Here is a 136,089-nt window from a genome sequence, read left to right on the forward strand (position 1 = left end):
AGTGCCACTGATAACACGTCACATGCTCCATGACAGTGTGCATCGAAGTGGCTCTGTGAACAGCCCAAAGCAGTGCAGGAAGGAAAAAAGAAGATATACCTGGCTGTAGCAATACTTTGAAGACCAAAGATCAGTTATCTTATGTGATCAAAAGCTGTCTACTTTGAAACTGATGGAAGCTCATGAGTCACATGTGAGCGATTCACTGACAACCTGTAACCTTCACACCGGTGTGGATGAAGAGAATGCCTCTTATTTAAATAAAATACAGACCGGTTTTACTGCGAGGTGTTTTTTTTCCTGTCCCTATTGTGTACAGGACGCTGTGGATTATCCAGATGATAATTATAGTCGAGATGTTCAGGCAATTGTGAATAAAAAAACCTGAGCATCCCGACAGGCCCCCTGCGTGCCGCGTGAAGATATGGACCTGGGTAGAATTTCAATCACGCTGTTGTGGGCGCCTTGCGCGATGGCATATCATGATAACCTGCTCTATATTCTATGAGCTTGCAAACAGAGAAATGATAATGTCAGCATTCTAGCAGGAGAAGCACCACACTAAATAATTACGCTGTGATGTCTTATCAGGGCTCATTTTGGCAGGCTGGATTAAGCTTCCCGAACGGTGGGAATGAACGACTTATTCTCATATGACGGCTGCCCTTTTCTAGTGCGAGCATAAACGTGCAAAATGGAGCCGAGCTGAACCGAGAAGGGCAAGTAATATTGAGGAAAATTTCCGCAATGATTTCAGATTAACTGAACTTCCATTTGCAGTGATGACACCAGCTCGGGCAGCGGCAAATGGCTGCGTATCCCTCTTTGTACGTTGTCATCGGCTCCTTACAGTAACGCTCGTGACCTTTAGATGATGAAGCGCTGAGAAGCGCAGTGCTGACATGCCTCTCTGTCTTGGGAACATGTGGCAGAAAGTTTCTCTGGCCCTTCTCAGCCCAAAGGATGCATAGAAGAGGCTTGGGGCATAGCAAAGGCCACTATTTATCTCTTATACACCCACTCAGAGATTATAAAAAGGCCTCGGTTTTGCAAAGAGCAAAACTACTTGCTCTCTGCTTACATTTTTGTTTCCCGCTGCAGTCTCAAGAGTCGTTAAAGCAAAACAATACAATTTACCGCTATTTGCTTTAGGTTAGATGAGCAGAAATTTCTCATACAGAAAAAACCCTGTACTGTGCTGAAACATTGAAACATTGATGCTCAAGCTCGCTTTGAATGTTCGCTTCGATCTTACCTTGAAATGATGGAACAGAACCATTCAGACAAGTACAAGAACACATTTATTGCATTCTATATAACTATATATAATTCTATATTTTTTTTTCTTTTTCTGTTTCTTTTTTTTAAAGTGTGCTGTACAATTTTTACATGCCCAAACAAACCTAAAGTTACCTTGTCTTTAACAGACAAAACACTACTTGCCCTGCTTTCCCAATGCCCCCTGTACTTCCTTTTATTGCAGTAACATCGAAGTGCACTTTTTCTCCATCTGAGATGCTTGTTTATTTAAAGCCAGATCTGCAAGCTCTAACTTATTCATGGCGTGTTTCATATTTCAGCGACTTGCCTGGAAAATTGAATGCCCTCTTTTTCCTTTCGAAACCGCCACAAAATGCAGGCTCATTCCTGAAGGAGAAAACAAAAGCGCAGCTTTTCTTTTATATGAATGATGGCTTATTTACATTCTTACGCAGCGTGCTACGAATACAAGCGTCAAGCATGCGCGTAAATAACGGAAAAAACAAAACACTTAATCATGCTTTTCACGGTTTTCGGCCACTGTAAAAATCCTAACTTTACTTATGCTTATGAATGATTACATTTTTTTTTCAATCAGAATTGATTATTTTTCCTGCCTGTCAGCAGAACTTGCGATCTGCTTATAATAATGGATGTTCCTTTTTGTTTTAGCCTTGAGTCGTGAAATTTTGCTCGATTAATCCGAGTTGTTTATGGAGTAGACACTGCATTATTGACAACTTTCTCCTGCAGACACGCAGGTAAAGGGAAAAAGAGCGAGAGATAAATTACAGGAACCAGTGCTGAGTGTAGATGCTGAGTATGTGTTGACCTTGTGTTGAGCTGGGTACTGATACTCCTTCTGTTCTACATCTGAGGGCCAGGTTCTGTGTCTTGGGCTTTATCGACATGTCCTCAGGCCCTGTATGTATGTGTGTGTGTGTGTGTGTGTGTGTAGAATGTGAAAGACTCACTGTCTCACCACAGGGGTTGTTTTTCAAAGGCCTTAGAACAGTGATATGCATTTCCTATCCTATCCTGCCACCAGCCCAGCATCTCTTATGTCACTTTCTGCATCAACATAGCAATTAGTCTGAATTATCCCTCTTTTTAATTTATCCACCCTTCCCTATGTCTTAAATAAATCTGGGAGAATGATAAAGAAGTCAAAAACTGCTTTAAATTGGATTTTTTCAAAATGGAAGGTTACTTAAGAATTTTGCGCCTGTGAATTGTCATGTATTGAGTATTTTGAAAAAAAAATTACTGTTGTCCTTTAAATTAAGTTCAGCCAGTGTTATTTTTATTCAAAAAGTATAATAATGGAATAATATTTATTCATGCAGTTTCGCCACCTAGAAATAAGACAATTGCTTGAGTTTCTTAAAAACTCCACATTACTAAAAATAGGTCATCTTTCTTTCAGAGAAATTGGATACTGTATAAAAATAATTCCTCTTTCTTTTTCAGGTGAGGAAATTAAATGTCACAGAAAAACACGACTTGATAGGACGCAGCACAGGAATTGGTGGTCGTAAAATGGGCCGTGAAGGTCTACAATAAATTCCCTGCCTGCCGGGCCTGATCTTTCAGGATGCTTTGTGCATTCAGCCTCATTGCGCCATTTCTCCCAAAACTTGCAAGGAAAACTGTTAAGACCTGCTATGGGCGGTGTATTGCTGCATCGTAATAATGCAGACCCAATAACGCTCAATGAGTAAACTGTAATGGCACACGTATATTATTTCCAGCATGTTTATTGTTCACTCTGTCAAAGAAGTAATGGTGAACTTATTACTTCGCATTAGCAGCTGGCCTTTATCCATTGTGGAAATGCAAAAATGATCTCTGTTTAGTGTTTGTGTAATAATGAAGGTTCGTTCTGTTCAGCGCTGACTTTACCTGTGATACTTTTTACTGAAACGCAGGTCCTGCTATATCATTAGGGCTCATTATGTATTCTCTGGCTGCACAATACCAAGCCATAACAGGTACATAAATATGACTTGCGCACTCTTTATGCAATGAATAAGCGTTGTCGTAAGTTCATTTGTCAGGTCATTAGCATCACAAGGTAAAAAAAAAAAGGAGGCAGGGCAGATTGTGTGCGGGTGGTCAGGCTGCAAATTTGTAGGCCCTGGCGACGTGCATGATGCAGAGCACCCAGCTGCTAGGCTTCATTTCAATGTGAGAATGTCTTCTGTGCTCAGTCTCTCAGCAGATGAGCGAATGTGGGAAGTAGCTAATGTGCTGGCATTACCTCTACTGTGTAATGAGTTGATGCATCATTCGGAGGAGAGGTGGCTGGAATGGTTCTGCGAAAATGTATGGAGTGTTGAAAAGAGAAGCCGAGCAAATGGTGTGGAATGGCTTGTGTGATTTTTAATTTTTTCCAAATTGTTTTCAAATGCTGCACAAAATAGATGTCATGACAGATTAAAAATAACTTTAGATTCGCAATGGATTATAATAAAAATAATTATCAGACAAAAGAAATATTCTTTTCTCTTAAAAGTTTTATACGAGTCATAGTCAATAGTTTTATGACTAGTAGTCATTTTGCCCTGAAGAACAAGTATGTGCTTATTATATTATGCAAGATTACTATTCAAAAATAGACAATATTTTACACAATTATAACGAGAAGTAAATATTGCTTTTTTTTCTCCAAACCAGACCATTTCTTATTATCTTTGATCTTTTACACTGTCGATCCACTTCATGATCCGTTTTATGATGTGTAATGGTGAGAAGAAAATGGTGAGACAGCAGCGAGGAGACTCTTGAGCTTATTAAAGCCGGCGTTGCGTTATAGTTTTTTGCAAGCGTTCCCGATATGGAGTCAGTGACGAGATTTTCTTGCGCATTCATCAGCGATCTCTCACACTAAGCTTGTGCAATCCCTCATTGCTTGTCATAAAAATGTTCCCAACTTACCTTCGAGCCCAGGGGGACTTAGCACATGGACTATAATAGCATGCAAATGGAATACACACTTACACACACACACACACACACACACACACACACATATACTCACTTAGACACGAATCTGGGACAAGATGGCCATGACCCACAGAGGTCTTCTTTCCGTGCAAAGTATCTGGGGGATTCGGTATTCTCTCCAGCCGGAGCTTAATTAGCCTGTCTGTGTGCCGGGAGAAGTGTTCTGCGGTTGACCTTTCCTAAAGGTAAGCGGCCGATGCGTGTTCAACAGAGCGACAGGAAAATGAGCAGCGGAGGGGAGGAAGCTGACAAGTCTGTCTTGGGCATGCCACTGCGCCCACAGCTCACACCGAGCCTGACTAAATAGTGTGATGGAGAGAGAGATATTTCCAAAAGGGCATCTATCTGGATTATTATCTGAACAAGGACACATCCATAAACGTGAAGCCTCATCTTACAGAAAGCAGTCTGGCCATTCTCTGCCAGTATACATCTCCACAATCTGTAGCTCAAGGCCATGGATAGGGGTTGAAATTTGGGAAGAAAATTGCATCAGACATTTTGAAAAGAGTTAATATAACACTTTTATCCCTCATAATGCAGTATTTACAACAGTGTTGTAATGAAGGGTGCTGCTACAGTAGCTATTTCACACTGAATGCCTATTTTTTTTTTAGGAATGATAAAAAAGGTAGATAATAAATAAAAAGAAACCACCCATTCATATAAAACTTACACCAAACAATTAAAATCTATCATTATCCAATTTATTTAAATAATAATCATTGAATTATTTTTTGTATTAATCATTTATTTATTTAAATCTATTTGGATTTTTTTTTTATCATTAGAAATCGAATCTTTTATGTGAATATGTTGAATCACGTGTTTTTGTATTAAAATAATATCGAAAGTGAAATAAATTACTTCCATTATTTTGATCAAATACAAAATTAGATTTAATAGATTTTAACAGGCTTTTAAGCTCCACCCACTTGACACAATCACATTATTAGCAATATAATACATTATATTGTCATTTTAATTTTTGGGTGTAATAACTCTGAAAACAATCAGAAGTCTGGAAACCACAGCCATCATCAGACGTTGGGTTTGTTCTCTGGTGATGCTCTGCCAGGACTTTATTGCATCTGTACTTACGTCCTGCTCTTTCCTGCTTTGTTTTGCCATCAGCAACTGAAATGAGCTCAGTTTCATGCAGATCAGTTGACTGACAGCCATTGCAGAACTTTCTTAACGTTTTTTTTTACCTTATGCTTTATGTCATTGCCCATCTGCAGTATTAACCACCATCCCATGAGTTTTAAAGTATTCGGCTGAATGTGAGTAGATAATGCAGCTCTACGAGCTATACTTCAGACTTCATCCTCCTTTTTTTCTCTGCAGTGACATCTCAATAAATAAAAGGAACCACTTTCATTTGCAGTCATGCACACCCATGGAAAAAAAAACGAGGTGGAACACTTCAGATCATCAACAGTTCCTTCTCTTCTCCATACTCTTCTCTGTCCATTATTCAAAATATAACAGCTGTGAATGTTTTTTTTTCTACCACAAATGTTTTCTGTGGTCTTCCAGGTATTTTGTTGTTCTTGATATCACCAGAGTGTTCGTTTCTTTTGATGAAAGTTACTAATAAATGATTTAACCACAACTAATGTCATGTGGGTTGATACTCATTTTTCTAATTAAGCCTAATGATGACTTGCTTTTGTGGATAGTGTTGTGAGAGTTAGCAAACAGATTCTGAATGCAAATGCAGCTCTGTGTTTTCTATCTGCTCAGTTATTTTGCTTTTTATGAAGTCTAAGAAGTTATGCTTAGTGAATAAGATTAAACACGAACATTTGCACAAACAAGTGTAAACCTTGAACATTACAATGGAAAATCAGCTCACCTGTAATATCTTGTTTAATATTCATTTACCAATTTACTTTTACAAACAAATGCTTGTTACAACCAGTGATTGCATTGCATTTTATTTCTTCACTTGACCCAAACCTGCTCAATGACGATATGGTTTACATGGGTTGGAGTGGAAGATCTTGAGTAACCTGCTATAGAGTTTTGAAACCAACTCTATTGAACACATTTGGGATGATTTGGAACTATGAGTCTATTCCAGGCCTCCTCATCTCACCTACATCAGTACCTGAATTTACTAATTCCCTTGTGGCTGAATGAGCACAAATCTCCATAAGCACACTCCAAAATCAGGTAAAACATCTTTTTAGAATAGTGTACCCATATACTTTATATCATGTTAAAGTTTTAAGGGAATTGTTACAAACAGAAATTAAATAGATAATTGGTTTAAATAGAACTTGCAATATGAACTTGTTGACTATAAAATTAAACCAAATTATGTAGCGATTCGTTTAATATAATTGTTATTCACGTTGTGTCAGTACTGAAGTTGGCCATAGCTCTTTGCATTAAATTTAAAAACACATGAACGCATAAAACAAAACAAAACAAAAATTTACCAAAAAGGCATAATTTTACACCATAAACCCTTCAAGAAGTAGGAATGCTGAGGAGTGTCCAGGATTCAGCTACAAGAACATTAGTGAGAGCAGGTGCTGATGTTGGGTGAGGAAGTTTGGGGTACAGTTCCAGTTCATTCCAAAGGGTTTAAAGTCATGTCTTGGTGCAGGGTACTTGAGTTCTTACACTCCAACCTCAACACACTTTGTAAACTCTGTGATTCCAGTTTGTCCAAGAACCACTTGTGAATCTGATGTACTACTTTATCTTTTTTGAGTTTGTTTTTGGGAGCTAGTTGGAGATGAGTGTTAATCTCATGCCACACTGATTTTTGGTAAACACAAAATTAGTTAATCTCATTTTAAAATGTACTTTTTTTTATAACGTTTAAGGGACTTGAGACTTCAGTATAGATGACAAACTGTATTTGTTTTTGTCTTATTAACTTAAAGAATCTAAAATGACTGGTGAGTGAATGACTGCTTATATAATGCAAGTGATAACAGGAACAAACAGAAACTGTTAAACCAGTGCGTTAATACAAACCTATAATTTTTATTACAGTCATACAGATCCTTGATTTTATAAAGAAAATGAGTAAATACCTTTTGATTGAAGAATTCAATGGTGCTATGATATACATCACTGTAATCAGCACTTATTCTCTTTCAAATCTTAAAGATTTTAATCCAGATCATAGTGCCTACCACGCACACTATATTGACTAAGGTTTATGGACACCTGACCATAATATTGTTTGTTTTTAAACATCCCATTCCAAATGTAACCCCCTTTTTTCTGTTACAATACCCTCTATTCTTCTGGGAAGATGTTCCACTTTATTTTGTGAGGTGATGAGGCCTGGGGTGCAGTCAGTGGTCCAATTCATTCCGAAGATGTTCAGTGAATGTGTTCAGATCTTTCACTTTTCACTTTCACTTTCACCCATGTAAACATGTGTTCATGGATCTGGCTTTGTGCACATAGGCATTGTCATGTTGTCATGTTGTCATGCTGGAACAGGTTTGGATTTCTTAGTTCTCTTAGTGAAGGGAAAATGTAATGCTACCGCATCCAAAGACATCCCAGAATAATTGTACGTGTCCTTCATTGACCTAACAGTTTTGGGAACAACCACATATGGCTGAAAAAGACAGGTGTCCTAATAATTTCGTACATATTGCATATGTGATTTTTTTAAATTGATATGGACAAAAGGCATAATTCACTATTTAAAAAAACAGTCCAAAATATTATTATTATTATTATTATTATTATTATTATTATTATTATTAATAAACACTGCTAGCTTAGCTTTCCATCAAAAGATTAGTGCACAACCCTATTTTTGTTTTGATAGACTACAAGGTATTGGCCATTGGTTAATGATTAGAATGAAGGTTTATAATGTGGGTCCAAAGTTTTAGCATCATATTCCTAATCAATCTTGATTTTCTATGCATGATGTAAATAATAGGGGTAAAATAGCTCAGTTCTTATGGCTCTATGGTCAGTGTTGACAATTTAAACCCCTGAACCGCCAAATCCTATAATACTTTCCAAAAAGTATCAAAGTTTCAGGTTAAAAAAGATTTTTAGATTGCATGGAGGAGAGTTGGCTCTTGCTCTCTCTCTGTCTAAACCAAATAAGCAATGTAGACATGCCTGTGTGTGTGTTTGTGTATAAATGTGCAATGTCTGTTTGCATCAAGAGTAAAGGTAAAGAATTTGTGTTGTCAGGTCACTCAAAGCCCTGATGCTATGGCATGCCTGAACCCGTTTTAGTCTTTGTGGCAATGCAGACTGTTTGTCAAGATATTGGTCATGGATGTCACTGTGACATGCAAGAACAAGACGTTTTTGAGAACTTTTGCCAATTATTCTGTTTTAGGTTCACTGCTTCACGTGCCGACATTCCTGTATCGAAGTCAATACCTCACCTCTAAAGTGCGAAAGGTGCTTCTTAAATACAATGTGTTGTTATTCTTACGTGAACAGTTTAAGGAGTGAAAGCACAGCGAGAAGCAGGATATCACAAGTTTTACTGAAGCTTGGAATGAGTTTCCTCTTGAGTGGAGCTCAGGCTCTTCTGCTCCAGTTGTGTTCATTTCACACGTCAGTGGCACGTGCGGGACAGTCTGGCACGTATTATTCGTTGCTTATCACAATATTTGAACAAAATCAGCTGTTTAGAGGAACAATGTTATTAGTAGCTTGATATGTATACATGTTTGAACTCAATCCTAATCCGATCAGCTTCCTGATAATATTTCTGTGTATTTTTTTTTAATTAGTGGCATTTTTTTGCAGCTGATTAACAAATAATTAATCTCCACACATTTTATACTTCATTCAATGTGAAATCTTTGTGGTTTTAAACTACACAGCAGATTCAAAATCAGGAAAAGCATCAGATTTGTAAAATTAGCTGAATTGAAATAGCTGGATATTCTAATAGTTTTCCATTTACTTATGTGTAAATAGGCGTTGGAGTGTGTGCATGCATGGTGATCTAAGATGGACAAGTGTCTCATACAGGCTAAATTTCTGCCTTACTAACAGGGTTTTCCTGAAATACGCCAGATTGCTGTTTGGCGGAATGAAAGCCTTCTACAGAATTGATCATACATTGTTTACTCAATTCAATCAAATAGCATTCAACCAATATTCCAGAATCCACCGAGCTAAATATTAAGCAATAAAGCAAATTTTATAAATGTATGACGTTCATTACTTCAGTGCAGTCTAAAGTGCAACTGTCAAAAATTCCACCACAGGTAGCATACTATTACAACACTATTACAATATTATATTCTTTACGATGTGGACATAGAAGAGAAGAAGCCATAAGTCATCTCAGGATTTTTGATTGGACATTAATAATGGTGCTTGATATTAATTTTAACATTGCCTGGATCAGAGATAATGCAATAATACAATTTATACAAACACACACACAAAAAAATCAGGTAGTATAAAAATGTAAACCAAGGTTGTACAAAATAAGAATGTATTGCATTACCCTCCTTTCTGAGAAATAGGCTCTCAGCTCTGATCAGAAAGTCAGGGCTCTGCTACCAGTTTCATTTACAGCCTTCCCACGTTCCAAATAATTGACAGGCAGGAGAGACCACCTGCTTGCAAAGAAGTTCCTTAATTGGTTAATACCGATTACAGACCCTAGGGCAATCACAGAGAGTTTTTATATCAAACCATCTACTTTCGTGATTTAGCTCTGAAGAAGTAAAGACAGTTTAGTTAGTGTGTTCTGACTGAATTAGAAGCCTATAGCAGCTTTAGGATTAATTGTTATGGTTCGCTGCTACCACACCGCTGCATCCTCTAACATGTCTGTGCGCTTTTAATTGTGTTCCCCTTTCACTACACGATGATGTCTGAGTGCTGATCTTCATCAAAGCTGGGCCGCCCCGTTGTGCTGCAGCTTTAATAGCTCGCACTTCATTAGTGTTTCATGAGACCTGTCAGATAGATGCGGCTAATCTACGCCAAGCACGAGGGAAAACGAGCAGGCGTCACGATCACACGTTCTTATCAGGCAGCGCAGGGCTTTATAACATGCTTGTTTTTTTAGCTTTATAGTTCAAAATGTCGTTTGTTGACGCCGATCCTGTTGAAGCAGGTGGAAGCTTTTGCTAGCATGTTTTTTTTTTCAGTACATAATGAGAAATATGTTGCATCTTATAAATCATGCGTTCTGCTTATTATCTTCTGGTTTTACCTCAGAGAGTGGAAAAGCAAGGTGAGAAAAACACGCCGACCAAACTCTGGCCCACGGCTCTGCTGATGGCTAGTGGCAGCGCATTGCAAATTAGTATAATGAAGATACGGGGGAAAAAATTGGAACAGTCTCAAACATGCATAGCTGTATTTTTAGCCTTTTGTACAACACATTGTGAAGCCCTCAGAAATCAGCTGGATATTTTAAGACGTGGTAAAAATCTCTGCCTGTCTCACGTGTCTTAGAAGAACTTTGAAGTCTCAGGCGGTCTCCAAGATTATTTTTTCTATTCGTAGACTGGTCTGTTCCTTAAAATGTTATTTCCTCTTGAGGCGTAAACAGAAAAGCACCTAATTAAAAAAACTAAATCAAATCTTAATTTGGTAGGGTGCATACAAGGATATCCACATAAGGATAGCAGGGAAGGAATATCTGAATTTTGACAAGAATGTCTCCTTTTCTTTGCCAAAAAAAGGCCAAACTACAGAGTAGGTGAAATATTAACTAGTATTAATAGAATGCACTTAGAAGAATAGTGTTTGTGTGTTTGTGTGTACACAGTAAATAAACTCTAATTTTGCTAATTAATCTAATTAATTCTAATGAATTAGTTACCACTTTACTCACCTTATTTGTCTCCTTTTACCAAATCCTTGTCAAATGGTAGATTTTGCACCTAAGGCTTAATAGTGTTAAGGTGAAAAAGCAGCTTTTCATATTAACAAGGATGGACAAATATGAAATGAAAACAGCCATTTTACAGATTCTCTGCTCATTAGGTGTGACAGAATGGTAACTCTGGCTCAGCCCCTCGCTGTACCGCAGTCAAAGCTCGCAATACCACAAGAGCTTCAGTACACCAATTTACCCTGACCAGGAAGAGGCAGCCGTTCTGCATGAAACCTGAATACTAATTGAGAGATACTAGTTCAGGTTGATATGTGTAGCCCCAATTTGCATATATGCGAAAATGAAAGCTTCTGAGAAGAGATTAAAGAGGTTTGAATTAAATAGATTTGTTCAATCTTCTTTGTAGACAGTGTAAATCTAGGCATTAAAACTAAATAAAAATGGTTTAGTTTATGCATCAGTGTTGTAGACTAAAATGTAAACCTGGTATATTTTCTGCATTTCGACTGAAGACCACAAAGGTTAGCCTATTCATGTGAGGTTTTCACAAACGAAGCTGAGCCATAAATAAACTTCAGCAAAAGCTATAACTGGATGATTCCTCAAGGGCTGGATTCTACCGCTGTCTGGCATGCCGGCTACATTCTGCTTTTACTCTTCCCTCATTAACACATCTCACAGAACTATGAGGTTATGTTGTAAAAGAGGTTGAGATCTACCACTTTGCTCCTATCAACTCTGGTGTGTGATTGTGTGTGTGTGTGTGTGTGTGTGTGTGTGTGTGTGTGGGAGTGTTTAATACCTTGACCTTGGTAAGGATCTTGGTGCAAATACTTGACTGGTACCTTTGATTTATTTTCTAACAAAAACTCTGATCAATAATAAAAAAAAAGCTTGTTGGTTATTAAGTTTAAATTTAGAGTTTTAATTAGGTTTCAGACTTTGCATTGATTAGCCACATAAATAATTGTCAATTTATGGCCCTCCGAAACAGGAATATAGAGCCTTTTAACAATAATCTTCATAAGGTTTACATCTCCATTTATTTTACATACCACTAAAATACTGAAGAACCCTTCAGAGTGATCAGCAATTTAAAATCTCACTATTTAAGATACATTATATGGACAAAGGTATTGGGACACTTGAGTTTTCCAGCCATATTTGGTTCTTCCTCCATCTGCTACCATGAAAGTGGAAGCACATAATTGTATAGGATGTTTTTGGATGTAATAGCTTTAATTTTTTCATACACTTAAACTTGGAAACCCAAACCTGTTCCAGTATGGCAATAACCCTGTGCACAAAGCCAGCTCCATGAAGATATGATACAATCTTAAGTGGCCTGCTATAGAGCTAGGTATATGAGCAGTTTATCCAAATCCAGTTAAAAGTTGTTTGAAATTGGAATGGGCTAATCTTTTACAAGTTTCATAAATGATAATATCAGTGTTCAAAAACATGAAAAAAAACCCCATTTAACTGAAGCAGTGGATATGTGTGTTGGTTTTATTGTCACATTTTTAAACCTGTGTGGAATGCATTGCTTTTGAATGAGTACTTATCATGCTGTGTTTTAATCATAGCAATTGTATTCCATGAATATTTAGTCTGAATGTGGCCTGAATGTGGGTGTGGCAGCAGGGGCATGGCCGAGCATTAGTTTGTGAATTGAGGGCAAGGTCAGGGGAAACATCAGTAAGAATCACACACCTGTTGGAAATTTTATCTAATCAGTGTTCAGAGGGGGGGTGGGTTGGGGGTAATAAGAGGAGTGAGAGAAGGGTGTTAAAGAGAGAGAGAGAGAGAGAGAGAGAGAGAGAGACAAACCTGAGAGAGATGTGCGTGTGAAAGTGACCAATAAGGAAACCTGGTTTTGCCAAAATTGGTTGCCACCCTACTGGTCTTAATTCCCCTGAACCCTCATACAGGGAACTTTATGACCTGTTGACATTCTCGGGCCTCATTACTAAGGTCAGGACAGGAGAAAGCATTAGGGGTTAATATCAGCCTCTTTATGGCAAATAAAAAGCATCTCCTGTATATTTTCCTGTATATAAACACAGCAGCAATATCCATGTGAACTGCCTTTTTGTAATTAGACGCAACATCTTTTTCATAAGGCGGGCATAATAATGAAAAGCAGAAAAAAAAGACACGACTTCTGAAGAGAGCTGGCCTGGAGCCACTGCTGATGCACCTTTTAAACACTGTGAATAAAACACCAGGGTACTTAGCACTAGATATTCATTATGAGGGGAGCTTATTCACTCGCAGTTGTTGCAAGTGCACATATAGATACCAGGCTATGGGTGCTTCTGATTAGGTACCACAAGCTTTCCTGTATGCAGAAATATACAGTATATGAAAAATTAATGCATTAATGAACAAACAAACTATGCCTTAAAGCAACCAGGCAGATAAGCGATATAAAATGGTGATCGTCATAAACACCAACTGCTTATAAACTAATATTCAAATCTATTTTTAATAAATTGAAGAATTAAAAAAATCTAGCTCATATAAATAAAATTTACTCTGCAGCCATAGTGTATGTCTGGAAGTGAAATCGTTAAGATGTTGGACTTCTGTTTGGAATGGCATGAGTTAAAATCACAGCACCACTAAGCTGTCACTGCTGGGCCCTTAAGCCTTCGATTTCTCAGATGTATAAATGAGATAACTGTAAGTTGCACTGAACAAGGGCATCTGCCAAATTCTGTAAATGTCTAATTTTATTGGGATTTGAATTTGACAATTACTGTTACGATTTGATTAGTAGAATGAAATAACTTTCCATCAGGGGTCGCCACGGCGGGTCCTCCGCATGTTTGATTTGGCACGTTTTTACGCTGGATGCCCTTCCTAACGCAACCCTCCCCATTTATCCAGGCTTGGGACTGGCACTAAGAGTGGCTGTGGTTGGTTCCCTGACCGGGGATCGAACCCGGGCTGCAGCGGTGAGAACGCTGCATCCTAACCACTAGACAAATGAAATAAGAATCCTTTTATTCTTAAACTAACCCCTTAATGTACTGTACTGTAATTCTTGTTATGAAATAAATGTTATATTTTAAACTGTTTTGTCAAGTTTTTGGCATTGAGCCTCAACAAATTGTACTAGTTTGAATATATTTCAATAAGTGTTTATATTCAATATAGCATTCTTTACCTACAGTCAAACCAAGTAAACCAAGCTTTTGGTAAACAAAGTAAAACTCACTTTAACTTTTATACCCATGGGAGTTCTCACAAAATCTATTAAAGTTCAAATTTTCCCAGACATGAATAATTGGAAACTGAATTTGGAGTAATGATGAAACTTACTCAATATTACATGTCCAGTAAACACCCAGTAAGGTCCACATAGCAACAGTAATAATTGTACTTATTTCAACATGTATTATTAAAGAAGTACAGCTCCTAAAACAAAAAACAATGAAATATTTCCAACAAATCCTTAATTTTGTAATATTGTATGATGTAAGCCGCAGACATCTGGTAAAGACAGCTGGTAAAACATACTTTATTAGGTTCTTCACAGATGTGGCTGTAGATGTAGCATCCAAAGGAAGGTCTGCCATCAAGCTATAAAGAGTACCCTGTGTTAATCTAAGAGTAATACAGGAATGTGCCTCAGCAGCAGTAGTTAAAGTGTGGCAGACTGATAACAATATTGCCCAAGTGGAATTGAATTTGGCCTTTCCACTAACGCACCGTACACTTTATTGTGGTATACTTGCTAAATCAAGTAGTTCGGCTTTCCTAATTTTTTAACTGGACTCTTCTGTAGAATAAACATTATACTGAACCTGGAGCCTTAGAAATGGGCATGTATATTGGCTGCAATTGCAGATACTAAAACACTAAGGTTGAGATTAATGCTTTTGGTACGAACACTGATGATCTCACTAGTGGTAAGGCTAATAAAAAGTGTGTAAATCCATAGGCCATTCAACTGAATATAAAGAAGCTGACAGCACTTGGCAAAGTATTCAGTGCCTGGCAAGTTCTAACCCTTTCTTTGAGTTGAACAGTAAATTAGTTGCCATCAGAAGCCACATAGTTAAGTAGAGTTCACTGGTGGGCAATTAAAGTGTTACATGTGAATATAAATACACTGAATCCAGATCATATCTAAACAAACAGCATCATTAAACTATCAAAAGAAATCTAGGACAATCAGGGTTGGCTTTTCTTAAGCTTTGGAAATAACCCACCAGTAAATCAACCATGTCTGTCTTAAAGAGGCTGTTCACTAAAAATCTGTGACAGGGTAAAAACGGTGGATAAGGATTGAATTAACTAGAAATGCAACCAATTCCAAGGGTACCTATTAAGTAGCTGAATAGATCTACAGATCAAATGGGAAAAGCTGCTCATTGGTCAACCAAAGCCTAGACAAAGTTATATGTTTGTCACACTCCTATTGTTCTGGCAGCATATATTTTTCATCACTAGGAACAAATACAGGGCAATTTTGTAAGCTAGAATAAAATCCTATTCTAGTCTTGAGAAAAGAGCAGAGCTTCACTGAACCCTAAAAAAACTGAGGTGGTTCAAACACAAGAACCCGAATGTTTTAGAATGGCTCAGTCAAAGCCCAGTGGCTCAGACAAAGCTTCTAATCTGACAGAGCATCTGTGGCAATGCTTAAGGTTTCTGTTCACCAGTGGTCTTCAGGGCTTAAGCAATCTTGCCAAGAAGAATTGTCACACATTTTAGGATCCAGATGTACAAATCTGATAGAGACTGAAAGCTAATATGCCAAAAGTCTTGAAGTTATCATTTCAGCCAAAGTTGGTTCTAATAAATGGTCTGAATAATATCAGCTCTAATAAATATTTGGTTTATTTGTTGTTTTTAAAATGAACTTTTCTGTCACAATATAAAACGTTATCACCCGAAATGTCTAATGTAACGTACATAAAATACTACAAATCCTAATTACATCAATTTTAATTCCAAGTTGTAACATAAAAAAAGTTTAAATGGATTTAATTCTTACTAAAGGAATTGTTACACTGCAGTGAATCAAACTGTCTATGCTCCATCTATGTGTCAAATCTATGCAGTCTAGCAGTCTGGTTGAAACTTTTCTCATTATGTGTGAAATACTTTGCTTTTATTGTGGATGATGTTTTAGGGTTGTTGTTTTTTTGCAGAGTTGGCAAGAAATAACACTTTCTGGTTCTACCATAAAGCTGAATGTGGCAGCATTGTCTGTGCACACTTGTCAGACTGATTGTTTGCTCCTGGGAAAGTATAAAATAATCCAAATGTGGAATGCTAAAGTTGGAATGTATCCCAAGGTCCCACAGAGAGACTTGTCTTTCCTTTTAAACCTTTTGTAAAATGTTTCTTATTAACCAATAAAAGATGCAGAACTAAAATATCTTTACTTAACAGCTATACCTAACGTTGCCGGCATTGCTACAGCCAGATGATCTGGTAAATCATCTGCATTGTGAACTATAATACCAGAATCAAGCATTCATGACAAAGATAATGATTTTGTGGTTTATTAATAAATATTTTCTTCCTATCTGATGTTGCAGAATGTACCAAAGCCAGCACTTCTTATGCACTACAAGGAGGCGAATTACATGACCTGGGTCAAGTGAGCTGATAGAATGCCCATGTGAAGTGAGAAGGCTGTAAAGAAGTTCTGCTGTTGGTGCTTGGCATGAAATCAAGTGTTTAAAAATACTAGTGGAAACCACAGATCCTTTTGAATGACATTAATTCACTCAGTTGTAGATCCAAGGTTATAAATAAACCTTTAACATGAATAATGTAAACCATACAGTAGCTTGTTCTTGGGATGATGAGTGGCTCAGAATAATAAAAAATAAAATTAGATCTGCTCTAAATGTCCTGCATGTGATTTCTGACCTCTTGATTAACTCATTAAGTAAAACTGTTTAAACATCTAATGGACCTGGCAAAAGTTTGAAAACACCTAGTCTTTTTACAATGTAAAGATTTACTTTGACCAAAAAAATATATAATCGTACAGATGTTAGACTCCTCTATTGTTAAACTCAGATGAAAAAAACTCTCTTAGCATGATTAACAGCTTTACACACTCCTGGTTCTTTCCCAGAGACTTTTACTTAATTTTTGCATGTAAACAAATGAAACATGTATGTCTTAAAAAGGTTAAAAGAAGGTGTTTCCAAACTTTTCACAATCACTGTAGATATCCATCCAAATGCTGCCCACAACTGAACTATATATGTATTATTCAGTCTCCTGTGTTAGGTCTTTGCAGCAGACAGAGAAGGGAAAATATCATTTCGTATGTCATTTTGGTTGACGTAGCCTAATAAGGCAGAGGTTCAGGTTGCACCTGAGAAGCTCAAAGTTCATGACATTTATAACATGGCTTGTTTGTTGCTCGGTATTTACTTTGAAGGTTAAACTGGCCCGTAGCAGTAATTACATTGTTGCCTCTCCAATGATCATATCGAATCGATAGACCTTTAAGAATATTTTAGAGATCTAAAGCTCAATCTGCTAATTAATGTCGGCAGCTAATTCAATTACTCAGGATCCAAAAGCATTATACAGGCTTAACAAAATCTCGTGTTACGGACTACAGATGTTTGGTTTTAAAACTTCTAAATTGAGCTTTTAGAAGGATGAGAAGATCCGTTAGAAGGAGTTGTTTGAGCAGGACTTGTTTTCTGTAAAAAAGACTGGTATAGATTAAGAACACATTGGATGGTCTTTTGGGATCTTCTCACAAGCTTTAAAAGGAAAAATAAAACCTAGGAATTTTTCTGGCTATCCCACAATGGTATGACAGGGGTTTCAATCTCCTCTGAAGATCACATCTGTTACCGGATGTAAACATCTGCTGATGGCATGTAGTTTTTAGATGTCTGCTGAGAGAAAAAAAATGACATACACATTAATAAAAAAAGACACAATTCCACACCAACAAGTGAAACATGATCAATACGCTAACAAAGCTCACATGATCATGTTATTTCCCATTGTCAGAATCATAAATCCTTGAATCAATCAGTTTCTCCAGTAAGAATAGCCCTTAAAGCTAAGTTTCTTTTTTGAGACTGTGTTTAATTTTTTTTTTGTATTTTACATTTTAATGACACAGTTGTATGCTGTACGGGTTTCACTTTTTTATAACAAGATGACAAGGCTGTTTGTATTTTAAATAGTAACAGGAGGACAGTGAACAGACACAGTGCTGTGCATGACAAGTACTTTGAAACCATATGACAGCTTCTCAGATATTCTCTGGATTTAATGAGCGAGCGTCAATCCTAAACGTAGTAAAGGATTTTCAAGTGAATGGCACAGTGTCCTGAGCTACAGTCGGAATAGCTATGCCTGTGTAGAATCATTCATTAAGCTTTATAAGCTAGTTTAATATCTTAAGAGCATTTGGTCTTCGTTTGTTTAAGGTGTCCTTTGAGGTTTTCTGTTTTCATTCACTCCTTCTGTCAACCGCCCAAACTGACAGATTTGATCAAATGACTCGTTCGTCATTTAAGAAAGCGTACCACTTCAGTCCCATCTAAAGTCATGTCCTACCATTTCATAAAACTTCACATTGAAAGGCCTATAAAAGTCATGCAGCTGCTCAATGACCTCCTGGTCGATTTGCACGTGTGTCCTGCCCTTGGACTTGCCGAGGCACCGAGGAGTGCTGCTGCTTTCAGGCTTCTTCAAACAGGGGAAGCCTTTGGTTCGGTTGAAATAAAAGTGCTTGTCTGTGATGATGCGCTTAAGTCCCAGAAAATCCTGTACACGCCCCAGCTCACCGGCCGGGTCTGTGATTAGCCGCTCGCCGCTCACAAAGTGGATCTGTGAGAGACGGAAGTACTGCAGCCAATTTTCTAGATGCAGGATATACATGCCTATGCGGATGGCGTTCCATGTAGTGTCCACCAAACCCTCACTCTTGTTCTTGAAAGCGAGCTCCTCGAAGCTGGGGATATCTGGCTTTTTGGACAGCGTCTGTGTGTAGTCGGAGATGGCTCGTGTCACTGGATTTCGAACCACCACTATGAGTTTGGTGTCTTGGGACATACTGGCGATGCGGCGTGGAGCCTCACGTGTTACAAAGTAGCTGGGGGTTTTCTCCATAGTGATTTGGCTGTCCAGCGTTCGTGGCATTAAGCCTCTAGAGAGAAATAGAGAGAAATGACAATGATAAAAGACCTTGGGTACAGTCCTGGTTTAAAACTGCTAACTTTATCCTTACAAAAAAAAAAACAAAAGAAGGAAAAAACTAAATAGAAAAATCGAGCGTATGAGAAAATTATTTAACAAAATAACAATGAAATTAAATTAAATAATGAGGGAAAATAATTATTACACATCACATTATATGCCTCTTGACACCATATTTTACACTAAGCAGTGAAATACCTGTAATTAGCTTCATTTGCATATCTCAAAAATACATTTCAGCCATTAAATGAAGTATGCAATGAAGCAGACAGTACAGCTGGTAACATTTACAAGTAGCGTGTTTCACAAAAGCTATAGAACTATGCACTATGCAAAATAATAAATTATTCTGGCCAGTATTCCTGATGAGGTGGTAAAAATAACACTGGCCTTTGGGTTTTATTTATAGAAGGTAAAAGAAAAGAATCAGGAGGTTAAACGCAAACAGCCTGTGCAAATGATTGTGAGCATCCTTGAAAATTTGAGATTCCGTTACAGTCACGAAATCAGTGCACATACCCAAACACACACAGAAGCTTTTAATACTTTCAGCCAATATTTCCAGTCCCTTATCTCCCCAGTGTGTTTGATGCTGAAGGGCATGGGGAAATTATCAAATCTCAGCCACATCCTGCACTCTTAGTCATAAATCACCATCACCTGCATTACAGATGCACAATACCGAGAGAGGCTTTGGGAAATCTAGGACACTTGAAATAGGTCATTATTATCACAAAGTTTTCCAGGAGCAAAACATCAGATCTTCCAACTTCAAAGTTGTAGAAGCATGAACTTATGAGTTACAGAATTTGTATTTATTTCTTCCATTTTCTTTACCAGGATAATATCAAAACAGTGTCAAACAGGGATTCTGGATTGGCATTATTATTCAAAATCAAGATTTATTTGTTTTACCATTTTCAATTGGAGTTAAATTATATTTGAATATATTTTTTTATAATACTAAAAAACTTAAAAATGCAGTGTGTTTTGTCAGTTATAGCTGAAATTTGCTGAAGATCAGCTTTACTAAGATTGGATTACTGTATGTTTTCCAGCTAGGATTCAAGAGCGTTTTCTCTCAGTTCTCTGGTTTTCTCCAACCTACAGTACCAAAAGCATACAGGTACGTAGCTGACTGCTACAGGCATGATTGAGGAAGTTAAGTTGTTGGAATTCTCATGCCCAGTGTTTAACCCTGATAAGGATAAAACAGCATTTGAAGACGAATGAATGCTATTTGGAGCTACTCTTCCATTATTTATTAGAATTTTTAACTCCTTCATCAACTTTTCACTGTTTTCTTAGAATTCAGTTGAACTGAGGAACTCAGCATTTTTGTCAAATTCAATACATAGGAGATAAACCACATTTCTTTTTTTTTATGATACTACAGCACAATACCTTTTTAATACAGTTTGTTAGATATTTTGTCAAAATAAAAAGGAAAATGCCAGGAAAGAATAAAATACTGGTATACCAGAGCTGCTCGACTGTCCCATAAGGCACGCTTGTGGCTTCGTGGACCTCGTTTGTGCATGCCCATGAAGCCGTATGATGTCCCATTTCTCATTTGCAGATCCAACAGGATTCTCACATGCACCCTTCGGAGATGCCTGAATCAATTTCAACTCGGCACAGGCCTCTTACCCAAAAGCCCATGTGATTGATAGAGCGCACCAATCACTATGAAAAGGTTTTATTTAACAGAAAATAGAGTTGCAAGGCATCTAAAATGCGAGAACAAGATCTTCAAGATTAAGATTCCTACTGTGTATTTTGTTACTACTCTACAAATAACATAAAACAGAAAAATATACATACAAATTTAGTATTTATGTACTACTGCAGTAGACTGTAGTAGCTATGTTTTTTTTAGCAGATTTCCTTGAATGATCTTGAGGTTTAAGTTGAATGAGTGGGTCAATATTCAATATATTTTTTTCCTGCTGAGCAAACAAACATCTAGTGTAGTGTATGTATCTACATACACTACACTCACTGGAAACAAATGAATTTATTGGTAAAAAAAAAAAGATTTTCACCCAAGAAAATGCAGTTAGTAGATATAGGTCTCCTATAAGAGCTTCTGAGTTTGTTTAAATGTATGTACATACATACATCTAAATAGGTGAATGAAACCAAATGCAAAACAAATGAGTGATCATAACAAATACAAGTTTGTTGTAGCTGACATTCTTCCATGGTAAAACATTATTGAAGTTGAATTAGAGAACATTCTTCTTTCTGGATTTATAGGTGGTTTCCTTAGTGTTCTCTGTTTTTTTCCCAACTACCAAAATCATGCACCAAGGATGGACTCGGTTACACAGTCGTTAGGTGTAAATGAGTGTGTGAAGGTATGGGAATTCTCATATACAGTGCTTAACCCTGACCAGGATAAAACAGCAAGTGAAGATGAACGAATTTATAAATGCAAATGTAAATGAAATGTGAACTTTGTGTGCAAAGAATTTGCTTATAGCTGAGATGGCAAACCGTCTGAAACTCGAGTTATAGACAATATATCTACACTGTCTGCTATTCCTAGATGAGATTTCTAATGTGTAGCCCCAAAATGCAGAAAGATCATAGTCGATTTAAAACTACAAGGTGGCATCTCACTTACCTTCTCTATCCAGCAGATGCCTGAACATATGTCTAAAATTTCTTTTTAGAATTGATGGAACCATTTAACATTTTACAAGCTTGATAATGATAATGTTAATGTGCTTGAAAGCAAATGTAAACATGGCTATGTAAACACTCTAGCTCTAGCCAGGCTTTCAGTAGTGTGACTCTCAGCAAGATTGGAGGTTTTATTTTCCATTCTTCTCTTGGCTAGTTGTACTGTCAAAGTCACGTAGCTCTCGGCCAAGATTGAATCCTGTGTTCCCCATTACAGAGTAGGGTCACATATCTGCAGCGTTAACTTCTGCCCGGATTGAATTAGTAGGGAAAGGCTGCCTGAATGCAGTACAGAGTTTTCTCTGCATATCTGTGTGTATGTGTGTGTGTGTGTGTGTGTGTGTGTCGGTGTGTTTTCACATTCCATTTTAGCACTGATGACTTTCCATGTTTTGGGGTAAATTAATGACAAAAACAAAAGGTGCCAATATAAATGTGACCTACAGCAAAAATTAAGTGTTAAGAAATAATTTGCCATGTAAGCTGCTTTCTTTCAGGTTTATTGCCCAAGTGTGTTGACAAACACTAGGAATTTGGTTCCAGCTGTTAGTTACTCTCAAAGTACAGACATAAATAACACTACATTCAGCTTTGACTATACAAGACAAAACAGACAAGACAGACAAAACAAAACAAAAACAGACTATACAAGACAATATAGACAATGTGAGACATTTTTAATTTCCTTTTAGTAAAGATTAATAAACCCCTTACATTTTGATGATACTACTGAAAAAAAGATATTCTTCTTTTGTCCATTTTTCCAAACCAAAACATTTCAACTATTCCAAAGAGGACTTGAAGTCTGCGATGGCACATCTTTGTCAGCTTTTTTATTTAATTTTCTTTCAGAAAATCCTCAACAGCTTTTAAGGACTATGTTTCCCAGAACACACCAAGGCATAGAAATATGGCTGCAAGAGTCTACACCCACCCAGCACTTTATATCAACCTGAAGACTAATTATCTGCAACTGTTCACTAATTACACACACACACACACACACACACACACACGCCCCAGAAAATTATCAGAGCTCAGAGTATTTAAGTAGCTTAGTTTATTAGCCCTTTGTGAAATAACACAGAGATAATGACATGCTATTTTCTCCACTGTTTGCAATTTTGGTTTCTATTTGTTGCTGGGTTTGATTCTTTGAATTTGTTCACTGTTTATGTCTGTAGTTTGCACCTCACCTGAGTTTCTTTATTACTTGGATTCTGATTTTAAAGGTGCTTTATACTTGTCATTGTCAGGATTTTCTGGGCTCGTGGTGCGCACATCCGAGTTGAGACATGAGACATAGTTAAGATATTTACTCCCTGCCAGTTTATCTTACTGGTTTGCTTGCCCCAGAAAATACTTTTGCCACCCTGCTCTGTTTTGCCTCCGCTCTGGTTTGAACTCTGGACTGTTTTTAGTTTTGTTTTTTTACTTTGCCTACAATACTCTGTTTGCCGGCTATTGGACTTTAGAACTCTTTTTCTGAGTCGTTTTGCGCAACAGTTTTGGAGCAGTTTTTTCTGTGTTTTCTATCCACCTGTTTTATTTAATTAAACACTGTTTTCACCATACTCGGTTTGCATCCTGCATTTGGGTCCTTCCCATTAACCAGTCATCTGCACTTTCTGACAGATTAATCTGGCCAGAAAATTGACTCAGTGGATGTACCAAAACATTGGGCTCGTCCCGTCCTAAACTGGCACGTTAAGGACACATCCAAGACGAACAATATTTTGAAGCTCAGCCGCCAGCAGACAACAAAGTATCTTCGGGCACTTCATGCCCATGCTTTGGCATGTCAACCGGTCATTGATGACCATCTTAAGACTGCTGTCTCTCCGGCCCCTGTGCCCTGCGGCGATGGCTGCCCAACCTCAGCCTTTCTGCCTGACTTGGGGCATCACCCAGCTTTCACGACATACCAATATCACCACTATGCCTGTCTGCTCGGCTAAGATTGCTCCCCAGCCTTTCATTGCTGCTTCGTTCCTAAGCCCTGGCAAGGGTGCAGTTCAGCTCAAGAGTTTCTCCAAGATGGTCGCCTGGCCCCTGGGTTTCGCTGACAACGTGGTCTCCCCAGAGGGCGTCGCTCTATCTCAGACATCCGTAGAGGGGGTCGCTCCGCCCCATCATGTCAGCCAGCTGACCTGGCAGAGGACAGCCCCTAGGAGAAGCCACCAGGAGGCCCGCTACACACTTCATCTGGCCTTTCCTGACCTCCAAGGTGTTCTACCTGGTGGCGGTCCGCCTCAAGTACCATTGTGTATGCCGCTGGCACCCGACCTTCCTCATGTCCCGGCTCAAGGATGTGTGTGCCTTTCCAGGAATTATAATATGATGCCTAAACTGGTCACAGGACAGCCTGATGACTCTCCTGCTTCAATACAATGAAAGAGCTACTTTTTCAGAAGATGACATGTAGACATGAGTTAAGTTGAAATGTTTGTTATGTCTTATAGGGATAAGTGAAATTTAATGACGACTAGCCGACTTTATTACGCAGTCTGTTTTATGCATTTTTCAATACAGACATATTGAACCCGAAAGGCTTGCATTGAGCACATACTGGTGCCAAGGGTTGCATATTATTCAAACCATTTTGTCATTTTTAACGGTCGTTTCGTCTTGTCGATCCCCTTCTTATTTATTGAAGTAAATAAGAGCCTGGTCTAGGTTGACTGAAAATAACTGCCTGGGAACACTGCCAAGATTTACTAGAAGGATGTTGGTACAAATGCTGTTAGAAATGTTCATCCACACGGAGCTTATTATAGTTTCTTTTTTTGACCAGCGAAAGGCTTCCAAGGCTCTGAATGCTACATGCGTCAGCTTTAGTCTAGCTGAACTTAGATTTACACATATACTTATGAAATCCAGTTGCTACACACACTTTGAAAGTGTACAGGTTGCACAGACAGCTTTTCAATCAATTAGGCAGACTTGAAGCCCATAATAGTTATTTATGTAATATCCTTGTCAGGCCTTTCATTTTAGTGCTCGTGGACAGGCTTTAAATGTGAAAATGCCATTACATTAAAATAAGCTTTATTACTATTAGGTCAGTGTATGCTAAGGATCTTTTTATTGCTAGCAAAAAAAAAAAAACAATAATATAGATTAATATTTTATTGCCCGCCTCATGGCAATGAAAGTGCAGGTTAGAGAATAAGTTCAATTCTCCATCAGTTCTGAGTCGTTCCCAATTTTTAATAGGCTTTCCAGGGACGGGAATGACTATAAGTTACCTCCACGGTCCACAGAAATATCGATCTGTTTATCTTGATTTATGAACAGTGTTATTCTGGCCAGGTTGTCTCAGTTAGCCTTACCAGTTCAAGGCCAGAGGCGACAATTAATCTTGTAGAGAATGGAGCAGTAGCTCTTCTCCAAACAGCTTAACTGCATGTTTAAATACATGCTACTAATCATAACTTCACGTTGATGGAATACACAATAAAGTAGCATAATCAGTCAGGTCTATCTTGCTAGGTGTACGCCATAATTGTAACTTTGAATTATAGTTTTGTTGCTGTAGTGCACCTCATAGCGCTCATAACTCATACTGCTCATGTTGCTTGTGTTCAATCTTAATGAACTGATTTTTTTTTACTGAAAGAAATAAATCCTCATTTCCCAGATGGCACACAAACCCTGGTGGGTAACGTATGTGTCATAATCATATATACTGGAGGGATGTCCATGAGCCAAAGGGTGAATTTGCAGGTAACTACATGTTTTGTATATTTATTTTACCCTTTAAAAGCTGTCAATATGCACATTCATGTCTATTTCTGAATGAAGGACCAGTTAGCCAATAGAAGTACAGAACCACCAGCTCATCTGGCCCTGTGACACTGAAGCAGTAGCATGTGACACAGACTAACACAAAGATAAGTACTATACCTTTTCTTCTCAGAACTATGCTATAAAAAGGCTTAATGCCTTTTTATACAATTTGGGATACCAGTGACTAGTTTACTAGTAAAGAAAGAATGTGGGTGGAAAGAAAAATCTATAAATTCAGTATTTAATGTCTTAATGCTTAATGTAATGACAAAGCGATAATTTACAACACTTTTTTTGCATAATAATTAATAACCAAACCAGTACACTGTACTAAACATAATAATTTACATTTATGGTATTTGGTAGACACTCTTATCCAGAGCGACGAATAATTATCTTCTTTATACTGAGCAGTTGAGGGTTAAGGGCCTTGCACAAATGCTCAGCAGGCGCAGCTTGGTGGACCTTGGATTTAAACTAATGATTTTCCAATCAGAAGTATAACATCTTAACCACTAAGCTACAACTTCCGTCATTGTTTATAACAACGAATATTAATTAAACGTTAGTGCTTGGCAGTGATGGACGAAGTACATGTAAAAGTGTCCCTTTAAACTTTCACTTGAGTAAAAGTACTTGCCTTCAAATGTACTTAAGTATCCAAACACTATGATTTATTATGGCTATAATGTTATTATCATTTTTGTCACAAGACTCTTTAATCAACTTAGTTTATGTAAAAAGACTCTGTTACTCTCAGCACAACAATATATTACCGTAATTTCCGGACTATTAAGCACACCCAAATATAAGCCGCACCCACTGAATTTGACTGAAGATTTTTATTTTGAACATAAATAAGCCGCACCTGTCTATAATATCTACACTGAAACTAATGAACTTTACACAGGCTTTAATGAAAGACAGTGTCTGTTACACGGCTTGTATCTAAACAGTAGCCTACCAAGAAAGTAAATGTTCACTGTCTTCCTCCTTCCTTTCACAACTATTTCTCTCGAGAGTTTATCTTTTGGCATCGTCGTGCGTTTAAAAATCACCATCGGTGAAGCTTTTCTCCCGATGCCGTGCAGCTCAGAACACAGGTGAAGTGCGTTTTTTCATGTTCGGTTGTTTTCAGCGTGACGAATGATTCGCATTTCCTGTTGACAGTGCGAGTAAGCGGCAGGTCAAACGTCAGAGGAACATCATCCATATTTATGATGTGGTGCGGCCCGATTCAGTGGGAGCGCATCTGATTTAATATAAAGAGTTTCATTGGTTCACCTGAACCCGTTCAGCAATTTCATTGGTCTAATGTTATGGAGCTCAGTTTTTTGGCTTGAAGTTTGTGAAACCGGGAAAAACCCAGGAAAAATCCATATATTAGCCGCTTCGTTGTTTAAGTTGCGGGGTTCAAAGCGTGGGAAAAAAGTAGCGGCTTATAGTCTGGAAAATACGGTAGTAGAATGATATTAATGAGTCAAACACTGATTGATATTTATTCAAATTATAATGAGCCCAAAACCTTCTTTTTAATAACTTAAAGAAAATCCCACAGATAAGACCACAGGTGTTGTGACAAGTTCAAATCAGGAGTTTCTTCCATCATTTATTCCACTCAAAATGTTCTGCTTGCTGTTAAACTGACACTAAACTGTATGTTGGTGATAAGTAGATACCACCAAGCGGCAATCAAAAGTTAAAAACATAGCGTGCGCTCGACCGTTTGGTGGCTTGCTTTGTGTTTGACCAGTATTTATCTACTCATAAATAAAAAGGAACGACTGATTTTGCAAAGTGTAGTTGATTAAAAAGTATGATAATTGATTTTAAAATGTAGTAAAGTTAAAGTAAACGTCTCCCCAAATGGCAATACTTAAACTACAGATACACTGTATAAGTAATTACGTTCACTTTGTTACTGTCCACCACTGGTGTTTGGTTAATAAGAATTTAAGCATCTGAAATGTTTTGTTCAATAACTGAAATATTATAATTTATTGACTTGATAGGCACATTTCATAGGTAGATGGCAAGTCCTTGAGTAGAGATGAGTTTAATTTGTGTTTTTCAAAACAGCATGTCATCTCTCACCTGTATACATTACTTTTAGGTCTACAGTATTACACTTAATCAGTATTGCAGCCAGTCAGTGGTACACGTGGGTTTATTTGTAAAGGATAGTTCTCTGATCGTTTTGCCCCCGAAGAACAAATCATTGTCTGGGGGTCAGCATCTAGGCAGATCATGTTCAATTTGGAATTCAATTTGTGTGGAAAATATTGAGGGCAATTTTCCAAGAAACAAAGACAATTCTAATGAAAGAAGTCTGAAACTAGAAACAGAAAAATTGAACATAGTCTTCAAATGAACATTTTCTGCTAATAATGAATAATTAGGAATGCACTTCCAGGTCTATCATAAATGTTTTCCAAGTATCTGCAAGTTTTGGCACAAGCCTTTCATTGTGGGCAGGACGTAACAGTGTAGTACTCTCATTGGCTAGAAATTTGGATCGACAGCTCCATGTCCTGGAAATAGAGATATTTGGCAATAATAACATGATCATCTGCTGTCTCAGACCAATTGACACTCTCCAGCATACCCATTGATTCCTGATGATTTGTCACTGATTAATTAAAATGTAATTCATTTAAAAGATTCATCTAATTAACTTACAATCCATGAATTTGCTCATGTTTAGGGGGTTAGCGGGTAACATATGACATGCTGAATAAGTATTATTACTTGGCTAATTAAAGACTATAAACATTCTCTGACAATGCAAAACGGTGGCTAGATACTTGTTGGCTTCCCTGTTTATCTTGAATCCTATTACAGAATACTTGAGAAGTTTTGAGTTTAAATGTGAGACCCATCTCTTTTTAAAATAGCAGTAGTCTGACTGTGAATTATCACTGCTTTTTTTTTTACTGACCAGGCTAGACAATCAAATAATCCTAAAGGAATGCTGAAGAGTCCAATTATGTAAATAGTTTGAAATACGATTTTCTATTAAATAGCCTCCAGATGTCAATTTGTTCTCTTGTTCTTAAAGAGTCAGCCATATAATACATTTCTCTCACTTAGAAAGAAGAATTAAGAATCTTCTTTTTAATTTAAGACCCTACTGTGTGATTGTCTCCTCGCTTAAAGGCACAGACAAGCTAAGTAGTCAGATCATCTTGATTGCATATTGGTCTAGCTTTTATCCCAAACTATCACCATCATCTGTTTGAACAGCCACTTTTTCTTTCACTGAATAACATCTAAATAACTACACTATATAGGCAACAATAATATGAGTATTGGGACAGCTGACTTTTCCAGCAATATGTGGTTCTTCCCCAAACTGTTGCACAAACTTGGAGCACACAATTGCATTATATGTCATTGGAGGTGGTAGCATTGAATTTTCCCATCACTTGAACTAGGAGACCCAAACCTGTTTGAGTATGACAATAAACCTGTGCACAAAACCATCTCCATTCTTTACATAGTTTAAACTGAAAGTCTTGAGTGGCCTGCTATAGAGCTCTGACCTCAATCCTATTGAACACCTTTGGGATGAATTGGAATGCTGAACCCAGGCCTCCTCACCTCACCTACATCAGCACCTGACTTTACAAACACCTTTGTGGCTGAATGCGCACAAATCTCCACAAGCACACTAAAAATCTAGTGTATCATCTTCCCAGTAGAGTGGGAGTTATTATAAAAGCAAATGGGGACTAAATGTGTAAGGGGCGTTTAAAAAGCAAATATAAATCTCATGGGCAGTTGTTCACAAACCTTTGGCCATATAGTGTACTTTTGACAGCTCCATAAAAATATTTTGCATTCAAGAATAATAAAACATCATTTGAGTTGAGTGGATTCAAAAAGCAAAATGTTTTAAAAAAACAAAACAAAAAAACATTTATATGGTTTTATTTAGTTTCTATTCACAATTTAAAGAAAGACTCTTTAACATGCCAATCACTGCCACATTGCACAGACAAACCAAATTCCCGAAATAAGAAAACTTAAATATTACATTCTTCCATTCGTTCAGATTGGAAAAAGTGCTTGGTCAAAACAGTGTTAATATATTGCCGAGAAGTCTAGAAATTTTCATGATTAAAAAAACTCAATTAGCTTATCGCAAAACTACGCACGACACAGTGCACAGACCTTTTCATCTTCATTCTGCTGGAAGTTGGTAGGATGGATTAAACTTTAATTGAATTCCGTTCGTCAACAAGTTATTCAATTAGCTACAAAACAAAAAGCTGTCATTTTAGGAATTAGACATTCTGGAAGATAAATTCCTCTTGAACGATGGCTTCCGAGAGCACATGCCACGTACTGTTTCGCTGCGGAACCTCTGCGGAAAGGCAAATTCCTGACGGATGGTATCAGTAACATTTCCTCTTAATAGAGATTGACGTTCCAATTCATCTGAAGGCTTACTCAGTTCATTACTTTGGACACATCTACCATCTTAATGTAATGAGGACTGACACAAGGCCATGGTCTGATATTACATCTGGAAGATACGGCAGCGTTAATTGTTTGCCATTTATATGCCCTTGCCCCCAACACACACACACACACACACACACACACACACACAGACACACTCCTTTTTCAGTTATAGTCGATGGCTTGTACTCCTGAATTGGCTAAGGTTAAAGTACTCAATAGTATTCAATAGACACACAGCTATATCATAAGTCTATGTGTCATTATAAGTTGTATACTGTATATCTTGGCTGGCCAAATGATTTATACTATGCAGCACCCTGGGCCTTTTTGAGACACCTTAAAGTCATTGTATTGACATTATTTTGACTAAATTGGATTACTTCACCAGGCAAAATGTCATCTGCTAATGATCAAGCCTTTTCTTATGAGTGCTGACAGTTTAGAACATGAAACTGTGCATGGCAGTCGATCCTGCAGTAAGGAAACCTGAGCTGAAAGATTTAGAAATGCCCCAGTCATTTTAAATCACACAGTGCACAGCGATTTCCTCACTTGGCACACCCTTAGCGGTGAGTGTTACACTCTGGGTGGCACAGAGAACTCATAGGCTGTCAAAATATCTGAGCATATTACTGGATGGCACGTTTCATAAGATAGAATGGATATAAATGGTCTCCACACCCTGTGTTAGAATGATTTAAGGTATCCCTAAAAGATGTCACTAGGTAGATTCGCTATGCTAACTTATGTGTTTGTGTGCATGCTGCCCTCTGATCCCCTGGTGTCTAATTCATGGTGAATTTTCAGTATAGGCTCCATATCCACCACCACCAATACCTGACCAGAAAAAAAGTGCTCAGAGAATAGAAATATATAAATAAAAAACAAATTTGTTTGGAAGGGTCATGTTTGTGTATTTGTGTGTCCAAGTGTGTACATCTCATTGGTGCAATAAAAATATGCATATTAACAGACAATAATGAAGTTATTATTAGATGTTACACCAAAAAAAAAGTGCTGTCAGGTCAGAATAAGAGTGCGGAGTGAAGTATGTAAAAGCCGAGGCACATCTCTGTCAGCATTTAAGTTAGCACACAACGTGTTTAGTGGCAATTGGTTTTGAACCAAAAATACATTCCCATTTAAGAGCAGTCTGAATGGAGCTTAGTTTCTAATCTGACTGAAGTACATTTCACTGTGTTAGGCAACATTCAAGAGGACTTTTTGTTGTCTGTCAAAAACACATACAGTATGCATTGCTGGTATAGTGTAATATACTTCCAGGCAAAGATTAATATTAGGTGAAATCTTTTATGCAATCTGGGCACAAAATCTGGGGTGCAGAGCTGACGCTTGCTGTGAGTGACACATATAGAGTATGTTATGCTGCTGAACTGTTAAACTTTGAATAAGACCTGACAATCATTGTTAGGTTTTGCTTCATTCACCTGAATATGTCACACCTAGGCAAAAGATCAGGCCAAAATCAGAACAGAATATTAGGTTTTTACCTAATAGATTGTCGGTTAGTAATTAGCAAGAATTAAACAAACATTTACTTATTTACTTTTGTTACAGTGAACCGTTTGTTTAAAAGCTAAAAACCTGGAAACTCACTGATATAGTCGTCTTGTACGCACAGTTTTTTCATAGGGGCGGCCAGGCAGGGGACATCTAGGGTGGCACAGAAAATATTTTGCAAACAAACATTGCCCTTATCTAACCTTAAAATACTTTTAAAAGTATGTCAAAATCACATTGCTACAATATTTTAATTTAAATAAAATTCACATGAAATTTATAATCATAACTTACTTACCCTGTTTCCTAACTTCTGTTTACAACAGATGTTGATAAAACTGCAATGAATTGACATTATTGAATATTGACTGCACTGAATTGAATCGGCTATTGTAGAGTGTGGAGCCACTTAGTTTCTGCGGTCTAAGAGATAAACGATACAGTGTGGTGTGTGTGAGTAATAAGGCCTGCAATGCTAATGATGGAAGCCTGACTCAAAGATACCAGTCCAATGAGGTTCCTTAGCAATCTATAAAATAAGGGATGCCAGGAATATACAAAAATACACTCCTACTACATGAAAAGATGGGAGGCAACTGCATCTAACTTTAAAGGACAGATATTTGTCATCTGTCCAGCTTTTCAACCTTGAAATAATCAACCCTGTGTCATAATAAAGACATTTTCGGGTGTCGCATTGCACAGTGTTCATACTGTACTCTGGATAAAAAATTTATCTGAGGTATTCATAGTCTGATGTTTCACAGTGTACATTCTTAAACCCTGGGTTAACTTTCTTATTTGCTAATTTGCTGTGTCAATGTCCCTGAACGGATAAATGTAATGAGCGGCCGATGTAAATACTGGCATGCCTCGCATTTTCACTTTTGTAGGAAATTTTTTTGCCATGTTGATCATTTTTGGCTGAAAAATAAAAAAAAAATAATCTTTTGAAGAAAACAAAGACAAATGTCATTATTGTATCCAGTCTTTGCAAACTGTTCAGTCAAGTCTTTAAATATTCTGTTATCTGGCCAAAAACTGTAAAACAAAATTCTGCCTGCTAGATTTTAGTCACCATTTGACAAACACTGCAACTCCTGTTTACACATACACAAAGCTGTACAAAGCTCATGATGTGAGGTACGCACTGTTTAGTTTCTGATTAGGTGTCTGATTGTGTAAGCCTCTAGCTGTAACATTCTAACGCTGCATTGTTTCACACTGTACACGTTTGCAATGTGGGTTAACACGGAAAAAAAAATGTGCTAACCCTGCTTCAGAGCATGTTTCATAAAAATGAGTAAAACGCTGTGCTATCCCCTGTTCTAGATTGCAAATGGGAAACCTTCCTCTGCCTTCTTTTTTTGATTGATGAGAACCGAAGGCATAAAAAAACCCAATGTAAACAAAAGTCACTATTCAGTCAGCTCCATACTGTGTACATGTGGCCCCAAAAAATAGACAGTTTGAAAGAAAACTGTACCACATCTGCATTTTTACAGTGACTTTGTTCGGTCTGGCCAAAGAAGTAGATATCCAGGTTATACTCAGTACCTGTAGACTGCATAGCATCAATTGTAATAAAACAGTAGTTGGTAAAAGCTGGGGATTTAAATAGCACTGGTGTTTTCTGAAGCATTAGGTTTAGCCTCGCCCAGATTCTGTGTAAAGTCATGCTTTCTTTTTCATTTCAAATCAATTTCCAGTTAAATACAGCATTTGCATTTGAGTTTAACCTTAGCATATTCTAATAATGCACGCTATAGGCTTAGCAATACTGCATTGCTTGCAGATGGTTTTTCAACATAATTACGCAAAGGATTATATGTGCTAATGAATGTGATTTATGATGAGGTAGAGGTTTGGACAGTCATTTTTGAGATGCCACTGATCTGATTGTTATTTAAATCAGTAAGCATCAATCATGGTCAGTTAGCAAAGGGACACACTGGGACTTAAACAATGTCCTCCATTTTCCTGTAGGAGAGCAGATGCTAGTGATTAACCAGACAGCCCGGAGCACAACAGATTCATAGAGTAACAGTACAGGTGATTATGCAAAGATTGGTGGCGTTCTTAATTTACTGTGTACATGCTTCCTTCAAGCTGTACGTCATATATCTACACTTGATCAAACCAAATAAATATTTATCCCTGCATCAAGTAACCAACAGAATTTTATACAGAGTAATAGAACATCCTGATTTCAGCTTGTATTTAAAACCTATTTTTGTAGTAATAAGTGTATGTGCAAAGCCTCCTATTCCAGTCTCTCTCACAGAGCAGCAGCTTGTTAAATATACAAAAGATATGGCAGAATGATTGTGCTTGAGTCTACCTGAAACAAACAAGCATGGACCATTCAAGAAGATGTGGGGGAAGGGGAGGGTGAAGGGAGCTGTGGAAATGCTCCAATAAACAAGGTCTAAAATAATCCTGTGGCCAGTAAACAAACTAATTACTAATTGCAGCCCGTACTCCCCTGGACTGATAAAGAGAAATGGCTTAATTCTGGCTTCTCTGGAATACATTAGCTCATTAATATTTTATTCACTCACATTTTCTTCTGGGAGGATGTCTGACCATTAATCACCAGCCACTAAGGGAAAAAATAAACCCAGGAATAGTCTATTTGGAGTCATTGATACAGCACGTAGGTGAGCTTTAATATGAACATAAACAGAGATAGCATTAGAACAAAAAGAACTATTAGCATATCATTTTTCTGTTGGTAACGTATTAGAAATATCTCCAAAGTTGCTTCAATGCTCTCAAAACAGTAAATACAACCAATATGGATATAACCACTGGACCAGTGGTAATTTTTCAAAGTACAAATACTGCATCCCACACGAATTATACTATACATTGCAGGACAAACATTGTTTGACAAACACAAGAACACTAATGATACGAAACCATAATCCAAAATCTCATAAAATGCTCCATTCTTCTGGAAATGTTTCCACTACATTTTGTAACATGTTTTTGGGATTTGGGTTTAATTATCTACAGGAGCATTTGTGAGATTACTAGTTTCTAAAGTTGGGTTCAGTCAATGTTCCAGTCCATCCTAAAGCTGTTCATTAGGGTTTAGTTCTTTCATTTTAACAATAACAAACCATGTCTTCAAAGATCTTGCTTTGTGAACAGGAGCATTGTGTAAGAGAGGCCTCTTTGTAATTTGAAAATTGTAATGCTATAGAATACAGTCACATTCTATACAATCACATGCCTCCAGATTTGTGTCTGGTCCATATATGGGGTTCATGATCAGCTGTTCACATCCTTTTGACCATGTAGAGTGTAGTTAACAAAGCTGTTTGTGATTTTCATAGTTTTTCACGCAAATAACAAAACTTCTGTCAACTTGAGATTTATTTTCTGATATTAATAATAATAATGTATATAATGTAATCTATGTATGGACCATACACTTATTAAAAATTCCAATCCATTTAAATGAGTGCACACTGTTTCTAAGTGCATCCTCCACCATGTTTTCTAATTGTAAATTACATAAAGTTCCTGTAGTTTTAAAGAGATGGTTTTAACACTATATAAGAAAAGTGCATAGACACCTGAATATTATATCAGTATCTTGATTTGTGCTTGAACATCCCATTCCAAAACCACAAGCTTTAATATGAACATTCCTCCCTAATTTCTTTTGTAAAAGCTTTCCGCTATATTATGGATTGTGGCTTTGGGGATTTGTGGGGATTCTTAGACATGCATTGGTTTTTCCCACAGGTGAGTTGGACCAGAAAATATTGCCTACTGTATGATTCAATCATCCACCTTTATCCTGGTCAGACTTGCCATGGATCCCCAGCCTATCCCTGAGCACTTTAGGATGTGACACCAGTCTATTGCAGAGCACACTGCATCCACACATTCACACCTAGAGTCAATCTAGCGTATTCACTTTTAAGCTGCGAGGAAACCCGGAGCACTCAGATATACAGAAACGGTAACCTGAACTCGGGATTGCGCCAGAGCTGCGACATGGAAATGCTACGCTGAATGGAATGATGAATGAACTCAAAGCAAATGTACACTTTTATCAGTGAATTTTTTCTTCCCATTTGCTAAAGACAATACATTGTCAATACCTCAGTTTAAAAAAAAAGAAACACTTGCAGTTATTTAAAGAACTGTAATGTATCAGCTTTTCCCTTTTTCAAAAAAGAAAAAGTGTATAGTGAAAAGAGAAACAGGTGTGACTGATAAATCTTTTGCCTTTGGTGAAGAAAGCAGTGTTTCATTCTGCACTGAATGAAAGTGTTGTTAATGGCTTGTAGTTATTGTTTTGAGAGCATTGACTTGTGTGTCCTATTGATTGAGAGATAGATATTAATACCATACATCATCCATACTGCTGGCAAATGATTTATGGCAGATTTACATTTTAAATAAAATGTGGATATGTATTACATTTTAATTGAAACATATGCACCAAAAAAGCTTCAATTTCTCCAGTAAATTTACATTATAATGTACATTTTATTGCTGCCTCCATCAAGAGGCTTGAGTGCAACATTTCTGCGAATTATTTCTCTTCACATTCAAGCCACACTCTAATTTAGACGAGAGGATCCATGTACTCTTCAGTATAGACTATAAAAATGTAGAGGTCCTCGACTTGTCAACCCTAAAACTCATTTATGCTGGAGCGGAAATGTCTTTTCTTTTCTTTTTTTTTTTTTGCTCTTTGGTGCTGCCGAGATATTTTTGGTATCATTTACTTCGGCTATGTCCCAGAGAGGGGAAGCGCTCAAGGAGCTGATGTCTACCGGATGATGGATGTAATACCGTATAGGTTGGTCTCTCACAGTCATTTTTCATAGAAATGGGTGCTTGTACAATAACGCATCATGACTCAGACTTACAGCATATTGAGATAAGAGTTCTTTAGAGAACTGTAGGTCGTGTAATTTGTAATGGATGTACTGTATGCCATGAGGACCTTTTCAGGAATTCAAACAAATTCAAACAGTCGACAGGGACAGTAGTTGTATTCTGTTTAATTTTTAATAATTGTAATATTATATGACTTATTACAGTAAATATGTATTGTTCTAGCTTTTCTTCACCAATTATACAAGGAATAAGCACCAAATATGCCGGACTTGCCTGCATTATACACCAAAAATGTAGGAATTAGCCAAAATCATATGGGTTTCCCAGGATTCTAAAACTTATTATATTGAGATACTAGATAAATTTGACTATAGTCAAGATATTTTTTACTTGCTAGAATGTTTGTAGTGATGTGATCATTGGTTCAGAGTGGAATTAAACAAAGCACATTATGAAGAAGCGACCTGAGTTCACTGGTTATATGGGGTGGTATCAAAAGGTTTCGAGACTCGCTCTGTTTAAAAAAGTACTATATCTATGTTTACACACTATCACCTTCAAAATAGTCCTCTCACACAGCAATACAACGCTACAGGGTGGGTGCGGAAGCAAGACTGTGTGGATTGTTTCACGACAATCACCATGCACAACCTGCCGAATGGTTTCAAAATTTTCTTGGATTGAGCTCTTTGAAAGTCTTCTCATTGAAAGTGTTCAACTCTCGAAGCTAACAACTCATTGCAGCATCGCGGTAAACTTGCTGAATCATGCCAAATGTCTTTGACAGAATTGAGCAGTTTCCTGCAGAATTTCATGTTTGCTTTTTGTTCTAACATGCTATTCATGGCAATTCAATTGCAGACGTGGTAATGAACTAGTTAGCACCATTAATTTGAAACTTCTTCATACCAACTTGTAAAACATTAGGTTTTTAGAATGAAGTGGTAGCCTTTATTTTAACCAAAATTGGATATAGTGCAAACCAGTTCCAGCATGACAGTGAGTTCCAGGAAGACATGGTGTGTTAAGGTTGGATCATCTAAGTCCTGAGCTTGTCCCCAATGAACACCTTTGGGATGAACACCAAATACACCCCAGTCCCTCTCAACCAACATCAGTACCTGACCTCACTAATGCTCTTGTAGTTGAATGATCACAAATCCCTCAGCCATGCTCCAAAATTTATTGGAAAGACTATCTAGAGGTCTAAGTATAAGTTTGAGTTAGACTATGACAATCTGAGGAGAACCTGAACCAAGTCTACCAGGAATAATAGGAAAAAGCTACTACTTCCAAAGGAATTCCCCCACACACTTAGAGTTAAAAATGAAAAGTAAAAAGTGGTCCAAAGACTACCAAGTACTAGTCTGAAGCAATACTTATGCAAGCAACAGCTTTCAGTTTTTATTAATAAAAAAACTGCTGAGAAATAATGAATTTTGACATTAAAAATAGATTTACTTTGAGTATATTGGTATGCAATAGAAATGCTGACTAGAACAATCTGTGTCATTTGCAATACAGATAAATCTGTTGAAGGGGGATGAATATTTTTGCAAGGCACTGTATGTTGTCATGCAGTTTTCACCTAAAATATTCACCCAGACTTTAAGCTGTTTGTGTGTGGAGAGTTTATATACTGAGGTCACCACACAGGAAGTGTCTCATGAGGCAGTTTTCTCTACTGGGACTGAAAAAAACCTGCAATCTGTTTCAATACATTTACTTAAATGTTTGTAAAGAAGCTGAAAGCATCTGCCATATGCAGTTGTTGTGAGAACCTGAGAGCATTTAGCGTCAAAGAACTGCCGGGCAATCATAGTCACTGGAAATACTGTGGGCTAATATGCAAGCTCACTGAACCACCTGACTTCGTCAAGAATTTTTGAGTATTTATACCTATATCTCATAACTGGTAATGTCAAAGTCTCTGTGCTAAACTTGAAACAATGTTAATTCTGTTGGCTTCTCTCCACTGACATGGCCATGGAGATTTTGGACAGCTTATTGATTTTGTACTGAGGGGTAAACCTAATTATATTTACAGTATATTGTCAGGATCTTTCTGGTTAATGCTGCGCACTTCCGGTTTCATGGCATGCACTTCCAGGTCGGCGGCCATCTTTTTTATCCTGTGCCACCCTGTATTTAAGGACACCTGATACATTTACTCAGGGTGTTTCTGCTCTGCTGTTCTGTTTGTTGGCTCTTGGATTTTTTGGACTGTTTTTTTTTTAATTTGGTTTTGTCTCTCGTGCATTGCCCTGTTTGCCTTTGTTTAGACCCTGGACTGTTTACTGGACTTTGTTTTTGCCTTTGCCCCATTACCCTTTTGCTGGCTCTCGGATATTGGATTGTTTACCCTGTATGTATGTATGTATATATGTATGTATGTATGTATGTACTGTATATAAGGATATAATTAAACTCTAAAAGTCAATGATGGGTCATCAGGGATACAAGGTCTTCACTGCTGGAATAAACCACGATCTGAATTTCTAATTGTGTTTATAGTTGGTAAATTTTTGTCTATGACTGTGTATTAAATTATTCCCAATAGTCTATTCTCTTGATTTAACTCAGCCATTAGGGTTGCACAAGCTAGTGCACTCTTAGTGCCAGTCCCAAGCCCAGATAAATGGGGAGGGTTGCGTTAGGAAGGGCATCAAAACATGTCCCAAATCAAATATGCGGATTATAAATCAGAATTCCATACCGGATCGGTCGTGGCCCAGGTTACCAACGACTGCCACAGGTATTGTTAGCCAACAGGGTACCGGTGGAAATTAGGCTACTGTTGGCCGAAGGAGGAGAAGGAGAGGAGGAAGACGTGGATGAGGAAGAATTGTATGAGAGTGGGGTTGGTACTTTAAATGTTGGTACAATGAATGGTAAAAGGGATAAAGGTAGCTGATATCATGGAGAGGAGAAAAGTAGATATGTTGTGTGTTCAGGAGACCAGGTGGAAAAGTAGTGAGGCCAGGAACATCGGAGGTGGGTTTTAACTGTTCTATTATGGTGTGGATAGAAATAGAAGTGGTGTAGGGGTGATTCTGAAGGAAAAGTACAATAAGAGTGTAGTGGAGGTAAAGAGAGTTTTTGATAAGGTGATGAACGTGAAGCTGGAAGTTGAAGGGGTGATGATAATGTCATCAGTGCCTATGTTCCACAAGTGGGTTGTGAGAAAATTTTAGAGTGAGTTAGATTAAGTGGTAGATGGTGTTCATAGGAATGAACAATTGGTGAAGGGAACAGAGGTGATGAGGAGGCGATGGGTAAGTTTGGCCTTAAGGAGAGGAATGTGGAAGGGCAGATGGTGGTAGATTTTGCTAAAAGGATGGAAATGGCAGTGGTGAACACTTATTTTAAGAAGAAGGAGGATCATAGGGTGACGTATAAGAATAGAGGAAGGTACACACAGGTGGACTATGTAGGAGATGCAACCTGAAGAAGATTGGCGACTGTAAGGTGTTGGCAGGGAACAGTGTAGCTAGACAGCATCGGATGGTGGTCTGTAGGATGGCTTTGGAGGTAAAGAAGAAGAGGAGGAGAGTGAGTACTGAAAGAAGAATAAGATGGTGGAAACTAAAGGAGGAAGACTGTAGTGTGAGATTCAGGGAAGAGGTCAGACAGGTGAAAAGGGATGTGGTGAAAGCCAGGGATAAGGCATATGAGAATCTGTATGTGAAGCTGTGTATTAAGTTAGACACTAAGGAAGGAGAGAAGGATTTGTACCGATTGGCCAGGCAGAGGGACCGAGCTGGGAAGGATGGCTGCAAGTTAGAGCAATAAAGAATGGAGATGGAAAAGTGATGACTAGTGAAGAGAGTGTGTTGAGAAGATGGAGGGAGTATTTTGAGCAGCTGATGAATGAGGAAGATTAGAGAGAGAGAAGTATGGATGGTGTGGAGATCTGAAGCAGGAAGTGGATAGGATTAGTAAGGAGGAAGTGAAAGTAGTGATTAAGAGGATGAAGAGTGGAAAGTCAGGCTAACTACAGGGGAATTAAGTTTATTAGTCAAACCATGAAGTTATGGGAAAGAGTTGTGGAAGAAAGGCTAAGAGAAGAGGTGACCATCTGTGAGCAACAGTATGGTTTTATGCCGAGAAAGAGTACCACAGACGCATTATTTGCTTTGAGAATGTTGATGAGAAGTATAGAGAAAACAGAGTACATGTGTGTAAATGAGAGGGTGGGCAGTGAAGTGGTGCAGTTGCATGGAGAAGAAGTGGAGAAGGTGGAGGAGTTCAGGTACCTGGGGTCAACAGTGCAAAGTAATGGAGAGTGTGTTAGAGAAGTGAAGAAAAGAGTGCAGGCAGGGTGGAGTGGGTGGAGAAGTGTGACAGGAGTTATTTGTGATAGAAGAGTATCTGCGAGAGTGAAAGGGAAAGTTTATAGGACTGTGGTGAGACCTGCGATGTTGTATGGAATAGAGACAGTGGCATTGAGTAAAAGACAGGAGGTGGAGCTGGAGGTAGCAGAGCTGAAGATGTTAAGATTTTCATTGGAAGTGACGAGGATCGACAGGATTAGAAATGAGTTTATTAGAGGGACAGCGCATGTAGGACATTTTGGAGACAAGGTGAGAGAGGCGAGATTGAGATGGTTTGGACATGTGCAGAGGAGGGACATGGGGTATATCGGTAGGGGGATGCTGAGGATGGAGCCGCCAGGAAGGAGGAAAAGAGGAAGGCCAATGAAAAGGTTCATGGATATGGTCAAAGAAAACATGCAGGTAGTTGGTTTAAAAGAGGCAGATGTAGAGGACAGGAAGACGGATGATCCACTGTGGTGACCCCTAATGGGAGAAGCCGAAAGAAGAATAATTCTATTGTCTTGATTTCATAGCTTTTCTCTTAGATGCGCTGCTGCAACTGTTGTCTGTTTATGCTGGAGTTTCTATTAATCAGATTTCAGCTGTTACATCACGTGTTGTTGGGGTCAATGGTATCTACCATAGCTTAAAGTACATGAGAATTAAGCTGTTGCTTTAATCAACCAGTTTTCAAGCTGCCATCATTGTGGCCTTCGAGAAAGCATCCAAAAACATTGCCATTTTTATGTCCTTTGATTGGATGGTCGGAGAGCCCGCTAGTCAGAGCTCACAAACCGCATCTGTATCAAATTGCACAAACTAAAATATATATTAATGGGGATATAATAGTCGTTTTTTTATGCCATAATGGCAGACAGAGAAGAAGAAATTTATTGTATACTTACAAGGACATTTAAAAAGATAAGGAAAAGCCAAACAGTTGTTAAGCTTTGATGATCCATTTATACTTTTGGGTTTTCTTTCCTGTAGAATTTGCACAAAAACACACAATTGTCAAATCCCCAGGAAAACCGTAAAAAACGCGGGAAAAAGGCAAAGAAAACCTGGGGTCATTCTATGAGATTTTTGAATATTGATGAATATTTAAATATGAAATATCTTATGAATATTGATGCTTCTGCTAGAGATGATGACTGTGGCAGCAGTGAAAGGAGACTTATTAAATTATGTTTATTGGGTTTCTGTGGGTTTCTTGCTGTAGTAACTGCATTCATTCTTCGGCATTAGACACCATGCACCATTACAATCTGGTTCTGTATAATACTGATGGTTTCTATAGCCATGGAATCACAATGATTGTATTAAGAGTTCTGCTAGGACACCACTGAAGGCCTAGGTGTGAAATGCACAGCCTGTTTCTGTTAAAAGCAACATAATGGCTCTCAGGCATTATTTCTTTTAAAATCATTTATTTATATAATTTCCTATATCTTTAAACTAAATCTTTAATATGCACACTTACAAGTTAATTGTAATAAGGCTTGTGTGTTTAAATAGGTGATAGCTGAGGCCAGACCTATTTTTTTTACATAAAAAAACAAAGTATAAGACCATTTTGCAATTCCACTACATTTATATCATTGAATAGATGTGACTGTCTAACCCTGTTCCAGCAGAGGTAGTACAGCAAAAAAACATTCCAAATGCTTGATGAGAAGGAAGGGCAGACAATGACTTGGCTGTTCGACACTTCGTTCCACTACACGGGTGCAAGGAGAGAGAGGAGTCTTGATGCATTTCTTCCTTGTACCATCTATATTTCATCTACATTATAAAAGTTAAAAGAAACTCGGAAGACAGTAGACCCAGTTGTGAACTTTCTTACAGAGTCGATTTCAAAGTCTCTTTCCACTCATCTATACTTTTTTTTTTTCATATCAAAACCACAACATCAGACACGATCCACATGAGCCACAGAGCCACACCGAGCATTGCAGTGAACGATCACAACTAATCCAGGACAGAGTGTACGCCCTTGCCCTCAACACAAGCAAAGAAGCACATGAAGACAACAAGCTTGCGAGGATGGTACGTGTCCTCTGGGCATCAGTGGAACACTGTTACTGTAGGGTTTACTTTTTCACATCTTCTGTTCTGTGTTGTAGCTTTGCTTGCTCTGCATGACTCTGCCATGACAAACCTGAAACAATTAGAGAGTCCTTTGCATCTGAAATTCTTGCTGTCTTTGACTTAGCACAAACTTTCCAACTCTGCTATTGGTGACAGACATAAGAAATGTTTGAGTCACTTTGTGAAATTCTCAGTACAATTTAATAAATGTTTTGTTTAGATGTGAAATACTTACCACTCTGTGTTTTACTACATATTTAATACATTGCTATGTTATTTCTAGGGAATATCCTGTAGTGCACACTGTATAGGGTGCAGCACTGCTTCTGTTTAATGTCCAACATCTGTATTGATGAAGGGTCATCAATGAGAGTTTACCCAGACACAAACTTTTGTCAAGCAAATGCTGTTTGGCTCAGACTACCACACAGCTGAACCCATAAACTAAACATTTTAAAAAATCATACACTTTAACACACACTCTTGAAGCTCTTATCCAAAATCAACATTTCCTCACTGCTTATACATATCACGTGTTAGCAATGGTACATTTATTGGGATTTTAATAATTGACTTAAAACAAACATCAATTGTGTGCAAAAATGTACATAAGTAAAACTCAACATAACATTTTTGCTACACTCACAAATGATTTAAACTTTGTTTACATGCATATGCTGATTAAAACTAACAAAATAAATTAATTACCAGATGCATTCATTTTCCAAGAAATCTTGCCAAAAATTGGAAAAGAAAAAAAAATTCTAATAAACCTCTTACCTCTATATATTAAACAATATATAATGTAATTGCAATTGAGGGTTAAAAGCCCAATGGGTGCTTGTTGGGATTCGAACCCACTCATCTGCCAATCATAAGTCTAACTAAACCACTGAGCTACCACTTTCCTTATAGACTAATGTACCGTTGTGGATGACATTTCCATTCAATGGAGCATTGCGGAGAATTGCTCAAGTGGCAGATGTCACTAGAGAGGTGGGGTTTCCAGAATTGAAGTGCCATGCTGGAAGCAGAAATAGATAGGAGAGGTGTAGGGTGTAAAGAGGAGTGAAGGGTTTTGTGATTGAACCCAGTCTGTATAAAAGTTTTGGTAGTTTAAATGCTTGGCTTGTTATTGTCTTCTCTTTTAAATATTACAGTACAACACTACCTTTAGCACGCTGTCCATACGGTTCCCAAGTGCGCTGTGTGGACAGGTAGATTGGGTGTGGCTCTATGTTCCCACCTATAGTGTTCCTCTGTCTAGACACACTAGGGTATTTAGTATAGGTGAGCTTGTATATAGGTAGTTTGTTCTTTTATTTGCTTTGCCACAAACACAGAGTTCACCTCCGCTATTAACCTCTGTACTGTTCCCCTTCCATTGATCCTTGCTGTTAAATTCTTCTTTTTCCCTTATCTTGTTGTGTATAAAGTCCTTCTTATGATTATTGTAAATTTGTATTCTACATGGGAAACAAAACCACTACTAGGTCACGTTTATGTCCTCTTCCTCCAGATACAAAAACATGTTAAACCTCTTTACCCTAGATGTAAAAAAGTGAACATAACAGTATGCAAAACACAATAATGCATTCACAACAATAGAGAATATACAGCACAATGCAGCATCGGGTATTTAGTGTTGGCACTAAATTTATAGTACAGCATTTATAGATATCCTGGCAAACACAACTGACTGCAACATTGGTTCTAAACTCAATGTCTAATTTGACTTAATTTATGAAGTTATGGATTTATTTCAATCAATAAGCTATTTAAACTCGGTTGCATAATCTGTATATCAAAGTTCAGTGAAGCACTACAAATGCTAGCATTCGAAGCAGATCTTCTAAGGTTTACATTTCTTCTTTTTATTTGGTGTCAATTTACACACACTACGAAGCATGTGTTGGATACACACCGTTTCTTTTCCCTAGGAAAATACATTGTGTAAATGTTCCTATGAGGGATCTAATTAATGAATCCATTAGTAACCAATTTGATAAAAAAGGCCCATTATTGGAAGTACATTCAGCAGTTGTACACACTACATAGCGTAGCTAGTGTACAACAATTGTAGACATATTCAGCTCATATACATTACAGAACATTGTAAGATGAGTGCAAAACTCAGGACAGTGCAGTGCTGTCTGTGAACTACTGACTAAAGAAAGGATTATCAACAATATCAAGCATAAAAGGAGCAAAAATAAAGAGCATAAATACTTAAAGAATAGTCCTTCAGCAGGATCATTGCACCATTATTGTGTGATCATAGATGTTTGGAAAAGTTTGATTGGTCCAGGTGTATATTTTAAGGTATCTGTGTGGAAAATCATTTTGTTCTGAAAAAAAAAAGCTGTTGCGAGTCCACTGGGAGCGCTAATAAATAAATAGATAAATAAATAAATACAAGCCTTGTACCTTTTGCTTTGCTGTCCTTAATCTCATATGGAGTTTTACCAAATCTTATGTAACGCAGTATCCCAGAGCCTTATGTTATTCTTAGACCGTAGCTTATTAACTACTTCCGTGCACCTTTGGTTTTAAGTTATAGCAGAAATAATTGTAAAGAAGTTAAAGAATGGGTTTGAAGAATTGGACATTCATTTTCAATTTCACATGAAGGACTCAAGGGAAAAATATAATCGAGAAACATTAACATGAATTTCAGTGTTTCCTTGTATTTACTGTAATATGTTCTGTTTTTGCTTTCTTTTTTCGTCAGAGGCTGAACTGAGTATCATCCTGTATTTTGTCCAGTCTAAAACACTGAATTTATTTGTGATGTCACACTGTACAGTACTGGCATTAAATCAGAAACACAGGGCTTTAACAAGCAGTAGTTTTGCTAAATATGTTTAGGGCTATATATCTCTCTACTCATTGGAACCTCAATGTACTGCAAGAAAGAGTTATTGACAGTGCACTCAGGCTGACACAAATACAAGTTTGTTCGAATCTGATGATCTTTTTTAGATGCAATTCATAAGATAGGATAAGATATACTGTATATTGTAGATAGGAAAATTAATAAAAAGGCTGTAGTAAATCATAAGCACTCTTTCAAAATTGAGAAGAAAACCATTTTGAAAAGCCACAAAAACCTCAATCCTGAGGTGTAGGAGTATCAGAAAGCCACATTAGGTGCAGGAGTAGTTTCCATTTCTGTAAGCCAAGAACAGAAATCTGAGGCAAGTATAGACAGAAAAAGGGCCATTTTTTCTAATCTTCAACTGTGCAGTTTGGGTGAGTCTGTGCTCAAGACTGCCTCTGATATCTGTTTTTGCCTGACAGGAGTGAAAACTGATGTGGTTCTTGGCAGTTGTAGGTTCACCATTTTGTCCAGAGTTGCTTTTTCTACTCACCATGATATTAAAGAGTGATTATGTGAGTTTTTATATCTTTCTTGTGCTTTCTGCTTGGACCAAACTGACCTAATAAAATTGTTTCAGCCTATAGACCTCCATACAGAGGATGTTCTTTGTTTTGAGCACCATTTACTGTGTGTAAACAATAGAAACTGCTGTGGGTGGAAATCCCAGGAGATCAGGTGTTTCTGAATTACTCAAACCAGCCCTTCGGGAACTAACAACAATTCCATGTTACAGAGATTCTTATGTTTGTTTAGAGTGTACAGGTGTTACTTATAAAGTGGCCAATGAGTGCAAATACACATTAAGTGGAAAAAAGGAAAAAGTAAGATTGCATATTTAAAAAAAAAATAAGGAAGGAAAACATCATTTCTGACAAAGTCGAAAAGTATCAATAGAGATATGCCTCCAGTTTTCACTACTAATTCCTCTTCACATAATTGCTTCATTCTTTTTTCCATCCGACACTTGGCCTAACAGCACTCACTGTTTTCAGTCTAATAGCTAATGACAGCAGTGGGTTTTTGCTGTTCACATGTGTATGTTTTGGTTCTGCTGTCATACTCTAATGATGCCACCTGTGTACTCACACACACACACACACACACACACACACACACACACACACACACACACACACACACACACACACACTGTGCAAGAGCTGTTATGCCTAAAGTATATGTTGTTAGACATGTCAGTGGGTCTTATTTACTATTTCAGCTTTTCTTCCTATTCTTCATAATTAAAAAAATAATAATAGGAAGGAAGGATTGAAGACAGAGAAAACATGCTGGTGGGCTGCTATTTACAAATAAATAAATAAATAAATAAGCTTAAAAAGCATTAAATAAAAATATCATAAATCATGGGTTCGTCCCAAACACATGGGACAATGAGATGGCAGGGCAGAACGGTTCAGACAATATAGTTAGTTCAATAAAAAAAGCATATTTTGGACATTCTTTTCCATTAACTATAATGTACTCACTAGGATAGTGAATTACTTCAGGCTCCATGCAAATATGACAACATCCATATAGTGGAAATGGAAATATGGAAATAGTGTGAATATACTGAAATCTAGCTAGTAATCTATCTAGTCTTTCCAATCATTCTTTCCTATCATCCTTTACCATTTAGGTTTTGAAATAGTCTTGTTTATGTTGTGCTTTAGCTAAACTATATACTGAGATCAAAGCAAATTTTATATAAATAGAATCATCTCAGATTTGCAGAAAATATAAGCTACATTTGCAGATGTCCAGGATGTTTTCACAGGGCATTTTGTTGCCCTTTTAAAATGGACCGGTTTTATATATAGAAATGTCAATAATCTCCATCGTCAATACTGCATGACAAAACAATAAGCAAGAACAAGACTAAACTGAACATTTTTCTCTGTAGGTTGCTGCTTGTTGGTCCAACAAACTCATCATTTTTAATCATTTCTATCATGACACAGCTGTGTGCGAGTGTGGGTGTAGAGAGACAGAAAGATATACTGAGCCATCTGCGCCGAAATAGGAAGCAAATGAGTGACAATAAACAACATTTCAGTAGCCACAGTAGTGTTCGGTTCCTAATAATGCAATAGTCTGTGTCTGTTGTAAGAGAATCACCAGAATTGCTCTTACTGTTTTTATTTTATGGATGTAGAGTCAAACTGGAAAATTATCCTGTCGATAAATATATTTTTTCTGGTCTGAGTTCCTGACTTAGACATTTAAAAAAAATGACAACATTTTCTGGATGTAATTTCAGCCAAAAAATGTACCGTATTTTTCGGACTATAAGCCGCTACTTTTTTCCCACATTTTGAACCCTGTGGCTTAAAAACAAAGCGACTAATTTATGAATTTTTCCTGGGTTTTCCCGGTTTCACAAACTTCAAGCCAAAAAACTGAACCTCATAACATTAGACCAATTAAATTTCCAAACGGAAACGAAAAAAACGCACTTCACCTGTGTTCTGAGCTGCACTGCATCGGGTGAAAAAACTTCCATCGGGTGATTTTTAAACGCACGACGATGCCAAAAGATAAACTCCCAAGAGAAATAGTTGTGAAAGGAAGGAGGAAGACAGTGAACAATGACTTTCTTGGTAGGCTACTGTTTAGATACAAGCCGCTGTAACGCGTTGAGTCAGGGTGAAGGGAGAGCTCGCTTCTGGCATGCTATTCCCAAAATACCGCTATGCTCCTAAAGGAAGCGCAACATATTTTAGCCATGTCTTTAATAAAGCCTGTGTAAAGTACATTAGTGTAGTAATGTGGCTTATAGACAGGTGCGGCTTATTTATGTTAAAAATAAAAATATTTGTAAAATTCAGTGGGTGCGGCTTATATATGGGTACGCTTTATAGTCCGAAAATTACGGTAAATGCTCTGTACTGTAGTCTTACATAATATGATAAATTAATCTTAAATCTTTTAATTCAATAGATATACAGTCTGTTCCTTGCTTAGGAAAAGAGTGGGGAAAAAAATGATGGCAGATGAAAATTCCTTTCATTTTTCTGACAGAGCTCTTTGGATGGCCTGTTACATCACAGACCCGTAGGCTGCACATTATCCAATGAGGTTTTCATTAATTATGGCAGTGTTTTAGATTAATTTTTCATAAAGCAGAAAGCTATATATGTAAATCTCACTCTTTTAGCTAGGATTCATCAGTTCAACCAAACCTTTCACACTGTTTACTTGCTTCTTTAGAGTTTTTCTCCCCTTCCCTTGTCTGCTTAAGACTCGGATGCAAAGCTGCAGAAAATAATGGGAACATTAGCATGGCGTAATGAGAGGCAGACTGGCTTCAGTCATTGCGAGGTAGAAATGCAAATGCCTGGCAGGGCCACCTGAAAGCGTGCGAGCCATGCATTAATGTCTGTACTTTACTTAATGCCTGAGCTCGGAGTGCCACATTCATGAGATGCACAGTTTCTGACAGTTTCATTATGTGTTTAGGTGCTGCACTAACAATCTTATGATAATGCCGCATGTGTGCACAGTGTTTGCACAATGGAAATGTATCCAGCGAGTTTACTGCGATGTGTTTGTTCTTTTTCAGGGTTGTGGACTTGGCGTTACAGCTGCACAATATTATGCTACTGCACCATAATTGCTGTATATTAGAAGTATGATAGGCTTCTTTTTTGATGATATAGACAAAATGAGTTCAAGCCCTAATGAGTCATTTGAGCTAAAACAAAACAAATCAAGTGCTATAGTTATATATCCACAAGAGAGTAGTACTGGTTGAATTACAGTAATCTCACCGTCTTCCAGGCTTCGACTCAGATCTGGAATTCCCATTAGTGAAGGTGGCAAGCTAAGTCATTTGTTCCGGAAAGTATATGTAGTTCTTTTTTTTTTCTTCATGCTAAATGAGCTTCGCCCAACTTTCTGTCCTTGTCAGCCTCCCTGACTGCAGCATTTCTCCCCTGCCTCCTCCTCCTCCGAGCCAATTAACGCAAGACTAGGATGAAATTCAGGGCCTGAAGCAAATGTTAAAAGGCTTTTCTCACAATTTGAGCACTTTTTATATTTTTTCAAAAATCTACTTGAAGGGCATGAATAAAAATCAATACACGCATAAAGCCCTTTTAAGTTTTTCCATTATAGCATTACTTATTTTTTATTTCATAAACCAGTGGAAAGAATAAACCTTTGGAAAACTGTGGTCATAAATGTTTCTCCATGAGGCAGAAAGGCAGGTGTTGGATGCACAAAAATGCAAATAATGAATGAAATTAGTCTTTTTTTTTTTCAACTATTCTGGAAATACAGTCAAAGATTGAAGCTTTTGTTTGTAACTCAACAATTAACCAAATGGGCCTTGTGACGTATTCTGGCTCATTATTTCAGAAAATAGCAGTGGCAGGGAGCACGGCTCATAGGTGAGCCCCATGAACACCGTTCCGGACTTCACGCTCTGAATTCAACGGACGTCATTAACTAGACTGGAGGAAAACGTGTAACAAGATTGAAACACATTGTTAGAGAACTTTTGTGAGGAACTTTTGACTTAATCAACCAATCATCTTTCATTACTTATAGCCTTTATCGCAAGATGTCACAAGCTCAAAGAAAATTGCTTTCAGGGACAATTAGAGGAACTGTTTCAATGTCTTGGCCTCTGTGGCATTTTAATTAACCAGTCTACAAATAGTATTGATAGCTTTTGAGTGTGTGTGTTTGTTTGTGACAATTTGTGTGTGTGTGTGTGTTTATTCCTGAAACAGGAGGTGGCAAAGGTGTCATAAGAATGTGGAGTACCTGAAAAAAAACGGGTATTGATTAGAGCATTTTTAGAAAGCACAATCCAAGTATAAGAACAGAACACAGGATACAGGAACGTGTGATGCTGCAAAACAAAAAAAAAACATCATTTTGCTGAATTCTTTCCTGCAATACATCTGTGAAAAAAATATATTATGTAAGAAACAAGGAACCATCGATTCACCTATAGTTATAGAACGTATTGCTGATAAGCACAATATTCTCAGGTTGTATCTTTTTTGAATGACAATATCATATTTTCAGTATATTGTTGAGCATATCTATTATTTGGCATCATACAGTGTATTTTGCAACTCGTAACACCCAGGCCGAGATGGAGCCTCATTTTTTACACTTGATGCATTGATGTTTTATTTCATTTTTTTAAATGGCACTGAAAAGTGCATTTCCTGTTTTTCAGCCACCATTGCATCCCAGGTCATTCATTTGTGTCTTAATTACATGGTATGGCAGATTTCTTTTTGTTTTTGGATCTTGACGCTGATTACTGCACCTTACATACACACACGTTCCTCAGCGCATTTATCTTTCTTAGTGCAGCAGATTAGAGGTTAGAAAAGTGGCCCCTGTTGTACCTCAGACTGTGTTCCTGACTGAATGTCCTTTATCAGGTGAACAGACTCGTTTCTCTTTGGTGTAAACCGAAGACTCCGATGGATTCAAATGCTCGCAAGGCCTTTGTCTGCCGGCTATGATGTATGTGTAATTACTGAGCTCTGAGCCATGGGTAGCACTGCTTGTGGGAGGTCTGATACACTCTCGCAGTGTATCTGCTTTCCCTAGCCTCATATACCACACAGCCATAGCAGGCTCAGCTACCAGCCCGATGGCTCCCGAAGGTGCACTTCGATGGCCATCCATCACAAACAGGCTTAGAAGCTTCCAAGGCTGTGTGGAGCTTCATGTACAGGAACTTTACTATGTGTGCAAAAACTGTTATCTTCCTCCCCACAGCAAACGCCACAATCCTATTGGCAATTATTTCACCTTGACTCCGTGGCAGACATGTCCTCTTTTTTCTGTAATGATTATAATCCAATTCTCTCTTCACCTTTGTTTAGGTCGTGGTTCTTTTTCTGCTCATGCATTTCTAACCATTTATATGCACATGATATGCCTTCATGTAAATTTTTCAGAAAAAGTATCCCTCTCCTTGATCTTGACTTAGACATTTTTTATATACCCATATAACTATGTATCTTTTAACCTGGAAATCTGCTTGTCTAGGTTGAGGGAAAAAAAAATATATATATATATATATATATATATATATATATATATATATATATATATATATATATATATATATATATAAACCACAACAATTTAGTAGCAGTTTAGAGTGTATAAATCCAGATGCATGCACTTAGTTTGCAAGAAAATTTAAAAAAGTTGTGCGTTATTTTATTAGCTGAACATGTCAGGTTTCTGCAGACTGACTTTTTCTGGTGTAGAGAACAAAACAACCCTCTGTAATTAAAAGGCATATTAAGAGTTTTACGCGTGAGTTAAAAACAAAACAAGCAAGCATGAAAACATGCCCTGCACGTGTTTATTTACAGGGAGAGTTTGAGTGAGTGCACGTGCTCCTGCGCGCTTACCTGTACCAGTCCATGCCTCTGTCATAGTTCCGGTCGAAGAAGTGCGGCTCGGTGCCGAGCGCGCGCACATCCGGGTGGATGCGGATGAACTCCAGCACGGCGCGCGTGCCGCCCTTCTTCACGCCCACGATCAGCGCGTTGGGCAGCTTCTTGTTTCCGTAGCGCTGCGCGCTCGCGGCGGACGCGTTGGCCGGTTTGGAGCGCGCCGACTCGGCGCCGCGCGCCCGTGACCCCCGCGCGCTGGGCTCCTCGCTCCGGTTCACGGCTGGATGCAGCGAAGCCGCCGTGGCTCCGTGTTCACCCCGGCTCGAGTTCGCCTCCGCGCACGCGGCCGACCTCTGCAGCAGCTTTGTGGCGCCGGCGCTGCCGTGTCCGCGCGCGCACCGGCGCTCCTCGAAACGGCTGCCTGGCATGACCGGAGCCGAGCAGAACAGCACGCTGTAGCACACGTACGTGAAGGACAGCGAGAGCGTGAAGATGAACATGAACCTGCTGCTGAACTTGGAGCTGGAGGACGGCGCCGCGCGGCTGGACACAACCCTAAAGGCCATTTCTCCATAGGTTAAAGCGCAGCATGCTTTCAGCTCTCGAGTTGCTCCTTGATCCTCGCGCGCCACGTTTTCTCCACAGAGGAAACCCCGAGCGCGCGACAGAGGCACCTTAACTTAAATCTCATTCTGCAAGCCAGGTTAAAATCAAAACCTCTCCAAAGTGAAGCGCTTCAAACTCAGGGAGTCTTGCGCGCACACACACACACACACACACACACACGCTCTCACACACGCTCACACACACGCTGCGCTACGGGAAGAGGTCTACTTTAAGTGTGCACGCAGGAGAACCCGGTTCTGCTCGTGCACTTTTAAACGCGAACTGCAGTCGTGTGCGATACTCCCCGTGCACGACCGCACGCGCCGTCCCGCTGCGCATAATAATCCACACGACCCGCGCCGAGGACCGCTAAACATCCCGAATTTAAAACCATAATTCTCCTTCAAAGTTTCCCAGGACATCTCGTCCCAAAGCGGTGGCGCTTCCTCTGGCTTCCCCGGTCTCCTCCAAAGTTGTTCGTAGCGGCTCCGACACGCGCCCGCCGCCTGGCACGCGCTTAAAGACGACGCCTGACGTCACGTCGTGTTCGCGGATTCCTCGCGCGTTTGTCAGTTTTTTTTTTTTTTTTTTTGAAGATGAACACCGTGCACGTGTCCTGAGATCTTACACCAAACTACATTCACTTCATCAGACACTGAGGTGCCTTACTGAAGAAGGCGCCTTTATTGAATTTTCAATCTCCACCTTCAGTAAGGTTTGTGTGTGTGTGTGTGTGTGTGTGTGTGTGTGTGTGTGTGTGTGTGTGTGTGAGAGAGAGAGAGAGAGAAAGAGAGAGAGAGAACAAACTCTCTTCCTGCAGACAATCTATGTGGGAGTAGAAGAAAGTATTGTAAAGGACATGTACTGTAAGGTGAAAGATACTGAAAAGAATCACCCCTTTTCTATTTGTCTGTGTCTCTGTCTGTCTGTCTGTCTGTCTGTCTGCCTGTCTGCCTGCCTATGTCTCTCGCTCTCTCTTTCTCTGTATGTTTGTCTGTCTGCCCCATCTCTATTTGTCTGTTTCTCTGTCTGTAGGTTTCTGTCTCCCCCCTTTTTCTGCCTGTTTCTCTGTCTGTCTGCATGTCTATCGCCCTCTCTGTCTGCCTCTATCTTTCCCTCCCTCTCTCTCTCACACTCTCTCTCTCTCTCTCTCTCTCTCGATTTGTCTGTCTGCCTATCTCTCTTTCTCTCACTGCTTTGTCTGTCTGTCTGTCTGTCTCTCTTTCTGTCTGTCTGTCTGTCTGTCTGTCTCTTTCTCTCCCTCTCACTCTTTCTTCCTCTCTTGCTCTCTCTGTTTTTCGTCTGCACAGTCCTCAAAATATCAAAACCAACAAGCCTCAAGACCCTTTAATCCTCCTGATCTAATCTGCAGCTCTTCCACAGGATTGTAGTATTTGGTTCGAGTAGCTTTAGAGGTGACAGGTCTCGTGTCCCTGTGGAAAGAGTATATCAGATGAGGCTTAAGCATCCCTAAAACAAGATTTTTTATGTTTAGAGGTCTGAAGCATGCAGCCTCGAGGTATGAGGCTAAGAGCAGATGCTCCTTATTAAGCTCCACTTCAGCGTGTCCATTTTTAGTCACCATGATGGCAAGAGACTACTTGGGCCTTATGTCAGATTCATGGCACCTCAACTGACTTGTTGAGCAAGCACTTCTGAGTGAGTCGTTTCTCACTAGGAGTCTGAAAAAAGCCCTGAATGTGCAGATTATATTAAAATATATTATATAAAAATATTTATATAAAAAAATTATATAAATTATATATGAAACTTAAAATGTGCATGAAGCTTGATATTTGAATATCTTCAGGTCGTTTTGTTTCTATTGATTTCCATGTCAAATATTCCAGCTTCTTCTTCCTCCTTATATCTTAACATGGCATACAAAGCCCAAATGATGCAAGAGGAAAAGTGGGGGAGAAAAAAAAAAAAAGAGAAAGAAAGAAACTTAATTTTTCTCCAATTAGCCAGGCCCCATACAGTCTGTCTCTCTAATCAGCAGAACCTTACTGTGAGTCTGCTATTAGTGTAATGTAATCAGAGACGAGATCAATTGGGTTAACAGTTGCCATCAAGATAAAACTGCTACAATTAATGGGCTTTCATTAACCTTTTCATCCTGGTAAGACTAGAAAGCCTCGTCTCCAAACGCTCCCGGCGCCGCTCTCAAGGGTACGCGCAAAGGTTAGCGGTTTTGGCGCTTAGCACGGTGTGTGGGACTTAAATAAACCTGGTTCCGTCTGGAGCTGTCAGACGGAGAAAAAAAAACAGGTGTCGTAGATGTATGATATCAGCGTCGGTATTCTAGCTGCAGTGCAATTTACCTCTTTTTTACGACTTGCAATTAACTTCCTCCGGCACATAATGGGACGTTGTTACTTTGTGATTTAAATCTATGTATCTGTGTTTGAGAGAGAGAGAGTGAGAGAGAGAGAGAGAGAGAGTGAGTACTGCAATCTCTATAGTCACTTCATTCTCTGTCTCAGCTGGTCAGAATAACTTGATGTGCACTCAAGTTCCACTGAATGACTGTTGTCTAAATGATATTTAATGTCTCTTGTAGCTAAAAGCAGACAGCTAGTGCTAAAATGTGCCCACACTGCAGGAATTTCCAGAAATGCATATTTCTATAGGACAGAACACAATTATAATATTGGGTATGTCTTAACTTGTAGCCAGTAGTACGCCCCAGCTCACATGAAGGTATCTTGGTATGATCCACATTTCAAACTAGATCTCGGTTTTTTTTTTTTTTTTGGAATGAAGTAGTTAAAATATTGAATAGCAAATCAGAAGGTTGTGATTTCAAATCTCAGCACCACCAAGCTTCCTCAGCTGGGCCATTAAGCAAGGCCCCCAATCCTCAAATGCTCAGTTGTATAAACAGGAAAGTTATATGTCGACCTGAATAAGGATGCCTGCCAAATATCATGAATGTAAATGCTACGTAATAATCACAAAGCTACTGTACCACCTTCCCCTAATAGCCTAAGGCATTGGATTTTAGATCTGGGGGTTGTGGGTTCGAGTTGGCTGCCGGGCTGCCACTCTTAACCCCCCATCAGTGCTCAGTTTTGGGATTGGGGATAAAGTACTCTGCCATGGTCCCAAGCCCAGCTGCAAATGAGGAGGGTGGGTGTTGGGCTAGCAACCCGACCCTGTTACATAATCGATACATTAATGGCAAGTAAGAATACATAATTAATAAATTCATAATAAACATTAGACATTATTTACTCAGAGGTGTTGGACTATATTTTGGATTTTTTTTTTGTTGCAAGTTTTCCCATATGGATCCATATAGGTTTTCTTTCAAAATCATGCCGATAGTTGTGTACTGGCTGCTCAAATTTGCCTCTAGGTGTGAATGGATTTGTGTGTTTGATAGATGCTGTGATAGACCGGCGTCAAATCCAGGATGTATTCCTGCCCCTCGGGTCCAGTGCTCCTGGGATTAGCTCGGTATCCACACTGACCCTGACAAGGATAAATCAGTGACTAAGGATATAGAGTATATGAATATATTCCTTTCATTTTTCTTTTCTAACTGCATGTAACTCAGGTAATGTAAGAGTGTTGTGGAATAAACACCTCCTCCACTCTCAGTGTTCCAGAGTATAGCTTTTTTTGGCCCATCAACGTAAAAAAGCTTCATCTAACCAGGTTATCTCATTAACACCTGCATTTTGCTGCTCTCCCGAGCCTTTATCACTCAGCCTCAGAGAAACAGAATTATAAAGATGGATGCTCCTTGTGTTACTTTTTCAGGCAGGCTGAGAACTGAGAATCCTACCTTCAGGCTTGAGTCGCAGTAGTGTGGCCGTTTGTTACTCTGAATTTGGTTGTCATGCTATCGTTCAGCTGTAATTCGATTACAGACCCCACCAGCCTGCAAAACTACTTGCCTAAAAGATAGACGAATATCCACATAGATCTCATAGGGCTAGGAAAAAAGTGCAAAACTATTCATTCTGGATTCATCCCGTTGACATTCCTGTCTTTGGCAAAGGAAGCTAAATGCTACAGATATGTATTCGTTTGTGTGGTTTATGGCCTCCGTTTCTACCTCTTCTCCTGTGACCGAATTAATATCGCCGACACCAGACTCAAACCAAAGGCCATTGAACAGCAGGTCATTTCTTCCCCTGCCAACAAGCCACTGGGCTAATTGTTACTGACATTTCGCCTGTGTTGTTCAAATCCGAACTGTTTTGATGCATCGATCCCTAATGTTGTTCACAAGGAGGGAACATGAGCTAGAAATGTCACCCTTTTGGTCGTCAGCTGGCTGCCTCACCTAAGCTGTTGCTTGGGACCTGGTAATTGTCCTACAGTCTGTATTGGCAGGAATCAGCGGGGTGCTCAGCAGGGAGGGGTATTTCCTCTTGACAAGTTTCTCAGTACTTATGTTCTAAGCTCACCATGGAAAAACCTAAGGGAAATTACCTCTGGTATATATCAGCTCAGAGAATGAATCAGAGGATATACATTTTCTGTTTTTTTTTTTTTTTATAGGACAGAAACACCAAAATTGACAATTTACCCATATTGTGAATGGTTTGTGGCTAGTGATCAAAGCATTCTATTTATTTATTTTTGCCAGATGCTTTAGTGATACTAACAACAGCACCCCAGATCTTTTATCTTAAAATGTCAAGTTGGAAATTACATGTAATTTATCTAGTCTGGGCTGCCTCTCTGCCAGACAACTGAGCATTTTGCCATAAAATATTATTACAGGGTTGTAAAGGTTTCTCCATACATCACAAATGTGTCAGCCATGTGTTTGATTCTCTGCTGTAGTACAGCACACTCTAAATACGAGTAATATTTCACAATGCTCTCACATTACTGAATCAGCTTGGTCTGGTGATCCCTTTTTTCTCCCCAAAAATACTGAACTCCACTTATGACCACCTGTCTAATATTGTATTGGATCGGAACACATAGACCAGCCTTCGCTCCACACGTGCATCAATGAGTCTTGGCCGCCCAAGACCCTGTCGCTGGTTCACCACTGTTCCTTCCTTGGACCACTTTTTATAGGTACTGACCACTGCAGACCAGGAACATCCCATAAGAGATGCAGTTTTGGAGATGCTCTGACCCAGTCGTCTAGCCATTGCAATGAAGCCAATTATCAAACTTGCTCAACTAACAGTTCATAAAGAGATAATCAGTGTTATTCACTTCATCGGTCACAATTTTACAATGCTATAAGGCCATAATGTTATGCCTGGTCGGTGTAACAGTCTGAAGCTGTACCGTTTTTGTACAGCTGGGTAGTCTGTGGTAAATTTTTCTCAGTCTATACCTCACAATGTTAAATTTGCAATGGCTTTCTTAAAAATAAATGACCAACCGCACCAGTACCAATACTGTGTAGATATTCCGGCATATAAATTCATATACACATATATGCAAACGTGCAAATATATTCATCAAGCTGAATCCTGTGATAGAAAGCATCTTAAATTGTTTTATATCATACATAATTAAAGGAGTTAGCTACAGAAGCAGGAAATTAAAAACCTCTTCATGTGATATATCTGTTGTCTCGGTTTTTTTTTTTGATCCCTCGTATATTTAACCCTTAGGCTAGGCTATAAATGAATGAGGAGAGTTGTGTTAGTTCGATTGAATACGAGATATACCTAGGATTATGAAAACTTTGCAAGAGCAGGCTGATGTTTGACCAAAAGTTTCAATCCTATCAAAACATACCAGAGGCGAGCCTGCAGGGCATTCTGGGCTCTTTGAGAGATTGTCTGGGAACTGGTAAATAAAAATATACATGTAACTGACATTTTTTTAGTTTTTAGTTTTTTAGATTTGTATTTAATAGAGTTGTTTTACTTCTACTCTGTAGCTAAATTTCAGCTGTAAACGGCTTGAGTTAACGTCTCGAAACATCAAAAGTAAAATGAATTAATCAGATGCGTTCCTTCCCAGAGGTCACAGTGGTGCTTTTACACTTTCACTTTCTTGCAGACTGCTTTGGGGTGTGTAGCTAGAATGTTTAGTTATCCAGAGTAAAGCGCATGGAGAGAGATGAGTTTGTTCTGTGCACAAGCCAGAAAGGTTATAGAGGCAGGCCAGACATAAATATATGCTATTTCTAATATTTGTGTTTCTGAAAATGGCTGAAATGACATTCAGCCAGTGTCTTGCTCAATGTTTGCATGTAGTTTGAATACATCTACATTTTTATCCATCGTTCATGTACTGAATACAATATATTTACTCACGTAAGACCATAAAATCGCATTTGAAGTTCTTGTGCTGCTGAAATCACAAACTAGCTTGCTAGCACACTGCAGTGTTCCTTATGGCTGCAAGCATGGACCTTACACAGAGCATGAGTTAAAGTATATCAAATGCAGTAATTTGATTGCCTGCCTCCAGGTTTGCAGTCTATGATTAACCAGCAGCATATATTAGGAAGTGACAGCAGAATGAACCTATCACGTGTGGATTTTCAAACGATTCATGGTTTAAGCATATAATAGGAAAATGTCGCACCATTGACTCCCATTTTGTGACTTTGAAGCCTTTTTCAATCAAAATGAAAGTCTTTGACTGGTGAAAAATTGAGTCAGAGCACGTGTGGTAGATAAGCCAGTATGTCAGTTTGACAAAGGGAACATATTTCACCTGCCCATATTCATGATGGATGCTACATTGTTCATGTTGGGGCCACTATATGACTAATCACACCAACAATTATATTTAAGACAACACAATTTCTTAAGCAAAAACAGGTGTTAGGTGCCTTATGCCATTCCTCATGTTATTATAATATATTACATAAAATACATACATCTACTTCATAAAAGAACAGCAAACAACTGCCCTCTATTAATTTTCAGAAATGAATTAAAATTAGAAAACATACATGCCTGCTAGGTTTATACTTATGCCTGTGGGATGTGGTAACTTAGTGATTAAGGCATTGGACTTTGGATCTACAGCAGGGGTCACCAACCTTTTTGAAACTGAGAGCTACTTCTTGGGTACCGATTAATGTGAAGGCTACCAGTTTGATGCACACAGTTTTCAGTTTGATCTGAAATAACAAATTTGCTCAATTTACCGTTGTTTATGTTATTATTAATAATTAATGATATTCATCTGTGTGAAGACACTGATCATGTTAATAAAAAAATAATAACTTTCTTTCGGCTTCTCCCGTTAGGGGTCGCCACAGCGGATCCGCCGCACGTTTGATTTTGCACGTTTTTACGCTGGATGCCCTTCCTAACACAACCCTCCCCAATTTATCCGGGCTTGGGACCGGCACTGAGAGTGGCTGGGGAAGGTTCCCTGACCGGGAATCGAACCCGGGTCGCAGCGGTGAGAGCGCTGCATCTTAACCACTAGTACTTAACAAAGTAGGAAACAGCTATTTTTTAGAAAAGGCCCACGGGCTACTCATGTGGTCTTTGCGGGCTACCTGGGGCACCACGTTGGTGACTCCTGATCTAAAGGTTGTGAGTTCAAATCCCACCCACTGCAATTTGCCACTCCTGGTCCCCTGAGCAAAGCTTAACCCCATAACTGCTCAGTTGCATGAATGAGATAAATGTAAGTGGCTCTGAATAAAAGCATTTGTCAAAAGCTGTAAATGTTATATCAGGAGGCAATAAAACTACACTTCCCATTAGCAACTGCACTGTCAGATAATCTTTGCACCTGATTTGCATTCACAGATAATGAGCTTCAGAATGTCTCACTTTGCACTGGATTGTTGATGCCAATTGTATTTCACGTGTCCATGCTCAGGCTTTACTCTATGTTCCGTCTATTTGTACGTTTGCACTTCATTAAATTATCTGCACTTTTGTTCTGTAATCCTTCTTATTATGTGGTAATGTCAATAGAACATAACACACTCAAGCTTGAATTTAGTATTAGTGAAGCAAAGCTACAAATAGGTTTAAATCTGTCTCATATTTGGTGTTATGTAACTTTGTAAGTTTTCCTATAATAGGCAAACCTAAAGTGTATCCCCAAAGGCTTCATGCATGGGGGAAAGTAAAATATTTTAGCAAAATGTGAAACTTTTTTTTTTATACAAAACCTCCTCTACATGATCTACACAGAGTCGTCTCTCACACTCAGGATGGAACCTTGTTACAGCTTCCTGATCCAGTCATGATTTTTAATATAAGTTTTTTCCTTTGATAAAGTCATTCTGAAATTCTATCGTAAGTGTTTCCATTTGTAACATTTGGCAGACGCCTTATCCAGAGCGACTTACAATTATCCCCTTTATATAACTGAGCAGGGTTAAGAGCCTTGCTCAAGGGCCCAACAGTGGCAACTTGATGGTGGGATTTGAACTTAATCAGAAGGCCAATATTTTAACCACTGGACCACCGCATTCTTTATACAGTATATAGAAACTATTAGGACACCTACTGTAGTATATACATTTTAAAGCATTCAAGATATTTTCACTTGATAAGCAGTGTAGCATTTTCTCACTGCTGAGTTCTTATGCTACAGATCACAGACTTTCATATTTTGTTGCTCAACACAATTTCAATTAACCTTATTTAACATCCATCTGGCTGGCTGGAGGTCCACTGATTCTGTGGTAATTATTTTTGTTGGTCGCTATGCATGGGTGCTTGCTGAAAGCCAGTGATTATTTTAAGGAGGTGGTGCATTAGGAATCTGCAGTGTGAGATTAAATAGTTCAGAATAAGCCAAAGGTCTAGATCAAAAATGCATGCCTCACTGGTTTACACTCTCACATTAACAGTTACCTGGAATTAGGATTGAACCCAGGGCCATGGCATAACCTAAATAAAGCATTTGTCACGTGAGGAAACTGGAGGCGAAAGCCGAAGTGAAAGCAAACGAAAGTTTATTTGAAACACAAGGCAAATCCAGATACACTCGCTGAAAAAAAGGGTATAATATCCGGTGGGGCGCAGAAGCAGCGCGGTCCACGGTGCATGGGAACAAACACCGGGCAGTCGGTGTATGAATCCCGTGCGCTGGGAAGAAGCACGGTGCTGAACAGTCCAACGGAAAGCGTGTGACGGGCAGCAAAACCATGAAACAATAACTGACAGAGTGTGTGTGTAGGTGAGGGGTTATTATGGGTTAGGTGATGAATGAAATAAACGAGGTTCAGGTGTGTGTCCTTAGTATGCTGGGGATGAGCTACGAGTGGGCGCGGCCTGCACAGGAGAAGGAACAGGTAGCTCCCTGACACCACCCCCTCCCCCAGGGGCGGCACCGACGCCCGGACTCTGCGGCGGCGACCCCTAGCCCGGGCGCGGGCGGCGCGGGTGAGCCGCGTGGAACTCCGCCAGCAACGCTGGGTCCAGCACGCCCCGCCGGGCCACCCAAGACCGCTCCTCCGGGCCGTAGCCCTCCCAATCCACGAGGTACTCGAGGTGACCCCTGCGCCGCCTGGAATCCAAGACTTCCCGCACAGCATACACGTCCGGCTGCGCCACGACCTCCGGCTGGACGGACGTCGCGGGGTCACCTGGAGGACGAGAGGAAGGCGAGACACACGGTTTTAGCAGGGACACATGGAAGGTGGGATGAATGCGGTACCCGGGTGGCAGCTCCAGCCGGTAGGATACGTCTCCGATCTGCCTGGAAACCCTGAAGGGCCCGATGTACCGGGGGCTCAGCTTACGGCACGGCAGCTTCAGCCTCAGGTCCCGTGTCGACAACCATACCAGATCCCGGGCGGAAACGAGGAGCCTCCAGGCGCCTGGCGTCAGCGTGCCGGCGAGTATTGCGAAGGGCCCGACGCAACTGGGTGTGCGCCGACTCCCAGACCCGGTTACTCTCCCGGAACCAGGCGTCCACCGAGGGTACGTCGCTGGGCTCGTCCGACCACGGGAACAGGGGTGGCTGGAACCCCAGCACGCACTGGAAAGGGGTGAGACCTGTGGAATCCTGCCGGAGCGAGTTCTGGGCGATTCGGCCCAGGGCAGGAAACGAGCCCAGTCCTCCTGGTCCTGGCTGCAGTAAGTCCTCAGGTACCTGCTCAGCTCCTGGATCTTCCGCTCCGCCTGGCCGTTCGACTGCGGGTGGTAACCAGACGTTAGGTTCACCGAAACCCCCAGGAGCTGGAAGAAGGCCTTCCACACCCGAGACGTGAACTGGGGCCCACGATCTGAGACTATCTCCTCCGGGAGACCAAAATTCCTGAATACGTGGGTGAACAGGGCCTCGGCTGTTTCGAGGGCGGTGGGCAGGCCCTTGAGGGGAACAAAACGGCAGGCTTTGGAGAAGCGGTCCACCGCTACCAGGACGCACGTGTGTCCCCCTGACCGTGGCAGGTCGGTCACGAAGTCGATCCCCAGGTGGGACCAGGGGCGCTGCGGGACGGGGAGTGGCACCAGCTTGCCTACGGGTAGGTGCCGTGGCACTTTTGACATGGCGCAGGTGGCACACCCCTGGACGAACCGGGTGATCTCCTCCGCCATCCCCGGCCACCAGTAACGCTGCCTGGACGAGCTGAACTGTCCTCCTCTCCCTGGGTGACCCGTGCGGGCCCCTCGTGTACCGACTGCATGAGCCCTCGTCGGCAGGAGGTGGGGACAAGACACGTCCTCAGGACACCGGGGCCGGTTCCTGGAGAGAAGCTGAGCGGATCTCCTGTCCACGCCCCAGACGATGGGCCCCACGGCAGTGTGGGAGGAAGGATGGGGTCCGGATCGCTGGGTTCCTCGGGCCCAACACCCGGGAGAGGCGTCGGCCTTACCATTAAGCGCCCGGCTCGGTAGGTGACGTGGAACCGAACCGAGTGAAGAAGAGGCCCAGCGGGCCTGCCTGGGGTTGAGCCTCCGGCCTCCGTAGGTACTGGAGGTTCTTGTGGTCTGTGATAACAGTGAATGGGTGCTCGCGCCTCCAGCCAGTGCCTCCATTCGCCAGAGCCATCTTTATTGCCAACAGCTCACGGTTGCCGATGTCGTAGTTCTGTTCAGCCGCTGAGAGCTTATGCGAGAAGTAAGCGCAGGGATGGAGCTGTGGCGGGTTGCCTGATAGCTGGGAGAGAGCCGCCCCTACGCCGGTGGAGGAGGCGTCGACTTCGACCACAAAGCGGTCTCCGGGATCTGGATGACGTAACACAGGGGCGAGGCAGAAACGCTGGCGGAGCTCGCCGAAAGCCTCCTGAGCCTCTGGGGTCCATCTCAGGGTCCGTGCTTTACCCCTGAGGAGGGTCGTGAGGGGTGCCGTGATCTGGCTGTAACCCTGGATGAACCGACGATAGAAGTTAGCAAAGCCCAGGAACCGTTGGAGCTCTTTGATTGACTCAGGAACGGGCCAGTTCCTTACAGCCTTCACCTTGCCTTCATCCATCTGTATTCCCCGTGCACTAATCACGTAGCCCAGGAACTGTATCTCGTCCAGGTGGAACTCGCACTTGGAGAGGTTCAGATAGAGCTGGTGGGAACGGTGCCCCTAGTACGTCAAGCACGTGACGATGGTGCTCCTCCAGGTTACGTGAGTAGATCAGGATGTCATCGATGTAGACCATGACACACTTCTGGAGGAAGGGCCGGAGCACCTCGTTCATGAACCCCTGGAACACTGCCGGAGCGATCGAGGCCGTGCGGCATGACCCGGTACTCGTAGTGCCCTGAGGGTGTAATGAAGGCGGTCTTCCATTCGTCTCCTCTTCTGATGCGTACTAGGTTGTATGCGCTCCGGAGGTCGAGTTTGGAGAATACCCTAGCCTCCCTTAGGTCCTCCAGAGCTGACGGTACGAGAGGGAGGGGATAAGGGAGAGGAGCGATCTGGGCGTTTAGCTGCCGGTAGTCGATGCATGGACGAAGACCCCCGTCCTTCTTTCCCACAAAGAAAAAGCTTGAGGCTGCCGGTGAGGTGGATTGGGTGATGAACCCCTGCTGGGCGCCTGTTGGATGTACTCCTCCATAGCTCGATGTTCAGGAGCGGATAGGGGATAGACACGGCCCTTGGGCAGCTTAGCCCCAGGAAGCAGGTCGATGCAGCAATCCCCAGGCCGGTGAGGGGAAGGCAGTGGCTGCTTTGGCACAAAACACATCCTTGAATGCCTGGTATTCCACAGGAATCGCCGCCTGGGTCTTTGTGGTGGCTTCTTCCACCCTGGTGGCACCGACCACGACCTTATGGACCCGTGTGGGTAGCTGGGAGAGGCAGTTTTCCGGCAGTGTGCACTCCACTCTAGAATGTCGACGGGTCCCAGGAACACCGTGGGCGTGTTGTTGTAACCAGGGCCGTCCCAAGATCACACTGACTGTAGAGTCGTCGAGTACCATGAACCGGATGTCCTCCCGATGGAACAGCCCCACCTGGAGGGTGACAACTGGCGCACAGTACTTCACCCAGCCCCTTCCCAGTGGGCGGCCCTGGATGGTCTGGACGGCTAAGTCCTGGGAGCCCTCTCTCGGGGAGCCAAGGCGGTCGAGGCAGGCTTGGGAGATGAAGTTACCTGCTGATCCAGAGTCCACCAAAGCACATACGGAGACAGATAGGCTTGGGGTTAGAAGCATTACCGTGAGCTTAGACAAAGGAGAGATGTCTGCAGGGAACTCAACAGTACTCACCGCCGTGCGAACGGACGCCTGGTGCATCTGGCGATGGAATGACCCGGGTCACCGCAGTACAGGCACTTTCCGGTGGCCAATCGGCTGTTTCTCTCTCTCCTGGACAGCCTTTGTGAGCCCAGCTGCATTGGTTCGGTATCGGAAGCCGGGGTGGTTGCAGGATGGGTCCCTGAGGGATGGTGTATCGGTGGGCATGCCGCGAGCCGCTGTGAAAGGCCGATGGACTTTCCTATGAACTCCTCCAGCCCCATCCTGTCGTCATAGATCGCCATTGCCTGTTTAATTTCTGGTGTGAGTCCCACTCGATATATGCCCAGAAGCGCTGACTCGTTCCAACCACTAGATGCCGCCAGTGTGCGGAAGCGCAGGCTGTAAGCCGTGATGTCATCACTCCCCTGTCGCAAACTGAGCAGCTGGTCGGCGGTGGTTAGGACCCCGGAGGCGGCGCTGAAAACTTCCAGGAAGTGCGCGGTAAACAAAGCGTAGGTGTTTAATACTGGGCTCTCCGAGTCCCACAGCGATTGTGCCCAAGCTAGCGCTCTCCCGGAAAGTAGAGAAATAAAGAACGCTACCTTGGACCGTTCGGATGGGAACCGCTGCGGTTGCATCTCTATGTAGAGGTTCACCTGGAGCAGGAAGCGCGGCACTCCGGCCTTCTCCAGCGTCCCGGGGCGCCATGGGACTGCCGGTAACCGCAGGGGGGGTTGTTCGAGCCGCGGCTGTTGGAAAGGCGGCTTGCAGCGCGGCGACGAGATCCCGAACCGGGTCGGCGGAGCTGCTCCCGGAGGAGCCGCTGGGTCCGGTATCCATCTACAGGTAAGAGCCGGAAAACAGCTCCTTACTGTTCTTCGTAGGTCAGTTATTCTGTCACGCGAGGAAACTGGAGGCGAAAGCCGAAGTGAAAGCAAACGAAAGTTTATTTGAAACACAAGGCAAATCCAGATACACTCGCTGAAAAAAGGGTATAATATCCGGTGGGGCGCAGAAGCAGCGCGGTCCACGGTGCATGGGAACAAACACCGGGCAGTCGGTGTATGAATCCCGGTGCGCTCGGGGAAGAAGCACGGTGCTGAACAGTCCAACGGAAAGCGTGTGACGGGCAGCAAAACCATGAAACAATAACTGACAGAGTGTGTGTGTAGGTGAGGGGTTATTATGGGTTAGGTGATGAATGAAATAAACGAGGTTCAGGTGTGTGTCCTTAGTATGCTGGGGATGAGCTACGAGTGGGCGCGGCCTGCACAGGAGAAGGAACAGGTAGCTCCCTGACAGCATTAATCATTGAACAGCTGAGGGCTTTATTATTCATTACATTTTATTGGTTACCTAATTAGAATAGAAGTTAAATGAAATAACACAACAATGAGGATTTTCTTAAATGGGTTTTGTGAAAGAAATAAAGAGAATTAAAACACAAGTTTGTTATGCACTATATGGACAAAAGTTTGTGAACACCTGACTATAAAATTCTTTTGTGCTTTTTTAACATTCCATTTGGCGTTTAGTTTCACATTCTCTGTTATAATTACCCTTCAATCTTCTGGGAAGATGTTCCACTAGATTTTCAGAGTGTGCTTGTGGAGACCTGGGGTGCAATCATTGTTCCAATACATCCCAGTAATGCTTAGTAAGATGAGATCAGGGCTTCATTGTAGATCACTGATGGTCTTCCAGTCCAACCCATGTAAACCATATGTTCACAGAGCTTGCTTTGTGCACAGGGCATTTTATACTGGAACAGGTTTGCGTCTCAGTTGAAGTGAAGGGAAAATGTTATGCATCTGCATTCAAAGACATTCTATATAATTGTGTTCTTCTAATATTGTAGTAATGGTTTGTGGAAGAACCACATGTGACTGGAAAGGTCAGGTGTTTCAAAACCTTTGTCCATATAATGAATGTTATTAAAGTAATTTAAACTTGAGTCACATCATGTGGTTATTTAAAATGTCACAATGATTGAGCTGTTTAGACAATGTTATTTGTCATAACTTTATTCAAAAAGGAAATTCTGACTTGTAACACACTTTAGTAATGATTTCATTTAGACCACCGTTATGTTTTTTATGACCAGTCATACCCGTTATACCTGTGATTAACATAATAGAGCAAAATAAAAAAGTGTGCCCAGCTAAGCTTAAAAAAATCTTTATTGTGGTGTTGCAGATGAAATATATTAAAATAGATGTTTAAATGCATCTAGATCTTGAGCTATTTACCAACCATTACGACCCTTGCACTCATGCTCCTAATCGGTAGAAAAATGAGAGTGGCTACATGGATGCGACGATGTTTTTCACACATTCTCAACCCCTTTCCACCTTCCCCCAATCTTTTTAAGCTTTCAATCTAACATATTCATTTTAGCATATGCCTCTCTGACACATCTGTGAAAGGCATGCTAACAAGAAGCTCCCCCACTGAAGTGTCACCCAGTCGGTGCGCTCGGCAAAATTGAATCCAAACAAAATGGAAGGAGAGATGAGAGTTGCCCCTCATTGGTGCCATCTATCACCCAGCCTCCACTGGCAAGTCTGGAAATGATTCCTGTGGTGATTTATGCCGAATCCGTCCTCGTGCAAATGGGGCCGAAGGGCAACTTCGGATCTCACAGTGACGATTAGAAGTGCATTCATGGCTGGTGATGGTACTTGTTGATTTTAAACTTCCAGATGATCTTGCGTGCATGGCCTGTGTTTATACAGAAAGATTAGCAATTATTGGATCTGATGGATGCTGTCAAAAGTTTTTGCTCAAACCGTGGTAAAAAATAATAATGTTTTATGATGTGTGTTGGTTGTGTCTCAATAGTTCTTCTGATCTGATCTGATCGTGATTTTTATTCTATTTTATTTCTTTAAATGTGGGTATTAAATATGTTCATGTGATCACTGAATGGAGAGTATAGAAAAAAGGATATAGCATAAAACAGGAAGATTAATCTTAAATTAAAATAAATAAATAAATACATACATACATACATACATACATACATACATACATAAATACATTCATAAATAAATGGAAAGAAAATTATGCTCAACAATCCAAGAACGATAAGTGAACTCCAGCTGCAGTCAGGAAGTATATGTTAAGGATGTGGTGAAAAGCACAGCAGGCAGTACTAGTGCTGATCTGTGATGTGGGTAGGGGGGCAATCAGGAGTCTTTAGAGATACGGAGAAGAAAGTTGAAGGAAGTAAAGTCTGTATTTAACCATTAAGAAGTGCATGTGGTTGAGTGAAAAAAAAAAACTTTGAATTGATCACCAAATTGTGATGTGAGTGCAGACAGAAACGACACAGATGGAGTTTATCGATGAGCTTGGTAGGGTGCCAGATAGAAGACAAGTACTGTTAGCCAGTTGTGAATAAATGCATGTAAGTACTAATGAGTGAGTTACAAACCGGCAAGTATGCAGAAATGTGGTAAGGCTGATAAGAAAAATGAAAAAGAAAAAGTAGAAAAGAAAAAGTAGAAAAGAAAAGATCAGTGAAGTTATACAAACATTTTTAATAAAACTTTCTTTGAATATGAGATTTCATCTTTTGAGTACATTTGTTTTAAACTTCTATATATTTGTGCTTCTAATCTCTAAAATGTTACGCTAAACATTTGCATTAAATTGAAGATTTTTTAGGCGTGTCTTGTGTCTAGATGGCTCTTTACCTTCTTTTTTAATTTTTTTTTTTCTGTAGAGAACCATAGCTATAGAAATTGCTATACTGCACAAGTTTGAGATAGCTCTGGGATGTTATTAGCACCTAGAAGTAGTTTGTGTCAAAAAGCAGGCAGCAATGTTAGAAACATAAGGATAATTCAGCTGTATTATGTTTTCAGGCACTGTGATTCCTCCATTTATTTGAGATCCTGCTTTGTTTGAACACTTACACACAATATATTTTTCACTCCGATTCCACTAGAAGTGTGGATGAAAGCCTAAGGAGAGATGGTCTTCATCAAAGTGTTCTTTGTGTAAAGGTACAGAATGTCCCCTGTGATACAGAAGTGGAACGGTGGTGAGATCTGCTGAAAAAATATTTAAATATGTCATTTAGTTTTTGTAAAGGTACAAAAATGTGACATTTGAAAAGTAGAAAACTAGTTTAATATCATATAAGTTAATGATAATTTGATATTGTATTTTACATGTAACATTTTCATCAAACTGCTTACAGTATTTTACAAATACCCCGACCAGGCATAATATTATGACATTATAACATTATGACCGGTGAAGTGAATAACACTGATTATATCTTTGACAAGGACCAAATTGTGATGGCTAGACGACTGGGTCAGAGCATCTCCAAAACCACATCTCTCCAAGACTCATTGATGCACATGGGAAGCAAAGGCTGGCCTCTGTGGTCCGATCCATCAGATGAGCGACTGTAGCTCAGATTGCTGAATATGTTAATGCTGTTATTGCTTGGTTTAGGACTGTTTTGGCAGCAAAAACAGGTTACCAACACAATATAGACATGTGGTCATAATGTTATGCCTGATCAGTGTAAAGCAACATAACATCATGATGTGGCACACATAAGGGTTTATATGAAACACCAGTCACTCTTTTTGGAAATTAATCATTTGGCCTAATCCTGTCACCTTTTTATCCAATCTTGTAAGCTTTTTGTTAAATTTAATCTCATATATTAGGCATCTCGCTCCTAGCGATTCTGCAACTTTTCAGTATTGGCTATGTAAATCAGCAGTGCTTGTGCCATTGACCCTGGCCACAGGGAAAAGCACTTGTCTGTGAAATGGGTTGACACAGGCAATTGATCACAATTATAGCAGGTGATGTGCTCCAGGCACTGGTCAGAACGCTGCTCTGAAATGAGCAAGACTGGAATCCATATTGTATCCTGAGGTAATTAACATGGTCCAAACCTCTGCGGGCTGCACAAGTGATAATGAGGAGAATTTCAGCCAAGTTTAAAGTAGTACTAAGCTGAGCTATAAGAGATAGATAGAGAGAGAGAGAGAGAGAGAGAGAGAGAGAGAGAGAGAGAGAAAGATAGCAAAACTGTTCAGGAAACTTCAGGAAAGTGTTTTGCAGCTCCTGAGTGCATTGCATTTCCCTTATAGAAATTCCATCACAGATCCAGTATTGTTTCCCCATGAGAACTCTGTGTGAAGGGAACAAGAGCAGCAGGTTGGGATACAGCCCATACAGTAGTAATGCCCTTTTTTTTTAAAACCGTCTTCAAACTTATGCTTAAAATAGGCCCAATTATTGCTATATAAAGAGACTACCACAGAGTACACTTTCCTGAGATACATGGGAACATATCTACAGCAACGCTATTTAACCGCGTTCATATTGAGTGTCATTCCTCTCTTATTTTTGTGCAGTCTGTGTGCTCAATAACATTTCATTCTTCCTAAGCAAATAGAACACAGACTGTTTGGCTCTTTCCTGTCACAAACACCAATGCTGAAGTCTAAAATGGACTGGCCAAACACTAAAGAACATCCATAATTCATATGTAAGGGAGAAATTTAAGAGCCCACAGAGGCTGTAGGTATTTATTATTAATGTGAGCATCCTGCTCGAGCCACTCTTTGCGTTTTCACCGCTCGTTTGCTTTCGCTCAAGCAACGGCAAACACCTTTATCAGGCTCACATCAACTCTTAATTAATGTTAATGCTGGGATTTTGGGATTGGTTGTACAAGAAATATGCATACTATTAACGTTTTTAAATCCCCATTGTACTAGGAAGTGCAGTTGCATGAACTGTGTTTTGCGTTGGTCTAAAGGGCATCATTCATTCATTCATTCTCATTTATTCATTTATTCATATTCATTAACCACTTCATCCTGCCATAATGGATCCCTAGTCTATCCAGAGAACACTGTGTACCTAATGGGAATACACCCTGGATTGGATGCCAATATATCTCAGGGTGCCAAAAACACATGCATATGCACGCAATTAAGCACCCACACACACTTTGGCACATTCATTTGCACCTAGCGGCTGCTTGAAAAGCCATGCAGACATGCGGAGAACATGTTAAGCTCTTGACAGAAAGAAATCTAAGCCCATGATTGAATCTGAAACCGCACTAGACGTGAATTTCTAAAATAAACTGTAAAAACACCTACCAGCCAGAGCTATAATATGCATTATCACCAGAGGTTAAATTGGGACTTGGAAGGTGAAGACACCCTGCATCTTTGATGGGTGCGACAATGTTAAATTAGAGTTCTCCACACCAATATTATGAAAAGTAATAAGTTCTGACTATGTCTATCTGCAAGGGTTGAATGTCCAGATTTCCCTTTTTTTTAGGTATGGCAGTTTCATTATTAGCACCAGTATTATGCCATGTTGTGATTAACATTTCAATCAAGCTATAGCGCAAGAGCTTATATCTGTTGGCACTTATATAAACCAGCTTCCTTCTAACAATAATTAGAATTTAATGATAGGGCCTTGATTTACAGTTTCTTTTCATTCTGATGCGACTTGTTCGCTTAGATTAAAAAGGTGGTTCAAATGACGTGATTTTTACTTCAGTTCTTTTAGCTGTTTAAATCTTGACTAGTTATAACTCTGTATCACTAAAAGAGTTTCTTTACAATAAGGTAAATTGAGCAGTTGAGTAATAAAGCAGGGTTATACTATATATAGCGTATAGATATGCTATATATTGCGTGTAGAATTGCCATCTCACAACACCAGAGGATTGATACTGAGTTTAAATTACAGCCTGTGCAGACTTTCACATATCCTCTTCCTGTTCTTATTGGTTTCCACCTGGTTCTCTAGTTTCCTCCTATTTTTCAAAATTATGCCAATAAATGGATTGGCAGCACTAAATTACTCTGGTCAATCAATCAATCAATCAAACAATTAGCTTATAAATCAATCACTCAACAAATCAATCACTTAATAAATTGATCAAATCAGATCACCTCCCAACAAACAAATATACAAACAAACATAGTATTTTAATTTACAATGATTACCCTAATGTTTTTATACTTGTACATTGCTATAAAAGGCCTAAAGGATATAGATTATATATTACTTGTGGAAATATTTGAATATATATTTTATATATATTTTAAATTATGTTTAAATCTATCAATTTATTTTACTACATATGCATTATATAAACAGAAGCTTATGGATATTTTATCATAAAGTTTCCTATGTTCTTTTTAAACATTATACATTAAGTCAAGTCAAGTCAAGTGAAGTTTATTTGTATATAGCGCTTTTCACAACAGACATTGTCTCAAAGGAGCTTTACAGAAATCAACAGTCAAGGTGAATGGTGTGTATTTATCCCTGATGAGCAGCCATGGCGACTGTGGCAAGGAAAAGCTCCCTTAGATGTAATGAGGAAGAAACCTTGAGAGGAACCAGACTCAAAAGGGAAACCCATCCTCATTTGGGTGACATCAAGAGTTTGATCATAAATCTTTCAACAATACAGAACACTGGAGAGTGAGAACTAACATGAGTACTGGAGTATAAGATTATAAGTAAATGTTCTTTCAACAGTCTTTGGTATAAAAGTAGGAGCTACTGAGCTCAACAAATGCGACATTAGGTCCTGATTTGCTGTATTATAACCTCTACTCTTCTGAAAAGATGCTTCACTAGATTTTGGAGGGTGTTTGTGGAGATTTGTCACAATGGCATTAGCAAAGTCAGATCTTCCACTTCAACCTGTGTATAAGCGGGAGCTGGCTTTGTGCACAGGGGCATGTCAAAATGTATGCGTTATTGAAATTTTTTTTTAACAGCACAAATTTTATCAACGCGCGATTAATGCAGTGCGCATTTCTGTTTAACAATTTTTTATAAAAAATATAAATGAATAAATATAAAAAAAGCAAAATTAAAACCTTGAACACAACACACATATTCACACCGACCTTTCTTTACTCAGATATAACAAAAATTACTGGAAAACATCTGGCAATTAAAACCATCCGGAAATATATCAAACGTTCTATTTGGCGTCCTGATGATTTACATAATTTTATATTCCATAATTACATTTAAAATATTTACAAGAATATTTTGTCTTCATGCTCTATGTTGAGTATGATTTCAATAATTCAATAATAAACATTGAATTATTGAAAAACATTGAAAGTATTAAAAATTAAAAAGCATTAAATGAAGTGTGTGATTGAAAATAAAAAAATTTAATTGATTGACATATATATATATATTATTTCTTCACAAAAGTAAGTACACCCCTGAAATTACAGGCAGCTGGTAAAAAATACTCTTGTAAATTCTTTTAATTATGGTGTTTTAAATTACAATAAAATAAATAATCAGGACACCAAACTGAATTTTAGCTGAGAAATAAAAAGCCGTTGTGAATAAATGTGTGTTGCATTGATGGTTTAAAGTTTCTTTCTTTTATATTCATTTATTTATTTAGGTGCGAAATAATAATTCATTTTTATTGAATACTATAAGTGAATGTTGTACAGCCATTTTTAACACAGTATTTTTTAGATAAGTACTTGCAGGTTTACTTCCTTAAGGAATAAATGTACATCTATCTTTTTTTGCTTTAAGCAAAAAAATTAAGTCCATATTAATATGTAGCTTAAAGATATATTTTGACTTGCTATCTGAAAGGGAGTTTTGCACACCTTCATAAGGGCAGAGGTGACTTGGTGTTCCAAGTTAATAATGAGAGCGCTAATGCACTAAATGGACTAGCGGCTAGCTTTTATCAGGGTGCCAGCGGTTTCAGGAGACATGAATTTTTAATAGCAACATGATGGTTATTGCAAATACTGATGGAGGTGTTTTCCATTTTCTGCATGATTTGCCTTCTCACGGAGGACCAATTCCATACTCAAACTCACGTGCAGCTGACCCTCAGACGACTGGTGGCTGTGGGTTGAGATGTCCGGAACATTCCATATAAGCAAACGAAAAAGATGATGAAGAGCCAGGAGCTCCCTTAGAGCTAGCGGGACATCATAAACAATGTCTCAAATAAAAAAATACAATCCTCCTCCTGGAACTATGGGAAACATAGGGTCTAAAATAGTATATATATATATTATACCCAACATTTACTGCATTTTATGTTCACTGGAAGTGGGGGGATACAACGATGTGTCTCTTGGTGTGACAGACAGGATGTTCCTGTGAACAACCTGAACAAGATCCCAGCTCTGAGCTGAAACCGATAAATAGATTCATGCGATTCGTGACTTATTTGTTTCACTTGGCAGTGCTTGCTTTCCATGATCATGCACTCTAGGGTGGGAAGAGAAAAATCAATACACATGAGATTTTTTTTTTTTTTTCTGTCCTTGCAACTTATAAAGTAACAAATTATTCTGCACAAAGAAGGCAAAATGTTGAAAATGATCATGGTATTACAGGCAAGAAATATGACCTCTATTTATCATTTTCTGTGAGGTCTTCGCTGCAAACAAATTGAGCAAAAACAGTAATAAATCATGCTGTGTTGAGCAAAGGGGATCTTGAATTATTCTACAATTGATTAGTAGTTCCAACTGTTGAGGTTCCTCTTCCAGCTCTACTAGACTTTTTCTATTGGTTCACAGTAAAAACTGTTTGGAAATGTTCAGGCAAGAATATAGGGTATACGTAAAATGCTCCTCAGGTGTAAAAAGATGTCAGCCAGGAGCTCTTGAGTTTGAAGGTTATACTTGTTGGAGAAATCTGTTGCACTCAAGGAGGCCAATAAAAAAAAAAGCATTTAATATCTCATGGCTATTCAGTTATTGTTACAGTTTAAAAACATGCTGATGCAGTTAAGCCCTAAAAAATTTCATCAAGGATAGTCTACACTCTTTAATCTATTTATACAGAGAGAACAAATAGCAAATCACAGGCAAAATTTGCCAAAAATACACTATTTCGGGACATCAAAATGTTTCCAGTAATGTGTGGTTATTCCCAAAACTGTTGCCACAATTATCAAGGATGCCTTTGGATGCTGTAGGTTTGGAGTCCCAAACCTGTTCAACAATATGAGCTCCATAACATATGGTTTACAAGTTAAAGATCTTCAGTGGCCTGCTATAGAGCTCTAAACTCAACCCTATTGAACACATTTGGGATGAACTAGAACACTGACTACACCCCAGGCCTCCTCACCCACATCAGAACATAAATGGGCACAAAAAGCACACTCTAAAATCAAGTGGATCATGTTCACATAACAGTGGAGGTTACTATAAGAGTGGTAGGGGAACAAATGTGGAGTTGGATGTTCAAAAAGCACATACCAAGCTTATGCTCAGTTGTCCACAAACATTTGGCATTATAGTGAAGATCAAAACAATACAATTCTTCCTTTTTTTTAAATAAATGTTTTGGTTTTAATTCGAATCAGGTTTCTTTTATGCATGAACACTTTTTTTCTATAACAATATATTTCTTTTTTTAATAGGTAATAATTGTTTTATTTAATAGTACATGTATATTCTAATGTATGTGGATATTTATATCTTGAAAACATGTCACATGACTTCACCTTTTCACTTTTATCATGTGACTTCTCATCATGTGAGTACTTGTTAACATCTTGTAGTATCATTTAAAACATCCAATTCCACTTGCTCTGATGAAGTATGTCACCACTCAGCAAAATCCCAATCTCCAATTCCTAGCGAACACTGTGGCAACTAAACAGGGACGCCACGGACTACACCTCCCACAACCTGCAATGCTCGCAGTAGCAAGCTAGTAAGTGAGCACACCCGTAAAACAGACTTCCACGTGAACATTTTTACTTGGATGCTTCACATTAACAGGCTTTTTTTTAATTGCTTGACCACAGTTGTTTTTCTATTACAACTCTGCTTTACGTAGTGGCTTATATCTCATAAAGAACTCTAACCTACATGACCATTTGAGTGCTTCAATATCCTGACGAAGGCATTTATGGCTGAAATGCAAAGTTTTTCATAGCTGTAACTCTGACTAAAGGATCATGAGAAAATATTTTAAGTAGATTACCCTACCGAGAACCTCCAGTTACTTCAACACAGCTACAGTACAGCCACGCTGCAGCGCTTTGACTTGCAGTCTAAGAGTTTCACATGCTCAGGAGAAACTCTTCAGTGTCTGTCTAATAAGGCCTTAAGGGCTCTCCTGGTGCTTCATTTGAAGGACGTAATGTCCTTCTGTCTGTCTCTATGGTGCATTATAACCATACTAATCATAACAACATCTCTTTCTCTCTAGCATAAAGTCTGATACAAATGAAGGGAATACTCAACGGGATGTTTTTGCAGATCAGCTTAAACAGTGTATGCTGTTTGCTGCCCGAATACAGAATATCTTATGATAAAGATTTTCATCCTAATATTTGTCTTACTGTCTAAAACCTAAAGGTGTCACTCTCTACGCAATGCTCCAAATATTCGTATCTGGAGCTGTACTAAGATGTGGGGCAGATTTCTTTTATTAAATAAAATAAATAAATAAATAAATATCAACTATAATTATGTCCCCTGAAACAACGGCTGTTTCTGTATTCCCACCCAGGCAGGTATTATTTTTGTTTGTACCTGCCTATTCATATCTGTGTTTATACCTGATTGGCACATTATCTCTTTGTTTGGCATAATGTATTCATATTTGTTTACTTCCCTCATTTTTTTTAAAGATCTAATTTAATTGAAGCACAGTAATATTTCTGGAGTTTGCTATATTCGATTAAAATACTACCTGGATAGTGGATTAAATACCCAATAGACATCATGGACATCAACAATCCTATGAGGCTCTTATTATTCATTTACTCCCATGTAGATCTGAATAGAATAGTTCTAATATGAAACCAGAATGACATGTAGCTCAAACATGATTTATAATGGTTTGGAAGTGAGATTTAAAAGAGATCCGCCATGACTGGTGCCCCAATACAGATGCATTTAGCTTATTGCAAGCTGGTTTGTAGTGCAACCAAAGCTGAGGTGGAGCTGAGGTCCAGCTCCTGTGCTTTTCTTCACGAATAGCTTCTTATGATTGGCTGTAACTCCTGTGCTGAACTTTACCTCCGTCCGCAGAAAGAAGAGTAACGATTGATTCAATTTAATTTTCAATTAATTTTTATTTGTATAGCGCTTTTTACAATGAAGTGTCTCAAAGCAGCTTTACACAGATAATGTGATGATAAGGAATGGATAAGATGTTTATAAGTGTAAGTTTGTCCCTGATGAGCAAGACGGTGATGGCTGTGGCAAGAGAAATCTCCCCAAGATGGCATAAGAAAGAAATCTTGAGATGATCCAGACTCAAGAGTGAACCCATCCTCATCTGGGTGGCAACGAATGTCCATTTATTACAGCTAAACAATGTTAAGGTGTGCAGTGATGATTAGATGCAAACCGTAGTCCAGTGTCAGTGTAGCAGACTGTTGACATTAACTACAGTCCAACTTCATCCTCAAAGCTCCTGTCTTACTCCGTAATTTCATGGATACCCAGGCCGTATGCTTCAAAACAGGGAAGAAAGTGGGGAATACAGAAAATCAAAACAATACTTTAAGATTATTTAAGGAATGAGAGATAGAAAACTGCAAAAAAAAATGTAACTGGTCCACTGAATAATTTCATGTGGTTGATTGGAGCTGGGCAGGACCATCTTTGATAAATGTGATGTTGGGTCTAACAAAGTACAAATCAATATTAGCATCTGCTTACATTGGCCACCAAAGCTACCCCAAACCACAGACATCATGCTCATTTAGTTTCTGTGCCTTGCAACCTTAAGAGGAACTTAATCCAGCACTTTATATATACACTATTCAAATGTAGTAGTAATGTGGAAAAAATCACAGCTTGATGTAGACCTCTCATCTTACCGTGCACTCCTGACCAAATTTTCTTTGGAGGTGACTTCTGCCAAAACTGCCTTCTACAAGGAAAAGCTTGAGGCCTCTGCACAAGATCCTCGTAAGCTTCACAACATCTTCTCTTCTCTACTAAACCCCCCTGATGCACCTGCTCCATCCTCCCTGACTGCTAATGACTTTGCCTCCTTCTATGATGAGAAGATTAGGAAAATCTGCCAGACCTTCACTTCCTCTCCAACTATGATTACACAACACAGCCAACAATCCACTACGTCTCTATCAAGCTTCTCAACCTTAACAGAAGATGAGATACTGCAAGTCATCCGATCCTGCAATCCCACCACCTGTCCTCTGGATCCAATCCTTCAACTACGCTCCAGACCATCACGCAAGATCTCCTGCCCTTCATCTCCACAATCATCAATGGGTCATTAACATCTGGCTATGTACCAACTACCTTCAAGCAAGCAAGGGTCATTCCTATCTTGAAGAAACCGGCTCTGGATCCATCAGACATCAACAACTACAGACCGGTATCACTCCTTTCCTTTCTTTCTAAATCTCTGAACGCACTGTTTTTAACCAACTGTCTGTCTATCTCTCACAGAACAACCTCCACGATCCGAACCAGTCTGGGTTCAAAGCGGCACATTCCACAGAGACGGCCCTATTGGCTGTTTCTGAGAAACTACATGCTGCTCGGTCAGCCAAGCTGTCATCTGTACTTATCTTTCTGGACCTTTCAGCAGCATTTGACACAGTCAACCACAAGACACTTTTGTCAACCCTCAAGAGCCTTGGTATCTGCGGAACAGCATGGGAATGGTTTGCTTCCTACCTGGAAGGTCGCTCATACCAGGTAACATGGAGGGGATCCACATCTGCCCCATGCAGACTCACCACTGGTGTCCCACAAGGCTCGGTACTTGGTCCCCTCCTTTTCTCCCTCTATACCCACTCCATTGGTGAAGTCATATCCTCACATGGGTTTTCTTATCACTGCTATGCAGATGACACTCAACTCATCTTTTCTTTCCTCCATCAGATACCACAGCTTCCGCCGGATCTCAGCATGCTTGTCAGACATATCTTTATGGATGAGGGCTCACCAACTTAAACTCAACCCCAGCAAAACAGAACTGCTGGTCATCCCAGGTGATTCATCTCCAGGTCAAGATCTACAAATAACACTTCATGACTCTCTGCTCTCCCCTTCAGCCACTGCTCGTAACCTTGGGGTAACTATGGACAATGAACTGTCTTTTTTCCCACATATCGCTAATGTTGCTCGTTCTTGTCGATTTCTTCTCTATAACATCCGAAGGATTCGACCATTTCTGTCCATACAGGCTGCCCAGTTGCTTGTTCAGTCTCTTGTCATTTCAAGACTGGACTACTGCAACTCTCTGCTGGCAGGTCTTCCCCTGAACGCTATTCGTCCACTGCAAATGATCCAAAACGCAGCTGCACGACTTGTGTTCAATCAGCCCAAGTTTTCCCACACCACCCCACTGCTGCGCTCCTTCACTGGCTTCCAGTAGCTGCACGTATCAGATTCAAAACACTGATGCTTGCCTACAAGGCCAAAAATGGACCAGCACCATCTTACCTCAGTGACCTCATCACATCTCGCACTGCACCACGCTGTCTGAGATCCTCCAGCACTGCTCGACTGGTACCACCTTCTCTCAGAATGAGAGGTAAGTACAATTCGAGGCTCTTCTCTGTTCTGGCACCAAAGTGGTGGAATGAACTTCCCCTAGATGTCCGTACAGCAGAGTCCCTGATTATCTTTAAGCGACGACTGAAGACCTACCTCTTCCTGAAATACCTAAATTAGCACTTTCCAAGTTTGTAGAATTCGAGTTATATTTATATTGAGTTTGTATTCTTGCATACCAGTGTAGATTTATTCACTACTAGAGATTTAAAGCACGTTTGTACGTCGCTCTGGATAAGGGCGTCTGCTAAATGCCGCAAATGTAAATGTAAATGTAATCATCCCCTTTAGAGTTGTTAATGGACTGAAAATTAGCAGAGTGGCCACAACACAATACAGATATTCATGTTAGCTGAATATGTCAGATGATGCTAATTGAGCAAGCAGCGTTATTATGGTACAACAGGTAGCATTGTAAAATCCTCGAATTCCAGTTGCTCTCACATTCTCTTAATGTCCACATGGGTTTCCATAGAAATACTCCTCGTTTCTTCCATTTCCTAGAAACACACAGGTTGATGAAGTGGCTAATCAAAAATGTTTTATTTTGCTGTTGTGACTGTTCAGTTGTAATTTATGTATATGTAAAAAAAAAAAAGACATGTAATCAGATACCAGGTGTCAAAATGTGCGTGATTAACTTGTTAAATAATCTTTTGGGAAATAAAAATGGTTATTAATTCTGTAAAGATAATAGTGGCTAGTCCAAATAAGCATTATAATAGAGGGAAGTAGGTTTCAGATCCTAAACAGTCAGGGCATGTTTGGGTGGAATGTTAATGAAATCATTAATGGCAAACAAAACAAACACATACTGTGGAATGGATATTAAGATCACAAAAAAGTAAAAACTTAAAAGAATGATTATATAAATGATTGTAAGCTGAAATTTGTTGGTGCTCAGCGATAACTCAAAGGTGTGAAACATTATAGCCAACAATGATAAACCACACGTGGGAGTGTAGAATGACAATAATTATATATCTATTATTATTATTATTATTATTATTATTATTATTATTATTAATTAATATATACACATATTATGGCTGTCAATCGATTAAAATATTTAATCATGATTAATTGCATGATGTACCTTAAATTAATACTTTCAATACTCCACATGTTCATGAACAAATATTGATGCTTTATGCAATGTATGTTTATTATTTGTGAAACCAAACCAAAAAGCATGAACACAAAATATTTTTGTAAATGTTTTAAAGTAATTATAGTGTGTTAAATTAAATACATCAACATGTTTCCACACGGACGTTTTTAATTGACGGATGGTTGACAGATGGTTGACAGATGTCAACTCATGTCATACTGGAACAGGTTTTTCTCATAGTTCAAATAAACAGAAAATGTAATGCTTCTTCATCTAAATGTATCCTATTAATGCCTCTAACTTTGTTTTTGTTTTTAGTAAATATGCACAGTATAACTTAATATAAATTGCTTTAATTTAAAGTTTGTGTTCTCTTATACCTTATCCTGTCCTTTACCAGTTAAATGGAAAGCTAGATAGCTGCTGATGAAAAGATAAAATTGCTCTTGCATGCAGCAATACATTACTACTTGTCTACTTGTATAAAGTACCAATATTCTTAGGTACTGGAGCAGAGAGGTAGCGGAAAGGGTCAATTGAATGTACCTGAATGCAACTGAATGGATGTTACTGGAGCTTGTTCTTGTTGTTCTTGTGTGTTGTAAAGTCTCAGCACATCTCCTGGGCCCCTCACACACACCTCTCTGTGTTCCCTCAGTGTTCCTGGTGGCCAGTCCTGCTCTGGTCATTAAAGACTAGTATAGAAAGCAGTCAACATAGCTATTCAATTTATTTTCTGTTTCTTAGTTCAAGTTTAGTATTCATTTCATAGTCAGTATAAGCAATGCTGTTGTATTCAGTAGTATTACATATTGAATTTTTGGATATAATTGTGGGTTTGTTTGAAAAAAGAAAAGGCTTTGTTTTGTTGACATTACACAAAGTGGGGCTGCCTTGTCTGGCACTCGGTGTGGAATTGAGGTCAGGAGAGCAGCGATTACTCAGACATCTCTGCTAATTGAATGAATCTAAATGGTCCTTACTTACACAACCTGCAGAGATTTCTTTCAATGAAGGCAATAGGGGTCTTATAGCACATTGAAACACATCTCCATCTTTTGTAAAGAGATTATTTTATAGTCATGAAGACACTGACATTAAACAAAAAAGCTGATAGCAATCGTTTTGCAATGGCATCATTTGCATAATGCAGTTTGATCTTGCTAGTTTTCTGGATTTTTAAATGTTTTTATTGTTAGGTGACTGTTCTGTTTAATACTGAATAAAGTATATTGTCTAATAGCGCATTACAGGATTTGTGTCAATAATTTCACTGTATCATGCAGGTCATTTGTGTGAGGATTTTTACTGATTATGTTCATTATGTTTCTCTTAAAACAGCATCCATTGTCTTATATAACATACTGTGATTCTAGCTGTCTGAAGAATTATTTTGGATTATTTGTCCACAAGTGTGGAGGAGGGTGCTGTCCAAGGTGCTGAATTGCCACCACGCTCCTGGAAGGATACTGAATGGACAGCAAGCTATTAAACTCATGCTATATGTCTCGTTTCCTGCCCACTATCACAACATGATTCGCAATTTTGTATCGGGTCTAATCCTATGTTGCTAAGATTAGCATCAGCCAAGCCAGATATCTTGGAAAGCAAGAAAACCTCGGTGCAGAATCCGAAAGTCTTATCTATGGGGTGAAAAAGATTGTACCATAAAGAGCATATCCGGTTTGACCAGTGAAAAGAGAAAACTTTGGCTTGTTTTGATTAATGCCCTTTCACTGTATGAGATTTGTCTCCATTGACAGTGGAGCCACATACAGACCACAAACAGACTGAAACCTGGCTAATGGAGACACCAGGGAAAAAACACTCAAGCCTCCTCCCTCTGGCCCTTCCAGCCACTGTAATATGTAACATGACTCATAGGTTTCAATAGAGAAAGAAGGACCTGATAGCAGATATAAAGAATCCACAAACTAAGGCAATAACTAATGTGCCTCCACTAAGTCTTTATTCTACCATTATTCACACTTTGTAACTCGAAACGAAAGCTGCAGTTGAGCCATGAAATATTTCATTGTAAAAGCAGGGTGGACGCTGTGTGCTAAAAACTGCAAAGCTTGTTGAGTTACAGGTGGCGTGGGGCCCTAAAATGCCTCCAGCCAAATAGGAAGCAGGGCAGTGGGAGAAGAAAAAATAAAGGACGGAGCATCTGGAGAGCAGTAACACAGACACTATTGAGTCAGAAGTCCTCCAGTGGGCACACTGTGGCTTGGCACACACTCCACGGACTCTGATTAAAGAATGATTTATAGGTCTTGTGGAGAGCCTTTCAGCGATCTGTCCCCTGAATGAGAATCATTTTCTTCTTCCACTCTCTTTGAGGAGTTTGGTAAATCTAAGGTCCAGGCTGGACAATGCATTACTGATGGTAAGTTATTAAAACCTGTAATCATTGCAGGGTGGGGGGGTTGGGGTTGGCTGGGATTTTGAGGTATTTCCGCAATGCCTAGGAATTTTGGTCTTGCCTGTGATCCGTCAAAGATTTTTCAATTATGCTTATGTATTCACAGATTACACAGGGTAAAGTATGCTGTGAATATATGGAAGGAGAACAGATATCTAAAAGATGTAAGTGCAGCTTTGATGTTGGTGCTTCAGGGGGAAAAAAAAATCATTGCCATGGGTGTGATGGTCATACAGTGTACCTCTACTAGAAAAACAGTAAAGTTGTGCCACTGTGTTCATTTATAAGCAAAAATACAGAGCTGCTGCATTATTAAATTTGCTAAAGCACTCCCTCATGTTAGTCGCATATTAAACTAATTGCCTTAGTCATTCCCTCAAGAGACTCACAATGGTAGTGCAGTTTGAAGTGGTGTATGGGAAATTTTAGCAAGTTCTGTTGCAAGATCTTATCTATCTGATAAAGTAATGTCCCAGGATTATTGTTCATCTGAGTGGCCTTTGAGTCCACAATTGACCCAAACCTTTTTCACTTCCTGAAGATATTTGCCAACATGTCATGCTTTTCAGTCAAAGCATGTGCTGTGAAACACAAACAACCTGCAACACTAGATCATCATGCTCCATTATGCAAGCATAAGCACATTACGTTTGTCATAAACTCAGGTCTATTTGAGAATGTCAGCATGCGGAGAAACAGCTAATTGCTCAGTGCTTTAATTCTTTTCCCTCCTAATTCCCCTGCTGACATTAATTAGACGATGCCTCTACAATATGCAACAAATAATACACCAGGATAGGCCAAATATTCTGTTCATGTATAAGTCATCGTTTTTCTCTTTCTGCCTAAGATGTTATAAATTCATTCAGAAGCAATCGATGTGCCTTGCTGTGAAAAATATATATCTGACTCAGTAATATTTTGGCCTACACTGGTTGTTGTAAAAAAAAGTGCCTGTTCAGTCTTGTAGAACAAATATGACACATTTTCTTTGTAGGTAAAGACCAAAGAGGAATGAGGAGTGCTGAGTGGTGGACTTGGTTTCATTTATGACTAAGCTGTGTGTGTGTGTGTGTGTGTGTGTGTGTGTGTGTGTTTATGGCTTTATATCTGGTAGTCGATCAAATGTCTTCACAAGGATAGTAATATCTGACAGGTTTGTCTGTCTGTCTGTCTGTCTGTCTGTTTTTTTCTTTCTTTTTCCTCCTTGCTTGACTGCCTGCCTGAATTCCCCATAATGGTAGCAAGAAAATGTGTGTTTGTGTGCTACTGTATATATATATATATATATATATATATATATATATATATATATATATATATATATATATATATATATATATATATATATAGAGAGAGAGAGAGAGAGAGAGAGAGAGAGAGAGAGAGAGAGAGAGAAGAGAAAGAAAGAAAGAGAAAGAGAGCAGTTAAAGAAATCCCTGGAACAGAACAAGATATATACACACACACACACACACACACACACACACACACACACACATATATATATATATATATATATATATATATATATATATATATATATATATATATATATATATATATCAATTAGTTTGTAATACAGTAGTAAATGTTTCTTTTGTGAATTCTTCATTGACATAATTATTCAACCCCTTAAAGACTACCACTCTGAAGAACAGAGGTTCAATGAAGTGTTTTCAATCAGGTATTGAAAACACCTGTGGATATCAGGGAGCAGCAATAAAGCCTAATAAGCACCAATTAGGCAGCTTTAAAATGACTGTGATACTCAGCTCCTTCTAGACATTTACTGGTGTGGTTACAAACATGGTGAGGTCAAGAGAATGGTCCAGGAAGACAAGAGAACAGGTGATTACTCTTCACAGGAAGGGCAATGGCTATAAGAAGATTGCAAAGATGTTAAACATACCAAGAGACACCATAGGAAGCATCATTCGCAAATTCAAGGCAAAGGGCACTGTTGAAACGCTACCTGGTCGTGGCAGAAAGAAGATGCTGACTTCGACTGCTGTGCGCTACCTGAAGCGTAGAGTGGAGAAAAGTCCCCGTGTGACTGCTGAGGAACTGAGAAAAGATTTGTCAGATGTGGGTACTGAAGTTTCTGCTCAGACAATACGGCGCACCCTGCGTAATGAAGGCCTCCATGCCAGAACTCCCAGGCGCACCCCCTTGCTGTCCCCAAAGAATAAGAAGAGTCGACTGCAGTATGCCAAAAGTCATGTGGACAAACCACAGAAGTTTTGGGATAGTGTTCTGTGGACTGATGAAACAAAATTAGAACTGTTTGGGCCCATGGATCAACGCTATGTTTGGAGGAGGAAGAACAAGGCCTATGAAGAAAAGAACACCTTGCCTACTGTGAAGCATGGCGGGGGGTCAATCATGCTTTGGGGCTGTTTTGCTTCTGCAGGTACTGGGAAGCTTCAGCGTGTGCAAGGTACCATGAATTCTCTTCAGTACCAGGAGATATTGGATGACAATGTGATGCAGTCCGTCACAAACCTGAGGCTTGGAAGACGTTGGACCTTTCAACAGGACAATGATCCCAAGCATACCTCCAAGTCCACTAGAGCATGGTTGCAGATTAAAGGCTGGAACATTTTGAAGTGGCCATCGCAGTCACCAGACTTAAATCCGATTGAGAACCTCTGGTGGGACTTAAAGAAAGCAGTTGCAGTGCGCAAGCCTAAGAATGTGACTGAACTGGAGGCTTTTGCCCATGATGAATGGGCGAAGATACCCGTAGATCGCTGCAAGACACTTGTGTCAAGCTATGCTTCACGTTTAAAAGCTGTTATAACTGTAAAAGGATGTTGTACTAAGTACTAAGATTGAATGTCACTTGGGGGTTGAATAAAACTGATAATGATGTGAGCTCAGAAAAGACATTTGTGGTTATTTCATTATAAATGTTATGTTATATTTGTCTGACCTACACGTGCCTCTTTGATTTAATTGTAAGCAGGATGACTGAATGATCATAATCAATGTCAAACCGACCAAAACAATCAATTTCAGTGGGGTTGAATAATTTTGAACACAACTGTGTATATATATATATATATATATATATATATATATATATATATATATATATATATATATATATATATATATATATATATATACACACACACACACACACACACACATATATATATATATATATATATATATATATATATATGTGTGTGTGTGTGTGTGTATATATATATATATATATATATATATATATATATATATATGTCCCAGGATTATTGTTCATCTGAGTGGCCTTTGAGTCCACAATTGACCCAAACCTTTTGCACTTCCTGAAGATATTTGCCAACATGTCATGCTTTTCAGTCAAAGCATGTGCTGTTAAACACAAACAACCACTATATATATATATATATATATATATATATATATATATATATATATATATATATATATATAGTATGCATGCACAATTATCCTCCTGCAGCACTCCTCTCTTTCTCTCTCTCTGTCTCTCTTTGCTACAGCATCTTCCCATAAATTCATTTACTTCCTGTACACTTTTCAGCAAAAATAAATCGTTTCACTTCTGTTGACGTGTTTGCTGACTCTCCGAAGCTTATTTGAGAAAATGACTGAATCAATGTTTTTTTCTTTCTGCCTAAGATGTTATAAATTCATTCAGAAGCAATCGATGTGCCTTGCTGTGAAAAATATATATCTGACTCAGTAATATTTTGGCCTACACTGGTTGTTGTAAAAAAGTGCCTGTTCAGTCTTGTAGAACAAATATGACACATTTTCTTTGTAGGTAAAGACCAAAGAGGAATGAGGAGTGCTGAGTGGTGGACTTGGTTTCATTTATGACTAAGCTGTGTGTGTGTGTGTGTGTGTGTGTGTGTGTGTGTTTATGGCTTTATATCTGGTAGTCGATCAAATCTCTTCACAAGGATAGTAATATCTGACAGGTTTGTCTGTCTGTCTGTCTGTCTGTCTGTCTGTCTGTTTTTCTTTCTTTTCCTCTTTCTTTTCCTCCTTGCTTGACTGCCTGCCTGAATTCCCCATAATGGTAGCAAGAAAATGTGTGTTTGTGTGCTACTGTATATATTTATATATATATATATATATATATATATATATATATATATATATATATATATATATAGAGAGAGAGAGAGAGAGAGAGAGAGAGAGAGAGAGAGAGTAAGAGAAAGAGAAAGAGAAAGAGAGCAGTTAAAGAAATCCCTGGAACAGAACAAGATACTAGAGAGAAAGTGAAAGGTGAGGAGTGGAAAACAAGGTAATCCCAATGCTTATAGAAAAGCCATGACCCCCAAAAACAAAAGAATGGCTCCATACATTCCAGGCATGTCTGTATCAATATTGGTCCAGAAGAGTACAATCCTAAGAAGCCAAAAATTACAAAATACTACATAACCTCCTCAACCTTCCACACCTTCCATATATAAGGCCACATCATACAGCTTTCTGCATATATATATATATATATATATATATATATATATATATATATATATATATATATATATATACACACACACACACACATATATAATATATATATTCCTCAGCTTCTGTCTGATTTTTATAGTTCCTTTAGCTGCTATTCAACAAATACAAAAAGGCTTTTCCACTATATATATATATATATATATATATATATATATATATATATATATATATATATATATATAGTATGCATGCACAATTATCCTCCTGCAGCACTCCCTCTCTTTCTCTCTCTCTCTGTCTCTTTGCTACAGCATCTTCCCATAATTTCATTTACTTCCTGTACACTTTTCAGCAAAAAAATAAATCGTTTCACTTCTGTTGACGTGTTTGCTGACTCTCCGAAGCTTATTTGAGAAAATGACTGAATCAATGTTTTTTTTTTCTTCTAAAAATTGTACTGTGGAGTGACGGTGCAAACTGGCACATCAGCACTAGGTTTAGGCCACGATGCACATTTTATTACTTATCAGCCCATCAGGCTACTATAGATCATGTGACCCTGTCATATGATCTACAGTCAGTGCTCAAATGAATGCACCTTTTAAACCTTTAAGTATTTAAGTTTTGCGTAGACATGTTGTGTGTTTGATGTTGCGTTCTCTAAAACCTTTTTCACACTATGTCTTGAAGTTGTTTGTTTAGTTTGGCCTTTGCTTAATCACAAAGACTTCACTTTAATCAATTTACACAATTTTTTTAAACAGACAGCGTATCCATTTGTGGTTCTTATAAAAGATTTGAAGCCTATTCTGTGAACAGGGTGATGTTTCACACATCACTGATCATCAGAAGAGCAGCCTGAATGATCTGTTTGCATTGAAATGTTGCATTTTAAAAATATACATTCTTTTGTCTCGTTTTAATTAATCTCTTGTCAGCACTCAGAAAATGTGCTACTGCAATGAAACACCATCAAGAGGAATGCCAGAAGAGCAGCCTGAATGATCTGTTTGCATTGAAATGTTGCATTTTAAAAATATACATTCTTTTGTCTCGTTTTAATTAATCTCTTGTCAGCACTCAGAAAATGTGCTACTGCAATGAAACACCATCAAGAGGAATGCCGGTTTATACAAATTGGAGGATTTATAACTAACAATTTCATCTCTGTTGAAATTTCCAAGCTTCAACCATTAAGCAAGCATGCCAGTTTAGGTTTTAAGGTTTAAGTTTGTCATGTACATATTACTACCCACATGATGTAACGGAGTGAAATGTTTTTTTTTTTTTTTTTTTTAGTTACTTGTTCCAACAAATAGAGAACATACTCATAATAAAATACAGTACAGTAATCTCCCGCTTTACCGCGGTTTGAATCTCATGTCCCCGGTTTATTGCGGAATTGCGTTTGTCACATAACTAATTTGTTTTATGTTAAAATAAGAAAATGTTTTAATAAAAACACAATTATTAATTATAAAATGAAGTAAAATGTTAATACAGTACAGTACAGAAAGTAAAGAATGCGGTGATGTGTATTTTTAACTCCGCCTCTTTTTCGATGTCATAGGACAATACAATTAATAAACAATCAGAGAAACTACGCAAAGGCTACGCTACTAATGAAATGTATTCTGTACAGTACATGTACTCACTATATATGTGATACAGTGCACTGTATTTGTACGAATTTACACAAAATTCATCTGGCTATATTCTTGCAAATGTTTTCTGTGTGGGAGGATGATTTACAGTACAGACCAAAAGTTTGGACACACCTTGTGTGTCCAAACTTTTGGTCTGTACTGTATATATATTATATACAGTACAGACCAAAAGTTTATATATATTATATATACAGTACAGACCAAAAGTTTGGACACACCTGCTCATTCAAAGAGTTTTCTTTATTTTCATGACTATGAAAATTGTAGATTCACACTGAAGGCATCAAAACTATGAATTAACACATGTGGAATTATATACATAACAAAAAAGTGAACTGAAAATATGTCATATTGTAGGTTCTTCAAAGTAAGCATCAAGAGAATGCCAAGAGTGTGCAAAGCAAAAGGTGGCTACTTTGAAGAACCTACAATATGACATATTTTCAGTTGTTTCACACTTTTTTGTTATGTATATAATTCCACATGTGTTAATTCATAGTTTTGATGCCTTCAGTGTGACTCTACAATTTTCATAGTCATGAAAATAAAGAAAACTCTTTGAATGAGAAGGTGTGTCCAAACTTTTGGTCTGTACTGTATAGCTTAAACAATAAAAAACAAAGCATTTTTGGGGTGGCGTCCGTTTATGGCGTTTTTATGTTTTGTTTAATATAAACGGTGGATTACTGTATACTGTCTGTCTGTCTGTCTGTCTGTCTGTACACAGCACTGTACAGTGTGAAAAACAGTGCTGAGAGAGAGAGAGAGAGAGTGTCTGTCTCTCTCTCTCTCTCTCTCTCTCTCTCTCTCCAAATATTTGCCTCTTTAAACAATAAATTTTTGCCCTTATGCTTATTTGTAATAAAATATAAGTGTGTATATATGTATGTATGTATGTATGTATGTATGTATGTGTGTGTGTGTGTGTGTGTGTGTGTGTGTGTGTGTGTGTGTAATACATTTCAACAACCATTTTAGTATGTCTTCTAAGGCACAATAGTAGAAATGTAACTTGGATATACAGTACAGACCAAAAGTTTGGACACACAAGGTGTCTTCTTATAGCTGAGGTCGTCTTTGTGGAGAGCAACAATTATAATCCTTAGATCTTCGGAGAGTCTTTACCATGAGGTGCCATGTTGAACAACCAGTGGTCAGTATGAGAAAATTTAACTCAAAACACTGAATTTTAATTGCTCTAATAAAAGATACACAAATTTGTATGGTCCTGTCAGGCAGACAAAAACATAGGAACAGCACATGTGGTTTTGCATGGTTACACGATATACAGCTGTTATCAATCACACTGACTACTCTAAAATACATTTCTATAGTTTTGTAATTTTTTTGTACGATTTGTCAATAAAATAACATCTGAATATTTCTATATTTGTTGTACTTACATATACAAAAACATGTAGGTCTCCTAGCTCATGTGAAGGGAAAATCCAATGCTGCTGCATCCAAAGGCATACACTTGTGTGCCTTTGACTTTGTTGTCAGTTTGAAGAAGAACAACATATGGCTGGATAGATAGGATGTGCTTCTGAACAGAAAGGTCTGACAGAATTCTAACTACATGACAGCATTCTGACATCATTTCTGAAAAATCCAACTTCATAATATCTGGAGCATTTCTTTGAATTCAAGCTCAATTGAACCTCTTGTAAGAAACAACAATACTGTACTAATACATGTACATTAAAATGCAAATGGACATTCAGTTTGCTAGTTGTTAGGTTTTTTAAGCCAGTGTGTATTTTGTCAGTAATCTTACTGCCTTTTTGCAAACATTTTGTCAAAAATCTGCCACACATATGGTGTAAATGGAATAATACAGGGAATATGGACATGGAAATGTCACACTTTGGAGCAGGTTTGGTTTCTTGTGAGTAATGTGTAAGATAGGACAGGAATAATAGTACAGTTTATAATTTAAAACATTTTAGACCATACTGGTAAAAATTTGGGCTCTAGCACAACAAAATAATGTTGAAACACACACACACACACACACACACACACACACACACACACACACCCTTCTCTGTCCTGTCATTTCTGTAGAGTCTAAGTGATTAAACAGTCGCCATAACTTTCTGGAAAGCCGACAGGAAACGTCATCACACAAATTATAAATCCACAATTTTTTATTCTTTTTTTTTTTTACAAGGCGTTCTGCTTGCTCTTTCATGGCAGCGCTGGCACGCTGAGGGGAAAAAATGCCAATTATGCCATTAAAGCTGTCTGTACCATTGACCTTTTTACATTTGCTCTGTATGCTATTACACTCAATCAAGAAAGGTCAGTGTAAAACGTGAGCCCAATATAAAAACAACGCCGATCCACGTGCTGTTTTGCTCTGACCTGCATGAAATGCACTGTGCAATTGAATGCGCTCAATCACCACCAAATCTTTTTTCTTTTTTTGCCTGACATTTTGCTCACTCTCATGGAAAGGTAAGTCTATCGCGTTGTAAAGTTTGCCCCTCTGCAGATTCCTGGTTAGATCGCCATCAGAGTGACCTTGTCATGAAGATTCTCCAAAGCGAATTGTATAGTTTGATCCTCAGAGCCTTGATCTCTGGGCCACCAATCAATATTTAAAAGTGCTTGGCATTTTCAAGTTCATCCTCAGAAATCAGTGACGCCGAAACCCTACACTAACATCAATGTTGGAATAATACGGGAAGGCTTAATTTAGAGCCATCTTGCAGAATTTGCTTACATTTGATTTACAAATGTAAGCAAATTCTGTAACAGTTATTAGTAAAACGGGTCTCATGTCATATGGATGAGAAGAGGAAGCACGAGGAGGAGGAGGAGGAGGAGGAAGAAAAAAAGGAGGAGGCAATAAGTGTCCTTATTGTGGTTTCTTAATGTCTGCACTGGTGCTGCCAAACAGGTCGATTTGTACTGGTCAGATTTAGCGATAAGGACGCGGCATGTTTCCACACTGGGGGACCGCACACCCTGATGTGACTGGAACTTAACAGGAAGTGAAGGTACTCATAATGAAAGGAGAAAGAATTGAACATTTTCTGTAACATTTTCTTGTCCCAAAGAGAACAACGCCTACAATGTGTAGCTCTGTTGTTCTTGTATTGTGCTAAGAGTCTCGAAACAGCCTATTGTTCTGATAACAGTTGACAAGAGGTGTTACGGTTGAGAAACTCCATCTGGATATAAACCTCTGGAGGGCATGTTCAGGTCCCCTTGCTTTTAAACACTTTCTTGGGTCTGTATTGCCTTGCACACTACACTGTCTGCTGGACAACTCCGGAGCCCATAAAACAGCATTTTGTCAATTTGGAATGAGGACTATGATGAAGATCTCCCTGAGCTGCAATAGACTGAAAAATTACATGAGCAGATTAATGATGAGTCCCTTGTTTTTTTTTTAAAGCTCATATTATATATTTATTGTTACATTAAACCCAAGGTTGCATTGGAGATGTTTAGACTACCAATAGACCCACTGAGCCGGCTAGAGCTTTGACAAACGGAATAATTGATGAGTTATCGAATTAAAAAGTGTTGATGAAGACTCAGACCTTGGCGCGCTTAGTGCTTTGATTGCACTTAGATTGGGATTCGGTTTCACCCACAAACCACGGCGGATCTTCTCGGTTCCAAGGAATTGCAGTTTTCTGTTGGATCATCTCTTAAATAAATGGATAGGGGAATATTGGTTACAGCACTCATAAGGTCATTAGCACTGTAATGGAGCTTGTGTTCCAGGAAGGAGTCATAAGAACAAACAAGCACAGGGCATTATGTATTTATTCATGAGATTTTATGAGAATTAGCATGTGGCCGTTATCTATTTGTCGCTCCTCACTTTAAATTTCGGACAAGGCTCTGCAATAAGCTGATGGAAATCAAGACACGAAGTATGAAACTGATGTACTGACTGAGCGAGAGAGCATGAGAAGGAAAGAGAGAGGGGGAAAGAGAAAAAGAAAGTGTCCATAGTATTGTGGTATAGGGAGACACTCACTGGTGGAATCTCTTATTTTCTTTAGGAACATTTTGGTGCAATGCACAGAGCCGAGACCCTTCGTATTTTTCTTGTAAATTCTTCAACAAATTACTGTGATCCTGCAATATTATGTTGTAAGGTACATCCAAAAATGTTTACTTTATGAGAGTCTATCCAACATTACAGGAGAGTGCCATTGTGGGTAATGTTTAGAATATTGCAGCCTACATACACTATATGGACAAAAGCATTGGGACACCAGCCATCAGCATATTTTGGGACTTTTTCAGCCATATTTGGTTCTTCCCCAAACTGTTACAACAAAGTTAAAGGCACACAATAATATAGAATGTCTTTGCATGTGTTGGCATTAAATTTTACCTTTACTCGAACTAGGAGACCCAAACCTGTTCCAGCATGACAACACCCTAATGCACAATGCAAGCTCTATGAAGATATGGTTCTCATGGGTTGGAGTGGAAGAATTTGAGTGGTAAACAGAGTAATGCTTTCACACATTTGCACACAGTAATCACTTACTTTTGATATACAAATTATAATTAATTACTTGCTTGAGATATACTGATTACAAAAATAAGTAAAAAGTAATAACAATAAAAAAATGACTAAAAAATGAAAATATTCCATGCATGCTATAGAGCTGTGACCTCAACCAAACATGAATTAAAATGCTGGCAACACCCCTGGTTTCCTCACCCAAAACTTTATGGCTGAATGAGCACAAATCTCCGAAAGCACATTATAAAAACTATGGGAATGTTCTCCAGAGGAGTGAAGGTTTTATGAGAGAAAATGGAGACCAAATGTAAAATGCAATGTTAAAAAATCTCATACTAATCATATGGTCAGGTGTTCACAAACTTTTGTCCATATAGTGTATATTTATAGAAAGTATGTACCGAAAGTGTAATAGGAAAGTGTGAGAGAGTATTTGGGCTCTTCCTGGCTGATAGGTGGCAATATTGTAAATTTTTCTCAGTATTATCCATAGAAGAAGATAATATATTTAAATAATACAATACAGGAAGCGTCATATCAAGTCAAATATAGTGAATATAAAATGTATTTAGAAGTTCATATAAAAAGTTTGCAGTAAAACAAATATGATTTTGGTCAACTTATTTCCGAACATATTTACTCATTTCAAGCTTTACATATTCATGGGCAGATAAATTGGTGAATTTTAAGCTTTCAATTCCAGGAATAAGCATAAGCACAGATTATCACCATTTTATACCTAAAATAAATGGTCAGGTTTTATTTAAATCCAGTTTACGGCCCTTATCCCGAGCGATTTATAGACGTTTTGATCAAAAACACACCCTGAGCATCATTGAGAACAATTCTGAAAACTGGTCTTTATATTTTTAAATGACACTGATGAGAATAATGGCAAGAATATACAAACTAAAGAAAGTGAGTAATGAAACGCATAAATTATGTGTAATTAAAAATCAGAAAATTATGACAAAAGAATTGGTGAAGTATAAATAGAGGATGAGTCGATCTCTTTGCACAGATCCGTAGGCCACAAACAAACACCTCAGCTGAACATTTAGTGCATTATTAATATTATTCCTTTTTTCCCCAGTTCCAGTTCTTAGCCTGTTTATACGGTCGCTCATCTCATGTCCTTTTATGGAGTTTTGAGGGCGTACTATCCTGCTGACAAACAGGGTTTTAGAAACGAATGTAAATCTGGTGGATAATGTTTTGGTTTGGTTTAAATTCCACAAGCATTTACACGCTACTACAATATTCATAAATATGGTCAATTTATTTTGTCTCTTTTAAGGGTTTGAGACAATTCTTACAAGTCAAGCATTAATTTAAACAAAATGTAGCTGAATAGTCATCTTTTCTATAATTAAAGCAAAAGCTGTTTCAGGATATTACTATTATGCTGTTTTTCTGGTGTGCAAAATTAGCCAGATGTTTTTTCAGTTTAAGATTTAAGATATTTGTCCTGGGGCCCAAAAACCAAAGCTCCATCAAATTTAGACATTCATCTAAAATACCAGAAATGATTCTATCCAAATCCAATTAATCATTTCAGACCTTGTCCATGAAATAATGCAAGCCCTTACAGATCAACCAGTCAGGGTTTACTGCTCCATTAAATATCATATTTGTTCCCTCTCAGCTTTTCACTGCCATTATGACCGGAACCCTTAATTATCTAGCAACTGTTAAAACAGCAGCCACCAAAACCTACCAGCTGCTTGCCAATACATACTGATGGGAATCCAATCTTCATGATAGTCAGTGTTTTATTTAATTATACTTATCCTGTGGCCAAGCCAAAGTCCCCAGGACTCCTCCACCTGCCAAAGTATTACCACTCCCAGTTCCTCTATAGCAGTGGTGTCCAATCCTATCCACAAGGGGCCAGTATGTGTGCAGGTTTTTGTTTTTAATCAAACAGGACCCACACCTGATTCCATCTGTTTTATTCAGCAGAGGTGGGAAGTAATGAAGTACAAATACTTTGTTACTGTACTTAAGTAGGTTTTTCTGGTATCAGTATTTTACTTCACTATTTATTTTTCAGGCCACTTTTTACTTTCACTCATTACATTTTTGCACAAATATCTGCACCACTGGTGTATCATTTCCTAGTTATCACACACACCACAGATGTAGACTAGTTTAGAAAGCGAACAATGAGCAAGAAAGAAGGCAACAAGAAGTTTGGGGTTAAAATGGATGAGCAAGAGGGAGTCAGTGCCTGAGAACATTTCTGATTATCATAATCATCATCATCATCGTTTCTCTGCTTGTGTTCTATATTGTGGAGTTTAAGCCTGGATACATTCATTAGGTAACAACATTTGAAATTCGTTTTGTATTAATATATTAATTAGGGCTGTCAAAATGAACGTGTTAATAAAGTGTTAAGGCAAATTCATTTAAACTTCACTATAAAATAAGCCAAATTAAAACCTTCAGCGCAACATACATTGTGTTCATTTTAAAATAAAAGTTAATGTACACCATATGGAATATTGGGACGCCTGATCTTTTCTGTCACGTGTTTTTTTTCTCTAAACTGTTACCACAAAGCTGTTCATTTAAACCCAAACCTGTTCCAGCATGACATTACCCATGTGCACAAAGCTAGCTCCATTAAGATATGATTTACATGGTTTGGAGAGAATCTTGAGTGGCATGCTATAGAGCTCTGACCTCTACCCTTTTGGACACCTTTGGGATTAATGTGAACACTGACTGCACCCCAGGCCTCCTCACCTCACCTACATCAGTACCTGACTTTACTAACACCCTTGTGGCTGATGATCACAAATATCCACAAGCTCACTCCAAAATCTAGTGGAACATTTCCCAGAAGAGTGGAGGGAATTATTAAAGCAAATTGGAACTAAATGTGGAATGTGATGCTCAAAAAGCACATACTATACTTATAGGTGTCCGCAAACGTTTGGAAATATAGTGTAGCTATATAATTGAGTGGGTTGTGTTCATCAAATCCAAGTCCATTGTTAAGCAGATTCTTTCCAGTCTGTCATTTCATAGCAATCATAGGGAATGTTCAGAAAGTATTCGAGGCCAACTTTCATGGTCACACTATTGGCACAGGCTACTTTATATTGTGCGAGACCCAGAATGCTAAACGGGTGTTTGTTATGAGATCCGTCCCTGGTGGCATTTATGGAAGCAAAGACAAAGAGTGCATTTTATTCCCCTGATGAATTGGACATTAACCCGGATATGGGACAAAAACACACAGGGAATAGTTCAGCTGCAGGGGAGACACACAAAGAAGAGGAGAAAAAGAAACACGAAAGAGAGATGAAAGAGATGGAGGAGGGACAGACATAGTAAGAGGAAAAGGTTCCCGGGAACACTGTTGGTGATCCTTCTCACTTCATCAATTACACACCGAAACAGCACATCTCACTGATCCAGTGATGAACAGTCGTTGCATAAGCTTGCTGCTGGAGAAATGAACTTTATCTGAGCCTGACAGCTTGTGCTTCTTTTTTCCCAACCTGCCTTTCTTTCAGAAATCTGTGAGTAGCCTTGGTGCTAATTAAATGGTCAGTGAAGCTGAGAATGAGAACAGAAACTTAATCTGAGAATGAGAAGGGACTTTTAATCCTTTGTCCACAGCTACAGGATACAGAACAACTGCATCTATACGTATATGTTATGTTTTAGATATTTTAAATCCAGTACAGCTACATAGAGTTTAGTTACATTTCAGGATCCTACAGGCAGTGTATTAGTTACATGATCTTCTCTCAATGCATCCATCTGGCGCTGAGTCAAAGTGCCATCCGGGGAGACACTACGCTTCTGTCCCGCTGCACTCTCTGTCTTCGTTGCAGTGCTGCTTTCATTTGATGAAACCTATTAAAGCAATCAAACATCACCACACCCTGTGATTAATAATTGCAAATTGAATTGCTTTAAATGGACACTTAGCAGCATGTGCTCTTGTATCTCATTAAACTACATATGGACCTGGGTTAATAATAGCATCCAATAATATATTAGTGCATTTCATATAACAAACTAATAAACAAATAAAGACATAAAGAGAGTAAAATGCAGGTTGAGGCAGAAGTGAACAGCATCATACAAGCAATATAGTGCAGTAGATACATAGAGTAAATGCAGTGATGTGTAAATGGAAATAATGTGCAAATATCACTCTAATGTAAAAAAAAATGTATAATGTATAATTACAGCAAAGCACAGGTGTTTAGTTAAAAGTTGGAGGCTGGCAATTAGCACCTAGGAGTAATATTAGTGCAGCTGAGGGTGAAAAAGCTGTTCGTGAGTCTTTTTGTACAGGAGGTACAGAATTCTCTATTATAGAAATAACACCTTTTTGCTTCCTCTGTGAATTGTTGTAATTCACATTGCAATAGACTTGGAAGCAACTGGATTTTTAGTGCTGTTTGTAGTCTCTTACCAACTTTTTGAAAATAAAACCTGAACAAAAAAAAAAAATAATTAAGAAAGAAAGAAAGAAAGAAAGAAAGAAAGAAAGAAAGAAAGAAAGAAAGAAAGAAAGAAAGAAAGTGAATGTCTAAGTCTTTGGAACGATTTAACCATATTGTCTATCAATCAATAACAGTAGGCAAAGCAGTCGACATGAGTATCGCCCAACATTGAGATTGCTTGAGGGGGATCAATATTTGAGTCTCTGTCCTTGAACTGTTTCACAACATCAAAAGATGCTGACGCATGAAATGGTCTTGTGTTCAGGGAGAGCACAAAATAGAATGAGCACGTCCGTCTTTATAACTCACTCTATCAGTTCAGCGGAACCCTAAACATGTCATGGTTTGATATAGTATATGTTGATATAACTGCTCATGAAAGCCAATTACAGCCAACTGTGTTTCCACACCACACAGATCACATCACTAAAAAAAGCTTTCAAGCACCTGAATGTGGAAATGATCCTGTACTTGACATTTACTTATCCACCAAACTTATACATACTTTTGCACACACTGATAATATCTCTTCATATGCCAATATTTGACTTGTTTGGTATTTTTTTTACTGTATGATAATAAAATATTGCACCAGGATAAGTGAATTGGGGTTTATTCTATTCCCAATGACTGTTGATATAAAAAGTCAGCATATCTCTCAATATTTGTATGAATACCAAATCTCTTTTTTACAGATTGCAAGAATATATGAATCACCCACATGGCTTCTAGCATGACATGATTTGTATAATCTTTGCAATGCATGTTTTAGCTCATACAACCCTACCCAAACTGGTGCACTGAACCCGGTGGCTTTATCATGAGGGTAAGCTAGAGTATCGCAGAAAGAGTCATCTAACCAGGCACGCCTGACACAGCAGTAATATTGCATTTAGCTGTGGTGCGAAAAGCCATTAGAGTGGCACAGAGCAGACAGCTTTACTTAATCCGCTGCCTGCCAGCTCCCACCCCATCTGACTGGCACAGTATGTGTCTGCTCCTTCAACCTGAAACTATTGCAGTGAGGAAATCGTGGGAGGTGGGTTCGGTTTTAAACATGCTTTTCTTCACATATAGTAGCTTACTATTTATTCCAGGCATACGACTCTCTGTGTGGCTGTTATAAATGGAGTTATAAAATTGAAGCCAGAATGTCTCTGAGACCATCTAGTGGCTGAGTGCAGTACCATTTTAAACCCTATTTCTATGCATGGTAACAGTTACCACAAAAGTTGTGTTCTTCCAATAATTCTCTATATGATAAAATTTTTTATGTTATTTGATTATTATTATATGGATATTGTTGATGCAGTTGAGGGTTTCAGACGTACAGTAACAGTGACATGATATGAAAGTGACACAACAACATTTCCAACATGCTCCTGAAGCTCTTGACAGATATCTTGATGTTTTGTTTTGCGAGTTGTATCAGACCCTCAACTGAAATATGTTTGCAGTTTTTCTGCTATCTTGCTTAGATCTTTGCCATTTCAAGATTTGTATTAGTCACTCACATAGTTATATGCAGAATACAACCTGCAGTGTAAATGAAAACCCGTTCGGCCGCTCCGAAATCGAGCTTTCAGTTAAAGGTCTATAGTATAAACTAAACTAAACTAAATATACTAACGTGAGTGACGACAAACACAACAGCTAAAAGTAAACACATTTTTTAGGAACTTACTATTGTAACTTACTTACGTTGCAAAATTCAGAATGCACCATCTTTTCCGTATTAAATAAATAATATTGTTAGATTTGCATTAAAAACATCTATAATCTGTCCATGAAAATGTCAATACATAAATAATTGCTTTTATTTGTTACACACACATTACAGCCCAGTGTAATTCTTTTTTTTCATGTATCCCAACTTGTTTGGAAGCTGGGTTTAGAGCTCCTGCGACAGAGTGCCCCTGGAGCACAGAGGGTTGAGGGCCTTGCTCAAGGGCCCGAGAGTGGCAGCTTGGCGATACCGGGTCTTGAATTCCCACCCTTCCAATCAGTAACCCAGCGCCTTACCATTGAACTTCTTGAGCTCATTAAGAAATATATAGATATTAATCTTTCACAACAGAATTATGTAAAAAACTGTTAATTCTTTAAAGCGGGACTGTGCCAAGCTGACACAGGATTCCTTCTACTGCCATTTCCTTTTAATATATATTGTTTGACTAATCTGCTATAGTTGAGCAGGCAGCAGAGCCGTATTATAGGTGTTCGAATAAAACACTTTCCTCTAATAGACAACCCATGAACCCTCTCTTTTCAAAGCCATTAGTGGAAATGTGTGTGTGCTTTTATGTGTGTGTGTGTGTGTGTGTGTGTGTGTGTGTGTGTGTGTGTATATACGGACAAATTGGAGTCCTGCACCACAAATGAGAACATCAGTGGATATATTTTGTTCACGTCCAGCATGCCTTGTATCGTCTGAATGATGCCACAAGACCTAATCAATTAGATTTGTGTCTAAGTGGTTGTTTTTGCATGCACGAAAAGGTCTTTTGTATATTCAATGAATGCAGCCTTATTACCAACTCGATAGGCTAATTACTAAGTGCCTGAGTGTGACATGGTGTTTTTGTAGGCTCTACTTGGAGCATTTCGGGTCATGCTGTTGGAATATGGGATGTGCAGCAGATGGCAGTGAAACTACAAGAATAAATAGGAGGTATATAAGGACATCACATAATCGAAGTGAAAGATGAATGTTTAGAAATGAGTCTATGTTTTACAATTCAGGTCAGATTTATAATGTAACGTTTATAATGTGTTGTGGATTATATTGGAATATGTCTGTGTGTATTGGAGCATTATTTGCAGTATAAAACTGGCCCAAACTTGGGCTAAGATGCCTTACTGAGTCAACGGCACTGCCCAGGCTTTGAGTAGGTGAAGGAGGAGTGCAAATATAACCAGGTAAGATTGAATCTTTGGATGCAGTATAAATAATTAAAAGAGTGAAAGGCAGGAATAAAAACAAATGTTTTTTAACTACAACTAAAAGAGAAAAAAAAACAGAAAAATGATGAATAACAAATATAGATTTACTTTATCTAGTTCACTGCAAATCCCCTGTGGCAGGTCTTTTCATTTCCATAAAACTCCTCTGGCTTCATCTGAGGATGAAACATATACTACATCTCTAGAAACTCAGCAGCCATGTGTGGCTTTGTTTTTAGGCTCATAGATATGAAATTTCCCCCCATACACAAAAACAAAAACAAAAACAAAAAAATAACCTTGTAAATATTTGTCTGCCTTTATACTAATGCATTTCACTTCCCAGCTTTTACACAATAATTACAGGACAGCAATTTATACACTATATATACGCATTATGGAGGATCAAACATGAAGCATGAGTGTTGCTAATAATGTTTTGATCAGCCATGAATCTGTATCTGTGTTCTGATTGGTTCTTAGCTGCTAACAGGGAATCTCTTCCACAATCAGCTGTAACATAAAATGTGTAAAAGGATGTGTAAATTAGGAAACACAATGTCAGATGTCATTTTATTCTGTGTCCCTATTTTAATTTAGCATAGAGTTGTACTTTACAGCAAGTTATGAGCTTTAATGCTGAAACCTTTAATGTTGGAATAGTATCCATCCTACTCAGATTTTCTCTCTTTTCTTGGAACATATAGCTCATAATCTTATAACAAGTCAAATATTTACAGACAATCCACAGCCCACACAGTAGACAAAAAGAGCCCACCAACCATCTGACTGATGTCTTGATGTATAACACAGGTTTCATTGGGTAACAGACACTGAATATAAAAATGCAGATATTTCTAGAAGGTTGGTTGTTCTAGTCTAATTATCATAGAAGATCAAACCAATGTGATACCCAGCACTTTTAAAGATAGGAATATTAAACTATTTGATATTACTTACTGCAAATTTAACTTGCTGATCAGGGCTTCAATGTACTATATTTAATAGAAGTAGGCATTTAGAAATAGATCAAGTGAGTATGTGTATGTTATTTTAATCCAAAAAATAATTACTATTGGGCTATAGCAAAGGTTCCCTGGTGGTCTAGTGGTTAGGATGCGGCACTCTCACCGTTGCGGCCCGGGTTTGATCGCCGGTCAGGGAACCAACCCCAGCCATTAGGGTTGCAAAAGCCTTAGTGCCGGTCCCAAGCCCGGATAAGTGGGAAGGGCATCCAGCGTAAAAACATGTGCCAAATCAACAATGAGGATGATCCGCTGTAGCGACCCCTAATGGGAGAAGCCAAAAGAAAGGTTTTTTTTACTATTGGGATATAGCAAGCTATTTTTTCTTACAGGTATTTGCAAATGTCTTCTTAAATTAAAATAGCAATCATTGGAGACTTTAACATTCATTTTGATAATCTACAAGACCTTTCGAGATTAGTGAGAATATAACAGGGCCCACTGATTAACATTCTAAAATTTGGCAAAAAAAATAGAAAACACTGTTAAATTAGCCAAGTCAGAAATGGTATAGATCCATTTTAATTTTAATATGCATCGCATTCATAATATATGCAATTCAAACATACTTTAGCTATTACTTTCCTTATTTATTGAAAATCTCCCAGGGCAATCTCTAGTTGGATTGCCATCTAAGGCCACATAAGTGAGAGAATATTTCACTTCAAGCTTTGTTGTTAGCTTTGTTGTTTCATTCCGAAAAAAATCTATGAGAATGAATGAATTTACTTTAACCCAGAGGTGTCCAATCTTTTCCACAATGGGCTGGTATGGTTGTGGGTTTTCAGTCCAACCAAGGGCCATGCCTGATAGTCATTGAAAATGAAAATTGTTAGATTTGAACAGGTATTTTGTTGCTGCTTTTGGTTGGTTGGACTGCACCCACACTGGCCCTTTGTGGAAAAGATTCGACACCCCTGCTTTAATCTATTACAATTTCAATTTTAAACAACTGTAAAGCAAACATCTGTTAAATATACTATGTTGAAATTTTTTTTTAAAACAATCAGTAAACAAATTTATATTAAAGGTTCCCTGGAAGTCTAGTGGTTAGGATTCGGCACTGTCACCGCCGCGGCCCGAGTTCAATTCCCGGTCAGGGAACCAACCCCAGCTATTAGGGTTGCAGAAGCCAGTGCACTCTTAGTGCCGGTCCCAATCCCGGATAAATGGGGAGGGTTGCATAAGGAAGGGCATCCAGCATAAAAACATGTGCCAAATCGAACATGCGGATCACAAATACGGATGATCTGCTGTGGCGACCCCTAATGGGAGAAGCCGAAAGAAAGTTTTTTTTTAGTGATCGAAACCATATTAACACTTGTAGGCAGCCAATATCAAACCTAATGTTTATCTCCAGTAATATAGAAAAGATTGTAGCAGTTTATACATTCAAAGGAATCGTGTAAATGAAATAATTCAGCCAGGATTTAGGCTCCAACACAGTACTGAAACAGCACTGAGCTACTACTGGCCTCAGAAGAGAGGTGTGTATTCTTACTTATGTGTTGCTTGACTAATATAGATTTCTTTAAATTAAAACATTTTTTTGTAAAGATTGTGGGATTAAACAAAAAAAGGTTTTTTTTAGACAACATTACTTTGCAGGTTCTTTTATGACAGCTGTCCAAAGTTGAATTGTGCCCATAATGAAATTATTGTAATTACAATACAGAAATTGTGCACATTTTTATTCAATGTTTATATGAATTTTAGGTATAAACTTAAATGCTAATTCGTTAAATGCAAGACACAATATAGCCAAAAGTATAAAGACAATGGACCGTCACACCTCTATGTGCTTGTTGACTAAGGGTCGATTGATCAGGCTGATTTTTGCCATTTTTTTATTCATCAGCATCGACCGATTGTTCTGCAAATTAGGCCAATTATTAGCCAGGCGCATCTCCCATATCAGCCGGTGGCAGTAGTCTGTATTCTGTGACCAAAAAGGGAAACCGGAAGCGATATGACTGTAAATATATAAAGCAAGCAGCATTTCACCCACCGCAATAATTTCTAATGAAATCATGTAGCTTTTTTCAATCATGTCTGCTAATTTGCAAAGACAAAAGCAAGAATGACAACTAGCGTGTTTCGTTTATTACAGTTAGAAACCAAAACCCGATAACAAGTGCACTAATTAGAGACGCTTATGTTGTTTAATAAATGTTTTATCTAAGCAATTTTCTGTATCCCATCATATTAATTAACTATAAGATGAAGTGGGGAGAAAATGATCCTATAACAAATTTTGCATAATTTATCGGTCATCGGCTGCCGTGATTTCAAAATATCGGCATCGGCCAGAAAAAAACTCACATCGGTTGACCTATGTTGTTGACCATTCTATTCCAAAACCATGAGCATTTATATAGAGTTGTTCACTCCATTTCTGCCTTAGAAACCGCCACACTTTTTTAAAGACTTTCCACTGGTGTTAAAGTAGTCACTGTTGATCCTAAAGGTGTTTAGTTGGGTTAAATTCAGGGCTCTGTGCAGTCCACTTAAGTTCTCCCACTTTAAGCTTAGCTTACACAGTCTTTAGACTTTGATTTGGAATATGCTCATTAGTTCTGCTAAAGGGAAAGCTACATCATTTTCTGGTAGAAATACTGTATGTAGAAGAATGAAGATGTATTGTGGTAATAAAATTAACAGTGGCACAGTATGAAACTTTATAGCTCTCAGATGGATAAGATGCTAAAGATGCTCCCATATTGGGTCGTCACTTTAGCAAATTACTGCTCCCAATATATATTTGATTTGGCACATTTTTATGCCAGATGCTCTTCCAATTTAACCTTCCCCAATTTATCAGGACTTGCAGCATCAGTGGCTGGGGCTGGGAACGAAACCCAAGCATGACAACGAGTATGCCAAAGAATTACAATATTCCTCCAGAGACACACCAACAAGAATACTATTGATGGCAAATAATGCTTATTACGTAATAAAAATAAATAAATAATAAAGAAATCTCAATTGTATGTGCAGCTTATGTCAAGAAATGAATCAAAGCTGATCTAATTCCAAGAACTGCATTTTAATACAGTATACAGTACTGTATCTTCTTTTTCTTTCATCTGCACCCATTAGGGGTCGCCACAACAAATCTGTCTCCATACTACCCTGTTCTCAACATCTGCCTTTTTATAATTTACAACTCACACGTCTTCCCTCACCACATCCATAAACCTTGTATACAGTACTGTATGATGCGTATAAAGAGGATGCCTAAATTATTCAGCGTTTTTCTAAAATCACCTGGGGGAGGCAGTGTACTCACATCTGAAGAAGATCATACTTCTTTTTAGATACAATTTTACTCTTTGCACTTGGCTGTATTTGTATGAGTCACTGTGCTGTGTCTGGGGTCAGAGGTCAAAAGATAAACAGTCTGCCTTTAAAATAAATTCAGGCCTTCCCAGCAATTATGCCCATTCAGTTTGAGCTTTTCAGATGACTTAGGTTGGCCTTCAGTAATTATGTTTTGCTCCTGCCTGACCCCACACTGTACACCTTATCTGGAGTTGAGAACTACTGGCTTGCGATTGCTAATCGCCAAGCAGGTGAAATGGGTTTGACATTGAATCATGTCAATGACAACATGTGTCATGTCCGATGTTTGGGGGGAAAAACTACTATCCATCTTGCCTGGGTCATTTAGTTCCTAATTCAATTACTGTGAATTGCTACTTGTGTTAATTATGTCACAGTTTGCTAGCGTTAAGGACGGAGCGTTGTTTACAGAAGAAAGCAAAGCCATTGATGTTGCATTCATCCAGCTGCAATGTTCTAGCATAACCTTCGAGTGGTGATTTGGTGTAATGAGCAAATGTGTATTGCTTTTTCAAACTGTTCCTGCACAATGAATTTGAACTAAAATGTTGTTGTTGTCCTTCACCGGCTTCTGTTAGGGCCACCACAGCAGATCATTGATCCACATACTTTCTTTGGCACAAGTTTTATGCCAGACGCCCATCCTAATTTAACCAGGCTTGGGACCGGCACTGAGAGTGCACTGGCTTGTGCATTTCCCCAGTGGATGAGTTGGTTTCCTGCCTGGGAATGAAAAACATGCAAGATCCTCAGCTATTTGACCACCAGGGAACGAGAACTTAAACAAAAAACAAATTAAATGTTCTTCATTAAGATTTAATCGAACCTTTCTGTCAGGAGGAGCTGCAACGGCACATGGCTGGAAAATATCATTTGTTTCATGTTTTAGCTGAGAATATTGTATTTTAGTCCATTTATATAGACTCTATTTTCAGAAAGAGTACATTTTATGGAAAACTCACATATTTTAGCGATTTATTTTATTTTTAATAAACGATCAACTTGGTTCTGGTGATTGCAAAATGATCAAATCCTTATACTGCCAGATAGAACTTCCCATTCAACCCTGTGTTTTTTAACTATACTATGCCTTTCATCATGTCACAAATAATTTCCTTGTGCCTAGACTTGTTGGTGACATGTTTTGGATTTACATTCCTGTGACATTTAAGTAGCACTTCTAAAGTGTGCAGTGTTTATATTTTCATTGTGTGGGCAGCACTTGATAGCCTGCCTCTGTGCCGTTTCCATATGGAACCTGATGCCAGCAAAGGGACTTTGTTGGTCTGGAGGCAGCAGCCCATGGCATGCAGCCAAAAATCCATCTGCAAGGAAGCCATGTATTTGTATTTCTGTTTCACTGAACACATTTCTTTAAGGCCATTGAACTTTCATATTGGATCCATGGAAAGAGAGACAGATGCCAACATTGGTGACAGCACAGATTACCCAAGTGTGTAATTAGAAATATATGTATTGAGCATAAAGTGGTGAATGATGATTACATGGAAATGTCGATCATAATGAGTCACAGAAAGAGAAACCAGAGAGTCTAGAAACATGGATACAACTAAAGCAGTGCAACCAAAGTGTGCCTGGGGCAACATCTGTACCATGTGGCCATGTTTCATTCATACGCATACTGTATTCCCTTCTAGGCAGTATTTACCATGTTAGGCTTAGTTATCTAAGAGCAGTAACAATATTTAGAAAATTCACAAATGTACTGTATAAAACATGCCACTGATAATGGCAAAGATCATTTAATGAATCATAGTCAGGAATCAATCACCAGACATTTAGTTTTTTTGTCAGAAACAGGTCAGAAGGTGAAGTTTGACATGCCAATCAAATGTATTGTTAAAAATTCCAATCCACATTTTCTCTACATACAGTATTATGGCGTTGGCTTTGGTTAAGACCCTGAACCGTGGAAGCATCAAAGCACTGAAGGTGACCTTTTCACATTTTCACGAACTTTTCATTCGAAAGTGCTTAACATGAGCTAATAAAAGGTCATCCCTAGATGAAAGGTAAAAAAAACTTTATCCCTGATTTTTTTCCCTGTTTTCTCTTTTAGTTGAGTATCACAGTCAACTAAAAGAATGCATGCATGTTACAGAAAATAGAGAAGTAATCAGAAAGAGTCTTAAACAATCTCATATTCAAGCTAATTGAGTTTGTGTCTTCAAATAAATGCAGGTAGTGGCCTGTGTAACCCTGGCCTGTTGCCATCATTGGCCATGATTGACTTTGCTTATTGGCTCTGAGGATTACTTTGACCTAGGGTGGAAGTAAATTGTCTCAGTTTGCATACATAAATTAATGGTTATCAATTCTTTATCATCGAGCTGGGTGACATGCTTTTGCATACACTGTTGTTGGCAATTTGTGAACTGAAGGCTGAAAAGGAATAATATTTAACTGCAGCATAAGCAGTTTCTGATGATAATAACTTCGCTATGTAAACTGTTAACACAAGTGAAAATATATATATATATATATATATATATATATATATATATATATATATATATATATATATATATATATATTCACTTGTGTTAACAGTATGTATTTGTATAGGTATATATGCTCCCAGGTCCTTTTCCTTTTACGTTTGCCTTTTGTGATTGAAAGATAGAAGTTGTTTACCAATAATCACCTTTTGGTTCACTTTTGTGCATTTTTGTGTTGTTGAAACTGGAGGCTGGTGGATCAGCATGATTGGACTGACAAAAGATTTGATTGGGCTGCAATTTCAAATGCGCCTGAAACCACTGCTACTGGCAAATGTTGCCAGAATAGCGCCGTGCCCAAGGCCATTTCTGGTGCTAGGAAGCTAGTCAGATTTTACATTCTGAGAAACAAGATAATAACCAAAGAGAAATCAGAATGTGATTAGGAGATATACATTTCACATAATTATAATAATTATTAATTGTAGTGAAGTGAAGTAACAGTCAACCAAGTGCCTCAACATTCCATATCACATTTAGGAGTGTGTCATTTATTTTGCTAGCTCTGACAAAAAAATATGGCTGTGGTATGTTTCCTCTAAAGGTTTCTTTCTCAGGTCATCTCAGAGGTTTCCTTGCTACAGTCACCTCTGGCTTGCTCATTACGTACTGCTTTATGGAAGAAAAATCTCTAGGGCTGAATTAATATATTTATAATGATTTATTTATTGTAGTTACACAAGTCCCATGCATGTTCTTTATTCAAGTGTGTATTTAATGTGATCATTCAAAACTAAATACACAATCTGTAACAGAGAAGGATTTGTAAAACAGAATATTTCAACCTAGACCTAGAGGCATGTCCATCCGTGGTCCAGAAAAGACTTTCTTTGTTGCAGTTTTCATCTGAGGCTCTAAAATTCAAATGTGTGAGAATCCCATCTTAATGACTCTCGCATTGGGAAATTGTACCACTTACTACGGGCGTTTGACTCAATTATGGGTGTTGAACAAAAAGCACTTTCTTCTAACTTGATAGGATGAGGGGGCACTGAGCTAGCTCAGAACTGTTAGGGAAAAAAAAACTTTGAAAATATCCTAATCAGCAGCTATGCAGTTAAAAATTAAAGCTGTGTTTAATATAGGCGCTCGCAAAGAGCTGGCACTCATGCTACCCTGTGCCACATCCGGAGAGATGTGTGCTGTTTATTAGAATTCATACGGCACATCGCTCCTCAGCTACCGTGACCTGGTGCTCAGTGGAGCAGAAGGTGCAAATATGGAGTTCAAAGGTCAAAAAAATGGTGGCAGTGGTGGCGCGTTGCACCCGGAGCAAATGTGGAGACCGTGGAGGCTCCAATGTAACAGATTACAACAGCTCCTTTTCACAGATGGAAGGAGAGAGAGAGAGAGAGAGAGAGAGAGAGAGAGAGAGAGACGCAAGTCCTGCAGACCATCCATCACTGGGCCTGTGTCTATACACAGCCTAAGGCTGGCTAAGCCCTGTGATAAAGGTGCATGTCAGCTCCCCTCTACCGCTCAACTGAGTCCAATCCCTGCTGAAATCCACCCGGAGGCCCAGGCCACTGCGTGTACACTCTCTCTCAGTGTTCGACTTCACCTGCAGCCAGGTTCGCACACCACAGAAGCCCTCCATGCATGTGAGCTCGACTTCTCTGTCTTTCTCTTTTTCTTCTTCATCTCCCCTGTTTCTTCTTTAAAGCCGTAGTTGCTAGAAAAATCCACCACTCTTTTTTCCCCCCGTATTTCTGCTTTGACATGGTCTTCTCTAGGTTGCAGAAAGCAATTATGTAAGGCAGAGCTTATTGTGCAGCAAATCCGTGATCGGCTTGCTCGCTCAGGGGGGATGTCAAATTAATCCAGTCTGAAAGGATGAACCCCACCCAGTCTCCATTTTTTTTTTCTTTTCTTTTTTTCTAACACCAATACAAGTAAAATGACTGCCATGCATGAAAACCTAGTTCTGGTTATCTATCTCTTGGCTTCAGTGGTTGGTTGTATTATCTAGTTTTAGATTTGTTGGTTTGGGCTGGAGTAACTGATAGTCCAAGATCTGATTCATGCATACTGATAATCTGATTATACTTCAAGTATGACTGTACACTTTCAAGGTATCCAACAATATATGCAATGATTATTTTAAGTCATCATACTCTGCCACGGTACAAAATTTTTAACATGCTGTCATCGCACTTACTGTCACGCACCAAAACCTCAGATTATCCACTGTTTGGAATCCAGCTCAGAATTCTTTCTGTATTTCAGCCCTGAACCTTTGAGTGTGCTGTCTTTCTGCCCAGAATACAAATAATGCATTGGCCTCAGCCATTTTGACTACTGCACACTCGATACAGTGGTGTTTGAAGATCAGAGAATCAAGAATACGTGGGAAGGCGACCCAAAAAAAAAAGAAAAAGTAAAAGAAAAAAATATATAGCAGTTTAGCATTCAGCTTCATACTGTGCATTTTTGCAGCTTGGAATTCTTAACACCTTCTGCATTTGAATGCATATATATAATATGTAATACAATTTTGCTCCTTTGATCACATGAAAGGGAAGAGATAGCGTATCAGGTTATTGCCATCAAACAGTGTTCTGTAATCGTAAAGTCCAGAAGAGTCTTTTCGTTTTGTAAAAAATCCCGTTTTGTGGCTCCACTCCTGTGGCTCATGTGTTCAACAACAGAATGATCAATGAACACTTTTTGTCCTATGTAACCTTCATGATCAAAATTAGTCTTCATCATAATTTATTTAAGGCTGAATATTTTTAAAGACAAATGAAGTTTATGCAATATTTAGATAATATTTAGATATTTAGAATACATTCATTTCATTGCCAAGTATCTGTTATCTGCAATGACAATAAAGCTATAGATTCTCTATATAGACAGTTCTAGCATGACACTGCCTGCTATAGAACTGATTTACATTTACGGCATTTGGCAGACGCCCTTATCGAGACGATTTACATTTATCTCATTCATACAACTGAACGGCTATAGGGTTAAGGGCCTTGCTCAGGGACCCAGGAGTGGCAGCTTGCTGTGGCTGGGATTTAAACTCACAACCTTCAGATTCAAAGCCTAATGCCTTCAGCCATAGTGAACACTTTTGGGATGAATTGGATCACTGACTGCACCCCAGGTCTCCTACATCAGTACCTGGCTTTACCAACACTGTTGTGGATGAATGAGCACACATTTTCACAAACACACTCCAAGATCTATTGAAACATCTTTCCTGAGGGGTGGAGGTTATTATAACAGCAAATGTGAAATCAAATGATTAAAAAACAAACATACATATGAATCTTATGGTCAGTGTCTACAAACTTGTATTGTGTGTGTGTGTGTGTGTGTGTGTGTGTGTGTGTGTGTGTGTGTGTGTGTGTGTGCGCTGTCCTTATTTTGTAGATCATCTTAGAAACTTAACAACTTGAAACTTCTCAATTCAGAGTTACAACAGTGCAACAGAAGAGGACAGATAACAAACAATACAAGCTCTGTACAAAACATTTCACTCCAGATCAGCAAACTGAATCAAAACCACAGAGAACATGTGCAATAAACATGGTGCAATTACCCTTTGAAGACAACAACCAGAGAAGATACTGCATTCAAAAACCATGATCCAGTGTGTGGGAGAGACAGGTGCTAGATAATAACAAACACATAAAACCTATTATTATTAGTGGACCAAGTGTGTGGGCAACCTATTGTTATTCTACTTTTCCTTTTCGTTTTCTTCATCTGTTTTTTATTCTGATAGGGTTTCTATGGCAGCCCAAAAAAAAATTGTTGAATTTGGTACACTTTAACCAAAGAAATAATCTGGCCAAATGTGGGCTGTCAATGCTCTAACACCAGCATCGGGCCAAATTTTGATGTGAAACTGTTGAAAACCTTAGGTCCAAAATCTTTGGTTAGAACAACCTCTAATATGTGTGCAATCTTCACCAGATTTGGCTCACATCATCTTGAGACCCTGCTGCCAATTTTTTGACTAGATCTTTCCTCCTGCTGGAAGAAAATTCCACCATTGTCTATTGTCAAACTTGTACATCCTGAGTGCAGCTACAAATCACTCTTTAATTCCTTTGCCTAAAGGTAGGGTTCTATTTTTCTCTTATTACATCAACAACAAATGTAGTGCTTTTGTAACTGTTTGTTTCTTGCCTGGGCCCTGAAATTGCTGTTTGGAGATTACATTATTATCATTATCATTATTATTATTATTAGTAGTAGTAGTAGTAGTAGTAGTATGCAATTGCCTGCTGCAAGACAATTGTGCATATGCAGTATTTATCTTTTAGTTTACTGATAAGACACGACCTGAAACATTCAGGGAAAATCACATGACATATTTTAATGTATGTGTCTACAAACCTACAATTTACTATATGAAATATCCAGATTCAAAATCCCAAGCTTTGCAGGGAACACATATTAGCTAGAGTGTGTAAAGTGTGTTCATAGTAGAACACAATATGCAGGTGTTCTCCAGATGTTTAGGCTAAAATTCATCTTTAGGGAGCTCTTGAAACTATAACTATGAAATACCACAATTACAAGTGTATTTTATTAACCCTAAACACAGGAACTGAAAGACATGTTAACTATATATCAAGTTATTTCACTTCAGGCTTGGCAGGCTATAGTATGTTTTCCTGTAGCAACAGGCTTGGACCTTGCCAATCCATTACAGGCACAATCATGCACAATTTGGAAAGGCTAGTTAGACTTTGTCTTTATATTGGGGTAGGAAACTGGAGTACCCAGCTGAAAAGCCTCGAAACATTTTACTCGGTAAACTGTTACCATGGGAGGGATTTGATCCTCCAAATACTGCTGGCCTCCCAGTCACCACACCAGCACTGTAAGCACCACTGAAGAGAAATTATACTGCTACAGGGTGGTCAGACATTTCAGACATTTCTATACTTTGTGGTAACAGTATTTCAGAAGAACAACATTTCAGTCTCCTTATCTAGTAGTGGGTATGATCAATATACATTGTATACAGTTTTATTTAATTTGTCTTAATTTACAGTACACCTCAACAATGATGGATATGTAATGAATGGATATCCGGTGCCACCCAGATGAGGATGAGGTTCTATTTTGAGTCTGGTTCCTTTATTAGGGATAAACTTACAATTATACTGTAAGAAACAAACTTATAGGTGCTAAACTTATACAATCATTTATACATCATTATAACCACTTTATCTCTGTAAAGTCGAATTTATATAAATTATTGTAATGCATATTGGGTATTAAAATTTTTTTGGGGTGTACACATGCTATTATACTGTAGATATACATATTATGTAATTAGGAATTGAGTCATTTGAGTACAAAAAATATTATCCAAAACTATCAACACTATACCTTCCATATAGAATGAGGCCACAAAGTTTTTTGAATTTATCAGTCACAAACTTTTCCCTTTTTACACAACGGCTCATAACAACTCAAGATGTTTGCTTTTAATACCTCCAGACTGAGATGTGTAGAGGCAAGGCGTTATAGATGACATGGCAAAATTAGGTCCCATTTATCAAAAAGCAGCAGCAGAAGTGAAGGTTCTAATGTTTTCCACACTTGAGTCATGATTTATCTTTGCTTTTCATATCTGTATCTCCGCTATCTTGGATCACAGCTACTTGAGAAGCACGAGAGCTCGCTCACCTCGAACTCCCTGAAGAGCATGAGATGGAGGGTAGAAACCTGCCAATCTCCATATACACGTCTCCTGCATATTCGCTCACCTTTAAATGTACTCCATCATCTGATGCCAACAGATATAATATCCAAATTCTTCAGGGTGATACTTGTTATCAGCGTTCTCTCATTTTTAGGCCCATCGACACACGGGCATGAGATATAGCCGTCGTTCCTACAGAGAGAAGGACCTTATTAATGTGTTAATTTACAGCAGAGAGCATTAGTGTTCTGGGTTTAGTAGACTATCATTTTAAGATTAAGGGAGGATGAGGCTGGAGGAAAGCATTTCTATAATGACCGGGATCAAATACGAAGCATGAATTATTAATCATAAGCATTTGGTTCCCAAATGCCTGGCAGGGTATAAAAAAAAAGGGCTGCTGCTAACACAATTCCCATCTCATTTATTTTTTGTGGGGAAAAGTTATTAAACTATGTACTTGAGACAAATGGTAGTTCAAGAGGAAACAGTACAGTGATGAAGCTCCTGATCTGGACCTGAGCACTTATACCACTTAACAAAATCGAACTAAATTGTTGTTTCTTCAGTACTATAATCATTTCCTCAGTATTCTATGCCGTTTTTGAGAAGGCGGAGCAGTAATGAGGAACTGAGACACTATACTGCAGTGACATATCGCTGGTTGTTTTGAGCTGAATGCTGATTTTTTAGACAAGTGCCATTGTTTTGACAATCGAGGCTGCATTTAGCAATTTCACTAAACAGCCATAGGGTTATAAATGACAGCTAACAGAGGCTCAAGCTGGCCATTGTGACTGCTACGAGATCACCTGGGGAGGATGCATTAAATCCCACACAACATATTGTGCTGCAAATGGCTGGCTGTGGGTAAGTAAAGTACATCACCTCAAGCCTCACAAAATGCTATTTAAACTTTCATATCTGCTGTCACACATTCTTTAAAAATGCCCCAAAACACACATACACACACACACACACACACACACACACACACACACACACACACACACACACACACACACACACACACACACACACAAATTACATTATATGGGATCATAACAGGATGATCTCAAATCAGCAAAAAAATGGATCTTTGACAGACCAGATTTTGATTGCTAATTGATAGAATGATAGTAATAATAGCAAGCTTATGTAAATATTCATAAGCTGCTTAGCATGCAAAAAATTATTGATAATAACTATCAAATAAAATGAAAGTGGTATATATTGCTCAATTGGCAAATATTTAATTGCAGGTAGATGTGTTGACAGGTTCCATGAAGAGGATAGTAATACAATATTTATTCTCATGCCCTATTGAATAAAAAATTAACATTTTTATTATGCAGAAAGTATATTTTTTCCCTTATAATTTACAATTAGCTCAATAAGTGACACTTGAGAAGCGTTTTCAAGTCCTGAAAAGATTTGCTATAAACATTTATGTGATAGCAAAACTAAATACACTTTATTTACTTATTCCAGGACCCCCCCAGAAACACTTAAGATATGATTATGAATGGCAGAAACACAAAATATGGCCGTACTGTTCTTTTTACTTTGACCAGTGATTCATTTATGCATTTATTCCATCGCAACTGCTCCTTTTGCCACATTTTGTGGTTGGATGAATCAATCTGGCTATCTGGAACACCCAGTAATACCATCTCCCTACAGTGTAGCATGTTGATGAAGAAACAGGCAGCTATGACCAGTGGTCAGGGGTGTTTATGGAAGGCGCCACCATGGGTGAGTCAGGCTGCATGATTTACACTCTGTACCGTCGCCTCGGGGAGACTGCCTTTGTGACAAAACACTATTATCTTTTATGCGTCGTAATATGTAATATCTAAGGATGCATGAAGGAGAATGTGGGAAAAGAGAGGACTTTTAAATATGGCTGTGGAATTGCTTTCCTTCATGTCAGAAAGGGAGAGTCATACACAGCCAAGACAATGAGAAAGATAGATAGATAGATAGATAGATAGATAGATAGATAGATAGATAGATAGATAGATAGAGAGATAGAGAGACTAGAAGGAAAGTGCTCAGAGATTATGCGCACTGAGAGTTTAAACAAGGTGAAATTTAGGACGCACCATTGAGGCGAATCATGGCGATATAGCGCAGTCATTCTTATTCGTAAAAACCATCTTTAATTGAAATCTTCATTTATCAGCTTGTGGACTTCTTCTGTGCCATAAAGCAGAGGTGACATAAGCAGCACATGGAAATCATTACATAATTAGGTATATTAAGCAGGTAATACATTCTCAGCTCAGGGGACGGCTGCATCTTCTACTTTCATTGCACATTTCTTTTTCTTTTTCCTTTAAATGACACATTTTTATTCTTGCGGAGAATAGATAAGGCTAATTGGACAGTTGAGAGGCTCATGAAAGGAAGATATTGTTAGTGTTGCTTTCCATCCAGGACGTGGCCGGAATACATACGTAAGGCCTGTTCATCTCAGGCTTGTTGAAAATTTGACAGTGTGACCTTGCAGGATATTTCTTCCACTTTGTCTAGCCGACTCCTTCTCTCTTGTTATGCTTCCACTCGACAATGAAAAATGTGATTGAAAATACACATACACACCATGACATGGAGCAAGATGTAACAGCTGTGTGCATGGAACACATTGCGTTATGAATCACATTCGACTTGTCGATCAAGCTGTACTTGTCAAGCTCTCAAACGCAAGATTAGCCCTCATGTAAGCAGTCGAGAAGACCCTGTGAAGACCTTCCCACTTGAATGGCCTCAGACAGCATAAACTTGCCGGGGCACATTTCCGAAACTTATTACAGCTTTCTGTCGGAAGACCTGCATTAGATAGGTTCTGTCCAGTTCTGTCCTACTGGACGGAGAAGTTCAATATATTAGGCTTGGAAAAAAACAGGCAGACATGCATTGTTTTATTTATGGAGTTATGCTTATCTTACACTACAGAGAGACAAGTCTAAACCAGGTCTTGCAATCTGAGGAGCAATCAAGCATTTCTTCCTGTGCCCTACGCACTATACCTATGTGCTATCTCTACTGACTATTGCTTCTGGAAGCAAGAGTGTGGATGCTGTAATTCAATGTGCAGACAAAAAAAAATACCAGCCTGGTAGAGTTAGTACCATTCATTCACTCATTCTATGCCAACCACAGTGAGTAAATATGGCTTCTTTATCAGAATACCTCTTAACAGCAAACATCCATCTTTTGTATAAGGCTCATATATATTTAAAAAATCATTGATCTGATGCGAGACTGTAAGTCATAAACAGGTTACCAAGGTCCTGCCCTGTACTGTGTACTTATGTGAACCTTAACACAACTTTTATTTTTCGTAATATTAGGTTGGTTGTGGGTAGTGTGGCTTGCTTTAAATTATTCAGGACCACAAACAAGCTCTTTCTCAATACTATCTTGCAAACACAGCTCCGGCTTGCTCACATATTTTCCAGTTTTAGTTTTTTTCAATATCCTTCTCCAAGAGACACAATAAATCAATAAAGTTAATGTGACAATAAGCAGACCAGAACTATTAAACCATTAATCACCCACCTGAATGCTGGATTTATAAATATTTATACTTTACATGCATTTGATTATTAACGTTCATAGCCACAATCTTATAGTTTTATGTACATGTCTAAATAATGCTCTTGTTGGGAGTTAAAATAAACCATGTATATTCCTCTTTGGTGAGATAAATAAAAAGTTAAATAAATATATTTAAATATAATTTAAAACATGTTAATGACTCCCTGTTGTTTATTTGCAGCTGAGAAGAGAAGCCACCAAACCTGGAAAATTGTGGAAAAATTGTATTTCTGTGTATTAATTCTAAAGCAAATATACAATATTAATTGTTTTATTGTATATTTATTTGTATATATATATATATATATATATATATATATATATATATATATATTGGGGTTTTTGGTTTGTTTTTTTTTTCACTTTTTTTTTTTTGTTGTTTCAAATGAAGTAAAACCATCTAATAGCATATCAACCTTTTCTTGGCTGTAATAATCTAAGAATTTAAAACAACTGAGTTTCTTTTGGAGCTTTCGTCAAGACCTCAGCGTAAAAAGACTTTAACGATAGGACCACAATTAACACATAAAATCTCATCAGATTTACTTCAGTTTCTGTCTCACTCTTATAGGAGGAAGGTCAACTTGTGTCCTTGTTCCTCTCTTGTTACTGGCTGTCTCTCAATAATACCCATGTCCTAATGCTAAATATGAACTTAATTAGAACATAACTTCCTTTTAAAACCTCAGTAAATCCTTACATCATGATTTAAAGCATTAGCCTATTAGCTGAACTTCAATTAATGTTATGAATTAAGTATTCTTGTCAAATGCCAGCAGTCATAGAGACACAGTGGTGTGCAGAATAGCAAGATTGATGCATTGAGAGTGAAGGTGTATCTTCTCAGCAGAGATAACTGATTGCAGGTAATGTAGTGTTAGCTGGGATGGGAGCTACAAAGACAACAGTGTTAGCTAATCTACAGTTCTGTTGTTTGTAGGGCATTTAAGACATACTATAGTGCAAAAGATCATCCTCTGTCATACATTATAGTGAAGTACTCTTTTATTTTAAGGACTGGGGTGAAGTGTGCATTTACATTTATATTTCTCACTTTTCTTAATTCCTTTAATTTTGCTTAATAATGTACATAAATGAATGTAAGTGTTTCTGTGAATACTGGATAAACACTGGGGATGGGGCTTAACAAATGGATATGCTCTTGTGCATATGTGCACTATAACACAACCTTCAACAAACTAATGACAGAGATGAAGTATTTACTATAAATAAACAATGTAAGATACTGTTTGGACACTAATGGAATGTTCTGAGCATTGAATATTTACAGACCTGCGCAAGGGCAATCGCCCAGTTACATACCCGGGTGATGCAACCTTAGGAAGTAACCCAGAGTTCAATCATAAGGTCACTTTGGATTCATGTTCATCACCAGTGCACACAATTCTCCTACACTTCTTGGTGAAGTGATTTCCAGTAGAAAGGCAATTTCCAAAGAAACCCATTTCAGAGGAAGCTTTCTTAATGGAATCGTAGAGAAATGAGAGAGGACTTGCTAGTTTCTGGAGGCATGCAGCTGCTTTCAAAAATGCTGATTTGAGCTTATGAGCTCCCAACAATTTGCCTTAAACCATACGTTTCACTACTGAATCTTGAGCAGAATGTGGAAATGCATGTAGTAGACCAATTATCGGCTAGTGCTGTTTGACTTTGACATGCGGAATTGTGTTTGACATTGAGTCGATTCATAACTAGCAAAATTGGTCCCACTATGCCTTACCAGAACTGGGGTCCCTATACTGGGATTTTTGCACCTGTTGTGAATCTCTGCTCTTTTGTGAATCAGAATGTTTCAGTGTCTTTGAGGATGTAGGGAGAATCAGAGGGTCACCTTTTCTAGCAGTTTGATGTGTTAATTTAAGGGTCCATGGGCCGCTTTAACACCAAACTCTCCCGCTAAGAGGCGAAACCATAATGAATGTCTCTGTCTGATGAAGCACTGCTTTTAGTTTTCATTATGAGAAAACATGCCCACTTCAGCTGGACAGGGGTTATGTTTTATATCACCTGGGGTTATTTATCAAGCATGGTGATCAACCACAAGCCAGAATATTAAGTTTCCATTAGGGGTTCTGCTGAAGGGTCTGGACAATGTCTGTAGCTTGAACCCAAACAAATGATTTTATCTGAGCTAGATCTGATATCAAGAAAACCATGTTTGAATATTATCCCGAAGCATTTCTTTTCGTTTTGCACTATGCATCTGCAGGCGTCAGTTTGAATGTTCACAACTAGTGCCTTGATTGGATTGATAATGAGGTGGTAGGCACACAGATAGCAGCAGGCACTGGATGCACAAGGTTCAGGTCACAACACAACATGGTCTCTTGGCATTACCCACAGTTCCTTGAGCCAAGCGAGGTGAGCAAGTGGTAAGTAAATGTGCTGAGGTTTTGGCAGAATGAATGCATTGGAAGTGAAGCACATGATCCGGCTCTGTGGTTGCACACACTGGTGTGGGTATGTGGCCAGTCTGAACTAATAGATTCTAGGCAGCTACACGCTTAAGCATTTCTAAAACCATCATCTTGATCTACCCCTGAATATTTCTTGTGCTTTTTTACTTTTTGTGTAGTGTCATCCCGGTGTAGGCCTGGTCACGTTGATTGTGTTAGCGTATGTCTAGCTTCACATCCAGCCCAGGAGAGTCAGACACTCCTTGCCTGAGAAAGAAAATGTTTTCTCACTGGATGCAGACAGCTGTAATAGGTGATAAGGGAACACCCTTTGGGGTATTAGTTCTATTATCTTTGGTGGATAGGGGGATGAGTTATGGAATGTCTACTTGAATTTATAGTAAATGTACTTGTTAGCACCAGACTGTTAAAATCACTGTGGTTCTGAATAGCCACAAATGTCCAGTGACTCATATACACTCAAATTTCAGCCACTACCTCCTCTGAGAGCATGGCTTCCGGTGCCATTACCATGGCTAGACATCGGGGCACAGAATCGGACAAGAGATAAAGTAGGCAGGGAAGAGTGCCTTTACTGAAGAGAAATAGCATTACAGTTTTTCTCAGTCGCTTTGGGGCATTTCTCGAATCATCCTTAAGATTTACAAATAATTAAGTGCATTTTTAAAACAATGTGAACAAACAGCACAATACATTGGATTTCTTGCAAAAGCGTGTTTTTTACTCAAAATCCTTAGTACATCTCTCAAAATTAAGTATTTGTGTTAATTAACATATTATTACCATCAAAATGCCAAGTCCTTTTATCATTGTCTACAAACAAGAGAGTCAAAATGTTTAGTCATTTTTTTCAATATGACAATGCTTTATTTTAGTATTTCCTGATGTAAATTATGTTTTGGATTACAAGTATTGAAAATTGCACGAGGCTGAATTGCCAACTATGAATTTAAACAGCATAAATTTACACATTACTGTATGTGGGATATTGATTGTAAGAGACTGGACAGGGTTCACACTTTTTTTTATTTTTGTTTACTAGTGGACTGACTAAAAAATTACAATATAATGTCATTGTGATAGAAAATAAAAAGACACAAAATAAAATTCAAAAAGGTAAACATAGGAAACACTTCTTAGGTAGAACTGCGCATGCCGCACTATACAGTGTAATCAGTCTCTACCCCCTGACGTCCCAGTCTGTCGAGCCACAGATTTTCATCCACATCACAACAGATATCATCCCTTGCAATACCATTGTGAGGCCATAATTGACAACATGGTCCACAGTAGTGGCTCTAATTTCATCTGAAATATATCTCTGTCTCTGGCCTCTTCTTCCTCTTCCTCTATTTTGCCTTCTTACCCTTCCAGCACGCATCCTTATTTTTGGCTCATTGCTTATGCAATGAACTGATGCCTAAATGTTATGAGGGTTAAGACCATTTAGGTGAAACTAGTATAATACATTTTCAACATGACATAAACAACAGATAATGTAGGAAAAAGCAGACACTTGTACACAATCGATTGAATGATGTACAAAAGCATTCGCAATTTGATCAAAGCAACGAGAAATGTTCTTATGAAGAGCACAAATGACTAAATGATGTGGAGTTTGAACAAGTAGTTTTGAGAATTTCATTTCTGATCTGAGAATTGCTCCAAAGCGACTGAGAAAAACTGTAATATAGCACAGCTGAGTTTTACTAATAAACAATAGAGTTCACTGACTTACACTTCATTGACAAATTCTGAAGCGTTATTATGAAATATTGCTTTGGTGCTTGTTAATAATGGTCGTAGTAAAAGCAGACATTCTGTTCCTGTACAGTAGAATATCGAATAACAATGTCTGGTAATACGTTCAAAGATGTGTGTTGTGTTTGTTAAGTGACATCAATAAACTGGCGATCTATTATATAACTAGAAGATTTGCAACTGTGTGTGTTTTCGTCTTTATGGGACGCATTTTTCACAACATGGCAGCCAGTCCTAATTTTTTAAAGCTGTGAACTTCAAGTAAAGACTATTAATTTAATTTATTACGTTAAAGGTTTCTGCATAGGTTAATTCAATACCAATTATGTTTTAGCTATTGATTAATGGGTAGCACTATATTTGCTGTATTTGCTGATATTGATCTCAAATTGACAGAGAGAAAGAGAGAGAGAGAGAGAGAGAGAGAGAGAGAGAGAGAGAGAGAGAGATTGATAGATAGATAGATAGATAGATAGATAGATAGATAGATAGATAGATAGATAGATAGATAGATAGATAGATAGATAGACAGACAGACAGACAGACATACACCAATCAGGCATAATTTTAGGACCACCTGCCTAATATGGTGTTGGTCTCCTTTTTGCTGACAAAACAAACAATGTTTAAATAATAATAATTTAATAAAATTATTACATTATAACATTATGATCAATAAGTGAATAACACTGATTATCTCTTCATCATGGCACATATTACAACATATATATTAGGTAGCAAGTGAACATTTTGTCCTCAAAGTTGATAAAATGTGTAAAATATGCAGCGTGCATGTCTGTTTGACCATTTCTATTAAAAACATAAATAAATAAATATAAAAGAGGATAAATTAAAACCTTCAACACATTTTCATTTCACATTTGATTTCTTTACTTAAAAAAATCAATCTAACAAAAAATAATTATTAATCACTAAACATTGTTTTTACTGATGCGCCAAGTCTCAAATCAAGTACAAAAATCCACCATGATGCACACATCCGGCAATTAAAACCGTCTGTGTGGAAACATCTAGCACCTTAGAGGCTTTTTGGCATCACATCATCGCATGGCAGATGCTGCTGATATCAAACCTGATATTTGAAAATATATTCTGATGTCCTTGATGATGAGAGAGTGACAGTTACATTTTCATTCTGATGTCAATTAGTGAAAACGATTCTTTGAAGCTCTTTTTATACAGTTATTCTGATTGCCAGGCTGGTAGTGCTGTGGGCAAGTACAGCTGCCATGGTCTGTTTGATCAACAGTAAGTTTTGCAGATATTGCAATACAACCATCAACAAAGGTTTTAGATTTGGCTTCCGGTTTTATCAGTTAATATCACAATGCTAAAATGGACTATGCCTGAAAAAATGCACAGCTGTCTATATAAGTACGTTACATGGCCAAATTTTGTGGACCTATATGTGCATGCTGAACATCTCATTCCAGATCTATTCCTCCTTTCCTTTTATAATAAGATCCACTCTTCTAGGAAGGCTTAATGCTAGATTTAGCAAGTGCATTAATCAGACACTGGTGTAGCGTGAGGAGGTTTGGGGTGCAGATGCTGTTCCAGTTCATTCAGAATGAGAATCAGAGCTTTATTGCCAAGTATGTTTGCAATTTGTTTTGGTGACAGAAGCTTCCAGTTGCACTTTTATTTATGATAAATAAAAATAAATATAACGTAATAAAAATCAGAATGGAAAATAATTTCAAAAAGTGTTAAAATTCCAATGGTGTTCATCAGGGTTGAGGTCAGAACACTCGAGTTCTTTCACTCCTGCCTTAACAAACCATGTCTTCATGGAGCATGAACAGGTTGCGGAATTCTCATTCTAGTGAAGGGAAAATGTAATGGTATTGCATGCATACAAAGAAATTCTATACGACTGAGCATTTCCATCACTGTGGCAAGAAAAAAATTACATGGGGGGTGTGATAGTCAGGTATGTACATATTTTGGCCATAAAGTGTATATAAAAAAAACCCAATGGTAACACTATTAAACATTATTTTTATGTACTACATTGTTTCACATAAAAAAAGGTAATTCTTTATCCCCATTTTAAAAGGTATAAATAAGTTGAGTCTATATTCTGCTTCATGAGTACATAATCCCAACTGAAGGATTTGGTTGGTATCTCAGCACGTAATATTTTAATATCATTTCCCCTTCCCTTTCTGTTTCTGTCTAGAGGGAAGATGGTGAATTTTTATGTATTTTTAGTTGGACTGAAGGAGGTGGAGGCAAGCAAGAAATATGCTTGTGTTCTTCTCCGCTGCATGCTTTGTCGTGCGCTGCTGCGGTTCTCTTTCTGCTCTCTGTATGTTCACCCTGATATGTACCCTCAGGCACTGTGCTTTTCATTATTTCTTTTGAAACTTTCATCTGAAGTCTCGGAGGGATTAGCCCTCTTGATTCCTGACATAGTCAATGAAAAACAAGTCTTATACACTGGTAGGCTTACAGCTAGTAGAGCTTTGCTCCCTCCTGCGTGCCTCCCTTCATTTGCTCTCACAGAATGTGCAGCTAGTGTCTGAATTTCTACTCAAGTAGATGCCTGTCTTAAAAAAATTTCAAACACTGTTTGAATCCTTGCATTATTCAGAACAAACTATGGTTTTAAAGCATCCATCTACTGCTTGATAAGATGTGCAGGTGAATCTTTTGTGTGTGTGTGTGTGTGTGTGTGTGTGTGTGTGTGTGTGTTCATGAACATGCAAGTGCAAATATCTTCACGAACAGACGATGGAAATATTGCTTTTGCCTAAGTTCATGAATTATAATTAGCCATCTCTGCTCAACTGCACTCCACTAGTTTGAGTAAATATATACTCACTGGTGTCTTTGGAATGATGCAAAGCTTACCAAGACAGAACTTCAGAACTGTAACTGTATATCCAGCCTGGTAGGCTTTTCCTGATTAGCCACAAGGGATTCTTCTGCTCCTTTCATTAAAAAAAATTGATAAGCACCTTCAACTCTTTTTAGCCTAATAGTCACTCGCCATTTCTGTGTGTGTGTCTGTGTGTGCGACATTGTCAGCAGTTTCGCTTCTTTGCCACTGAGCAAGTGAAGCTAATCTATCTCTTTTGCCCTTCAGTTATGGTGAACTGTCCAGGGGACTGGACGCAAGTGTCTCCAGTAATCCCTTAATTAGGTGATGATAGACTATTCGTTTAGCATGCAAAGCTACAAATCTTTGCTTTCCACTCTGCAGTTCTCCGTCTGCTATGCTGCCACTAATGAGCTTAGCAAAGTGGCAGCAATCCATTTCAACACTGCACCACTGCACCGAAGCCATATTAATCTCACTGCTGTTCCCACTGTTGAATGACCCTTGAGCAGAAATCATGGCAAAACCTGGCTTAATTATGCTAAAAAAAGCCACACATGGAATGTGGGCAGTCTGCAGGCAGAGGTTTGCAGACTCAGACCAGCATTGCCACACTGTAGGTGGATTCACGTATTGCTCCATTGGAAAACTGGAGGACTTCCTCTGGGAGCAGTTACATCACTGTTTTATGAGTGGATGATGCATGGAAACTGTTCCTCTTATAAGCCACGTGCGTGAAGCAATGAGTTTCCTGAGTCATCAATCTGAGTGGTGTCCCAGAAAGGGCCGCATTAGAGGCCTTAAATCTATTTAGACATGTCTTAATACGTTTTAAATGCTTTGAGGGATCTGCTTCTGCTGGATTGCTTTCAGAGTTGTTTTGACCATCTCCAGTTCCACCTGATTATCTCTCTCTGGAGCTGAGAGTAATGTAGAAAATTGAGTGCTCAGTAGGGTATTGCATTGGCTGAAGGTCTCCAAGTGTATAAATAATACACTTCACCGACAAGGTGAACAGGAGTGACTCGCTCACTCCTTTCAGCTGAAACGGGTGTGTTGCAGCTTCCATTCTGTTGAAACTTAAATATTCAGATATTATATACACAAATGTCCTCATTCCCAGGTCTTCTTGTTTTCTGTCATCTGTTCTGTGTTTAGAATAAACTACAGATTTTGTTATTTTAAGTTTATTATTTATGTAAATATGTATCCCAAAACTTTTTACCAAGAAAGTTAGGTTTTACTAATTTTGTCATTTTTAGAAATGCCCCAAAACAAAATAGTGTTTCACAAGAATAAGCATATTGACATGATAGGCTCGTTTTAGGCTCTTTTATTCATATTTATAACATGCAGAAACACACATTAATGTCTTTATTTCAATCGGATAGAAAATGTGCAGTTTTAATATGACAATTGTTAGCAAAAATAAATCTTTCAACATTTCAGAAACACTATGCAAGAAATAACACATGACAGACCGTGCTATTATATGAGAGAAAAAAAGGTTGTCGGGGTGTTGTAATACAGCACAACACACAAGTCAGTTGTTATATAACAGCATGGTCTGGAGTTTGTTATTCCTCTGTTGCTTTTTCAATTATTGCAATGTATAATTTATAAATTAATTTATTTATTTTATACATTTTCTACATGGACTTTTACAGCCATTTGCACTTCTTTAAATTGTTACCAAAAAGTTGAAGGCACACAAATAGGATGCTCTTGAATGCAGTAGCATTACATTTTCCCCTCACTTACATTGTGTGACCCAAAAGTGTTCCAGCATGACAAAACCCCTGTGCACAAACTGGCTCTATGAAGATATGTTTTTCATAGGTTGGAGTGAAAGATCTTGAGTGGCCTGCAATAGACCTCTGACCTCAACTATATGAAGGATATTGGAACTCCAAAATCTAGTTAAAAATCTTCCCAGAAAAGTGGAGGTTATTATAATCAAAATTGGGGACCCGGTTTCACAAGCTTCAAGATAAAAAAACTGAGCCCCATAACATTAGACCAATGAAATTGCCGAACGGGTTTAGGTGAACCAATGAAACTCTTTATAATAAATCAGATGCGCTCCCCCTGAATCGGGCCGCACCACATCATAAATATGGATGATGTTCCTCTGACGTTTGACCTGCCGCTCACTCGGACTGTCTACAGAAAATGCGAATCATTCGTCATGCTGAAAACAACCGGGCATGAAAAAACACACTTCACCTGTGTTCTGAGCTGCACAGCATCGGGAGAAAAGATTCACCGATGGTGATTTTTAAACGCACAACGATGCCAAAAGAAAAACTTACAGTGAACAATGACGTTCTTGGTAGGCTACTGTTTAGATACAAGCCGTGTAACAGACACTGTCTTTTGTTAAAGCCTGTGTAAAGTTCATTAGTTTCAGTGTAGGCATGTCTATAGGCTTATAGACAGGTGCGGCTTATTTATGTTGAAAATACAAATCTTTAGTAGCCACCTTTTGCTTAGATTACTGCTTTGCACACTCTTGGCATTCTCTTGATGCCTACTTTGAAGAACCTACAATATGACATATTTTCAGTTAACTTTTTTGTTATGTATATAATTCCACATGTGTTAAGTCATAATTTTGATGCCTTCAGTGTGAATCTACAATTTTCATAGTCATGAAAATAAAGAAAACTCTTTGAATGAGCAGGTGTGTCCAAACTTTTGGTTTGTACTGTATTTAAACTTGTATATACTACACTGTATATATATATATATATATATATATATATATATATATATATATATATATATATATATATATATATATATATATATATACACACACACTTACTTATGTTATAATTGTAATAATAGTCTTTCTCTTATAGCCTCTTTCTCTCTCTCTCCCTCTTTCTTTTTTTCTCTAACAACGAAGACTCAAATGTCTCCGGATAAAAACCACCATGTCAACAATTCAAATTTTTTTAGATAAACAACAGTTTTAAAAAAAATCTGTTTACTATATTTAAGTTATCTCCACTGCTCACAGTACAAGTCCATGTGTATGAGCTGTTACTATAGAAACACCGTCTTATGAGATAGATGTAAATCAAAGTGCAAGGTCATACAAATATCCTGCACACCTTCTGACCAATCAGATTGAAGAACTCAACTGCTCTGTAGAGTAAGATATAATAACACACACCTTTTATTCCCAATTCAGACGCAGACTACAGAGCACAGTTCACTGAGCTGAAGAATCCAGCTGCAGAAGAAGAGTCTTTGTAGGAATCTTGATCCCTTCGGGGTATTATTTGGTCTGACAGTTTCTCCACAGGGGGATTCCTTCGACCTCTGGTTCCTGCTAGCGTGATCCGATCCTCCCCTAGGTACCTGACAGTCACGCTCTCCCACTCTCTGAGACTCTCTTCGGTTTTCTTTTCCCCTGCTCGAGCTAATTCTGATCCGCCTGCTTAACTTCCCCTACACCTGCTAGCTTTTGCTCTTGGATTCGCAACCCGCTCCCTGTGAGTTCGTACTTTGGTGCGAATCTGTCACTCTTCACCACATTGCTGCTTTTTGTGCTTAGAGAATATTGAATAGGGAATCTGTTCCATTCTTATATTTACATGTATTCTTCTGACAGAGTTACAACTGTGCTGTGCTCAAGGGCCTCGCAGTGGCAGCTTGGCTGTACCACGAGTCAAACTTTCCGAATAGTATTTCGTAACCGTAACTTTCTTTATTCATTGCGCATATTTCGTCTTCCTAGGTATTTGAACCTGGTCAGTAAATGCTGGGAGCATTAACCAGAGTCTAGTGTTCCTGAATCAGATAAACTGATTTTTAATTGCATTCACATACAGTAAAGTTAGGATCTATAAGGTCAGCAGAAATGCTTCCAACACCCCCCCAAGGACCATTTTAAGGGCTAGCTGAATTTTATATGCATCCATCACTTTTTATCGTCTAATTAGTCCACACAATGGCAGGCTGTTCAACATGGCAAGAAAACAGAGCTATTGATTAGATAAAGGTCTGGTATTCATCATTTCACTCTTCCATTGACAAAATGTTGGGCCGTTTACCGACTTTCCTCCTTCTTAGTATTAGCAAAGTGTTTTGTTGTCTCCTTCCATGGTGGTCCTAACTGTCTTCATCTGTTTAATATCACAAATGAGTTTCCAGTGAGAGACATCCTCCTTGGTAAGCCTTGGCTGTCCATCGTCAATGCAAGTGCTTGCAGATATGTGTATAAGGCTATCAACAAACAAATTTCTTGGCTTAGTGGCTGACAATCTGCAGAATACTCTATAATGCTCCAAATAACTATTATGCTAATGCAACTTAATATGAAATTTGCCCTGCTCTCAATGCTATATATATGATGATTTTCTCCCGTATTATTATTTCTTCCCAAACCTGTACTTACACACTATTTTTTTTCTAAGACTTAAGATGAGAAATGATTTGTGATATTATACAATAATATAATCTGAACCATGCTCACACATTCAGCTGATTATGGACTAAATGAGTCATCTTTAATGCTTGAAACTGTTCACAATAAAATGCATTAAAGAGTTTTATGTTAGCGCCACTTAGTCTGAAATTTGTTCAGCAAAACACTCGCATTATAATCCCATAGCCTAAAGGCAAATTTGTGTTATTTTTTTTTATCAGTGTCTCTCTGCACGTTTGAAACACATAATGTTATTATCGGGGCTTGTTATTTCCATCTTGGCCACAAATATGAGGGTAAAGGTGATATTACTTCGTAAGATGAAATATACTTGTTCTATCAGCTGATTATCGATTTGTTTTCTGACAGAGGTGTAATATGTCTTAAAGCTTTTCCGATTTCTCTCTCTCTCTCTCTCTCTCTCTCTCTCTCTCTCTCTCTCTCTTTCTCTCCGTGTGCCTCCATGTTTGTGGATGTTTTTGCCTTTGAGGTGTGCAAAGGTTCTCGTATTCTATCTTGGCTGGACAATGAATGCATCTCTGCTGTTGCCCTAAGCTACTGGCCTGTTCAGTACATCATTTGTTTTGTTCGGTGCTGTTCCACTCCCTTGTTCCATATAAGGCATAGACATGTTCACATGTGATCAGACCCTTATATCATCATGTCCACTTCCTTTACTTGCGTTGTACACACAATTCTGAGAGAACTGTAACATTATTAGTGTGTGAGTAAACAGTAATTGAATATACAATGCAGATATATTATTTAACATTAAACTTTCAAATTTGGTATTCTTCACAAGTCTTTAACAGTCAACATTTTTTTGTTATTATGTGAATAATGATTTTGCTTCTTTAGGACACAATCTGGTTTATTAATGAATACTAATTTTATAATTACGGAATTCAAATGTTACACAACGTTGTATAATTTACTTCCACACACACACACAAGAAATGCAGGGCTTGTAGGTCATGTTGTTTTTAATAATCAAATCTTTCTACAAATTCTCTCCAATAATTTCACTTTGGTGCAGCTAGGTAATTTTTTTTAACTTGTAGAAGTATAGAAGGTTAACTTTTAAAAGTTTAAGCTCACTGTAAGTATGGCTGATATCAATGCATCAGTATAATTTCTGCACTTTTTCTTACTCACTCTGTTTTTTAAAGAGCACAAGCCCCTTTTTACAGATAAACACCCCCACAGCATGATGCTGTTACCTCTGTGCCTTACAGTTTTGATGGTGTTCTTTAATTTAAATATTCACCCTTTACATATCAAATCATACATTTCATCTCACCAGAGAACACACTAAAAGAACACTGCAAAAGCCTGGTGATCACCTACAAACTGTACTGTTTTATTTAGTATTTCCATTTTATGCTGGTGGTATAGTAGGGATTTCCTTCCTGTCTGAAACCTTCCAGGCCCTGACAAAATACAGAACATTCTTAATGGTGGATGTTAATATCTGATTCCTGATCCCACCAGCTCCTTCAACAGTTTCCTTTCTTGGTGTCTTGAGGTTTAATTGAACCTTTTTGGACCAACATGTGTTCATCCTTGGAAGTTTATTTGTTCTTCTTTCCTGAATGATACAGTTTCTGTGTGATACAAAGCTTTTAATATTTACATACAGTTGTTTGTTTTCCTTCAGTTGTTTCAAATGCTCCGAATGAAGATTTGGACTTGTGCAGGTTCACAAATTATAATTACTAAAATATCAGCTATGATTTTCACATGGTATCAAGAGCAAAAAGACAATGTTTCTTTGAGGAAGGATTTTATTACAGCTGTAGGTGCATTCCCTGTAAACTCTAATAAAGACATTGGGCATGAATGTCATTACATCAATTTACCAAATTAGAATCATTTAAAGACAACTTCCCGACCCACTGGAATTCTAATATAGCGAATTAAACCTGAAATATATTAATATCTAATCAATTTCTAATCTAATCCATTTTAATGCCTCTGATCTGAACAAAGAAGACAACCTGATTGCCTTCCCAAAAGTGATGAGTGGTGTCAATGATGTGTAAAGGCTTATACAACTACATAACAAAGGTTTAAAGCAGTGGTCCCCAACCCCCGGAGCGTGGGCCGGCACCGGTCCGTGGGTCAATGGTACCGGGCCTCACAGAAAGAATACATAATTTGTATTATTTCCATTTTATTTATTATCTGATTCTGAATGATTTTTTGGGGTCAAATGACCGGATTCTCTCCGCCAAATCTGTCTATGACTCACTCTTGATGCATGTCATGATGCCTTGGTCACATGTCTTACCTCCATCCGCTACCTTCTTTAATGTGTGTTAATTTAACACATAATACATTACCGCTAAATTAAAACCCCCAAGCGAGCAAAATGAACAAAAAACAACACAGTGGATTCACGTTTATTATTATATTTAGAAAATAACATTTTTATGTATTTATCTGCCACACCTTGAAGGCCGGTCCCTGAAAATATTGTCTGACATTAAACCGGTCCGTGGCGCAAAAAAGTTTGGGGACCACTGGTTTAAAGTGTTGCACACGTTTTTGAATTTGTCTTCAAACTACTATAACTCACCTCAAAGCAGGTGTTCATTTTAAGCTTAAAAACAGCTGTAATTCATTCCAACAAGTTATGCTAATACTCCTGCATCTGTATTAATTAATATTATATGAGAGACTTTTATATACACAATATTATGTACATCTTTATAAATGCACTTTGTCTCCAGTAGGTAATGCCTAGTCATTTTTTCCCCCTACCTCATCCTGAAAAGATTTTTTTTGTTCAAATGGCTCAGTAAGTGCCCTAAGCCTTAAATCAATAAACTGACAATTTGAGGTGTTGAGGTTACGGCACCATGAAACAGCACACTGGGGACAAATCTATTTTTTAAAGTTAATGAATCCATATTTGTACTGAGAGGGGTAGGTGTTTGAAAAGATAAAATATTAATTATGAGAGATTGGATTATTCATTATAAGTGGTTCCAAGAGTGTAATCGGAATTGATTTACTGCAGTAAGCCTGCCACCCACTCTCCCCATGTCAGAGACACCATCAAACACCTGCATCTCTATAAAAAGTTGCAGAGGAATTTAAAAGCCAGACTCTTGTCTTGAACGATGTTGTGTGCTTCTTGACAGAACTGCACCTTTATTTAAACACTGCAGTCAGTCGAACAGTTCTCTTTCTTTCTCTACAGTATCTCTCTTTCACACACACACACACACACACACACACACACACACACACACACTCCTACCTTTGCTCTCTGGAGATCCAAAACAAAGTGAGACACTGAAAGCAGCGAGCTAAGCAGTGATACTGATGATTTAATGGCCCAATTGAGAGTCGCAGAGCAACTGGCAGGCCAGGTGTCAGCCCTGCCCCAGCACAGGCTTTCAAAATATGAACAGAGCTCTAAATATAAGATGCAAATTCTGCAAAAAGTACATTTACCACTCTCACCACACTTTGTCCAGGTTTACCACACCAGTCAAATCAGGCTTCCTTTCTACACTAACTGCAAGTGTTGATTAGGGCTTTGAGAATGACTGAGATATCCATTAACAGAGGTGATAATTGTTTTCATTTGCACACCAATTAAGTTCCTCTGAGCTACTTACAGCTCTTTTATCATGTTCATTATAATAGTTCTCTGGAAGCAGCAGAACCGGCAGAGTGCTCAATTAAGAAACTGAGGTCCATGCAGCAGGCAGACACTAGTGACCGTAGGCAATGACTGTATTATTCTTGTGCTATAACTTAAATCTGTAGTCTGTTTGAGCACTCAGAAGATCTCAGTGCATCTCAAAAGCGCTGTATAATGACAAATGTTGTCATTATACAGTTATATACTGATTGTTTTTTCACTGGTGAATTGTATAATTCTAACCTTCTGATCATTGCACCTAGTGGTCAAAAACCAAAACTGCTACAAATGCCAATAGAGATCCACGAGAGCCAAACTTTTCCTGCCTATTGTTCTCTCGCTTTTCCTCAGTATATTCATTAGAAAAAGGAGAATGAATAAAACACTTAATGACTCGGTTGCCAGATTGGGCTAGTTTTGATATACTGTGCAGTCAGCAAGATCTGCTTTTTAAGTAAATACAGTCATTACTCAGGGTTTTGGGCCACAGGAGTAAATCCTGGAAAATCCCCAAATAGCTCAAGGCATTTTACAATTTACCAACACACTGCTTTACAGCCTTATGTTTTATAAACTACAGTACAAATACTATTGTATAACAGTTTATAAAGCACATGCAATGAATAAAACATTTAGAATAACTTTGTATAAATATTAATGGTTGTAAATGACAAATAATACAATAATAATGGATATATTTTTGCATTTACAGTATAAGGGAAGTGGAAGCTTAGATGAATTAGATGTTGGACTTGTAAGGTTGTGAGTACAAATCGAAGCATTGCCCTGTTACTGCTGCTGGGGCCCTGAAAACTTTCAATTAAATAACCATAAGTTGCTGCTATATATGGGTGTCTGCCAAATGTTGTATATTTGTGTAGGTCCCACAGTAAATCAATTACTTTTTCGCAAAGTAGTAATGTCTCTGTGCAGTCAGTGTTTTTTTTTTTTTTTTTTTTGTGCTGGAAAACCTGCCAACCCTGGTTAATGATATCACCTCAATCATAGATGATTGACATACATCTAAATTGGCTTAAAACAGCTCGCTAGACTGTATCCGGAATGAATCTATGGTATTATAGAGTTACTCTAAAATTCACGAAATAATAGCCTAAACCTGTAATAGCCTCTTGACTGGATTTCGTTTGAGGCTATGTTGTTTTTTTTATGTTGGCCTGCCTATTCTTTCTTTTTGTATCTTTTATCTTATACATTTAAATCCGATTTTCCTGAGCAGGCATGGAATCACTGCCAGACACCGCATCCAACAAGAAACGGTGTGATGTCAACTTAAATCAAAGATTTTTACCCATGCGATTGTAGGCAATCTTCAAAATGTCATTGGGGCATTTGTACTTTGAATTGACACACAGTCTAAAGAGGTGGTAGGTCTAGATCAGGATGAACCCAATGAATGAGGTATTTCTAATAAAAGGGGACACCATGCTCAGTGCCACTCAACCCCAGAGCGCTTCTATTTATTTCCCTAAAGAGCCTAAGTGTAATCTGGGGAGTGCAGTCAATCCAGTGAATAATAAGGTCTGTCACACTGTGGCTGCAAAAATGTGCCAAATGAACGTTAGCACTAAATAAGCTTTTTCACCTTGAATTGGCCTCCATTTTTACTGCACAGGCCGTGGCACATTCTCGTTCACTCGGTAATATATTATGCACATGGCAAGAGCTCTTGCTGGGTCCAAGTGATTTGAAAATTTCATCTGTCATCCATACATTTAAATCAGTGTTTTGCGCACAGACACACTGACTCATTAGCTCAGCCCACCCGCCGCATTCCTCATCAAGCCTCCAGGCTCTTTGTCACACTTTATGTCTGAGTAGGTCCCTCAACAGTAGAGGGCAGATGTGAGCTTCAAAAATGTGGTCATGGAACAACGATCTATTTGTATTAATGTTAATTAGAGGGAAAAATTTGTATTAGTATATCATTAGCATTAACCTTTTCCAACAGACATAACCGCCAAGTTTGCTTCGTACTGTTTACTGACTGATGACACAACACAGTGTGATATATATATACACAGTATGGCACATTCATCATAATATAGGATATCTTTCGATTCAATTCAATTGCAAATGGCCATCAAGCTCTATGAAGCTGCAGAGATGCAAAAATATGACAGATTATTTTCACATTTATCTATTATTTCCTTTTAAGTAGATTACAATAAACCCAATAGAAGATTATTATCAATTTCTACACGTTTTCTCATTTCAGGCTTCAAAAGTTTTTCTTTGACATCATTTTGCTTATTTTACAGTATTTCTAGAAGATGCTCAATTATTTGCCTACTGGGCAAAACCTTTTCGAGCTTGAAATCAGTAACAGTGTTTGTAAATAGGTTTAATATTCTTCTTAAAATAGGAAATGAGAGATAAATTAGACTCAATCCTGTTCAACTTTTTTATTCTAAGACCACATGCACTATACGTCCAACACTATGTACATAATTGAGTACCACAACATTGTACACACACAACTGTATATCCATTCATGCTGAAGTGTTACAGATTCTCTTTACTGAGGACCCAAACACTACAACCCAGCATTATAATGCCCTTGTGCACAAAGAAATGCATGGAAGAACTGGATGGTCCTTCACAGAGTCCTGACCTTAACCTCACTAAACATCTTTGGGATGAACTGGAAAACTGCCATTTTGCCCTCCAGAGCTCCTTATCCAACATCAAAATTATTCTAATGTACATTTGGAAGTAGCATCTTAAATTGTTTTCCAAGCATAGAAAAAAAAAAAAAAAAAAAGGGATTAAAAATATATATATATATATATATATATATATATATATATATATATATATATATATATATATATATATATATATATATATAAGCTATCCTTAAAAAAATGAGTTTTAAGAGCAGATTTAAAAACAGTAAAAGACTCTGTCTTATCTCAGTGGGGAGAGAATTCCGCAGCCGGATCACCTATAGAGCGTAAATGGGTGGGAGGAACAACCAAAAGACCGGAATCAGAGGAACGGAGATCACGCTTAGGAGTATAGACAGTTAAAAGTTGTGTTAAATAATGAGGTGCCATACCATGTAGGGCCTGATAGGTCAGCATAGGAACTTTAAAATCAATCCAGTCTGACAGGGAGCCAATGCAATGTTTTTAAAACTGGAGAAATATGCCCACCAGACCTAGTCTTATTCAGACTTCTAGC

The 136,089-nt window shown here is 38.5% G+C and overlaps 1 protein-coding gene across 1 annotated transcript; it reads right to left on the minus strand.

The window, feature by feature from the left end:
* Nucleotides 1-18,163: 18,163 nt before the first annotated feature.
* On the minus strand, nt 18,164-53,614 carry hs3st2 (heparan sulfate (glucosamine) 3-O-sulfotransferase 2). Its single transcript, XM_046834258.1, has 2 exons — nt 52,303-53,614; nt 18,164-19,238 (listed from the first exon to the last, which is right to left on the minus strand). The coding sequence occupies exons 1-2, from the start codon at nt 52,851-52,853 to the stop codon at nt 18,620-18,622; spliced, it is 1,170 nt and encodes a 389-aa protein (XP_046690214.1). The 5' UTR covers nt 52,854-53,614; the 3' UTR covers nt 18,164-18,619.
* Nucleotides 53,615-136,089: the final 82,475 nt, after the last annotated feature.

Source organism: Silurus meridionalis, chromosome 22, assembly GCF_014805685.1.
Source record: "Silurus meridionalis isolate SWU-2019-XX chromosome 22, ASM1480568v1, whole genome shotgun sequence".
In the NCBI taxonomy this organism is placed as follows: domain Eukaryota; kingdom Metazoa; phylum Chordata; class Actinopteri; order Siluriformes; family Siluridae; genus Silurus; species Silurus meridionalis.

Coding starts and splice junctions, on each gene's coding strand:
- hs3st2 (XM_046834258.1), bottom strand. CDS start 52,853: ATGGCCTTTAGGGTTGTGTCCAGCCGCGCGGCGCCGTCCTCCAGCTCC. Junction 19,239..52,302: donor AGAGGCATGGACTGGTACAG/GTAAGCGCGCAG, acceptor ATTTCTCTCTAG/AGGCTTAATGCCACGAACGC.